This window comes from Gigantopelta aegis, chromosome 10, assembly GCF_016097555.1.
Source record: "Gigantopelta aegis isolate Gae_Host chromosome 10, Gae_host_genome, whole genome shotgun sequence".
Lineage (NCBI taxonomy): Eukaryota > Metazoa > Mollusca > Gastropoda > Neomphalida > Peltospiridae > Gigantopelta > Gigantopelta aegis.
This window is the reverse complement of record NC_054708.1, coordinates 61,025,663-61,166,262: the sequence shown is the minus strand read 5'-3', so window position 1 is coordinate 61,166,262 and position 140,600 is coordinate 61,025,663. Positions and strand designations below refer to the sequence as shown.

The 140,600-nt window shown below is 36.2% G+C and overlaps 6 protein-coding genes across 9 annotated transcripts in view; 2 read left to right on the top strand and 4 right to left on the bottom strand.

The window, feature by feature from the left end:
- Positions 1-7,270, bottom strand: part of LOC121383005 (baculoviral IAP repeat-containing protein 3-like) — a 9,320-nt gene extending 2,050 nt beyond the window's left edge. The window contains exons 1-2 of one of the 2 annotated variants that reach the window (XR_005959240.1): positions 6,193-7,270; positions 4,121-4,280 (exon numbers count right to left, since the gene is read on the bottom strand). Coding sequence is in view for 1 of the 2 variants with exons in the window: in XM_041512728.1 (XP_041368662.1) it covers positions 6,219-7,184 (966 nt within the window). In the remaining variant the exon portion in view is untranslated. Of the gene's footprint in view, positions 1-3,416; positions 4,281-6,192 lie in introns of those variants that run through there. The other variant, XM_041512728.1, reaches the window with a different exon arrangement.
- An 11,699-nt stretch (positions 7,271-18,969) lies between these two features.
- LOC121382633 (kinesin-like protein KIF11-B) lies at positions 18,970-51,109 on the bottom strand. The gene is made up of 24 exons (XM_041512162.1): positions 50,972-51,109; positions 44,968-45,195; positions 42,676-42,817; positions 41,100-41,219; positions 36,059-36,183; positions 35,177-35,267; positions 34,519-34,585; positions 33,735-33,910; positions 33,140-33,235; positions 32,120-32,208; positions 31,894-31,981; positions 30,546-30,755; positions 29,881-30,088; positions 28,333-28,505; positions 27,552-27,680; positions 25,991-26,158; positions 25,529-25,606; positions 25,088-25,149; positions 24,158-24,257; positions 23,453-23,632; positions 22,922-23,144; positions 22,280-22,446; positions 20,742-20,834; positions 18,970-20,168 (listed from the first exon to the last, which is right to left on the bottom strand). The coding sequence occupies exons 1-24, from the start codon at positions 51,031-51,033 to the stop codon at positions 20,034-20,036; spliced, it is 3,210 nt and encodes a 1,069-aa protein (XP_041368096.1). The 5' UTR covers positions 51,034-51,109; the 3' UTR covers positions 18,970-20,033.
- Positions 51,110-52,032: 923 nt separating this feature from the next.
- LOC121382634 (putative cytochrome P450 120) lies at positions 52,033-78,137 on the bottom strand. Of its 3 annotated transcripts, XM_041512163.1 has the most exons (13): positions 78,103-78,131; positions 77,647-77,733; positions 74,399-74,717; positions 72,456-72,530; positions 71,706-71,790; positions 68,154-68,189; positions 65,514-65,650; positions 63,989-64,068; positions 62,027-62,221; positions 60,691-60,801; positions 59,657-59,784; positions 56,830-56,917; positions 52,033-55,769 (listed from the first exon to the last, which is right to left on the bottom strand). In XM_041512163.1, exons 3-13 carry the CDS (start codon positions 74,586-74,588, stop codon positions 55,599-55,601), a joined length of 1,296 nt encoding a protein of 431 aa, XP_041368097.1. In that variant the 5' UTR covers positions 74,589-74,717; positions 77,647-77,733; positions 78,103-78,131; the 3' UTR covers positions 52,033-55,598. The 3 variants fall into 3 exon arrangements, with proteins under 3 accessions (XP_041368097.1, XP_041368101.1, XP_041368100.1); XM_041512167.1 differs by lacking the exon at positions 77,647-77,733 and having other exon boundaries at positions 78,103-78,137; XM_041512166.1 differs by having other exon boundaries at positions 77,647-78,128.
- A 4,335-nt stretch (positions 78,138-82,472) lies between these two features.
- LOC121384557 (uracil-DNA glycosylase-like) lies at positions 82,473-96,477 on the top strand. The gene is made up of 7 exons (XM_041515002.1): positions 82,473-82,649; positions 82,957-83,052; positions 84,583-84,637; positions 85,238-85,280; positions 85,448-85,536; positions 86,267-86,445; positions 90,418-96,477. Exons 1-7 carry the CDS (start codon positions 82,578-82,580, stop codon positions 90,565-90,567), a joined length of 684 nt encoding a protein of 227 aa, XP_041370936.1. The 5' UTR covers positions 82,473-82,577; the 3' UTR covers positions 90,568-96,477.
- An 8,674-nt stretch (positions 96,478-105,151) lies between these two features.
- On the bottom strand, positions 105,152-116,394 carry LOC121384064. The gene is made up of 7 exons (XM_041514283.1): positions 115,633-116,394; positions 114,323-114,577; positions 112,477-112,887; positions 111,323-111,692; positions 110,479-110,636; positions 108,698-108,794; positions 105,152-107,135 (listed from the first exon to the last, which is right to left on the bottom strand). The coding sequence occupies exons 1-7, from the start codon at positions 116,291-116,293 to the stop codon at positions 105,203-105,205; spliced, it is 3,885 nt and encodes a 1,294-aa protein (XP_041370217.1). The 5' UTR covers positions 116,294-116,394; the 3' UTR covers positions 105,152-105,202.
- A 3,471-nt stretch (positions 116,395-119,865) lies between these two features.
- Positions 119,866-140,600, top strand: part of LOC121383285 — a 34,038-nt gene continuing 13,303 nt past the window's right edge. Inside the window, exon 1 of the mRNA XM_041513203.1 lies at positions 119,866-120,540. Coding sequence (XP_041369137.1) covers positions 120,258-120,540 — 283 coding nt within the window. The 5' untranslated portion in view covers positions 119,866-120,257. The remainder of the gene's footprint in view (positions 120,541-140,600) is intronic.

The window sequence follows — 140,600 nt, the reverse complement described above, 5'->3', positions numbered from 1 at the left end:
GTTAATGTTCATTGTGTTCAGCGACATTACTGGGCACATTCATTTATTAATCATCGGCTATTATGTACTTCCCATAGCCAGGAAAGCATACTGAACGGTTGTTGGGCACTGAATGAAGCAGGGAGGGGGATTCAGAGATCGGGTCCACTGATGAGGTTCGATCCTATGACCAAAACACCTCAAGCGAGCGCCCTACCCCACAGAACTAGATTCCGCCCTCTTCCTGGGAAAAGGATAGGGGAGAACTACTTTAAACGTGTTTTGTTTAACGACACCACTGGAGCATTGATTTATTAATCATCGGTTATGGGATGTTAAACATTTGGTAATTCTGACTTATAGTCTTAGAAAAGAAACCCACTACATTTTTCCATTAGTAGCAAGGGTTGTTATATGCACCATCCCAGACAGGATAGCACATACCACGGCCTTTTACATACCAGTCGTGGTGCACTAACTGGATCGAGAAATAGTCCAATGGGCCACCAACGGGGATCGATCCTAGACAGACCGCGCACCAGGCGAACGCTTTACCACTGGGCTACCTTCCGCCCCAAAGAACGAAACCGGGCTGGTTGTAGGCGAGACATCAGCCAAGCGAAGCTAGAGTATCCGATTTTTATTCTTTATTTTTCTCCATTCACACTTCCCAACAAATTAACTTGGAATTGGTCTAGTAATCCTGAAGACATCACAATTTAAATGCATTGCTCACTGTAACAATGGTAATAATAAAATAAAATCAACCCCTTCTCATGTAAAAAACGGGGGGGGGGGGGTGGGGTGGGTCCAACACATTTCACCTCAAGTGCGTGTGCAGCGGTCAACCCCACCCCCCACAAAAGTAATTTTCCTTTTCAAAATATATTATAGGGGGAGTGCGACTCAACCACCCCCCTCCCCGCATCTAGAGACTTGGGGGTTTTCCTGACGGGAAACAATGCATCGTGATCCTACAAGCTGTGCAACCAGGGCCCGGTAACATAAAGCACTCGTAACATTTACGTCAGACGTACACCACAGATTATGTATGGTCTAGTCCAAGTGTTACGAGTGCTTTATGCTACCGGGCCCAGGTCACGTGGACACAGATCGGACTTAGACCTTCGTTCAAAATTGATCGTCAAATCTGCCATCCCCACCCCCCACCCACCCCTACATTAAATAGTGTCATCCTCTCTTCTTTTTGTTTTGGGGTCGACCTTCTAAAATGCTCTAAATTATATAAATTTTCCGTCCAGCTGGGTTTTTTTGCCTGTTAATATTTTATCCAGGCTTTTATTTTTTCACGAAGTGTTTTATCCAATTTGTTTATAACCCACCTTTAATGCCAGTTTTCCCTCTCTGTATCTATGTGCTTACATACACAGTGACACACGAATATAAAAGTATGTATGTATTGTATTGTATTGTATGTATTGTATGTATGTATGTATGTATTGATGTATGAATATCTATATATTGTATGTATGTCGAGGTTGACTATTACATACATAGATGTTAACGCACTGGCGCAGGGGATAATTAAATCCTTTCTGGCCTCACAAATTGTCCCATGCCGTTGCTGGGACTCGAACCTGTGGCACCGATTCACCCGCAAATTGCAAGACTAACCACGATACGCTCTGAGCTATCGAAGCTTCCATAAAAAGGAAGCTCTTTTAACTCAACCATATGCATGGGGCCTACAATCTACGCGGTCGATCCCGCTTACGTGCATGTATGTATTTATGTATTTATGTATGTATGTATGTATGTATGTATGTATGTATGTAGTACGTACGTATGTATACGTACGTACGTATGTGTAATATGTATGTATGTATGTCAATGTGTGGGTTTATAACAAATAATATAACAAACAAGTCAGGTTATCTATGCAATAGGTCAACTCAACTGCCTATAAAAGATAATACAAAAACAGCAGTAACAGTTGATATAAACCACACAATCAAACAACAAACAAATTATAATACTTTTATTTGTATTTTATTTATACACACTAGGTGGTTTAGGTGTTAGTGTTTTTAATTCACTAATTTAACCTGTTTACCCTTGGCTTGTCAAACCCCAACAATTTGGCAACAAAGACAAGAGCAAAACAAATAAATAAACAGAAATAATGAACGTATGTACACAGACTGAAAAAAAAAAAGTGACAGTTTTAAAGTTTGTTTTCATTTAACGACACCAACAGATCACACTGATAAATTAATAATCAGCTATTCAGTATTTAAAATCTGGTCATTCTAACATGTAATTTGCAGAGGAAAACCGCCTACATCTTTTAATTAGCAGCAAGGGATATTTTATATGCACGTCCGCACACACAGGGCAGCACACAACATGGCCTATGATATACCAGCCATGACAAATTATTTTGAACTATGATCCTATGTGTTACAATTACCATCCGTATGATTTTTATCAATGTAATCATGTAGTTGTCAATTGTACACCAAGGGCAATTGGCTAGATTACCTTAGTACAACATCAAACCAGTTTTAATGTTTTCTTTACTTCAAGAGACCACCCTAATTTTGCTGTCATTGTAATATGCATCTGACTAATAGAGGTTTTTTAACGACTAAATTTACATACTGAATGCAGTTTATTATTTTTAGAACATAAGTGTCTATTTAATATGTGATTATATTAAATCATCAATGAGTTTCTGGTTCTTCTGTTCTTAGTAGCCAAAACTGGATTTGTATCTCCTGAAAGCCAGTGTTATTTATAAATTAAAATGCAGATGATATAGTTAATACATCCCATTTGATACCAAAGATACCGATAGGCTGCAAAAGTCTATCCACCATGCTATTTTAAATTTCAATTTACAGAATATAAATTAAAATGCATAAGACAATGCATCCCATGTCATACCAAATAGTACTGATAGGCTGCAGCATGAAGTTTTAGATTTTAATTTACAGAAAACTGGTAATAGTGTAATATACAAATGTTTTAATTTGATGTAAATTATTGTTCAAACTAGTCGGCACTGGATGTTTTCCTCCCTGTAATTTCTACAATCCAAACCCTTCATTAATAACATACATGATCGTAAATGCCACATGTTTATCAATATTAGTCTGTATACAATGTTATCATACAAATTTTATATTAAATGGGTAAATATTAATTAACAACTCATTTTCCATATTATCTTTAAAAAAACCAACAACCCCAAAAAACCCATGCATTCACTTTGGTAGTCTTGAATTTTTATATTGATGTGGTTCATCATTTAATGTTTTGCATATACCATAGTTTGACACCCAATAGCAGATGTATTTTTCGTGCTGGGGTGTCTTAAACATTCATTCATTCATTCACTTTGGTAGATTAAGAGGCTGTGGCATGTGCTATCCTGTCTGAGGAAAATGCACATAAAAGATCCCTAATTGCTATTGGCAAAAATGTAGCAGGTTTCCTCTAAGACTAAAGTGCAAATTTGTTTTATCAAATGTTTTATATCCAATAGCCGAAGTTTAATTAATCAATGTGCTCTAATGGTGTCATCATTAAACTAAACAAATGTTAACCGATTTAACACATGAACTTCTAATTCAGTTACACATATTTATTATTGGATATACTTTTTAAAATGTCATTATTAGATTATAACAGGTAATTTAAAGAAATTGTGATTAATCAAATTTCTTCCAGTGAATGGAAAACCGAAGTAAAGGTATACATGAACACAAATTGGTTAAATTATCACAGATAATTAATCATTATCTCATAGCCATGGCTATAGATTCAATTGCACAAAAATATACTTGAACAGTAAATGACTTAATTAATCCAAAAACATTTAATGGTCTGAACTTTAAAAAAGTATATTAAAATTATTATCAATATTGGATACTAAATTTACTATCGGTGGATTATTATATATGATTATTTATTATTAATGCATAAAAACCAATGCATATAAATTTAAGTCTTTCGAAACTAAACTTATTTTCGAACATTAACCCCCCATATATTTCTTTTATAACACCAAACTGAAAACCAATTAAAAATGTTATTAACTTTTTTTTCCAAACTAGAATGCTATGCCCACAAGCAAGAACTACTCTCCATGACACTATCTCCATTATCATCATCTCACATCGCTATCTTGATCTTCATCATTTCACATCGCTATCTTGATCTTCATCATTTCACATCATCCTGCAACTTTCCATGATGACATGGGTGCACACGGGCTCGGTGCATGCACTGCTTGGCACTCGTAGGAAGTGGAGTCACACTGTATTTGAGATCAAAACCTGAAAAAGAGAAAATTTACATGTTAGAATCATTCATGAATACATAATTTAATAATTAGTAGGATTCTGGGCTTCCAGAAAATCCCAAAGCATAAGATTATAAGATGGAATCACAAAATTCTGGCACGGGGGACATAAGTAGACATTCGGGACACAAAGTTACTAGGGAGGTTTTGGGAGAATGCTCCCCCATAAAATGTTGAAAACAAGATGTCCTGAAATTCAATTTCCTGCATTCTACAAATACAATTCATCTCTGCCTTAAGATTTACTACCAATATTTTTTATTCTGAAATTGTAATAATCAGGCCTATACTGTATCATTTTACAATTTACAATATACCCCCAAATTCATTGCCTATAGATATAAGTCTGTTATTTCCTGTTCTTAAAGGGAGGGTAAACTCAAATAAGAGCCTTATGTGGTGGAAAGATGCATACCCGAACCACCAACACATACTGACACTTTAACAAATGAAAAACGCGTAGTAATTTTAGAATTAATAAAAAACCATGATTATTCCTTCTAATTGGAGGCAGCATTTTTGTGAAGTCCGGTGGTATAGCTTGGGGCGAATTGACGTTAGCTCCGCCCAACCCCTCTTAAGCACAGTGTAAACAAATGCTCTAATTTACGACAAGGCGCTTTCATCAACCTGACTTGTAAAACAACATAAATGACTGGATAGTATAATAAACTATTTAACTAAATATATTTAAATTTGCATCAATAGAACAAAATGATGGAGTTACAGTATTTTTCTCTTTAAAAAAAATCCAAAGAAAAAATGCTTATTATTAGGCCTATTGGTAGGGTACGTTCATGCAAAAAAGACCACTCACAATACCCAAGTGATAATTTTCTTTCGTTTGGGACTACGTAATTGGTCTGTTTTGTGATTTTTGATGGGAAAGTCTACTTAATCAAGGGTTTTACAGAATTACTTACAGTAATAAAGTGATAATGTCCATTACGATTTGAGGGGCGTCTGTGCGGCCAACAGACAATACCTTGTGATCTGAATAAAAGAGGTACGTCTTTTTAGTGTGTCTAGACACAGAGTCTGGGGACCGTCTAAATATACACCTGCCAATCAGGAACCATAGGTACAGGCCACGGAAAGAAAAGACCAATTAACCAAGAACACACTCCGATTATTATTTCAGTACGTGGGTTAATTTATGTACAAAACAAGTATATATTATTTTTCAATACAAAATAAGCCACTATTGTCAAAGTGTTGAATTAACTGTATTATGTTGCCGGCTTACTGGGATGGAGATTATTACAGAATATTGCGATGCATCTGCAAAAAATCAGCTATGTTTTGTTTCTTCAGTTCGAAGACTAATTCCTGACATGACACGTTAGGTATTACGGAACCACCAGCTCGCCAGAGGGCGTATTCACTGGGATGGTACAAAATGACTGTGCCTGTTATTTATAATAGCCGTCACATTTAAGCGTTTTATTAATTAACTATACGATTATACTTGTTGATATTAAACAATAATGTGCGTTATATATCGTTGAATATGCATTTCAGGCCAAATGGCTTAATTGTTCCTTCCTTTAATTTTGTTATAATCATCTGTCTGTTCAGGTTGTTTTCACCAAGAATACAGGGGCCTAATTCATTAAAATCTTGCAGGGCTTCACGCTAAAATATTTTAAAATTATATAATACAAACTAAACAAAAAATTATGTCTATATTTTACTGGTACTGAATTATAAATCACACTCCATGTAATCAAAGAAAAAAATTAAAATTAAAAAATAAAGAACGAAATAAACTGAACTGAGTAAGTTTCAAAATGTCACCTCGACTTTTACAATGTAGTAGATATATTAACTACATGCAGCCGAATTATCATTGGTTGCGAAATCTGTCACGTGACATGGTTACTCACCAAACACGTAGTCCAGCTGGAGCGTATCAACCTTCCTGATCCAACACAGCTTCAAACAGAGCCACCGCATTTGGGAATTGAGACCCTAGTTCGTTCTTTCTTTTTTCGATCGCCTTATTAATAACGTCAATTGAATAGCCCATTTCCAAAACTGCCTGAATAGTCGGGTTGTATCCATAGTTACTGCTGGAATTATCCTCCTGAGTAGCCTGGCTCACCACGCGATCGGCTGGCTGAGCATAAGTTACAGTAGTAGCGTCAGCCATATTGACAGGCATTTCGGGTTCTTTCTTGAAGGTGCCCGAGATCGATACGAAACCCTCGTCTTCTACGTCCCTCCTTATTTTTTCAACATCCAGATTTTTGGCAATTTCACAATCTGCCGACCATTCTCTGTGTACGGCAGGTGGGAAGTCGTCATCATCCCAGTCCCTCAAGGTCAGACCGCAGTGGAAGCATCTGGCGCGATCGGCCGAACCGATGTAGAAAAACCCAGACTGGGCCAAGACGCTCGGTTTCTGGGACGGCAGCTTCAACGGCCACCCAGCGAAACTTTTCAGTCTCTCTTCATAACTGGCGTATTCTTTGAACTTGGGCACTATGCTAGAGTTAGAAGAAACGGAATCGGATTTTACATAACATCCCGATTCTGTTGAACTGGTGGGAAATTTGGCCTTGATGAAACTACAGTCCGATGAATATTTTCGATGTTCCTCCAACGGGTCTTCTTCCCCGATCCAGTTATACAGCCGAACCCCGCACGAATTACACATAACCTTATCGGCCGAGCCCGTGTACACAAAACCTGCCATGGCCAACTGCAGCGCAGTTTTGTTACCTCTGTAGTTTCTAAATGTGTTCAGGCGCTTACTGAGCATATCGGCATCATAACTGCTGCTACTATTAAAATCAGTATTCAAAACAGCACTGGAACGCACATCTAACCCAACAGAATCAGTCTGAAGATTCGAGTGCTGCAAAGAAGACAACATTTTCACTCGAGCCGCGAAGTTAGGTTTGTCAAGCACAGACAAAATTGGCGTATGCGTAGTTGTTCAACTTCAAGCCTGTTGTTGATTTGAACCGAGTGATTCTATTGGCCTATTCGGGATGAATAACAAATATAGCCAACTGGAAATCCCCAGTTTAAACTATTTATAGGTATTTCTGGGTTTTCCGAAACCTTTTTTAGTCCATAGTAAATGCTTACTCGTTTGTGGGAAAATGTAGCAAATATGTTGTTGTTGGTTATTTTTTTTTTTTTTTTTTGTTTAATTTGTTTTATTTTTTTTGTCCATAATGGCTTGACGCGAAAAGAAAAGGATAACTGTTCCCTGTTTTGTTTACAAAACTGTTCTATTTTAAAACATTTTTATGTGAAAAGTATGTAAAAGCATATGACATTTTAAATTATTGTATTTGTTTATTCTACTAAGCTCTCTATTTAATTCTTTGATTAATATTTTTAAATTTTCCTTAACTCGAAAATCCATTTTGTATACATGTAATTGTAATTTAAAAAAATAATAAATACTATATACTGTACTTTAAAAAAATAAAATAATAGGCTAATATACTACTACCAAATAATACTAATAATACTAATAAAAACAAACAAACTAAAAGCTATTATACCAATGAATAGTTCGGGTGTTACCGACGGATCCAAAGGCAGGTTGCGCAGAGCAACTTAGGTGGGTCCGGGGTCGGCGGGGGCATATTGCCCCTGGAAATTTTGAAATTTAGATGACCTGAAATGCAATGTCCTGACACCCGAATAACAGAATTAGTCATTTAAAATGTGTCGACCTCTTTTTTGTTGTAATTTATAAAAAGAAAAAAAGAAAGAAAAGGGCATTGACTACAGGACAGATAGGCCTAATATATTAATTGGGGGCGAGGGGGGCTTTTCGTGAAGTATTTTGAAATTTAGATGGCCTGAAATGCAATTGACTGGCACCTGAATAACAGAATTAGTCATTTAAAACTATGAGTTTCCACTGTATTTTATTAATTTTTTTAATTATTTATATAGGCTAATGTTCATAGGTTATGGGACGGATAGGCCAATTATATTGGGGGCGAGGGGCGCTTTTCGTGAAGTATTTTGAAGTTTAGATGGCCTGAAATACAATTTCCTGGCACCTGAATAACATAATTAGTAATTTAAAACTACGAGTTCGGACTGTTTTGTCTTGTTGTAATTGATATTTAAAAAATAATGTTCATAGACTAAGGGACAGATAGGACTAATATATTTGGGTGAGGGCGCTTTTCATGAAGTATTGGAACATGATTAATTAATTAAAACCAACAACAACAAACAAACCCGCTGTGCGTGGGAAAGGGCTAAAATGTGTTGCATTTGGTGATGGTAGAATACACGGTTTAGATGAATTATGTACCAGATGATGATTCATGGAAGCGTTCACGACCTTCTATAGGTCCTCGTTAACGACACACTTAGCATGCGTTTATAAATGGTGTAGCCTAAATAACATTTAGGTTTATGAATTTTGACGTCAACCGTACAATATTGATAAATTGTATAATATGCCTATAGATGCAACGAATATGTAAAAAACCCCACCTCAGACTAATACAAAAAGTACAAAGCTATTGGATTTTGGGGGTGGGGGGCTGGGGGGGGGGGCTGGCCCCTCCAATAAAAAATGGGGGGACACTGCCCCCCCCCCCCCCCCTCCCCTTCCCCACCAGTTTTCGTCGCCAGTCTTATGTGAATAACGCCAGAGGACACTCGAGCTAGTTTCGGTTTTAAAAACCACTAAAAAGCTACACGATTGAAGAACAAATTTTAATATTTAGCTCATTGCATAGTTAAACATCAGACAATGTATCACTATCCACTAATTTAACAAGCTGAGCCTGCTTATAAGCATCCCGAAGGCACTGAAGCATTTATCAAGCTCCACTGGAGTACAGGCAGGTATGGTGTATGGATGCTGACTGGATAGCACCACCTCTTACAGACCAGAGCCGTACCCTCGGTGTGTGTGGGGGGGGGGGGGGGGGACAGTTGTTCCCCTGAGAAACTCACTTTTTTTTTTACTTTACAGGGTTTACTTTGCACAGTGTTTCATTTGTTTATAAAAAGTAGTGCGCCACCCACCCACCCACCCCGGACTTTGATCAGGGTACGGCCCTGCAGACAACTACCAGAGCTTACAGCTAAAGAAGCAAGTTGGGTTCAGGACCTCAATTCCGTGACCATTCTCAGGCTATGATATTTTGACTTCTGTGGACTGTTTATGAAAAAATTGGTCTCCATGTCCCTCACAAAAATCCCGGCATTTATCACCAGAGGGCCAAATCCAAGATTGCCGCTGGCGCCATCTTAAAAAATTTACTTTTGAACCAAAGCACCTAGAATCATATATGAAGACACAAGGATTCCGATTCTGACATCATTTGACCCAGAAATCCAAGATGGCCACCATCAGGTAGAGCGAAATAAATATTTGTAGCTCAATATGAAAAGGATGCCATATCATTTCAACCTTCCAGTTCTGGGTACTCCACACGATCAGATATCACCCCCAAAAAAGAAAGGTATCCATAAATACACGTAACACGATTTCACACTGCACTGTTAACACGAATAAACTGATAGCCAGCAATAGCCATGAGGTTAAACCAATTAAATTATAAAGTGGTACCCGCCCTAAGATGAAATGTCGCGCCTTTCCAGGAGAGTTTTATTAATTTGCCATTTTTTCTTTCTTCTTTCTTGACCTTGGGAACCCTACGTACGCTTATGACATTAACTGGTGTGGCATATAATTTCTATCGCACACACTAGGTCCTTATGCAAATATACTACGTGTTAACTTTTATATCATGCGGTTTAAGCATCAGCACTATATTTAAATACTGTACTGGTATACATGTGTAAAAATAATGCTCTCGTCATCGATTGGTGTACATTACACCTAGATAACGGTAAAGGCCAATTCATTCTTTGGTCGCCGACCTCACGCGAAACTAAAATAAATTTTAAAATATTAGGTAAGCTAAAACGCTATGAACGTAAGTGCACTAAAATTCAATATGAACTGTGTTAAAATCATACTGAATTCACCAAAGAAACCCAAAAAAAAAGATTTGATTTGAACAGAAGCAGGACTGGGCGAGTCGACTACTTATCGACAAGAGTTGGCGTATAATCTAACTTACGGTAATATAATATAAGGGTAAAAAACCCGTCCGAGTTTGTTGTCATTGTAAGACGTTTTTCACCAACAGAGCCTTTTTAATGACTAAAATTACACATTAAATACAAGTTCCCATTTAAAATACCACTGTGCATAATATCCAATGTGTTTCTGGCCATAGTAATAATAGCGGTTAGCTCAAACTGGGTTTTACCTCCCAGTAATTTTGTACGTACAAAAATATAAATAGCAGGAAGTAAAATGAAGTTTGGGTTACTACAGATCTTACGAAAACCAGGAACATATTATATACTATTATACAGAAACTGATATTCTAAAAGAGAACACGTCTTTCATATGTAATTTTAGTAGTTTAAAGGGCTTTTTTTTTAAAGTCGTAAACTGTTTTTACAGTGGCAGATAACCCAGGACACTATCTTTAACCTGTTGATATGTTGTATTTGGGGAGGTCAAGGTGGGGGTGCCACACACACCCCCCCCCCCCAAAAACAAAAACCACTTTAAAAATCACCGTAACCGTTTGTGGAGTTTTAGGTATGCGCATAATTCATCTGCACCCGCCTCCCCCCTCCAAAAAAAGAAGAGTAAAATAATAATAATAATAATAAATACAAATAAAATAAAATCCTAGCTACGGCCCTGTATACATGCCTCATTAAGTGAAGGTTGAAGTAGACTAATATTGTTCTGAAGACGAAGTCCATAAGCATAGACGTCAGTTTTTTTCTTTCTTTTTTTAAGCTAAAGTTATAGTTAATTACAGGCCCGTACGAATCGAAGGGGACGACGCCCACCACTTGAGGACGAAATTGTACGTTTTCGTCCTAATCTACATAAATAAAGATAAAAAACCCTGGCTTATGCCCTTCCAACTAGACTTACCCCTACTAACGATTGTGCCTCCCACTCAGCCATACTCCAGATATCGTTCCAACGAGCCTGAATTACTCTTTGATATATGCATGAAAACAAACCCAAACCCCAATGAATAACCCCCCCCCCAAAAAAAAAATAAAAATAAAAAAATAAATAAACCCAACCTTTATTTCATTTAACGACACAACTGGATCACATTGATTTGTTAATCACCTTGATAGCTTGATGTGCTTGCGTCGCAGGATCGAACCACCTCGGAGGATCCATTGAACTGATTGAGTTTTTTCTCATTCCAGCCAGTGCACCACAACAGGACACTGGCCGTGGTATTTGCTTTCCTGTCTGTGAGAACGAAAGTGCATATAAAAGATCCCTTGCTACATTAGGAAACATGTAGCGGGTTTCCTCTGATGACTACGTGTCAGAATTACCAAATATTTGACATCCAATAGCCGACGATTAATTAATCAATGTGCTCCAGTGATGTTACACAAACAAAAATCTTTTAAATTTGTTTTATTAATCATCGGCTATTGGATGTTAAACATTTGGTAATTTTTGACATACAAGCTTAGAGAGAAAACCTGTTACATGTTTCCATTAGTAGCAAGGCAGGCACCATCCCACAGACAGGTTTCAATTATAATTCATCTAAGCTGCAAGAAATGTACAGTAGTTATTTTAATATTAAATAAATCTTTGTTTTTAATCAAAGTTCAGGTACATGTGCAGGGGAGGTATGTGTGTGTGCGTAGACTGAGGCAAGAGGGATTTGGGTCACAAGTCTCCAGAAAATATACATGTATTTAAATAATAATAATAATCACTTGGATCAGGGTGAGGTTTGTTTGACCTCCAAACCCTTCTCTGCACCAGTGCCTGAAATTCTTTCTCCTGTTAATATCCAAAGCTGTTTACATTTAACAGAGCATCGGTCTCCACTCTTTCCGATTAACAGCAAGGGATCTTTTATATACAGCATCCCAGACTAGATAGTGCATACCATGGAATTTGTTACACCAGTTGTGGAGCACTTACTGGAATGAGACCTATATTTATGAAACAAATGTAAACATAATACAAGAAAAAGTAAGTGTCTTTTGCAGAAATAATTTTATGTATTGGGGATTTAGGCCTACATCAAAACATACTAAAGTTTAGTGTATAGGTTATATTATGTCCATAAATTATCTAGAAGATGACCATGAATTATATAGAACATTTGTTTATTAATACACAGGCAAAACTAGCGTTTCCCTGGGGGCACACACTCCTTTCTGGTGAGGTGAGTGGAAATGGACTTGTGGGTTTGAATGAAAGTCGGTTTGTTTTGTTTTACACCACTATAACATACTGATTTATTAGTCATCGGCTACTAGAGAAAACCTGCTTCATTTTGTTATTAGTAGCAAGGGTTCTTTTATATGCACTTTCCCAGAGAGGACAGCACATACCACATCCTTTGATAAACAACATTAGGATTGGATGAAATTCAAAATGGATGTAATTTCAATATGTTTCTCTCTATCTTTACTCCCACTTAACACAGAAAACAAAATATTTGTCTCAGTTTTCATCTATGTGCTCAGTTGATTATTTAGTAAAAAATTAAATTGTTGTCTGATCTTGTCAGCCATTTTTGAAATTCAAAATGGCTACCATTTTAATATATTTGTCAAATATCTCAACTCCCTATTAATGTGGAAGTACAATTATTTTGGTTTATGTACATTTCTGTAGTTCATGAACTGGTTGAATTCATTTATATAGTTATTCAATAATGGCAACCATCTTGAAATTCAAAATGGCCACCATTTTAATATATTTTTCATATATCTCAACTCCAGGTTCATGTAGAAGCACAATCTTTTTTGTCGATGTACATTTCTGTAGTCCATTAATTAAATGATTTAATTTATATAGCCATTCAATCATGTCAACTATCTTGAAAATCAAAATGGCCACCATTGTAATATATGTTTCTTAGATCTAAACTCCCGGTTAAGGTGGGCACATAATTTTGTTGTCTATGTACATTTCAGTAGTCAATGAAACTAATTGTTTAGATTCATAGTCATCCAATCATGGCAAACATCTTAAACTTTAAATGGCAGCCATATGGCAATTTAAAATGGCTATCAATTTAATCATTTGGCAAATAATTTTTCTCCCCGTCGACATACAAATGCAATTTTGTATTCCTGAGTATATAATTAAAATGTTGCAATACTAATGACATTTATGTTCCATATTTTAAACTAATGAAATGAAATCAACCTGAACACTTACTGACACCACAGTTGCATCTGACCAGTTCTACCAGGTTCTGGTGCAGCATGCACCTCCTACAGCACAGACACTAATATACCAAACCACTTGACCCTAACCAAGTCTGCATGGATCAAGGATATCTAGATGTAGCATGGAATCTTGAGCTCATATATTTGCTTGGAGATATGGTCTTTGGCCTGGCCCGATTACTTCACGAGTATGAGGAATCATGAGCATGTCTGCTTCTTCCTGTGTAACGACACCAGGTCCTGTGGTAGGATGGTATTTTAGTACATTTCAGAGAACATCTTTTATTGTGTCTATATAACTTTATCTGCCAGATGTATTATCAGATGATTCTTTGTATATCTACTTGATGTCATTGATAGGAGTAGCATCCTGAACATACAAGTTATCCCCACGACTGGGCCAATATTTTCAAAGCTAACTTAGCACTATGATATCGTAAAACTGACATAGGCTTTGACGCATGTCACCGTCACATCATGGCCTTTGATAGTTTTATGATATTGTAGCGCTAAGAGGGGATAGCTTCGAAAATCTATAGCCTAGTTAGTGGAAATATGACATGTTTCATAAATATTGCTCTGTTGTGAAGATAAATCTTCCATCTAATAGTGAATCAATGAATTTAGGAAATGCTTCTGATCACAGACAACATATCTGGCAGATATGAAAAGTAAAGTTTGTTTTATTTAACAACGCCACTAGAGCACATTGATTTTTTATCTTGTCATCGGCTATTGGACGTCAAACATATAGTCATTCTGACACTGCTTTTTAGAAAAAACCCACTGTCGCCACATAAGCTACTTTTACGACAGGCAACAAGGGATCTTTTATTTGTGCTTCTCACAGGCAGGATAGCAAAAACCATGGCCTTTGTTGAACCAGTTATGGATTACTGGTCGGTGCAAGTGGTTTACACCTACCCATTGAGCCTTGCAGAGCACTCACTCAGGGTTTGGAGTCTGTATCTGGATTAAAAATCCCATGCCTCGACTGGGATCCGAACCCAGTACCTACCAGCCTGTAGACCAATGGCCTAACCAAGATGCCACCATGGCCAGTGGCAGATATGAAGTGAATTTCTACACCAGACACAGACTGTTGGGTTCTCATCCTGGGAAGGTTACACACATGGGTCCCAATACATAATGTACTGTGTACAAACATAAATCACTAATGTATGATGAACTGGATTCAGAAAGAACATCAACATTAGAAGGCTTTCATGCAGTAACTGGATGATACACAAAAGGTCAAAATGGTGGTATTGGCAAAAAATATTATTGGATGTATTCGAGAAAAGATCCACCACTAGCCGGTTTGGAATTGGTGATGAATCAAAGAAAGAGGTCAGTAAAAATGTGAATATGTTACTGCTTGGTTCTAAGTTCAATGGTCATTTGTACAACAGATGCAACTATTCAAGAGGAAAGAAGATTAAGAAGTCATCACCAAACCATAGTGGTGAAACACTGCCACATTTCTTTGGGGCATGGAAACAGCATACCCAAAGAGCACATCTTCAAGAAAATATCAAGGAGAATAATATATATTGGAGGTGCAAGCTGCACCAGAGGCTGTGATAGAACTAATCAGGTGTAATTGTGTTGTCAGTAAATGTTCAAGTAGATGAACCTGTAACAAATACAACCTGCAATGTACAGGGCCCAATTTCACAAAACATCGTTAAGTCTTGTTTTGCACGTAAACGTAAATCTATGACTAAAACACAATTCTTATTACTACTGTAGTACAATAAATATACTAAGAAGAATGCACACTAGTATTTCACTTCTTTTTTCCCCCTTAAAATTCTCCACTTTTTCTGTAGTGATGTAATTTTCTTTGTGAAATAGATGTCAACCACTTGTAAATGTATGCCAGGTATAACTGCTTCTGACAGATGTCAATTTACGATGTTTTGTGAAATTGGCTGCAGAACTCTACAAGTGTTACTGGTGAGGACTGCTGCAATACACATGCCATTACAAAGTAGATACCCAGTTGGGGGTTACATTGGAAATAATTAGTTTGAGCCAATTTTCAGATATGCAGGATATTTGAAATTATTAAAAAGTGGTTAATTTAAACAACATTTTATTAGCCAGATACCAAATGTTGTAGCCACTTCGTATAAAAATAGCAACTGGCTAATTGTGAATTGCAGTTTACAATTGGTATGTTCCTCTATTTCATTAGTTTAAAATCTAAAACAAAAACGTCATTAGTAATGTAATATTTTAATTATTTGATATAAAATGTATGTGGGCTAGGAGAAAAATTATTTGCCAATTGATTAAATTTGTGGCCATTTTGAATTTCAAGGTGGTGTCCATTACTGGAGAATGGTTATAAAAATATCACAAATTAATTTATTGATCCTAGAAATGTACATAATTAAATATAATTGTGCTTCTACGTGAACCTGGAGTCAAGATATACCAAAAATACATGTACATTAAAATGGTGGTAATTATGAATTTCAAGATGGTTGTCATGATCGGATGACTATAAACATGTACATAGACCAAAAAATATTGTGTTTCTATGTTAACCAGGAGTTGTGATATATGAAAATATATATTAAAATTGTGCCATTTTGAATTTCAAGATGGTTGCCTAAGTCAAACAACAATTTTCTTTTTATACAAATTCATTCACTGAGCTCATAAAAGTAAAGAGATACCTAAATTGTTGTTGTGAGTTAACTGAGAGTAAAGATATATATAAAGATATTTAGACGACAGTCATTTTTAATTTCAAGATGGCAGTCATGTCCAAAGAGCTAAACAAAATATTATCAGCTAGTTCATCGACCTCAAAAAAGTAAATAGACATGAAAATTGTGTTTCTATGTTAACTGGTAGTAAAGATATATGTAAAATACCCAAAAATTATTACCATTTTAAATTTTAACATGGCTGCCATGATCAAATACTAGTAACTGAAAAAAATGCTACCAATAGATTTTTACTTCTAGTCTTAAGAATAAAAAGAAATACATTTTACTGACTTGAGCAAAAAAAAGAAGAAGCAAATTTACATAACTCATAGTACCAAGTTTCAGAACTATACTGTCAAAACTTTTGAAGAAATTTTGTTTAATTTTTAATTTAAATTGAAAACAAAATGTTATAAAAAAATTAAATATTTATTACTTTATGAAGACTAACCTTAAAAATAATAAGAAAAAGTTTCAGAAATTAACGAAACTAAAAAAAAAACCCAATGAGAAAACAATTAAAAAATTTAATGTTAAATTTCCATTAAACATTTTGAAATTCAATAACAATTCACAAATTCAAAATATCTATTTGTTTGTGAAGACTGCTCCTCAGAATCATTGTAGTTTCAGAATCAATCAAAACTCTACAAGAAGATAGATTTTGAATGTTAAATTTGTTTTAAGTGTTAAAAATTTAATAACAATTACATTTCTCACCATTAATTCACGAAGAATGCCTAAAAGAATCATAATTTCGTTCAAAGCAATTTTAGCCTACGAAATCGTAAAATTATTGTAAGCTATGATATCACTATTGCGTGTGCTGTAGCGACGTCATACCCTATGATGGTTTTACGATTTCGTAGCTTTAAAATAGCTTCGAAAATATGGGCCCTGAGGGTTAAAGAAACTGTCCCAAGTTTGCTTCCACTGTAGGATGTTTCAGACTAACACTAACAGAGCCTTTTTGATAATAAAGCCTATATCCAAAAGTGCTATCCTGTTTACCAACACCATTTACTGCCACAGGCAAAAATGTATTAGCCACCATTGTTTCTCATAAATATAAAAACAGCTGAAAACATCAAAACAAAAGCCTAAAACATAATTAATGGTTTTATTGACATCACCAAATTCATTGGCTTTCCTACTGAAAGTCGAAGAATACAAAAAGTTAATACACTATATGTTCTGTAATGAAATTATAATTATAATTTGCAACAGATATCTGGTCAAATTTATACACAAGGTTAAAAATTTGCCCAATTAGCTTGAATAAATGTTTGTTCCTAAAAGACCAACACAGATTTTTGTGTCTTACAAAGTGTATCACATAAAATGGATAATTTCTGTTTTGGATGTCAAAATCACTTTGTGTGTTCAAATTGTCTAACAGTGGTTGATATCCACGGGAATAACCTACGATGTCACACTTTTGTTATTTTGAGATAATTGAATTTTAAAGTTTACAACTCTGTAGTAATACAATTGTGAAATATTTATATTTAAGCAAGTATATTTTACCAACAATCATTATTTAATAATTAAATTTCGGTTACCTTTATTACAATGTAACATTATCCCATTGGTCCAGACGTAGCAACGGGAGTTTGTTCTTTTCTTTTTTCCCCCAGTGAACGTAAAAATTACCTTGTCAGGGAACATATTTGATGACGTCATTTTATATGGGCAAGTTGTCTTATTGAGAGTTATTGTTTATGAATAAAAAATAAATAAAAATAAAGTATGACTATTAGTGTTATTATTAGGCTGTTTGCGGATGATTTTTTTTTTTTTTTTTTCCATACCCCGATGAACATAAAAGACAATCCTAACTACATTCTATTTATTGACAAAATTTGTTATAATCTAGTGGTATAATAATTAATTTGACCGAAAGTTTATAACAATAACATATTAAAAGTTTTCCCGTGTGACCTATTTTGCCTAACATCAGTGAAATATACATAGCTAGTGTGACATTTCCTATTAAATGCATTTTAAATGTTTATACTGTGCGAATGAGCATGTTATATTACTGGAGTAGTGCCCAATTAAAAAGTGCATAAACTAAATATGGGTTACAGCAGATGCTAGACACCGATGGGAACAGGCTTTTATACAATTTAAATGAGAATTCGTCCATATTTATGTTGAGCTGTTGAAGCTGTGATGTTGAGCATGAAAATGATATTACATGCACAGCTATTGGTGATTATGTCTACAGATATATCCAATTAGCTATTGTGCAGTAAAACATTATCATTAGCACAAATGAAGCAAATGCATAGACCATAAATTATATATTGTACCTATACATCCCTATAAATAAGCAGCTGAACAACATTTATAAAATATAAAAACAATAAAATACAATGACCAGAGTACATATAACTGACATTGATTAGTATAAAAGTACACATAATAGAAAGAAAGAAAGAAATGTTTTATTTAACGACGCACTCAACACATTTTATTTACGGTTATATGGCGTCAGACATATGGTTAAGGACCACACAGATTTTGAGAGGAAACCCGCTGTCGCCACTACATGGGCTACTCTTCCGATTAGCAGCAAGGGATCTTTTATTTGCACTTCCCACAGGCAGGATAGCACAAACCATGGCCTTTGTTGAACCAGTTATGGATCACTGGTCGGTGCAAGTGGTTTACACCTACCCATTGAGCCTTGCGGAGCACTCACTCAGGGTTTGGAGTCGGTATCTGGATTAAAAATCCCATGCCTCGACTGGAATCCGAACCCAGTACCTACCAGCCTGTAGACCGATGGCCTACCACGACGCCTGTCACACACATACTAGAGGCACGAGTGAAGAGAAACACAGAGTGAACAGAAATATAGTAAGCATGTCAGTTATATACACTATCTAGTGTCCATGGATGCATTTACAAAGACGGTTGGACCCAAAGTTTTACAAGTGATACAGCCGAGGCCTAATTAATGTGGGGATGGTGTTGGAATTGTTGGAATAAACATAAATGCACTGTGAGGATGAGGTAATGCGTCTGTTTTAAGTACAGGAATACATGTTTGTGAAGATGGGTTGGGAGGAAAAGTTAAAAGGTTTGTGTAATGACATCACTAGAGCACATTGATTAATCAATCATTGGCTACTGAATGTCAAACCACTACATTTTTCTATTAGCAACAAGGGATTTGATTTATATGTACCATCCCCTAGACAGGATATCACATACCACTGCCTTTGATATACCAGTCGTGATGCATTGGGTGGAACAGGGAATAGTCCAATGGGCCAATATCAACGCTTTACCACTGGGCTAAGTCCCGACCTGAATTGAGAGTACTGGTTCGGGTACTGGTGTGATATATTTACTGTGTAGTAATGAAACTGTTCCATCAACAGACCAGTTACAATGTAGTTAATGGCCACTTAATAATAGTTATACGACACAGCTGATACCTACCTCTTAATATACCCACTAATTTATGGGAAAGTATGACTTACACCTTTAAGGGAAATCATTTACAATGAAATATTTTATTTTTGTGTGAAGAGCTAAAAACAAGTGTTTAAAAAAGATACATATAAAAATATTTACAAGTACCAAAATCTTTACCATCTAGGTTTACACATTGAGGAAAACAGATGGAGACAAACATTGTAGCCCTCTTAATGTCCCCAAGCAGAGTCCTAATAATATACATTATTTACACAGTAAATACAAATGCAATTTAATCTGGATCAAATTAGGTGCACATTTCAGGAAGCTGTGTTTTCTTCCCTCAGTGGCAAGCATGTTTTTGGGTGCTGTGCTTTGGGACCTTTAGGTTGTCGAGTCGTCACACCTTTCCTCAAGGTAGGGAGATTCCTTTTGCAGTTTTCCTTGTTGGACACCTGGAAAACACCAAAAACATTACAAATTAACAACTGAAGATAGCCTGACTATTAACCCCTCCATTGGCCTGTGGCAATTGGCAATGCCATGGAGATCGCTGCAGTTTTTTTAATTCTGTGAAGCACTTTTGTTTGCCATGGACTTATATTCAGTTGGGTTTTTTCAACGATGTTTTTTTTTGTTTTGCTGTGGACATTTTTTTAATTGCAGGAGCTGAATATAATTACAGTACTTCTGTTTGCATTTATCAATGGCCACACATAACAGTTGTTACAATCTATGTTGTGGGGTTTTTTTAACTTGAGAATTGATAAAGTGATTTCAGTTTTAATTATTTGGTTGTACCCTATTATTTGAAAAGCATTTGTGATGATGTGATTTAACACCAGGCTACAGATTTTTGAAGTTATTTTAGCACTACGATCTCATAAAACCGTTGTTAACTATGACATCACTACGATACATGCCATAGCCTACAATGGATTTATGATATTGTAGTGCTAAAATGTGGGTCCTGGACTTTCACCCCAATTGGCCTACCTAGACTAGAAAACCACCTAACATCTACTCACAGCACTTTTCTTGCTGACATTACTAGCAGTAGACACTCCAGATGTTGATGACTTTACACTTGCTGCATCACTGTTGTCCAGTTCATCATTTTCCTTAAATACAACATACAGTAGCTTTACAATTCAAATCTCTTTAATTTATTATCATTATTATTCTTTTAGTCATGATTCTTTATATACACTGTCAAAAAAGAAATGCATAGGCGAAATATTCATGGAATTATCTCTTTAATACAAAGTGGCATAATTTCGTTATTTATGATCGTATCACAGTAAAATTTGACAAGATTATGTGACAATGTTCTTGCTATGGACTGACTGCAGTGCAGGCGTTTTAGTCACCAAACAGTGTCGCATGAGGGCGCTGAAATCAGTACTGTGTGTGGCCACCAGCAGCAGCAATCACTGCACGACATCTCCTTGGCATAGACTGAATGAGTCTCTGAATCCGGGCACGTGGAATCCTAGCCCATTCTTCCTGCAGTGCATGTGACAGTTGCGGAAGCGTCTGAGGCTCTGGGTCACGCTAGCGTACACGTCTGTCCAGTTCGTCCCATAGGTGTTCAATGGGGTTGAGATCTGGAGATCTTGATGGCCATGGCAGCACATTAATGTTCTCATTCTGTAGGAAATCCATTGTTACACGTGCTGTATGAGGCTTAGCATTGTCCTCTCTGTCGATCCAAAATGGGAAGCATGTGATGGCGAAACATTTCATCCCCGTAGTGTACAGCTGTCAGGTTGCCTTGTACGAACACAAGTTCACTTCTGCTGGTGTATGAGATGGCTCCCCACATCATGACACTCCCTCCACCGAATCTCAACTTGGGCGACACAGTTGTTGGCAAAATGTTCACTGCGGCATCTGTAAACACGTTGTCATCCATCACGTCGCTGAACCGTACTCGCCGCCAGTTTCCCCAAGTTCCACCCCTATACATTCGTGCACCAGCGAACACGTAAATGTTGATGTTGACGTCACAGGACGGGGCCAACACACGGTCTACTAGCCCGTAAACCAGCATTTAAGCAAATGTACTACGGTACAATTATCAACATTTTGCTGTCAAGATCCAAATGAAGTACCCCACACTGAAACAAATGTTCTTCTAGCACTTTTTTTGTGGGGGGAGGGGGGGGGGGGGGGGGGGGGGGGAGGAGAGAGAGAGAGAGAGAGAGAGAGAGAGAGAGAGAGAGAGAGAGAGAGAGAGAGAGAGAGAGCGCGCGCGAGAGAGCGAGAGAGAGAGAGAGCTCCAAAACTAGGAACACCAACACAGTAACTTACATTAACACGGTGTCCTACAATAGTGATACTGTGATAGATTTTTGACATATGCTTATTAGCAAACACAAAGAAGCTTATTAATTAAAAGTGTAGATATTTTGTATTAAGATGGTGATTTCCCGGACATAAATAACTGTATTTCCAAGGGATCCATCCAGCAACCTCACACCACAAGAACTTTCTACACTCCTCTAGTGATGGCCAATATCATCACTTTTAATCTCGTATTGAAGACTGTTTTTCTACTGGTTACCTCTGCTGATGGTGAAAGTCTCTCAGACGGTTGTTCTGCTGATTCAGCCACGTCGCAATTCACAGCTTCCTGTTGTTCTGCTCGGAACTGTGTGAGTAACAAACTGTGTCTCCCTGTCTTGGCCAGAGTCCGGGGGTAGGAGAACTCTTTGCGCTGAGGGGTCAAACCTTCAACATTTCAAAAGATAAACAAAAACTATTATAGCAGCTGTGACTATAGGCAGTCAGGAATTACATTTAAGGGCTTGTATTACCAGTTTGTATTACAAAACACACGACAAAGTCAATCTGTATTAAAAAAACCCATAGCTTACAGTAAGTCTACTTTCAAACAAAAATGTACAATATATGCAGATTATATAAAAATAAAAAACAGAATTAACTTGAGTTCTCTTCATGTACATGATAATATGTATAATTGTTCTTGTTTTAAATAAAAACTATAATTACTTCAGTTTTAATTACCTCAAAATATTTACCCATTATTAATTACATGGATGGAAAGATGTGCATAATGTTACTGTTGGGTTACCCTGTAAATTACAAACACAAAGAAACAAATACAATCACAAAAAACAAATCCTTGCTATATGTCTCCAACATAAAAAAATAATGAGTTTTAATGACGTCAAGATAAAAATACCTGTAGGCATATCTTTCTTCATTTCCTCCGACAAAAATACACCCAGCTCATTTTTTCTGTTTTCAAGGTCTTCGGAACAATGTTTCTTGTAGGTAGACACATTTTCCGACTGGATGTCTAGTGGTTTTTGAAGAGCTTTAATGTCAGTTTGACTCTGCGTCAATCCTTCTTGGAGTCTCTCAAGAGTGACACTAGTACAGGTACGTACGGTGGAAGACAACTCCTAATGAACAAGAAAGGAAACCAAAATGAGTTTATTACCTGCAGGTAGACACTGCAACATCCAAGGGTGCTTCAGAACATTTTGTGCGATAATACTTGAAATTCTACAATTATGGGACAACTCTGTAGTAGAATTAATTATGGTTGACTAAAAAAATCCAGAGCACATAGACATAAGTTTAAAGATAAAACAGACAAGCCTGTTTTTATCTTACAGACACGCATGTAATTACGACTTGGTAAATTCATCCCACTGTTTGTATGTTTGAGAGTACTTGTATTCACTATGCTGCACAGACGGAGTTTCACCTGTGACATGGTCTGATAGGTGTTCAGAGAGTCGACATCTACTTGTTTTTGTTGTTCACATCTCTCGGTCAGGTCAGCTCTGTGAGCCTCCAGCGACACCCGCGTGCATTCCAGTGCAGATTTCGTGTTGGTCTCGAGCTGAGATAATTCAACACCCTGTTGCTCAATACTGACAGTTACCTTCCGAAACAAAAAAACAAAAATCATTTATTGAAAAGAATTTAACCCAAGTTCAGGTCCATCGAACAGAATTTTCATGTTTGGTAATATGTAATATATAGCAATTAGCAAGCCTCAATTTCTTTCAAATTTAGTCAAAATTACTTTCGATTCCCACAACTTTATAACACATGAATCTAATTTTGTGTATGGATTGTGTTTTTTTTTAACAATGTGCTAAATGATATTTAGAAATTTGATGCTAATAAATAATATAATTATTATCTTGACATTAAAAATATATTTTGCAATAGATGTTGCCTGAACACTAGATGCTTTGTATTTTTTAAGTGATGTTACAGGAATCAAATATGGTAAAACTTTGACTCTTTAATAAATATGGCATTTTTAATTGATAAAGTTAAAAAAAATGTTAGAGGTTCAATTTAATATCAAACAGGAGTGTATTGGGAATATTATTTCCATCATTAATAAAATATTGATTTTTCAGCGACCCAACACACCACCATAGTATATTGTGCTTACCTCCGTTAACTGTTCAACTGTCTTTTTAGCAACTTCACAGTTCTTGTCAGAGACTTTATTTTTGTTGTCATCAACAAGAGACAACATCACATCCACTCGACTAAACGAAAAATGTTCAAGTATCAACAGTGATGAGGTTCCATTTCTAACCTAACCTAACCTAACCTGATGTTTTAAAGATAAAAATGATTCTACCTGACCAATCCCAGATGGAAGAAAGAAAGAAAAAAATTAAGAAAAAGAATTCATCCACCATCCCATCTTTCTTTCAAAATATCTGCATTATGAACACATTTAGAGGAGCAGTGTTTAGTTATTATATTACCAATAAATATAATCAGAGTTTGTTGTTTAATAATAATAATATTATAAATCAATATACTTGAGCTGTGTTCACATATACATGGATACAGATCCGTGAAAAATGGCTGTTGTTTTATTTATTGAAATTAAATACAGTAATCAAGTCTGAACCAGTCGTTACCAATAATGACAAATATTATGGTTGTATGTATTAATTTACAGGTTACTTGCAGCAGTTGTGACCAACTAAAAGAAGGAAGGAAGGAAATATTTTATTTAACGACGCACTCAACACATTTTATTTACGGTTATATGGCGTCAGACATATGGCTAAGGACCACACAGATATTAAGAGAGGAAACCCGCTGTCGCCACTTCATGAGCTACTCCTTTTGATTAGCAGCAAGAGATCTTTTATATGCACCATCCCAGACAGGATAGTACATACCACGGCCTTTGATGTACCAGTTGTGGTGCAATGGCTGGAGTGAGAAATAGCCCAATGGGCCCACTGACGAGGATCGATCCCAAACCGACCGTGCATCAAGTGAGCGCTGTACCACTCGGTTACGTCTCATCCCCAACTAAAAGAAGAGTAGACAAGTTCCACATTTGTTGTCATTGTACCTTTGAGCATCACTGTGAAATTCAGCACCTTCAGTCCCGAGACTATCAATACTGGAACAGATCTAGTAAAACAAACGATTATTTATATAAACATAAAGTAAACATTACAATATTCAAGCAAAGATATTAAGCATTAAAATTTCACAATTATCAAGCATGTAACATCTGTTTATTCAAAATCAACATAGCTGCTTCTGAGAAATGATCTGCTATATGATCTTACAGAAATTAAAGTATATGAAAATGATGCGAGGTGTAAGTTTTCATTTTTCATATCAACACAGAACAGTAAACATGACTACTGGACAGCTGATGTGTGAAGTTTTGTGAACAATATGGTATACCATGGACAGCTGATATGTGAAGTTTTGAGAAGATTACAGTATACCACGGACAGCTGATTTGTGAAGTTGTATAAAGAGTACAGAATGCCATACAAACCTGTTGAGATGATTCAGATATCTTTGCTTTTTGGGTCGATACAAGCTTAATGAGTTCTTCGAGCTTTGTCTCAATATTCTAAAAAAAACAACCCCAAAAATATTTAGTTTAATCTGAAAAGGTTAAAAGTAACAGTCTAACTTTCACATAAAATATATGAAAAACAATATGTAGAAGGATGTGTACAATATATTTTCTGCCTTTTATTTACAAAGTATGTTCATAAAGAATCAATCAAATTTGTACAATTTGTAATGCAAGCACTAATGGAGAGTGAAAAAGTCAAATAGGAAGAGGAATAGATTATACCTCGGATGAGTGCTCTTGACATTAACCAAAATGCTACCAGCTGCTCAGCAAAATACATTTTTGTTTCTCATTACATGCCGTAAATTTGTTATCAATCTTCGATCATTTGCAACATAAACCTTTTGTGTACTGAATAGAAAACCACCTGTTTACCTGGCTAATGGCATCCTGTGTTTTCTGTGCCGTGTTGACGATTTCAGAGCAGGTGGATGTTTTGTTCTGTAGTGATGTCATGTGAGAGTCGACCATCTCTGACAAACCGGTCAGCATCTGACGCAAGTGACCAGCCTGCTGCTCTATCAGCTGGCGTTGATCTTCTTTCTAACAAACCAACAAAACAAAGACATTACAGACAAAAATAACTTCTATTCCAGTCAAACAAAGAATCACTTGACATGTATCATTCTACATACTATAGAAGTGGGCGGGTGGTAGAGCACTTGCCGAAGGTGTTTGGGTCGAAGGATCAAATCCTCTCTGTATACCTATTTTCTGATTGGGTTTTTTTCTCTGATCCAACCAATGCCCTATGACTGCTATATCACACGCTGTGGAAAATGCTTATAAAAGATACCTTGTTGCTAATGAAAAAATGTAGCAAGTTAAACAAGAGTGCTGGTACCTGATACGCCTATCAGGAGTTTGATGGAAAACCATAGATATTAATGAATATGTTATGGGTATGATTCCATTCTAATTATGTGAAATATTTGCAATGGAATGGATGAACAGTTTGTTTTGGACACACTATGAAGATACTGTATCCATAAACAGTCCTGACTTCTTCAAAGGCTAAAAAAAAGTTTCCTGTGATGTTCAGAATATAAACAAATTATTTGATTTATTTGTATCACAGTGACCTAGTAATTGTATGTGACACACCACCATCCCAAGTTGTTCGTACATGCATCGGTATGCAAGATATGATCAGGACAAGGATTTACCGTAATGTGCAGTAGACCATGAAAAGCAGGTCACAGTGACCTAGTAATAGTACACAACACACCACCATCCCAAGTTGTTCCTACATGTGAGGTTTGATGGTCCTGTATGCAAGATATGGTCCGACAAGAAAAAGTTAACAGACGTACATACGGACGGACAACGCCATACCATAATACGACCTATCAGACGGGCGTTTAAAAATGACCCAATGTTAGACATCCAATAACCAACTATTAATAAATGTGCTCTAGTGGTGTCATTAAACAAGGACTTTCATAAATAGGTGGCAGCTGGCGATTCCCCACCCCACCTTTTAAATAAAATTGTCACTGTGTATAGAATAAATGCTTCTTGACCGAATGTTGATATTTTACCATCTAATTTGCACATGCTGACAACCTTGTTTATATATGTGTTTGTAAACTTCTTTTCTTTGTTTTTTTAATATTAGCTGTTATCAATGTATAATGTTAATATTTAAGATAAACCAATGAAACTGTGTCATTCTTTGGTTTCAGTAACAACCTGATGTCACATGATATAACAATAACCAGTAATTTAATTTTCACCTTTTACTTTCATTCTTAATGATATCACTGTCAAACAAAACAAACTACTACAGTATTGCATGCCATCCACTAATAAAGTCAATGTCCAATAACCAGTCAAGAAAAAAAAGACACATTGGAAGTATTGGACAAGTGAGGTTTGTTTTTCCAAAAGCCAGTCATTAATTGAAAATACCACAATATATAAAACATAATAATACCTGCTGCTCAACATATTTATAGGCTGACTGCAGACAACTTGCAATATCTTGAAGAGAGGACTGTATCGATGTTAAGGCAGGCATAACTGTCTCCAGAGATAAACTAGAGATCCGTGCAGTCTCTTCACTCTGAAATCATAGAAACGCATTTACGTCACATTGTATTAAGTTAACTGTATTTAGATGGATTTAAGTTGTAAATATTAGAAACATTTTATGACAGTTATATATTATGAATCATTTGAGTACATCATATGCTAAGGTGTCTTTGTTTTGTTTAACGACACTACTAGAGTACATTGATTTTTTTTAATCATAAGCTATTGGATGTTAAACATTTGGTCATTTTGACAAAGTCTTAGAGAGGAAACCTGCTAAATTTGTTTCATTAGTAGCAAAGGATCTTTTGTATGTGCTATCCCAGACAGGATAACACATACTGCAGCCTTTGATATACCTATATCAGTTGTGGTGCACTGGCTGGAACTAGAAATAGCTGAATGGGTCCAACAACAGGGATTGATCCCAGATAGACTGCACATATGGCTAGCGTTTTACCACTGAGCTATGTCCCGCCCCTCATATGCTAAGGAGACGATTATTGGATGCAAATCAGAACATTCTGCCATATTAATTTGAGAATGAATGCTTAATGCCCTAGAATGGACATAATTTCTGCTATTTATGTATATGGAAGAATGAATAACAAATAACCAAAATACATGAATAAATTTAAAGGTTAAACATTTAAAAAATAAAAAAGGACTCAGACTGAACAAACCATTTTGTTATCAATTAAACTTTTGGTATTCTCAATCCAAGAAACCCTCTCTGTTTTGATCTTTTCTTGATGTCCGTCAATTGTCGAAATGTGTTTCCCAACCAACATCAATAAATTTGATGTTTGTTCATTTAAAGTGTCAACTTCAGTTGTCCTGTGCTCAAGAAAGGAACCTGAAAATAAATTATGGGAAATAACAATAATTTGATATAATCTGTTCCAAAAACAAGAGTACCGGTGAGGTACATGATACGCCTGTCAGGAGTTTGATAGAAAACCCTAGATATTAATGAATATGTTTCGGGTATGATTCAATTCTAATTATGTGCAATTTTTGCAATTGGATGGATGAAGTTTGTTTTAGACCAACTACTGATGATACTGTATTCATTGGAGAAGGTGCTGTCTGATTAATGAAGTTACTGTTTTTATTAGCAAGGAAAATTTTGTTTAGCATGCATAGGTACTCTGGTGACAAATTTATATTAGTGACCTAGTAATTTTAAATGATGACAATTGAAAACAAAAAGAATATTCTGTGGAAAATGTAACCGATAAACAGATAATTTCAAAGTTTCATTTTGTAGAGTCACACTTCAAGTTAACTACTTACATCCCTTTAAATAAAATGAATATTAGCATTAAGAAATTGTGACTGTGGAATACATCCAATCGTCTCTGGGTAAACGGAGCTAGACATTTAGTAGATTCATCTACTATGACAATGACAGTGCATGGCATGAAGTAGTAATTACATGAAAAGAGAAAACAAACTGGAGAAAGAATGAAATTAAAACTGGAAAATTAAGAATGTCAACTTACACTATTATTTCTGAAGAAGACAACATGGCAGAAGTGATTTTTAGGAAACCATAAAGCACACATCCATCAATCAGCAAAACAGATGGTAAAAAGAAAAACAATCTTTTTAAAGATTGTAAAAACTAGCAGCCTGTATTTAGTGGCCACTTTTGACTACACCCATAAGACAGGTTTCATTGTATAGGTAAAGACAATATGCACTCTTTTTCCTTAATATCCAACTACGTACAACTCTTCCCTAGGAGTTTGTTGGATATAATAGTAAACAATGAATAAAACCGGAGGGAGAGAGAGAGAGAAGAAATTCAATGAATAAAACAAAAAAACTCTACCATTATCACGTGATGCATGGCTGAAGCAATATCATGGCACAAAGAAAGGAAGGAAATGTTTTATTTAACAATGCACTAAACACATTTTTTATTTACGGTTATATGGTGTCAGACATATAGTTAAGGACCACAGATATTGACAGAGGAAACCCGCTGTCGCCACTTCATGGGCTACTCTTTTAGATTAGCAGCAAGGGATCTTTTATATGCACCATCCCACAGACAGGATAGTAGATACCACGGCCTTTGTTACACCAGTTGTGGAGCACTGGCTGGAACAAGAAACAGCCCAATGGGTCCACTGATGGGGATCGATCCTAGATCGACTGCACATCAAGCAAATGCTTTACCACTGGGCTACATCCCGCCCCGGCACAAAGTAACAAAATATTACCTAGAATGTCTAATGTGTTTGCTTTGAACAAGTTCTCCTGCTCAACGAGTGTTCCCAGCTTGTCACTCATCTCCGAGATTCTCAAGTCAAACCTCTCTTTGAAGGAAAGCTGACATTTTTCATTGTGAGTCGTCACATGGTTGATCCTGTCCAACTTGGCGTGCAGTCCCTCCACATCATTCACAGTGAACTCAACTGTGTTTAACAGCTGAAACAGATAAATATTATCATCACAACAAATATCATCTAAACAAACTTCATTAATAATGAATGACATCATTCCATTAGATTTACATAGTGTCTATAATGTCTTTAATGCTGGCAGTAATTACTGTTTATATTTGTGAAATATGTTATGCATAAGGAAGAAAGAAATTAAATATTATGACGCACAACCATTGTTGTAAAATATTAACAATCTTTCACTGCAACAATAACAAAAGAAGGAGGAACATCTGAGACCCTAACTTTTATATCTAACAACCATAAATTTGAATATTATTTAGAAATTTGTACCATCAATATAAAAGCATGTAAATGAAAAAAATAATAAAAAGAGATTTTAACACAAAAATTACTCAACTGAGAACTATATATCAATGACAATAAACAAACAGAACATAAATGCATTCGATAGACCAAGACAAAATGTGGACTCGCCGTACATGATTAGCATCTGAGAACAAGACGTCTTCAGTCTTGACATGTTCTGAGACCAGGAACTTGTGTTCATCGAGGTCCTGCTCCTTTATCTTCAGAGTGTGGCACGTGGCCAGCAGCGTTTCACTCGTTTCTTCCAAGTCATTTCTCGTCGCTGTCAGCTGTTCCGTGGTCTCCTCCAGCGCTTTGTGAGTTTCGGTAAACACTTCTGTCAGCTGAAGAAAACACAATAAGACAGATGAAAAATGCAGCCAATAAAAAAAATAATGTCGCAAAATAATTAACTTCACAATGTCTAATGTTGGATAAATAGAGGATAATAAACGAGTTACCAGTTATTATCAAATTTATGTCCTGAGTGAAATAATTTTCTGTTGTCACGAGCTTTAGCGAGTGACAAATGAAAATTATTTCACGAGGGACATAAATTTGATAATAACTGGTACCGAGTTTGTTATTCTATTTATTACCTCAGCTATTTTTTCTCTAAAAGCCATTATTTTCGACGCACATGCACGAAGGCCAACCTGTATAGGAACGATGAAAACCACTTTACGCACTGTTCTAATAATTACTATAATGTTGTAATTTAATCACGTTCATAGATAATTAAAAAAAACACAAGTTCTCTTTATTCTGCTTCCAAATCTATAATGAATTGCATTAAAATGACATTTTGTTATTAATTTAATACCAAAAACAGAGACCCGTAAAGGCAAACTCTTTAAACTACATGACGTCATTTTGTGTGTTTGTCAAATCGTGATGACGTCATATTTAGTACTGACAAAGTCATTGGTTTGTAAGCGTCAAATTGCCCAATAGTATTGTTTGTTAGACCAATGCAGAATATTTCTCACTGAGAAAATATGGGAAATATTTTCCATTATGAGTGACCGCTGGGGTAATAAACACGGTAAAGTTTAAACTAATACTGTTTTAGCTGCAAACTTTTGATAAGAACCACTTTCTTGGTCATGGTCATTGGATACTCAACTAGTCCAGACGGTAAATAAGATGCATATCTATTAATTGTATAAAATGTTAGCACATTAATTATAATACTAATTATAGCTACTTCCTTCTTCTCATGACAGTATTTAGAGACTTGAAATGTCAGCTACTGCCTAGAAATATACAGTACATGTTTGCTATACAACACAAAATACAAAAAGTTAAAGTTTGTTTTGTTTAACGACACCACTAGAATATATTGATTTCTTAATCATTGGCTCTTGGAATTTAAACATTTAAACCCTCTACATTTTTTCATTAGTAGCAAGGGATCTTTTATGGCACAAAATACAAAGTTCTAACTTGTGATCTCCACAAACAATACATTAATGAACTTACTTTTTCTTGTTCTTCTGTCATAACTTGTATTCTTTCTTCCAGATTCTGTATAATGTCTTCTTGCTGAGTTATTTTATTTTGTATGGACCTGCAATATTCCAAAATAATAATCAAAACTATGTAATAAACAAATATTGTCACATTCAACAACAACTCAAAAGAAAAAGGTAACCTCTAAGCATTCTGTTAAATTTTATAACATATTTTGTTTTCTTAATACACTTACAAATAATTTTCTTCAGCAAGAAATATTCCATTTTTCTCTCTGGCAGCTTGCAGATCTTTTCGAAGACGTTCAATTTCTTCATTGTATTCCTAGAAATAATGAATGAATGAATGTTTATCGACACCCCAGCATAAACATTCCTAGAAATAACACATTTTCTAAGTAAGTACGTTATAGTACATGCACATAAACTACATTTTAAAATACCCACATAGTTCTTATCATTAGGCACAAAACAGCTAATTTTAGCAGCTATCACTGCAACAATTTGCTGACTAGCTCAAGCCAAAAACATGGCATCTGCTGGCCAGTCATCTACTTTGCCAATGTCCACCTACTTTCCTCATAATTAGCATGTCTGCTAGTGGAATCAGTAAACAATATTTAGCTGACCCTATACACAGGGAATAACTGGTTAGTCTTAAGATATCGGCTTTATCCTGCAAAGGTTAGAATGGCAAATGCAGCGAGGCTCTGCCAAGCTGCATTTGCCATTCGACCTGAACAGAATAAAAAAGACATCTTAAGACAGTAACCAGTTATTTATTTATCCTGCAATCCTACAGGAATAGTCGGAAAATCATTATTTATTCCATTTTTGTGTACACAAATGGAGTATCGTCAACCTAGCAAGGCTTCTGTCGTACGTTATACAAGATACATGACGTCATTCTTTGTAGGATGCCAGCTACATTCTGTCACATTAAAAAAGCGTTTCTAAACTCTAATTCATAAATAAATATACAAGTTTTGTATTGTTATTGCAAAACTAAATGTTGTTTGTATTTACTGTACTAAAACAAATGATTTAATGAGTATGTTTATTGAAAATCTAGTCTGAAATACTCGTCGAGTCGGGCTTATGTCACGTGATCTATATTTTTGGTGACTGACCGAAAATATAGATTTATCTAGCAATCATATGTTGCTAATGAATACAGTGATTGCGGGATAAATTTACAAACTAGAACAAAACAGCTATAAACCTCTTTACTATAGTCTTAAATTACATATACCCACCTTGATCAGAGCTTTCTTGGTCAGTTTCTGGTTTATTTCCGGTCGGTTGGTTATATTCTTTGCTCGGTGAGCATAATCAAGTGTACTTAAAGTTTCCTGTCAAAGAAGTTCATATTACATTAAATCCAGTTCATAACGGACGACACAGCATTAAATCACCAACAATCATTTGAAAAACGTATAGTTCTAGTCCTTCACAAAATTATATATCATCCAATCTATTTATACTTAGTACCAATGATGTTAATGTCACTAAATAACCTAGAATTTCACAGAATTAAACCAGAATTCCACAGAATATATGCTAATTTCCACAGTATTGCTGATTGTCATGGTTAAATGCCACGGTTGTTTCTCATTTCAAAAGTATACTACATGAAAGCAGGGGTAACTATGTCCAGACATGTGAATGAAACATTTCTAAAAAAGCTAAAAATTATACATGTGTGCCCAAGGCACGTAACTGAGTGCAGAAGGCAAGAAAAATGAATGAAAGGAAAAAACATTTAAAAGCGGAATTCCATCAATTAATGGAAGAATCACATGCCTGTATGTTTCAGGTTATGTTAACACACAAACATGTTTGTTGACTCACCTCCAAGTTACAGGAAGCAGGGGAAATTGTCGCTATGATGCACGTCTTGGTGCGGCCTCCCAGCGAGTCTTGTAGCAGCCGTGTCAACTTGCTCTCTCGGTACGGAATGTGGGGAGCATGCTCCACTAGCGCCGTAATGACGCGGCCCAGTGTCAGCAAACTCTGGTTAATGTTCCCTGTAACAACCAGTGTATGAATCAATAAAACATTACTGTGATACTGGTACCTGAAACCCAAGATCATGATTAAACACAAAATAACTAAGTTGAATAATAAAAGCTTAATTTTTTTTTACAAAATACAAGACACAACATGACTAATACAGATATAAAATGGTCAGCATAATATACGGTACTTGCTAAATATATTTGGGACACTTCGTTCATTAGCTAAATGTGATGGCAAAATATACCCCCAGATTGGCATGCTTTAGTTATCTGCAAAATTTCATGACACAAGTGGTCTGTCTCTGGTAGCTAGAGAAACCTTTATAATAGTACTATGCAATACATTTTATTATGATTTTCTTTTCCATCTTTCTGCAGCCCATGAAATTAAAAACAGTTATCAGCAGTGCCTTTGAAAAATGCTGTTGCAAACCTGATCTGCGATGACATTTTTGTCATCATCGGGTATTTACTTTGTTATTATTTGTACTAAAATGCTGTCGCAGTATAACTGCAGTATGATCTGCTGGTTCTGTCAGCAAATATGTATTAATTTATTCATTATCCGACAATTATTACATCTTCTCTAACTTTGTATGAGCAGTTAATGTACACACCTGCTTCTCGTGCTCGCTTGTCAACTGCTCCGGATCTACCTATGTTTTCACTACCGGCCAAATCAACCTGAAGAAAAATAAACATAATAATAATAATAAGCATGTCACATACTTTTAATTTCTTCTGATCTGCAGTGTATGTAGATAAATTTAAATAAATACACAAACAGATTATAAAAGGAAAGCAGAAGTCTGTAAGTAGTAAATGCACAAACACAAATCTCTGAAAATGGACCCATTTTCATTAGTGCATTAAATTTAGAACATTATTTACATGGTCCTGATGGGTTACACAAAAACTAAATGGGTTAGCTAAATTTGTTTAGTATATAACCCATACATGGTTTACACCCATTTTCAATTCTCAACACAGATGAATGCACAGATACCAGGGATGTAATGCTCCCTGAAAAATAATAGCTTTAATGATCTTTTAAAAGCTGAAAATTCTACACCACAAACTCAAATAAAAATCATTCTTAAGCATTTTGGATCCAATCCAATCTACTCTGTATTATTTTTGGTAAAGAAAAAAGCAGCTGAGAAATACATCTTAGAGCAATTTACATTAGTGTATGAAGATCGTAACAAGTTCACTTCTCTTTAGTTTGAGACTAACACTACTTCAAAAAAAATAAAAATAATAATAATAGCTTACTAAATACAACTTTCCAGTTTTTAACAGCTCTTCACCATCAATCGTATTTTCTTTGATATGAACAGTGACAGAGAAAACAGAATGAGATCGACTGAAATTAAAAAGACAATCTAGACAGTTTAAAAGCAGAAACGACACCTTTCTCATCTAAATGCAATTACAGTGACATCCCTCTAAAACGGACACCCTAGGGACCAAGTACAATGTCTGGTTTTATGAGGTATCCTGTTTAGAGAGGTTAATTTCTGTACTGATTTTTTAAAAAGGACCATGAAAAATGTCCGGTTTTGGGGGAATTCTGTTTTACAGAGGGTCCTGTTTTGAGAGATTTCACTGTAACTTATATTAAGAATATTAAAGACATATGCACATTATAAAGCAGGGAGAATGTATTAATCATTTAAAATGTCCTGTGACTGCTAAGTATTTTGATTACACTACTGGGAATGAATGTGAACATGCAGTAACATATAAGGCAGGGGAAGGAATTGGTGAACTGTAAAAAAGGAGGAAATCTAGAGGGGTCCCGGAAATTCTTGAAATCCTAGGTTAAAATCTGTGCCATCTGACACATTTTGGAGGCAAGGACGATTAAAATGCAAAGAAACGCAATGTTCCATGAGAGGAAAACAGCTGATTTGAGGAGAATTCCCAGCCCTGATAAGGCGAAGTTGTTAACACATTTAAATGTATATGAGCTGTTTTATGATAAAATGGCTGGAGTCCCCGTGTCTAAGATTTCCTCTCTAAGACTATGTCAAAATTACTAAATGTCTCACATCCAATAACCGATGATTAATAAATCAATGTGCTTTAGTGGTGTCTTTTAACTTTTGTTAACATGTTAATTAATGCTATTTCCCATAAGGCAGAAAGATTTACCTCGAAGTTGCATTCATGAGTGTTGCTGCCGTTTGTCTCCGAGCAGAACCACGATCCAGAATCTTGTACACCTCTTCTTTACTCCTTACTACCACCTCTTCCAGTCCAGAAATAATTACAGATCCCTAATAACAACAAGCATTCTAAGAGTACTTCTAAAGCAAAACACGTCCCCTAATGGACTCATAAATTGCCGTAGGTCGGGAGCATCACTGGTAAAGCTCTTCAATGATGACAAAATGTATACACCTGGTGTACATTATCTGCCAGTAGGCCTATATATAACAGTTGCACATTTCAAACATGTCTACATACAATAAAACAACCTTTCAGTCATGTTTTAAAAAATTGCTGTAGGTGGGCCATTTCACCCATTGTAATTTCTTTTAATTGCTGTGGAAGACAAATTCTTAAGTTTCAACCCTCAATTCCCATATTTCCTAAGTTCAAGGGCCATAACATGGGTATAACACAATGAAATACAAACTCGTGATAAAGCTTTACACAAAATTTCAGCTCAATATCTTGAAGAATTTCGAGAAAAAAATTCCGGAAAACAAATTGATGTTTCTTCTAAGTTCAAGGGCCATAACTTTGTCAAAAATAGGTAAATCATCATGAAAGACAAACTTGATCTGTAACAATAATAAATCAGTACAAAAAATTTCAGTTCAATATCTCAAGGCATTGTAAAAAAAAAATATATATCCAGAAAACTATATTGTATATGTAAGATAAACAGATGGATGGACAGACAAAACCTATAGTTCCCTCCGGTTGGACTGGTAAGTGACTAATAATGACAACGATAATTGTTAGTCAATGCAGAAATAGAAAAACATTTTTTCAAATAAATATATACATATATATGCATAAACTAACATTTAAAAGGTGATATTTGCCAAATAGTTTAAAACAATGATCATCAAGGTGGAATTTCGCCGTTTGTATGTTTTTATTTTAAATCATGAACGGGAAAACATCAAAACACGAAGAAAGGAAAAAACATTTTGATAACATCAGCAATTAAAAAAAAAAAATCCAATTATGTACAATTTAGCTTAATAGAATAAATAAATAAAAATTAATATGTTATGAATTTTAACTCGCATATATACTACTCAAAAGAATTTAAGGGTCAGACGATATTTTCGACATTATTTTCTGAATGTCAATTATATTAGCTAGACCATATGTCACGCATGGTATTGTTCCATTTTGACGAAAGTGGGTCTAAGCAACCCATCAATGAATTAAAATCCACTGTCATTGACACTGTCGACTAGTTCTAATGGCGAAAACATGCTTACATTTGCACGTAAATTAGGGCGAAAGCGAAAGGTCTGCTAAGTGCCCATAACATACTTTTTCACAAAGCGCTTCATTTGCACGCTTTGCACATGTATTCCATGTTCCCAATGCTGAATTTCCGTATAATTGGAGCTTGCGTTCGTGTACGGTGCACACTCCAAATTCGACAATGGTACGACGTCAACTGACTATCGAAGATCGAGGAAGGGCTATTGCTTGGCTTCAGGATGGCAATACGCAAACAAATGTTGGTCTGAGACGGTGTCAGTCAGTGTCGTTGGCCGACTGTGGCAACGGTACCAAGCAACGAATTCTGTTCAAAATCGTGCACGTTCGGGAAGACCCCGAAGCACTACAAATAGAGAGGACCGCTACATCACCAATATGGCTCTACGTCAACGCACAACCACTGCACACCGATTACGTGACAATCTGCGGACTGCGACTGGAACTCGAGTGTCTGATCAAACAATACGCAATCGTCTGAGAGCCAATAATCTACGCTGCCGTCGCCAGGCTGTTCGACCACCACTCCTACCACATCACAGAATGGCCAGACGTCACTGGTGCACGCTTCATCTGCGGTGGCAACGTGTTCAGTGGGGTCGAGTGATGTTCACTGATGAGTCCAGGTTTAGTCTCCAGTTCAACGACGGTCGGGTTCGTGTCTACAGACGTCCTGGGGAGCGCTTCGCTGACGTTAACGTTAGACAACGTCACTGGTTCGGTGGTGGCAGCGTCATGGTGTGGGGCGGCATCTCTATCCACCACAGGACCCCCCTCTATGTGGTGGATGGCAATCTGAATGGAATCCGCTATCTGAATGAGATTATCCGGCCGTTGGTTCTCCCAGGCCTTCAGCAGATTGGCGGCGGGGCAGTTCTGCAGGATGACAATGCCAGACCCCACCGCGCCAGGGTGGTAACTGACTTTCTCAGACAACAAGGTATCGCCAGGATGGATTGACCAGCATATTCGCCTGACTTGGCCCCAATAGAGCACGCCTGGGACGAATTAGGCAGGAGAGTTCGGGATAACCATGCCCCTCCGGCCAACCTTCATGATCTGGGTCAACTTCTTATGACAGAGTGGCAGGCCATTCCCCAAGAGTTCTTCAGACGTCTGATCAACAGCATGAGGCAACGATGTGTCGAGTGTATTCGCGCCAGGGGTGGATTCACACTCTATTAAATGAATGTTCTAATGTGTAAAATCCATGTTTGACAACCTTCAACTTTGACAGCATGTCATGTGACTTTCTTGTATACAGTGATGTTTATTTGTGGTTTTTTGTAAATATGGAACAATAAAAAAAAAAATTGGTGTAGTTTACATCATCAATCTAATACACTCTGAAACTTATTTGGTTATAAATTTTTGACCCTTAAATTCTTTTGAGTAGTGTATGTATATAAAGTACAAGTGTTCAGTAATTTTAGTTCAATTTATTGTACAAAACACAAGGAGCAGGAATGACACCGTTCAGGCTTTTGACAGCTTGATCTAGCACATGTGATAACTAAGTGATTACTAACAATGTCGCTGACTGCATGACCAATCACTTGACCTCTACCGGCTCAAGTGATAACCAGTGCTTATAACAACAACAAAAAAAAGATTGAGACCATTTATAATTTTCAAGACCGTTATAATTATTAAAGACACTACATTGAATAGTCTACAATAAATCAGGGTATCCACAGAATTTTCAAATTAAAATTCCCTGTATATTCCCGGGAACTTGTGAATCGAACGAATGGCTGTCAATATCGAAAGCTTTTCATTCGGATCTCCTCAGAAGCTTAAAGATTATATGTAAAATCACATGAAGAGTTCCGGGTCTTCTGGTAACGAGATCCTAGTCTTCTGGTAACGAGACCTCGGACTAGCAAATCTTGTAGCATCTCTCTGCAGTTGTTGTTTTTAGAGTCAACAAAAATTAGGACTGATTTTAATAGATTATTAAATAAAACTGATAAAAAAAAGAAGGAAAAAAGGTCCAAAAAAAGTTTAGGGTCGGCACAAAAAATCTAGGGACGGTCGGGTAACCGAAACCAAACAACTTTTTTTTACTACACCTAATAAAGGCTTTGGATCAGAATGTATTTTACCATATAAGTGCACAACTTTCATTAAAAATATTTCTTTTTCTTCCAGCTTTTTTGTTTTAGATTTAATTATCACAAAGATAAGTCTCCACATTGAAAAAATGTGTACGGACTGCTGGGGGTGCCTAAATTATCCACTGCAATTTTATCTTTAAAGGAATTAGACAATATTTTATAAATGTTAAAAATGGTTTAAACATAAACAGGAATCCAAAAGTGTCACAACAGTTGAAAAATACCAACATCGCATAATGAGCTTAAAAAACCAAACATTTGAAACATCACTGTAGTATAGAAGTACCATCGATAAAGTGAAAGTAACTGGGCCACTGCAAAATGACAAAAGGAATCTGGAAGTGTATCTATTTTATTTCAGTACTGGGGTTGATATTTAGTCATTTTACAATATTTGTTAACTTTAGTAAGCATTAAAGAATCTGTTTTATAAAATGTTTTTTTTTTGTATTTTGTTTGAACTTTATGTTTCAGATAAATATTATGTATTTAAAATATGATTTCAACATAACTTTGAGGTAACCAATCAGGTAACCCACAGGTTATGCAAATATAATTCATGTAACTGAACAATTGGTTATCTCGGTAAAAACCACATGAATCAACTTCTGGTTACCTCAGGTTTCGAAATATTGTCCCCTGATTATGTATAGCAGAAATGTTAGAAAAGCAATTCTGAGACTACACTATGTCACTGTTAACAATACATTAGTATGGCATAACCAAATTTAATGAACCAACATTTCTGATATACATAGAATGGTCGCTTATTTCCATTTTGACGTCTTGTGTTTTGAGTGCTATATGTAGATCATATAAACAGGACATTTTCGTTGGTGGTATAATTTGATATGGTGACCAGAAGATTTCTCAATAAAAATAAATATAGTTTTTTTTAAACATGCACTAGAAATCACCAGTAGCTATCATGCAATACCTCATGAAAAAGACAATGGAATCAAAAACATCAATATCTTAGGTTTATTACATTTTTACATTACTTTGTATACATATCCATGTACTATATATAAAATATAGGACTCAACAAAATTCCCTGATATTTTTCCAGATTCCATTACACCCAAATAAAATTCACTGTATTTTCCCTGAATAAGATTTTTTTTTTTAATTCCCAGAATTTTCCCTGCAGGGAATTATTTATAACCATTTTAAAGCAGTGTTTATTTCACAAAGGCCTATTTTGTTAAACTTGACACTCGACCCGACAGGGCACCGTACACAGGTGTTGATTGCAACGACACTACCATCGAGACATGACAATGACTGTAACCAATTGCAAACTCTGGGTCCTTTGTTTAATTGGAGTGTAATACCACGATAGCTTTCTCACCAAGAATGGTGTTATTGTTAACAACTGTTTAATCTCGTGACCGACTCTGTGTCTTTGAACAAATGTTTAGCCTAGTGGAGTGTCAGTGATGTGACAAGTTGCTTTTAACAAATTACCCTGATACTAATTATAGAACTTCAAATGTCATATATTGTTTATGTTATGTACTGCATGTATATTTAATGTGAACGAAAACACACATTAAATTATTTAATTTAACAAGAAACCCTCCAGACCAAACCATACATAACTATACCTTCTTTGTATTATCTTCATATATTCTTAGTCGCAATGTGTCCTCTGTAGAACCCAGCAGGTCAAATAACTCTTCGTTATAAAGTTCTAGGAACGATACACGGACGGAAAATTCAATGTCCTGAAACATAACAATTGACCTGTTTAAAACATGTGGTAAAACATGAAATTGTGATCAAACCAATATTCTGCTTACATTCCAGAAGGACTTCACTATTATATTATGTGAGGTTGGCTCCACCGATAATACCTATGAAATCCACATTTTGACATTTATTGAAATAGTGTAACGACTAACATGTTTTCTATGAACCCCAACATTTAACAAGACTACCAGTGAGGTACATGATATACGCCCATCAGGAGTTTGATGGAAAACCATATCTATTATTAATGAATACATTACGGGTATGATTCAATTCTAATTATGTGAAATTTTTGCAATTGGATGGATGAACAGTTTGTTTTGGACCAACCACCATCCCAAGTTGTTCCTACATGTGGTTTGATGGTCCCGTATGCAAGATATGATCTGGACATGGATTTACTGTTATGTGCAGACCGTGAAAAGTAGGTCACAGTGGCCTAGTAATAGTATGCAACACACCATCATCCCAAGTTGTTCCTACATGTGAGGTTTGATGGTCCCGTATGCAAGATATGATCTGGACATGGATTTACTGTTATGTGCAGACCGTGAAAAGTAGGTCACAGTGGCCTAGTAATAGTATGCAACACACCATCATCCCAAGTTGTTCCTACATGTGGTTTGATGGTCCCGTATGCAAGATATGATCTGGACATGGATTTACTGTTATGTGCAGACCGTGAAAAGTAGGTCACAGTGGCCTAGTAATAGTATGCAACACACCATCATCCCAAGTTGTTCCTACATGTGGTTTGCTGGTCCTGTATGCAAGATATGATCTGGACATGGATTTACTGTTATGTGCAGTAGACCGTGAAAAGTAGGTCACAGTGGCCTAGTAATAGTATGCAACACACCATCATCCCAAGTTGTTCCTACATGTGGTTTGCTGGTCCTGTATGCAAGATATGATCTGGACATGGATTTACTGTTATGTGCAGTAGACCGTGAAAAGTAGGTCACAGTGGCCTAGTAATAGTATGCAACACACCATCATCCCAAGTTGTTCCTACATGTGAGGTTTGATGGTTCTGTATGCAAGATATGGTCAGGACAAGGATTTACTGTTATGTGCAGCAGACCGCGAAAAGTAAGTCACAATGATCTAGTAATAGAACGTGACACATCTCCATCCCAAGTTTTTCCTGCATGTGAGGTTTGATGGTCCTATATATATGCATTTGTATGCAAGATATGGTCCGAACAAGAAAAAGTTAACAGATGGATGAACGAACAATGCCATAACCATAATACGACAATAGATGGGCGTATAAAAATGAAATACGTGATCTAAAATATTGTACATGTTTAAAATACCACACATTTTTCTTGCTGTCTCAGGTGGGGGGAGTGTCTAAATTATATGGCAATAATTATTCGTTTCTGCTGTACAGGGATGATCATTCAAGCCTATTAACACACATCATACCTGACTCTGCAATGTTTCAAAAATGTGTTTCATGGTTCGAGGAATAATCCCGGCAAGAGGGTCATCCTCCCAGGTCAAACTTGTATCATCAGAACTTTCTCCCTCCATGGTGAATGTCTTTCCCGTACCAGTTTGTCCATAACTAAAAACATTAAAACACCCCACAAAAAACAAACATTATATTAAAGAAAACATTGAAAGTCATATTTTGAATAGCATCAAATGTTAGTAGTAAATGTAATACAGATGTCCATTTAAAATTTGAACAGCTGTACTTAATTTCTGTTCATGGCATGTCATCTTCTATTACAATATATACAGAAGTATTTCCAAAATGAAAATGTTGTTTACCGAGAAACTTGTCCTAATTTCAAAAATCAACAGTATACATGTAGGTTAAATAGATTATTGGTACACTAATACAACTAAAAACGTAGCTTAAAACAAATACAAATGTATTTAATTATTAATGAGTCATAATCATAATGGAATAGCACAAAACATTTAAGTATTATCCCAGGGTTCAAGTGTAACAAACTGAGCTAGGCGCATAGTGGAGGTAATTTTTAAACAGCAATTATGTAAGTGCAAAACTTGTAATGTCACAAGTACAAGCTGTTTTTCACATTTCTAACTGATAACCATTTTTAAGTTCTGTAACCAACTTCTGCGGTTTTGATAAAAAAAGTTTACTAATAGCTATCACTTAGTAATACTTACAGGCCAAGTATAAATAAATTCCCCTGTGCAATTGGTGAAGGAAACTGAATAAATCATAACAGAATAATACTCAAAGTTGAGATCGCACAATGTGACTAAAGCAACTTATAAATTTAGATGCCGACATAAAATTCTGGTTGCTTTTGTGATTAAATAGTCACTAATTCGAGTCTTGCTACTAGTTTTGCAATGATTCATTACTTTCTATAGCCTATTTAAGGTGCAATTTTTTTTATCAGTTAAACATAGTAGACATACACAGTGACACGAAAGTTTTTTTCACCAAAATTCAGTGAAGTAATATTTTGGACCTAATCACAGGGCCAGACCGTAAGAATTTGTTTTCCACAGCAATTTAAAAAAAAAAGTGCCATGGGTGAAACGGCCCACCGATGGCAATGTAAAACCTACCATCAGCAATTAAAAAAAGAAAAGATGATTTTTGCAGCAAATAAATAAGACTGAAAGTTTATTTTACTTTATGTAGACATATTTTAAATTAGTTCACCAAGATAAACCTCGCGTGCAAGTACAAACAGCGAGGTTTATCTTGTCTAGGCAAAGTGAAGATTGTTTCAAAGCAAGTATTTCTTGGTCTCAGTGAGCTCGAAATAGATCACAATATACGATTAGGGTGTGGAAATGTGATGGTGATCGTTATTTTGACTGTAATTTCGTTCCGAGAAAAATTCCTCGGAACCGTTGTCCAGAAGCTGCTAATGGCGGAATGCCTAGACAAGATAAACCTCGCTGTTTCTGCTTGCACGCGATGTTTATCTTGGTGAACTAATTTTAAATGTACTAATGTTGTATAATGGCATATAATGTACACCAGTATTATAAACATTTTGCCATCATTGAGGAGCTTTACCGACGGCTCTTTTTTGCCATTGGTGATGCTCCCGATCTATGGCAATTAATATCTCAATGACAGCAATTGCAGTTGGTGTCGTCATTAAGTTTGAACCCTGTAAGCAGATTTCAAAAACGAAATGACACAACAAACATCAAGACACCAACTTTTTTAATTCTAGATTAGAGGTTGTACACATCTTGATCTAAATTATTCTACTACACTCAAAAGCAAAGATCACTTTGATACTTTTTTCTTCAAAAGTTACAATCTGTAAATATGTGTGTGTGCTGTTTTCACGTCGCTCGTATAAGTATAGATTTCCGTAACCTCTTTTTCATTCATGCATTGAATTTATGGCATCATTTACATGGTCATGACGGATTACATGAAAACAAAATGGGTTACCTGAATTTATTTTTGTGTAACCCATAAATGGTTTACACAAATTTTCAATTCTCAGAGGCCTGTATCAGAAGGTTAAGTATGTCTATTCAAAACTTAAAACATTATAAAACTATGTTGTGTGCACATATTCATGGTGCATACAGTTATCAACAAAATTCCACAATTTTCAAAATCCTGACATTTTTCAGGATTTTGAAGTGAAACAAATTTACCTGACATAAACTGACAATTGATCTCTTCTTGTGTCAATATAAATGGGACATATAATTATATCAATTTTCCCCATAACATAAAATTTACAGAAAGCTTACGCAAAGATGGTACAGTTGTATCCAAGGAGGACTTCGTTAACAATTGGCGTCACCACGGTTTGATAGATGTCGATCTGGCAGGAGTTCGGTGGAAACACATGGTCGAAGGTGAAGGTTTTGGTCTGTGTGGTGACCCCAAGTCTCTCCTTGACCGACACTTCCTTCTTGTCGCCATTAGCCGAGACTACTGCACACGACCCCTGTTTCCTCTCAATGCTATTCAGAGGTCTGGAAAAAATACCATATATAGATGCATCTTAGATAAATGTTATTGAAAAAAATCACTCTCCTCAAAGTGTGGGTAAAATCGTACACCTGAATTTTTTATTGATTTTTTTTTCATACTTCTGAAAGTGTTGAGGAAAAAAATAAATGCCTAAAATAACTCGTAATTAAGCGGAAAGGTGGCGGGGTGTACAAAATGCGCTGCAGGTAGATTTATACTTCACGATTTAGTTGCAAATGCCACCATAACTTGACGTATGCGCATAAATAAACTGCTTTAGTTGCATCATGTGACCTGACCTTTTAGTACCATTAGATTAATAGTCTATTATAATGTTCAGTTACATTTATCAATTACACAGCCAAAAGCTCTTACTTGCAACATGGTTTTGTCACTCTCTCTAGTATTAAATCCACGAAAACTACTTCTAATCTTGTTTATCAAAACTGATGAAGTTTGGTTGAATACAATATGTAAAGAGGTTTACTGATTACAACATGCAGTGTACCTAGGGTAACTTTGAGACCTGGTGAGATATAAGAGGTAAAAAATGTACCATTTCTCTCATAACATTGGAATTCATGAATAAGATTACAATACTCATGGGCATTCGATAAACATATTTGTAACCTGAACTGAGATGGAAGAGAAACAATTTGATACACTCATAGTAGGAGTCATACACTGTATTCAATTTATGACCGTGATTAATTGTAAACAGCAAGTTACGCTATGATAAGTAATGGATAAATCTCATTATTTGTTCAGATACATTTCCATGTATAAGCAGTGTTCGAGATTAAAAATTTTTGGCCAGTATCCCAGTTGAATACTAACATTTCAAAATCTGGTATCCCACCTGAGAATTTAGTATCCTGGTTGGATACTGGGTTCTAGAAGTCTGGTATCCCTGGGATATCAGGATACCGTTAATCTCGAACACTGATAAGGGGCCATTCAAATATTACTCAAGGGTGTGTGGGTTTACTGAACAGCATTTCATATTACAAAAATAGATTGATCATTGTTTTTTCATAAACACTCTGTCATGGCAACAATGTTTAATGTAGGTAGTAATAACAAGATGTAAACAAGTAAACACACACAGGGCTTCTAGAATTAAAAAAAAATCCACTAGCCATGGGATCAGTTAATTTTTTATTTTTTTTACTAGCCACGATAAAAAAAATTCACTAGCCCTACTTTACTTTAAGTTAATACAATTTTACTAAATAATAGTAACTGAATGTCACCTGAAGAGGGAGATAGAGATTAAAAATATTAACATTGGGTGGTACGGTGAGAGCAGTATATTTATATTTACAAAATAGACTTAACTGCAAGTTGCAACATTTGACTCTTTTTTTTTGTTGTCACTAGCCATCGGGCATGGTAATGGTAGTTATTACTAGCCCAACATTGAATATCATTAGCCATGGGAGTGGGGCTACCATAATCTAGAAGCCCTGGTCACACAAATATTATGGTGTTATATCCAGCAAAGAACGAACTATTTAAGTATCCTCAAGTAACCGTGAACAGGCCTATTAAAGGTAGGGTCAACTCAAACAAGAGCCGTATGTGTTGGAAAGACGCATACCCGGACCACCAACACATACAGACACTTTAGCAAATGAAAAACGGGTAATTTTAGAATTAATAAAAAAACATGATTATTCCTGTTAACTGGGGGCAGCAATTTTGTTTCGTTTTTGTGACGTCCAGTGGGATAGCTTGGGGCGAACTGATGACAGCTCCTGACCATCTCCTGTATGTACAGTGTAAACAAAAGCAGTAATTTTTGACAAGACACTTCTCTTTGATCAACCTGACTTGTAAAACAGCATAAATGACGTAATAATATAATAAACTATTGAACTAAATATATTTCAAGTTGCATTAACGGAACAAAATGGGGTTATGGTATTTTTCTGTTAAATAATCCAAAGGAAAAATGTACACTATTAGGCCTATTGATATGCTACGTTGGAGAAAAAAAACGACAACCCCAGTGTTCTCGCTGGGTGAAAATTAAAGGAGGGCGGCCGTGCAGCACCACACCCTTCAAAAAAATAAATAATTAAAAATGGGGGGGGGGGGAGAGCTTGGTGGTTACCATGTTGTTGTGTGTTGATAGACTTTGTGGAAAGACATACTCCTTATTTTGATTACAAAAAGTTTATACGAAATACAAGCACTCGTCTTTTAACTGAACCGAAGATGTTATCGGTCTGATATTCACTGGCAGTTCCGGTTTTGCTGAACCGATCAAAGTTTTAATATTATTATTTTAATAAAGATTTCAAGATATACGAAAAACAAAAAAGACATTTGTGTGATCCCCTAATGTCGATTTTTTTATTTTTATTCCCATCTTCATCGAATGAATCGATCGCTGTGATAAAATATTATCGCCAACTGATAAAAAGTAGTTTCGTTTTTGTAGTGGCGATGTATATATTATTTGGCACCCAAGATGAATGATTTCCGTTGATTTTATAAGCGGTGATATCCGCCCAAAATGAAAAGTTTACAATATGTTATAAGAACAGCTGAATAAACAGAATGACAGAAATGACAGAAAGTAAAAATCGTCAGTTACAATCAATTATATCTGTAACCGAGTACAAAATATCAGACGACAGTTAGTGGAAACAAAAGATAGAGTGACTGTTCTGATCACGTGACAAATTTGGTGCCAAATAAGTGGGGTTTTCCCAGTCGGAGTTTTCATTGCTCAAATAAAATATAACTTTTATTGTTTGTATTAAACATACAAATGGATACAGGTATAGGACAAAATAGAGGCTGTTAAAAATACTATTAAATTATGTTACGGAACCATCGTAAATGTTTCGTTAGTTGCTTTTTCGTACACAACGCGGCTTGTTTCCTTTGATGCCCAGTGGGCAGACTGATCGTTGTGGGATTTTTTGTGTGTGGAAAAAAGTGTGCATTTGGAAATAGCGCAGATAGATGCTGGAAATTATAGTATGGTGCTGGAAAATAAAGAGAGGCGCAGAAAAATAAAGGAGGGCGGCAAAATGCAATAGCAGGGCGGGCCGCCCCGCTTAAATGGAGCAGCGAGAACACTGAACCCACGATACCAAAGTGATAATTTTCTTTTCTTTGGGACTACATAATTGGTCAGTTGTGGTTTTAGATGAAAAAGTCTACTTTACAGAACTATTTACAGTAATAAACCATGTCCATTTAACCATTACCATTTTAGGGGCGACAGGCAATATTCCACAATACCAGTATGTATTTTTGTGTCTAGACAGCGTCAATTAATTGGCTTGTCTGGTTACCAATCAAATACACACCTGCCAATCAGGAATCACAGGTAGAAGCAACTAACAGCATAGTCCAATTAACTAAGAAAACACTCTGTGTATCATTTCAGTATGCAGGTTACTGCACGGACAAAACATTGTTAATTATTTTGACTTGTGTAGCCACTTTGACAATGGTATTTTATTTTGTATTGAAAAATAATATATATAGTGCTGGATATACTTATTGCTGGCTTATTGGGATATGTATTATTACAGAACATTGCAATGTATGACTATTTATCATCCCGCAAAAACCAGGTAGTCTGTGTTTCTCAAGTTCTAAGGCTCATTCCTGATGTTACGCGTTAAGTATTATGTAAGCACCAGCTCGCCAGAGGGCGTACTCACCGAGATGGTACAAAATGGCTGCGCCCATTATATATAATAGCCGTCACATTTAACTGTTTTATTAATTAACTATACGATTATCCTTGTTGATATTAAGCAATAATGTGCATTATATATCATTGAATATGCATACCAGGCCAAATGCCTTAATTGTCCCTCCCTTTAATGAGAAATAGTTTCTGCACATGCACATTATAATGTACAATCAATTTGATGAGATGATGTTTTACCTTGTTCACTTTGTCAAAATCAACCAACAAATGTTAATATTAATCCCATTTTCTGTTGTGAAGAGATTAAATGCATGTTGTAGTCTCATGTTGACATTCTTCAGCTATTTCCGTAAACGGGGCTACGGTTTTTCAAGAGTGACGTGCGTCATGTGGTGTCACCAACTCTTATGAATGAATCTGTAGACGAGACTTTGACCATGACAGCGGTGTGAAAATGTTGTTTATTTAGGTTTGTTTACTATTACATGCCATTTAATATAATGCGCACAGTGCAAAATGGTGTTCGTGTATACATTTCCCTATGTATAACATAATTTTGAATGTCTAGTTTGTCTTTTCCACATTTGTGCACATTGTTTTGGGGAAGGTTTTCTTAATTCAACAAAAGTATTTGGATGTCAGGGTTCAATCTAGCCAGAGCACTCGGACTATAAAACAGCTAGATGGATATCTGGAAGGTTATATGCTCTCATTAGTCAGAGACCAAGCTATGTAATTTTCTTTCAATTCTGCTATCCGAAGCTTAGCTGAATGTGGGTGTTGCCAGGTTTCTTTCTGTAGTCACTAGTGTGTGTATTAGTGATTAATATCTGGATTTGTTTTTAATCAAGGAACTCGAAAATGATCGATGTACATGTATTTGATGTCAAACAGGATTGTTGTGGTATTAGAGTGGGAATCTTTGACTACTCTTTGGTGGGCAGCAATTGAAAGAAAATTATATAGCTTGGTCTCCGACTGTAATGAGAGCGTATAACCTTCCAAATATTTGTCTAGCTTTTTTACAGTCAAGAGTACTCGGGCTAGGTTTAATCATATGTAGAATCATTAAAAACAGATCAAATGTAAATAGACTGGTTTATAGGGTAGCCCGGTTCACGTTTTTTCACGATAAATAATATTTATTTCATTTCTTTTCATTTCGGTTACGTGTTTACTTTACGGTTTGTTCTTAAGGTCGACGACAGTCACTTTTCGGACCCATGTTTTGGCTTCGTACACAATAAGTAAAACATATCCAACAATAATATTTTTATATGATATATCTGACAAATGGTACTTTTTATTTCTTTCATGTTTTAAAACTTAAAATTAATATTTTGTCCAGAATTATGAAAAAGAAAAAAATAACGACCTGTAAACAACGTTGTCTGCTTGTTATAAAAATTTGACAGGGGTCAATGTTAGTAGACTAGTTTTTATTTTAATGTGGCAAAGCAATGTAATAATATAGCTAATTTTGAATTTGAATGACGTCATTATTCCAAAGGCGTCACTTTGCATCTCCTTATAATAATCAGAAACTGGATACATGTTTCCGTTATAACTTACATATAACATTCAGAATGTTTAAAAAATTCCAATGCAAAATTGCTATTGAAATTGTTTACAGTTTTGTTTGAACATTACTAATGAACCTGAAAGTGTTTGAAGAAAATCTTGCAATTAAAAAATTGTACCTTTTACGAAATATGGATTTCAAGTTAAATGCTATATTTATTGTGTACGAAGCCAAAATAAGGGTGCGAAAGTGACAGTGGTCGACCTAAGGATTTTAGGTCTGCGACTATTAAGTAGGCCCTAGTATTATTAATTACTCCAGCCAGTCCAGGATACATGGAGGGCGTCTCATTTTGACAAAAACAGCGTTACGTAATATTTAAACGGCCCATCACATTCCTTAATTAACTTTCAATGGATCATTGGATGAGCGCTAATCCTATTAATGACAACTCAAAATTATTTTCTTCCGCTAACCAAATTTATAAACTATTTTTACGACCGACACTGACAGTCACAATCATGATGGTATTGTGTTAAATATATTCGAGATTTATAATCGCCTTGTTGATTCTTACCGGCATCTTACAGACACTTGAATGTTTTGGTTTGGATTTTTTTGCTGCTGTTGTCCCCGCATTTTGAATAAATATTCTTGGCTTTTAGCTTGAAACTTCTATCACCGCAAAAACATTCGAAATTGCCTTCTTGTATGAAATAACCAATCAAAATGTACCTTAAATGCACCGATTTTTGTTTTGAAAGTGATCCAGTCTATTTTATCATCGGTATGTTCCGCCAATATGACGGAAATGGTCGACATGTTCCGAATGCGAGATAGCTACGTTTTGAAAACCCCTAGCCAGAGTACTCTTGCAGAGATAACTGTATAGAGAAAGCACAGAATGGCTCTGAACGATAGAATACAATGGCTACATATCTCCCTAATATATAACGGCTATTCCAGGGTTTTTATGTCAACGAGTGATGAATGAAAACCATATTTAATAATATTTTCACGAATTGCTTTACCTCAAAACCCTCCCCCTGCACACACATCTGCCGATATTTATATTTTTGCACAGCTCTTTATACTGTTAAATTGGAATTTCGATATTGATTTGGTAATCAGTTCATGTATGTATTTACTTTCCTTTGACATCCAACAGCCAATGTATTTTTCGAATTGGGGCGACATAATGATAATAAACAACCATTCATTCTTTGGTGTGTGGTTTAGAGGGGTTTCACACAGTGGCATAGCCTACGAAGGGGGGTCACGGGGGTCACGACCCCCCAATAAAAAACAACAACCCCAAAACACCTATTAAATTTTATATATATATATATAAAAATAATACACATACATACAATGTGCATTGGCGTAGGAAGCAGGGTTGGGAGGGCAGCTGCTGGTTTTTTAAAATATATTTTACATGTATTTACATGTGTGCACCCCCTCCACATTTTGGCACCTTCCTACGCCCATGGGCTCGGTTGCACACCCCCCCCCCCCCGGAAAAAACCCTGGTACGCCGCCGTATTATAATATATTATAATTTATACACTATTTCATGTGTTTGATAATTCATCACACCTACAGTAAGTTACCTCAAAAGAAAACCCCAACACAAACATGTAATATTTGTTTTCCCTTAGTTTATTACAAACAAATCTTTTTGTACTAATAAAAAAAATTAAGTGAAATAAAAATATATAAATTTTAACATTAAAAGCTGAACAAAATATATGAGAAAAAGTTCTCATATAGCAAAAGAAGAGTAATAATAAACGAGACACATAAAATGGGCTGTGCATTGTTAAATCTTCAGCTAATTAGTGAAATAACATACATTTTACAAAGGGAACATGCCAGTTTAAGAGTAACCCTGTTTTTCAGACACTATAATTGTAATCTGACCCGTAATGACATGACTGACATAAAATGGCCATGACCTTGACATGACCTAATGACATAAAATATACATGACCACAGTAGTTGGTTACAATTACATACTATGTATAGTAGAAATGAGGGACACCTATCCCCATTCACTTATAGCAGTACTCTCTTTTGCTCTTAACACTCATAAACATTGCTAAGCTGATTTAAATGGCTCATAATTCATATAAGAGCATACAAATTTAACCTTCACATTTAACTGCTTATTCATGTCACTAATCCATATACAGTTAGTAGCATATGACACATAATTCTATATAATGAAACTGTTAATAAAGTTCTTCTCTGAAAATGTTTAGAATCAGAGGATTCCTGTGGACTGTTTCCATGAGAATCCACATTCTCATGAAAAAAGCCAATTTTTTAGCCCTGCATGATACCACAGGTACTGTTGAATGTCTGCCCATGTGTGCTCCCCACACTTAACCCCCATTTCTGATTCTACAGATACCATCTAATGTCACATCTTTGCATGCTTCCCCCATTTACCCCTACCCTTAACCTACAGCTTTCAGATGGCTTATTTCTGGTACCATATACATGTATGCCCCCAACCCCGTGTAACACCTCTTTATCTCAGCTTTCATTTGCTTATTTCTGGTATCACATACATAGAGAATACTAAATGAGTTCCATATGAGACCGCTTTTATTGCAACAAGTGTGTTTTCAATGGTATAACACGAGCGAAAGCAAGTGATGTACAATTAAAAACACAAGTTGTAATATAAACGGTCTCACACAGGAACGAGTATAGTATTTTATTTATTACACCACATCAATTAACAAAAATTGCACAGAACGACTTCTAAAATAACAAGAAATGAAAATGCACTAATTAAAAACAGGGAAAATGACGTTGCTTACCAAATGACGTCAATTAGCAAAATGACATCATGTTGTGGTAACTTCATTTAGCTATTTATCAATGAAACTTTGCATTCCTATGCCACATATCTATCAATGAAGTTTACAAAAACAATATTGTAAACATATAAAAGGATAAACAAAATTATGAAAATATGTATTTTGTTAAATTATGCTACTAACATTAATTATAAGAATTGATCTAGCAAGTATTTTTCCGAAATAAAAATATGAATCGAAAGAACCATACACTTTTTGCATGAACATCTATGCAGAGTTATACTGTGTAACAGTCGATCACCTGATCAGAGGTCATGACCTCTCAAAAGGCATATTCCACAATGTGAAGAGGCAATAAATATCACCTGGGTATCTCTTCCACCAGGGTGTAATAAAGTTTAGTCTATCCAAGTTTTAGCTGTTAATTTGTTTAGTAACATATTATCCATGTGTGACCCATCCACTTACCCCACCTTTAACAAAGGTTTTAACTGCTCACTTTTGGTCCCACAGGTATTGTCCAATGTCTGACTATGCATGCCACCCCTTACCTCACCTTTATCTAACAGGTTTTAAGTAGTAATTTATGATACCACAAAACCTGTTCAGGGTTAAAACAAATGAACAAAATTAGCTAGTAAGTTAGAAATTAGTTAGCAACTACGATTTAATGTTTTAAAATTGTTGAGATCTCTGAAACTTACACAGCAAATTGAGACATGATACTGAACGAAATGTTCCCAACTGTTTATGTGTTCCCACCCCACCCTTACTCCCCCTTTAACAGCTTTTAGCTGTTCACGTGTGGTACCACAGGCATCGTCCAGTAATTGTCCATGTGTGCCCCTCTCTCTCACATAACCAACCTTTAACTAAAATGTTTTAACTACTCATTTCCGATACCACAGGTATTGTCCATATCTATCATTATGTGCCACCTTCCACTTAACTCCCCTTTAATTTACAGTTTACAACTGCTCGTTTCTGGTAACAAGTATATTGTCCATGTCTGTCCATTTCGAAATTCTAAGTGATAGGCCTGAATAACTATCAGACACACAAATAAGTTCCTTACAACAAGAATATATATACATGTATTACAGAAAACATGTTAGCCAGGAAGTGCAACTCTTGCAAAGTGAGTTTGGCTTCTGTTTTCCCTTGCATACTAATCAAAGTCTTATTAATTTTTCATATATATATCAACATTAAAACAATAATTCTGTGGAAGTCAACATCTGGCGGCTTCTTGCCTACCATAAACTCATTCGATGTCAATGTCAATTGTATTCAGAGATGTTCATCTCAATGCATGTTTAAAATAATAATAATAATAATAAAATAAATAAATAAATAAACAAATACACACACACACACACACACACACGGTCAAACCTATATATAACAGCCATCAAGGGACCTGGCAAAAGTGGTCATCATGGACAGGTGGCTGTTATATACAGGTAAAGGAAAACACATATCAAATAGTCTAGTATCAACAGTCATCACAAAATGTAAAGTAAGAGAGAAAAACATAATTTTGACTACACAAAAAGGTTATTCAAAGCATAAATTTATAAATGTCTTGTTGAAACTCACTCTATTATACACCTTTTAAAAAAAGCCATTTATCTTAGATTGCTTTTCAATGCATTTTGTTACCTATTGAATGAATGCACAACACACAAAAGGTTGCAGGTAAGACATCATTATATTTTACAAAATGGCTAGTTTGCCAATGTATAATGGGTGAACAAACATCATGGCATACTGTCAGAACTGCTTGTCTGACCAGTAGCAATCACACACCTTGGAGTACACTATCGGTCAGTGTTGATGGGTTGAATATATAACAAGTCGGTTTGCAAATTAAATGACCAACAATCAGATATAATATGCAACTTATATATAATATATGCAATATAATGGACCAATTAATGACACCAAAAAGCTATTAAAACAGGTTACTCTTGCACTGCCATACATGTTACAAAGATTTATAAATACTAACATGTTTAATGTATACTGATAATTAAATGTTTTTACAAATGTAAATGTGTTGTTATGAATATTTTGTATATTGACTTGTTTTATCACACAAATAAAAACCTTTTTGGTTCCCCCGAGCTGTCCATCAAATGTTTGGCACATAAAGTCTGCTTGGTTGTTAAAGAGACTATACTGGGTTTGTAGCCATAGTAACATGGATTCAGCCTTTATTTTTGCTTCCTAATGCCAAACAGAATTGAAAATAACTGAATCAAATGGAATCCTAAATGTATTTATCATTTATAACACTTTGTTTTATTGCAACTTTTTTCCACAGATTTTATTACCCAGATATTACATGTGATGTTATTACGTCACTGTCTATCTCTAATCTCTACAACCACAGTACAGTCCCTTTACATCATCTTCTTCTATTTTCTTCTGAAATGAACAGAACACTTCTTCTTTGGGCCTGGAAACTGGCAGCCATTTATACTCCAAATCCTGACCAGGTAGCAACTGTAAGCTGAATGTAGACAGCAATTTTGTGATGATAGTCTGAAAAGAACCAAAAAAAAAAGGAAACATTCAATAGTAATAATATCTGCATAATTGATGTTAAATTTTTTTTTGTACATATAGATCATAAGATACTGTGTATACTACAACTCATGTATTTTCAATCATCACACATCACTCTTCAGCTGATACTATAGGATTGAAAACACACTCATAGTAATTTATCCTGCAACCACTGTTTCTATTGACAGATTATGTTGACCAATTAAAGCAAAGTCATAAACGTATACTAGCAGATTATGACTTTTTACGTCACTCATAAGACATCACACGCATAGCTACATTACAAAATTGCTGATTTGATCTCTAGGCAGAGCCTCGCAGAATTTCCCATTCTTACCTTCACAGGATATCAATGGCATCATCTGGAAACTCATTTAGTAACCTATATGAACATTGCACTTCAGTTATTCACTTTGTCAATAAGCTATGTCTCACTACATAAGATGTCAAAATGACAACTTTCGTAGAACTGTGCATGAATTAAAACATCTGGCAGTAAGATATTTTATACACACCATTCTCAAGGAACACCTTGTTGATTAGTGAGAACTGCTAATCAATTTAAAATTGAACCATAATATTACAGGAACTATGCTAATAAGTGTGGGTAGTCATGACAACATAAAACTTACATCTTGGAATAGCAACATTAAATATATGACTTTTGCAATATAGGTTTGCATGAATAGGATTTAATAAAAAAAATGCCATGAGAATTGTTCAAGGATAATTTTGAATCTGCAAAACACAAAACAAATTTGAAAAATGAATGAGACAATTTTTAGGTACTGGCCATTTATAAAAAAAAATAAAAAAAAATAATTCAACAAAAATTGAGATAATTCATCATTTTCAAACTAAAATTCATTGTTGTGGACCTGTGACTGTCATTTTGGAAACAAAACATCTGATGAAGTAAACACATTGTTTTTTTGAAGACCCACTATTCTAGCATTCTGTGCCTATTCTACAAGCTCCTCACTATATGGGTCAATGATGAGATGATTGTCTAAGACTAAACCTTAGAGTCTGTTACCTTAACAATACAATCAACAAGCTTCTCTCCAACACAACACCTTGGGCCTCCTCCAAAACAAAATAGATTCCTTCTGCTGTCACAAGAGCTGCAAATTACAACAGTATCAAGTCATAACAATGTGTGAGAAAGCAAAACATTAATAATATAATCAACTCAACATCTTGCATTTAAACAATTACTGGTTCTAGCCAGTGCACCATGACTATATATATATATTCAAGGCCGTGGCATGTGTCATTCAGTCTATGAGATGGTGCATATAAAAGATCCCTTGCTACTTATGAAAAAATGTAGCAGGTTTCCTCTATAAGATTATATTACAAAATGACCAAATGTAGCCAATGAATGATAAATCAATTTGATCTTGTGGTGTTGTTAAACAAAACAAACTTTAACTTTAAACAATTACTGAAGTTAATCAGGTGTACAGTTCACACAGAAATGCATTCTTCTTTTAAAACATAAATTCCATAATTTATTAGACATTTTTTTTTTTTTTTTTTACCATACAGCTATCAGTACCTCTGAAAGGAGAGTTAACAAGCATTCAGAGCTGTAACCTCACCGTGGTGCAGGGGTGTAACATTCTCTTTGAGAACCCCTGCGCATGCTGTAACCTCACCGTGGTGCAGGGGTGTAACATTCTCTTTGAGAACCCCTGCGCGTGCTGTAACCTCACCATGGTGCAGGGGTGTAACATTCTCTTTGAGAATGGCTAATACAGCACAAATAAATTTTGAGTAAAAGTCAGTATCTATCTGTGATATCTGTGTTTTTGCACGGTTCTTACACTGTGTTTTTGTTTAAATCTTGAATTTTTATATTGATGTTGATCATCACTTTATTTGTTTGCATTACTATAGTTTGACACCCAATAGCTGATGTATTTTTTGTGCTGGGGTGTCGTTAAACATTCATTCATTCATTCATTCATTCATTCAGAGAGTACTGCTAAAGAAATACATGTCTCATACTAAATTCAAGGGCCATAACTCTGTCAAAAATGGGTAAATTGCCATGAAAGTCAAACTTGATCTGTAACAGTACATGATAAAGCTACAGTGAAACCCCTCAAAACCGGACCCTCAATAAACCGGAATTCCCTCAAAACCAGACGTTTTACACAGTCCGGTGATTTGCGTATCTTTTAACACTAAAATTTACCCCTCTAAACCGGAAACCTCTCTAAACTGCACCGGACAAAATTATCCGGTTCCTTTGTGTTCCTTTAATGCAAATTTTACCTCAGAAAACTGGACGGTCACACCAGCATCAATCATTACCGCATTACTTATACTTTGAATACCCACTCAGCCGATAACGTGATTGCATATGCAGAGCTGATTACAGGTGCACATGCTCCAGTGTCACTGTTGTGTGGTTGACAAATACCAATTAAGGGATTAATTAACAGCTTTGATGTATAAATAACTGGAGCAAACACATATACTCCCTTTATATAAAGCTCGATTGTTACAAAGTTAGATTAACTTACGAATTTGATTGAGCTCCTTTTCATAGCTTACATGTACGTCTCACGATTACCACAATGAACAGCAAAGCAACTAGGAATTTAATTAATTTTTTTCAATTGTTTCAACCCTTTTTTTTTTTCTTTTTTTTTATCTTTGCAAAGTTTATTTAACAAAATAAAGAGTAACCAAGAGTAAAATTATTTGGCTTGGTTTGGTGAAAAATTTGTTTCATTTTAGTATTTACTTTCGACGTGTCAGAACATCCAGCGAAATGCCGCCATTTTAATTATCGCTTGATGATAAATTTAAAATAATTCGAAAGTTCGAAAGTGTACCTGTTTTTTTTGGCAGTTTTATTAGTTACTAAATCAGTAGAGAACACTAACCAACAAACGGTTTACCTCAATACTGAAACCTCTGTAAACCAGATACCCCTCAAAACTGGACATTTTCCTTGGTCCCATGACTGTCCTGTTTTGAGGGGTTTCACTGTATATACAAAATTTAAGTCAATATGTCAAGGCCTTCTGAAAAAAAAGTCCGGAATGTTTTTTCTTCACATCTCCCAAGTTCAAGGGCCATAATTCCATAATTACCATAAAAGTTAAACTTGATCTGTAACAGTACATAACAAAACTATACATAAAATTGCAGGTTAATATCTCAAGGCTTTCTTAAAACAAAAAAAACATCAGGAAAACTGTGAAACCTATAGTCCCCTCTGGTTGGACCGATAGGGGACTAATAATATATCAACACATGTTGAATACAAATTCTAAATGTTGAAATGATACAAAAGTACCAAGTGTTATTTCCCACTGCAGCTGTTTGAGACATCGTACACAATCATCATACATATACATTATTAAATTCTGTTTCCTATAATTTCATTAGGATACAAAGCATAAATTAAAGAGTACTGAAGAATAAACTCACCTCCATTTCATCTTTTATATCCCTGGTAAAATTATTTCCACTTGTTACTTCCTACAGCTTATGACAAAATGAAAACTACTTCATGTGCAGGGTTAGCTCTGGCACTCGCCAAATTCGCCAATTTCAAAAACAATTAGAGAATTTTATTTTAATTTGGCAAAATAATTACATGTAATAATTAATAATTTTTTTTACAAAATAACCAAAATACCAAATAGGTTCCTGCCATTTTTAAAGTTTAATAGATAACTTGGCGAAATTTCTTCTCCTGACCCAGAGCTAGCCCTGATGTAGACCATAAACTTGATACAGAATGGAAGCTTACTAATCCCTTTGAACCCTGTGAAGCACTTTCTTCTTAACAATTCAAAGTAGATTGAAGAATGCTAACGGTGAAAGGGTTAAGCACATACCAATCTTTCCATCTGTCTGGGCAAAACTCATCAGAATTCGGGAAAACACTTTCATCACGATGGGCAGCATATGTCATGAAGACAACACCGTGACCTTTCGGGACCTTGTAACCATCTACTGTGAGATTCTGAAGAAGAAGTTTGTTTCGTTTAACGACACCACTAGAACACAGTGATCTATTAATTGGCTATTGGATGTCAAACATTTGGTAATTTTGACATATAGTCTTAGTCATTTCCATTAGTAGCAAGGGATCTTTTATGTGCTCCATCCCACAGACAGGATAGCACATACAATGGCCTTTGATATACCAGGCGTGGTGTACTGGCTGGAATTAAAAATAGCCCAATGGGCCCACTGATGGAGATCGATCCTAGACCAACAGTGCATTACCACTGGGCTATGATCAGCTATGTCATGTTCTGAAGTAAATAATGTCTGGAATGAAGTTAATGCTGGCAATAATCATAAGTCAGTAGGTTTAAAATGAAGACATACGGCATATAATGTCACTTATAAATCAATAATAATCTTCGCAGGCATGTGTGCAGGGGGTGGGAAGTTTTAGGTGTCGAATCTCCCTCTTCTCGAACAAATTATTTTTTTTAAATATATTTTCCGAAGGAGCATAATTCGACCCTTTCTCCCTTTAAACTTTGCTCATCACAGTCTAAACACCTCCCCTGCATAAAGTCCTGCAAACACGCCTGCTTGGGGACACTCTCTACTTAACATCCATATATAAAAATAGTGTTTTCAATATTCGTAAGTAACAGTATGTTTTTGATATTTTTTATATATTTTCTGGAATGAAATGTAACTTGGTTTTTAAAAATTAATTATAAATAATGTTTTTAAACATGCCTTATGAATCTATGTTCTGGGTCATGTTTTGCAAAGAACTTTCTCTTTTCTTTTTCAAAATGTTATTAATTTTCCCACTTTAAGATTAAGATTGTTGTGAACTTTTTTTTAATGCAAGCAAGTTAGTACCATACTGAAAATGTTAGTTTTAATATATTGGTAAACAAACCTTTTTGGCAACTCGTCTACCCCCAATAAAGGGAGGATACAACCTCTGCACTTCAAGATAGAGGTTATCCAAAATATCCGGCTTCAGAAGAAGTTCTGACTGTAATGAAACCTAAACAAAGGGAAGTACAATTTAAACCTCTTATAATGCATAAATAGATGTCAAGTTAATGTAGCCAGTTTTCTGCAATACTGTAGCTGTCATAAAATACAGCACGAGACTGACTTTATGACAAAATTATGAACTATAAGCTATTTAGTTTAAATCTATTGGTATTCCTAATAACAAGTAAAAAGTGTTATTCCTGCTTTTGCTTTCACGTAAGTGCCGTAAAGGAAGGAAGGAAATGTTTTATTTAACAATGCACTCAACACATTTTAATTACGGTTATATGGCGTCGGACATATGCTTAAGGACCACACAGATATAGAGAGAGGAAACCCGCTGTCACCACTTTATGGGCTACTCTTTTCGATTAGCAGCAAGGGATCTTTTATATGCACCATCCCACATACAGGATAACACATACCACGGCCTTTGATATACCAGTCGTGGTGCACTGGCTGGAGCGAGAAATAGCTACGTCCAGCCCCGCGCCCTAAAGTCGTGCAAAATACCTATGCTAAACATTTCAAACTTTATCCGAAAACAAGGACTTTATTCAAAAACAAGGATGATATTGTGATCCATAAGAGACATCATTCTTAGTCACTTTTCGTAAGCAGGGGTGGGAATTGGTGAACTGTAAAAAAGAGGAAATCTAGAGGGGTCTGGAGTGGTGAACTGTAAAAAAGAGGAAATCTAGAGGGGTCTGGGGGCAAGGACGATTAAAATGCGAGGAAACACAAGGTTCCATGAGAGGAAAACCACGGATGCGAGGAGAATTCCCACTTCTGGTGAGTCATTACACAGAATCAGATGGCGATGGTCATTCAAATTACATAACTATTCAAGGGGGGGTTATTCAATGGTATGTTTTTCTTTTTCAACAAAAAAGCAATTAAATGCAGGATTTTCAATTATTATTTTTTATATAAAATTGAAATAGCTATTATTGGAAATGTCATCTCCTGATACCTGACTACAACCTGGAAAAAAAAAAATTCTATCTAGTTTTCACACTACTTTATAATAAAATTAACATTTAAATACATTATTGGAGTAAACAAAAATTTAATACAAATGCTACTGAAACAGGTGTCCTTGCTAAGTATCAGTAAAAGTAACAAGTACTTATTAAAAAATTAATAGCACCTATTATTTCAATGGTGACACATAAAACATTTATGGACATTAAACATTTATTTACTCAGACACTAATAGATTTACCACTCACCTTGTCATCTCTGCTTATTTCAATACACAGTGATGTTAAAAGGGATGCAAGAGCCTTTGGTAAAAGGGCAGATATAAACAACAACAGATGATGGTTGATGTGGATTTCATCAAAAGACAGTGCTTGTTCCATTTTGTCCATGAAGAAGTGTTTCTTGTTTTTTCTTTTCGAAACTATTAATTCCAACAGTTTTTTCTGATAAACAAAAACAACATGTACTATGTAGAATGGTGAATACTGCTTGGGAAGATACAAATTAGGATGCTAAAACATTTGGTATACAAAGCAAATATTTAAAAATAGTTAAAATGCTCGAATTTACTTGTCCAATGCTTCAGATAGAAAGTATTATTTCTATAGAAGCAGAATGTACATTTGTTAAATATAAAAAAAATCCAACATCTAATTCCATTGCATTTTTTTTTTTTTACAGATAATTAAAACCCATAGTGTCTGGGTCTTTCTGGAACAATTATTAGAAAATTGTACAAAGAATAATCAAAAGCTAGTCACTGATTTGAACATAGTTTAGTGCTTGTGATTTATTGGGAAAAACACTTTTGGTCATTTCTGTTGTCAAATATTTAAAGGGGCTTGCATACACCTTTTTCAAAACCAAGTTCCATACTTTTTTAATACCTTTACCAAAACACATTAAACCATTTTTCACACTTACTTTGCATAGATTATGATAACCACTGTGCAAGTGTATAAAATCGGAAATGATCAGCTTCCCAATGTTAACGATTGCGTGTTAAAGGAGATCTTGCTCAGGTGATGTTACGCAAGTTACTGAGATTTGCTTGTTATCCATACTTTTTCGAAACTTGCACACAAAATTGTTTTTTTTCCATACTTTTTCAGACCTGGAAAATTAAAAATATAAATTCCATACTTTCCAAGGATATCCAGACTGAGTACGAACCCTGTAATTATACTAAACATGCATTGAACCAAGATATTTTCTTTAAACAAAACCTTATAGTATATTATGGTTTAAGCTGTTGTTCACCAAACTGCTAAAAAGCTAATTCGAAAAACATGAGTCATTGGTATATGAATAGCTATTTTCAAAAATAATTCTGTTTAGCTAAATGTTATTTGAATTTGGCTCAAAATTTTCCCATCAGATTCACCAAATTGCTATTAATTTTTGGCGTCCAGCATAAACCCTAGTATACGAATTTGGCCTTGTTTTCACAGAGCGATAACACAAATTACTCTGTATATAAAGATGAAATGGACAACAATCATGGTATTAAGATTCCTTTTTAAAAATAATTAATTCAAATGTAAGCCCATTGACTTAAATACTGGGAAATGTCCTGTTTTTGACGCCCATGGACTCGATTTCGTGTGGGCTTAAACATGAAAACTCTTGGCAGTAATTTAGCATATCACCCTGATTTGACATACTATCTTAAGGAGAAAATGTACAACATTAATTGTACTAACTCACTGGTGTAGCCAGGATTTTAGATTGGGGGGGGGGGGGGGGGCAACTCACACTATGTATGTATGTATGATTTTAGAGCATTTAATATGGTAAAAAAAAATAAGAGGTTTGATTGCGGGGGGAATGGCCCCTGTGGCCACCCTTGCTAAGCCATTGTACTAACTTAACACAAGGAAGGAAATGTTTTATTTAATGACGCACTTAACACATTTTATTTATGCTTATAAGGCATCAGACATATGGTTAAGGATCACACAGATATTGAGAGGAAACCCGCTGTCGCCACTTCATGGGCTACTCTTTTCAATTAGCAGCAAGGGATCTTTTACATGCACCATCCCACAGACAGGATGGTACATACCACAGCCTTTGTTACACCAGTTGTGGAGCACTGGCTGGAACGAGAAATAACCCAATGGGCCCACCGAAGGGGATTGATCCTAGATCGATTGCACATACCACTGAGCTATGTCCTGCCCCGTAACTTGATACAATGACAGGCTCACCTTGGCAACCAAAGCTTTACTGTATGATGTGGCGTTTTCTGTACCGGGAATTTTCAGTGATAAAGGAACAGATATAATACCTGAAATAGATATCAGTAAAAAATCACACGAGTTATCTCTTTCAAGATTAGTTAGTTATAAATCTTCACAGAGTCAAACATGCACAACATATATTTTTTACATCTATATTCTACAACATATTTTAATAATGTCAATTGCAAACACAAGCCTTAAAATAGTTTTATTAACAAAAAAAAAAAACAAAAATCCCGTTAACAGGTAACATCAACTGTCTGCATACATGTCCAAAGTTGTTATCTTCTTGCAGGCTAGCTCTGGCACTCACCAAATTCGCCAACTGCAAATGTTAACAGCAATTGGCGGATTTTATATTAATTTGGCGAAATAATTTTATGTAATAACTGACATTTAAAAAAAAAAACTATTGATTTCTGATATTTTTTAAGTTTAATAAACAATTTGGCGAAATCTTTTTCTCACTCAGAGCTAGCCCTGTTCTTGCCATTTTCAAACACGACACAGGTTATCATTTGTACCTATACTATTATACTATTATAGACACTGCATACCAATCCTTGGAGTGAGCTTTAGCAAGTTACACAGATTGATTTTTTTAAGGAAACAAGAATCAGAAAAAATATCTAAATATAAAAGGACAACTCCCAGAAATATTTTGTAGTGCAATTAGTAATGTTAGTATAATTATTATATAAAATTCACTGCATCTTATTTTTGTATCATGACATCACTTCTCTTAGCTGGTATGTATAAACTGGTCTTTGTGGCCATATTGCATGCAATGTGTTTTAACATTAACAAACCCAGGATTGCAGTCTTTTCGGCCATATTGCATGCAGGATTGAATTCCAATATTACAAAAGTCAGATCCTGATACGGTAGTACAAAGTTACTTATGATAATGTCAATAAAGAATACATCACAAAAACCCAAATGACATGCAATATTGGTACAACGATGATGTGAACAGGATTTACACATAAATCACATGCAACACAATACTGATGCCTGTGTGATGGACTATTAACAGAAAATATGCAACACACCACCAAAGGATCAATCAAGATTAATTTTGAGAGCATTTTAATTTGATGATTATTATACACCCAGTACAATGTTTAGATGTAGATTATAGATTCAGTATATTAAAGCCACTAACTCTAGTTATATGGTATTATTTTCGATTATTATACCAATTAATTGATACCTTATTTATTAGAACATGCTTCTGGTCATGCTGGTGTCTGTAGTAGTTATGTATCTAACAAAAACCATGGGCTAGGTGGCTTTAAGATATACTTAAACCAAATTAGTAGATATGGCAGACCATGGAAATAAATATTTACATATCAGTCTACTTACCAGTTAACCAAAAATACGAAATGGTGCCATCTTCCCAAGACAGTCATTCAAACATTTACATGCAGAATCTAACAATTCAACTTACGAATATAGCATCTAAAAGAAAAGTCTTATGTATTCTGACCATGCCAGTGTGTGGTTGTCAAGGAAACGATTGCATCGGTATATGAATTGGCTTCCTGCATATTTAGGCCCAAGAAGATGCTCAGACAGATTTCTGTGGCTAGCTGCTTGAATAACGTGTACACCGGAACAGGTTTGCTGTAAGTGGAACAAGAGAAAACTGTTGCCAGAAATGTATATTATATAGTAGTAGTATTACATTATTAATCAAAGGAAGGGGCACACACCAGTTGAGGTAAAAAAGGTGGAGTCATGCAGACTGTATGACTTGAAATATACACAATAATATGTGTGTTCCTCTTCAGTTTATGTTCACGACAGACACCTGTTTGTAAATACAGTGAAACCCCTCAAAACCAGACTCTCTGTAAACCAGAATTCCCTCATAGCCAGATATTTTAAATATCAGTACAAAATAGAACCTCTCTAATCAAATACCCATTAAAACTGGAGATTTTACTTGGCCCCGTGGATATCAGGTTTACAATTATACACATTGCTGCATTCAGTAGATAAAGGGCCAGCAGTAAGTCACTAACAATAGTTCAGGTCAGGTTATGTCTTGGTGTTTTTCTGTACTTCATTTGCAGTCAGGTTTTTCTTCACAATGCATGGTTTTTCATGATTTTCTCAGATGACGGAGCTTACAGCAGGGTTGTACCTTGATCAAAATCTTAGGGGTGGGATGGGGGCACTACTTTTAATAAACAAATGAAACACTATAAAAATTAAACCCTGAGATGTCTATGCTATTTTCTGGAGTAAAAAAAAAAAGGCTCTGTTACAGCAACAAATAATCCCAGAGGTCAACTGCCACTCTACCTTTAACACTGTTTATCAGGAATGTTGAACAATGTTCACATATTGAAAGCGAAAACACAACTGGACTATATCAACAACAATTGCTGACAAACTCAAGTATCAGAAACATGGTGCAAATAAACATGATCAAAATAAACATATTTTCATTGAATAGGCCCGATCTGAAGAACATCAGTTAAATAAGATGGGTTCTTAAGTGGTATACTAAGGAGGAACCATTTAATGAAATCCACTAATAGTCCAAACATCTCTTCCCTTAGTATGTACACATATACATATGTAAACAAGACATTTAGGGAAATGTGGGCTTACATGCTTCTCCTAAAAAAACATTTCATTAGTAGCAAAGGATCTTTTACATGTACCATCCCACAGACAGGATAGCACATACCATGGCCTTTGATATACTAGTTATGGTGCACTGGCTGGACAGAGAAATAGCCCAATGGGCCCACTGATGGGGATCGATCCCAAACCTGACCGTGCATCAAGCGAGCGCTTTACCACTGGGCTATATCCCGTCCCCACAACATTCAGTATTTGGCTAATAAGAGTATGTTTAAATCAGCCATTTTGCCATATTATTCAAAGAAATACTCAACTTATCTGAAAATCGTCTAAAAGAAAATGTTTCTAATGTGAGCCCTAGACGTCAAAGGTGATCTTTTTAGCACTTTGAGAACATATTTCAGTTGTGCTAAATTAGCCCTGACCTGGTGCTTGTAAAACCTTTAGAGTCTAGACTCGAGACTCTAATAGTCTGTGACACTAATGGCACGACAACGCCATACAAACTGTATGCATGTAACATCATTAGAGATGGAGTGTGGACTCTAAAAGTTTTATAAGCACAGGCCCTGTAGCAATGATATTTAGGATACAGGCTCGCATGATCCTCCTCTTGGCAATTTCTTAGCATTTCAAAAAGAAAATACTTAATGATTTACAGCCCTCGAAGGATGTCGCAAACAACTGGTCAGGTCGTTTATTGGTTATGACGTAGTGTTTTCCTGTAACCAATACTTCGTTTGCAATCACGTTTTTAGGCAATGTCTCATACTGTAACAAATAACACCCAAATGAAATAAAATATTTCTAATTACGATTCATCGCATTTTAATGGTGATGATATCTCTTAATGTCACACAGGGCTAGCTCTGCCATTCGGCAAATTCACCAATTGCTAATTTTAAAAACTGGCGAATTAAAAAATATAACTGAGTAATAACTGTTGGAAAATAGTTTTTTGGTTTTGCTTTTTTGAGATAATTTGGCTAAAGTTTCTGATCACAAAGAGCTAGCCCTGACACCATTTCAATTACAATAACATCTCACAGGATTTCATCTTGTGAGAATTAAATAGCTCTTACTAACCATCGAACTAAATAACTGAAATTTAAGAACTAAAACTTTTACTGATAATTAGTACAATCTATTCATTGCTATAATTTATTTGCCATCTTTGTCATTTAAAAAGTAATATTTTGAGATTGCTATCAAATGTTATTACTGTTACTACTAATGCTTGATTCAATAACCAATTTTTTATTTTACTTAAAATTTCGGAACTAATGTCATAACCAAATCTGTTACGACTGAGAAATACAATGTAACCTACTAATTGGTTATCCTGAATACAGTTTATTTTGAGGGCTGGTTTTAGATTATAAATGACAGTAGTTTTATTGATACATACAATTAGTAGGACAAAAACATTATTTTGTGGTCTTCAAATGGAAGGGCATGCATTAGTGCAGAGCCTCTAACCCTAGCAGGTTCATATAGGCCTAAATTAAAACAAATTTCTCCAAACAAATACCTGTGATCCAAATTCTCCATTGCATACTTCATTATGCTGAAACAAAAAAAACACTGGCATTAGAAAGAGGGCAGCATATAGAAAAATGCATAGCAGAAAACTATTTCTAATACACTGGAAATCCTGGTGTAGATTATGAAACAGGTTTGGACTATTAAATACATAGTATTATATAATCCAGGGGTTTCCCCAGGGCCGTTAGGCGTAGCGGTCCGACATGCCTTGGTCCGTATAAAGTAAGTGCTTTGACAGCGTGGAAGTGCCTTAAATCAATTGCCGCTACGCCCTGATTTGAAGTACTTTAGAAAAACAATTATCACAAGTACGAGCGTGGCAGTCGACTACCTTTTGCAAACAACTTGTGTACCAGTATACCAAAGAAAGAAAGAAATGTTTTATTTAACGACGCACTCAACACATTTTATTTACGGTTATATGGCATCAGACATATGGTTAAGGACCACACAGATTTTGAGAGGAAACCCGCTGTCGCCACTACATGGGCTACTCTTCCGATTAGCAGCAAGGGATCTTTTATTTGCGCTTCCCACAGGCAGGATAGCACAAACCATGGCCTTTGTTGAACCACAAACCATGGCCTTTGTTGAACCATTTGTGACTTACCATTTGTGACACCCAATAGCCGATATGTATTTTTGTCCTGGTTTGTCGTTAAACAAACATTCAATCAATCAATCAATCAATTGTTGAACCAGTTATGGATCACTGGTCGGTGCAAGTGGTTTACACCTACCCATTGAGCCTTGCGGAGCACTCACTCAGAGTTTGGAGTCAGTATCTGGATTAAAAATCCCATGCCTCGACTGGGATCCGAACCCAGTACCTACCAGCCTGTAGACCGATGGCCTGCCACAACGTCAGTCTACCAGTATACCAAGCACACCTAATCACTATAACAGGTAAAACACTTCCTAACTACTCAACAATGGACCAGTCGTCTGCTCACAATTGGTGTTTGGTAATTTTAGCACATCTACTGGGACCGCTAATCTGTCAGGAAGGCACTTACGCGTAACGGGATTCCCGTGCCGAGCAATCAAGCTTCAAGGCCGATCAAAGAAGATGCCCATTGACAGAATCAACTGTACTATTTAACTCAAACAATGGGTGAAGCACTTTTTAATAGTACAGTTAAGTTGGCAATTAGTCATTTCTATCCTAACACCCCCTTCACAAAACACATACTGAAAACATCCAGGGCTCGCGCTGTCAGTAATCAATTTAGCCATCGGCTAATTAAAAATTAATTTTACAAAAAAATGGCTAATAAAATTTGCACGTGGCTAAAATTTTGGCTGAGCCATTTTCTATCTTCTGATGTGAACAAACGGTTACATAATCTATTCAACACCTCAAACATAATAATACCAAATATTCAATTAGCACAATAGCGATCTCGCGACCGGTAACGAGAAACGGTGTTATCCAGAATACAGCGTATGCCTTATAATGTTTGCTAATTTTAATAATCAAGGTTATTAATTTTAACAGCATGCATTCGACATGTATGACAGCAATGTGACGGTGATTCAATGTCTGGAAGATATGTAACTTGCTATTTTAATTTTGTAAAGTCTTTGAACCAAAGTAATAAAAACAAACCTACAATGCATGTCAATTTGAATACACATGCCAGTTCAGGGCCGAAAGACATGTCGGCTATCCCAAGGGCTGAGTTCAGCCAGACCGAGCGAAAACAAAACGTTCGTTACACTGGTTTGTGCGCTTCACGTTAAACCAAATAGACACGACGGACAGCAATCAAATAGTTCGCAAACGTTAGGAAGAACGTTCGTTCGTTCGTTGGATGAACTTAGGAAAGCTCTCGGCGTAATACAGGTCATGCTTCAGTCAGCTGACACCCACATGTCAAGAGTCATCGTTGCAGACATTAAACAATACAGTTACACAAAAGTAAATCTTGATGTAAATTTGTAGAAAAGCAATAGTTGTTTGCATCAATGAATACCTAACTGCAGTTTCGGTTATTTCCTTTGTCTTAGTTAATTTTGTACCTATGGTCGTGAGCACGCATGCAGATCGCGATTGTGGGAAATGAACATGCAGTATTTATACAAATTGCAGTTACACATACACTGAATTAGTTTACAATAATATTTGTTAGGTAATGCTAGATATATATTTGTAAAACTGTGAGGTGATATTTAGCTGGATTTTAAAAAGACTGTAAAGTTTTATTTTATTAACGTTTTTTTTTTTTTTTTTTTTTTAAATAAATGACTATACTGTGAAGTCAGCATTCTTAGCTTAGGTATTTTACAAGCAGAAATCACATCAAGCATTTAACCCGACGCTGAAATCAACAGCAACAACATGGCATAAATTATGAAATTGTTGGGGGTGGGGAATTGATGGGTTATTTAAAAAAAACATGTTTTAATCCCCCCAAGAAAAAACAAAACAAAAAACAAAACAAAACAAAACAAACAAAACCCCAACAACATGATTTGATGGATTGAAGGCAAACACTTAACTGTTTTCAATCCACTACCCCACTTCTTTTGGCTTGATTTTTGTGTTATAATGATGCTAAATATGTAAGCGCCTTAAAAAAAATCCTGGGGAAAGGCCTGTAATCTACACAGTGTAATTCAAAAATCTATCTTCTAACATTTTTATTCATGAGAGTTCAAGCTGTCATTCAACAATATGTTGAAAAACAGATTTAAGTTGAATATAATCACAGAGAATGTATTTTGCAATTAATTTTAAAATTATTTAATCTGCTCCTCAAAACGAAAATGAAAACTGATTTTTAAAAAAGGTACATTTACCGGTACAATTTGTAATGTTTCATATTGTTCCATGTTCATTCAGAAAAGTTTTGAATTATACACTCAGTTCAAATTATAATATTTCATAAACAAATACTGTAACTTTCAGCAATAGAATGTAAGTTAAACATATCTTCAATAAAAACACTACTGTGTGGTTATGCTAAAATGGTACAAAATGTGCTGATGTCCTGTCTTAGTAAAACAACAAAAATGACAAGATATTAAGTGAGCTATGACACCCAACTAGTCTGTGTCTTGACCTCTGTTCTGTGATTTTGTTTTTGAAACTGGATTAGGTCCAAAATATTCCAGTGATTTTTTTACTTCTCACTAAAGCTATTAACATGGCAACTTTCAGCTACATCAAAGAAGTCATTTCACTGACTAGATAAGGGCCTGTTTGAGCTATGGATGTTCATCACTTGTAATATTTTTTCATTCATTTCAACTTATTTTTGTGCTTATATCCAATTACGGTTCAAGCGCATTGTCCTGGGCACACACCTCAGCTATCTGGGCTGTATGTTCAGGACAGTGTGTTAGTTGTTAATTGTTAGTGGTTAACTAGTGAGAGAGAAGAGGGTGTAGTGGCCCTACACCTATTGACCGAGTCGTTAAAACTCGCTCTGGGTGGGAGCCGGTACCGGGCTGCGAACCCTGTACCTTCCAGCCGTATGTCTGATGATTAACCATGACGCCACTGAGGCCGGTCACTTGTAATATCAAAGCTTACCTATGTACTGTAGTCGTGTATGAACAGAGACAATCTTCAGTAAATAATTGGCACAGACATGTTCTGAGATGGTCTGCTATTTCTCCTAACAACAACAAATTGTACATTAAATACATGTAGAACATCACAGACCCAGTCACAATTTGAAATTTCTAAGCAGTTTAAAACTGCACTCAATATTTCAAGAACATCAAAATTCAGAGATAAAAATCTTAAAATTTAACACATATAATTATTCATAATATGGTCAACCTAAAATTTCTACAACATTGTTTGCTTTAACAGCTAAATTCATCAAAATTATACCCAAATCATTAATAAAAGCTTTTAAGAATGATCTGTATATCACATAGTTATGTAACACTGCATACATTTCCCAAGTACAAGTTATTTGCTATCAGATCAATTTCAAATAGCTCATTTAAACAGAGATTCTGGTATTGGTGAATACATGTCTACAAGATTTTAATTTTACTTTTACTTCTTTAATAAATAAATAATTGAATTCTATCCTAGAAGGCCCACAGGAACACTATCTAGAGTGGAGGGCAGTGGTACAGTCTCTAGTGGGGGCACAAGCCCTTTTTTTATCTTGATATAGAACAGGGTTAAAAACAAAAAAAACTTATATTTTCATCCTCAAGTGAGGAGAACAGTTTTATTAAACTTCATTGTTTTTCAAATTACCACAATCCCAGACATGAATGTTCACTCCTGTATATACACACCATCTGACCATACCAAACTTACCATTAGCAAAAATAATGTTGTCACCATACATCTGTTCCATGTATGCTTTATAGCCTAGCTCGAGGTCGACAGTTTCTGAAAGAAGAAGAGGGGTCAGAAACAATTTTCAATATCAATGTTAAAATTAACCCTAATATGGCAGATCTATACTACGATCATCCTCATATTAAAATTGCAAGTCTCCAAATTCATTTTATGGAATGGCAGGCAATCTGCTTCTGACATTTATGACTGGAAGCAAATGCTAAAAACTGGAAGTATTTCTAAACTACTTGCACCGATATAAAACATATTCATTTTATGTAAATTTAAACTAATCCTTTTTTCCTTTTGTGTTTGTTTTGTTGTGATATCTAATTTAACATAATAACAAGATTATAAATGCTAAAGCAATACATGTCCCTACTGGGCCCATGAAAGTTATACTTGATCTGTAACAGAACATAATAAAACTATACACAAAAATTTCAATCCAATATGTTGAGGCATTTCCAAAAACAAAGTCTGGAAAACATTTACATTTTCAGATTGCTCCCTGATAATTTGAAGCCTTGATGTTGGGTAAATAAGCATGTATGAATGACATTGGGTAGAAACATTCCGAGAACTGTCCTGCATATTTATACAGAAATGTATTTGTTAAATTTTTACCCAGAATTAAATGTCTTGTCTACAATACAAAATGTTCAGTGCAATGTGATGAACATATATAGATGCAACAGTAAACCACGTTTGATTGACCTAGGACTTATAGTTTGTAAGAAACTGATCTGAACCCCACAAAACTTTTACTTTAAACTTTAACACAAAAGTTGATGCTATTGCCAATGCTGCCACCATCAGAACATTAATACATATATCTCGCTGTTTTACTTTGTAAAGGCGAAACAAAACTGTTACTGCAAATAAAGTTGTAATTGTTCGCCACGGCCAGAAATCACTTTTCATTTAATGTTTCCATTCATGAATCAGATTACATGATCTACAAAAACGTTTTGACTCATTTGTTTAAGAAACAAAGGGTTTACAACATTCATTCACCCAGGACAGATCATCCTAGCTCATTAGTCATTAATTATTCTCCAAGTCTCCCACTTGATGAATAATGCATTAAATAACCCCAAAAAATATATGTTGAATGGTCTGGGATGAAACTGAATCTTTTCACAATCAAGTTTATTTTAGAACACTTAGTCTAAATACTTTGGTAATTAATAGCATTATTTTAATTTGGGGAGTGTTTTGTTATTGTTGTGATTAAATATGTACAAAATGGCTCCTCAGCGTTTTGTTTCTTTTGGGTACCCGACCTGTGACAAAGGGTCTTAAAAAGTATCAATTTAAAGGTGGTTACTGTGAATTCTTTATAAAAAATAAAAAAGTATGACTAAAACAAGTTTCACGGTGGCTTCTAAATCTAGAATTCTGGAAAGATCCTGCCGCCTCCTACCCATTATATAGACATAAACACCCTAACTCTAACCCTACAGGTAACCCTAAATCTAACACACGTAGGGTAGGCAGGTGGGCATGGGGGCAGGCGAATATTTAGACCCTTTCATCTCTGAATTGTTGTGGCGGGATGTAGCACAGTGGTAAAGCACTCGCTCAATGTGCGGTCGGTCTGGGATCGATCCCTGTCGGTGGGCCCATTGGGCTATTTCTCGTTTCAGCCAGTGCACCACGATTGATATATCAAATGGCCTTGGTATGTACTACCCTGTCCGTAGGATAGTGCATATGAAAGATCCCTTGCTGCTAATCAAAAAGAGTAGCCCATGAAGTGGCGACAGTGGGTTTCCTCTCTCAATATCTGTGTGGTCTTTAACCATATGTCTGACACCGTATAACCATAAATAAAATGTGTTGAGTGCATCATTAAATAAAACATTTCTTTCTTTCTCTGAATTGTTGAACACTGATAAATCAGCCATCTTCCTTACCTTGTAGAATTTGAGCTACTCCTGCATTTGATCCCACAAACACTGTGGGCTTGTTGAGAAAACGTGTGGCAAATATCACAGAGTTTGTCTCTTCCTTGTATTTCTGAAAGAACTTGATGGGATCCTTGGCAAATTCAAGTGACTTGTCACCCAGCAATGGCCACCCAACTCTTCCGGGAATATCTGCCATCTAGGTTTCAATACTCAAACTCCAATTTAATAATTTAAAAAAAATTAAAAATTAAGGATCGACATGAAGAATCTTTGTCAGCTTCCCTGCATTCTGCTGATGTCATCAGTTATTCACGCAAATCTGGAACTGTAAACACAATGTCTATCTATAATTCAGTTTTACAAATCTGAACACATTAAAGTTTACATTAATTAGTTAGGCCTATCATTAGGTTGTGAATTTAGTTGTCAATGATTTATCTTCTATGAAAATAAAGTGCAAAGTGGTTTAATAATGTACATACACAAAAACATACATTAAAAACAAGTCTTTTTAAACAAGAAACTTCTAAAGGTAATTAATACATTCTGCCAAATTATCTCAAAAATGCAAAACCTATTGCTATTTTCCAACAATTGTTTTTAAAATTTGCAATTGGCAAATTTGGCGAGTGGCAGAGCTACCCCTAAAATATAATAATATTTTTGGTTCTATCAAGTTTATATCCCAATTTTCATTTGCCATCAGCTATGTTGTTAGATATAATAATAAAAAAAGAGTCTATTTTGATTCTCTTTTTTAAAAATCCATTAAAAATTGCATTAAAATACCTAGGGCTAGCTCTGGCACTCGCCAAGTTCGCCAATTGTGAATTTTAATAATACTTGGCGAATTTTATTTTAATTTGGCGAAAAAAATGTGCATAATACTTAATATTTTGTTGGAAAATAGCTATAGATTTTGCGTTTTTAAGATGATTTGGCAAAAAATTTCTGATTACCCAGAGCTGGCCCTGAATTACCATTTTGTTATAAATTTAAAAATGGAAATTTTCAAGAGATGTTATTTTGCATGTTTGCCAAATCATGATCATAATTACTATATCGACAGTCAATGGTTAGTAAGTACCAAATTGTCCACTACTCTATTCGGAGAAAAAATATGAAACAACTTTCCTGTCATGAGTGAACCCTGGAATAATAATAAGCAATTATGACACCATGATGAAAGCAATACAATGTTTTACAAGAGAACACGGTCAATATTTAGTCACTGGATTTCATAAAACATCAAATCAGTTTCATTACAGTACCGTAATTGTCAAATTATATACATCAATAATTTAATTTTAAAATAAGGTACACAAATCATATACAAGCAACCTAGTACTATGCAATCTAGTCTTTTGCAGTACCAGACTTTTTTTTTCTTCAATGTGGCAACATTTTTGCTTACTAAAATTAATTTTTTACATTCATTCAGGCAGTTTATTTTGCACATGAATTGACTGAAATATATTTGACTTGACATAACGTAAAAGCAAAATATAAGTAATATCTTTTGCATATATTAGACATGGGGCGTTGTATTTTTTTTTTTAAAGGGCCATGTTATTTCTTTAGTTCATTCAAATACACAGGTTTATTTTAATCAACTAGTTATTTCTTGGGGTGAGGGCTGGAAGGAGGGACTTAAAAAGTAATCATGTTTTGGGGTTTTTAATGTCACTTTATACAAGTTTTAAGAAGGGTGTTAAAACAAATATTTTACTGCTGATTTGACTGACAGTCGCTGTGTCGCTTGGCTATGGAAACACTGTCTGCCTTAATATTTATAGTCAGTCCCATCCTTTTACAAAAATGTTTGGTTTTTGTAAATAATTTCAGTTTGGTTTGACATAATTCTGTCCCTACCTCAAGTGACGTTTAGCTCTTCTCTTTGTTTATATGTTATAGGGGAGAGCTACAAATGACTGTGTGTAATACTCTGTCAATCGTCGACGACCAAATGGTAGCCAACTACTGTGTCTAAAATAAAAAAATATTTCCTAAATCTGATGCCACAGAGCTTTATTTTCATTATTCTCAAGTCCAGTCATGACATTAAGCTTACATGTTGTTAACCTGTACCGATGCTACACAAAGAAACCTGTGGCCTCTATGCGAAACAAACCTGCATTGTACTTTCTTGTGGTGACGTAGAGTAAAGTGTGTGCCCACGTGACAAGCTTTGCACACTTACTTGCAGGGGCCGTATCATACTCGACAATAATCAAACTACTCGATTTGAGTTTAATTAAATGAAACTATTTAATCAATGTGTATTTTGTTGTTTATTTTAGATATCATTATTTTGTGTGCTATTAAAATTTATCAATTGATTTCTGACGTAGTGTATGTGTTTTGTGTGTGCACGTTGTGTGTGTATGTTGTGTCTGTGTGTGTGTGTATGTGTTGTGTGTGTGTGTGTGTGTGTGTGTGTGTGTGTGTGTGTGTGTGTGTGTGTGTGTGTGTGTGTGTGTGTGTGTGTGTGTGTGTGTGTGTGTGTGTGTGAGCAAGAGAGAGTGTGTGTGCTTGCATGCATTTAAATGTAAAATGACTACATATGTACAAACAATTCTTATTAGCGGGCCATTTTACTACACTAGAAATTAAAAAGTTTCTTTGGTAGATATTAACATGCTTATATCCCAGTTATTATTTTATTTTCCATAACAATATATTTATCTTAACATTACTGACATTAAACATAACTTAACCCACAATTAATTTGACCATTGTTGGATGATAAATTAAGAGGCCATTTAGCATGTTAAGAGTAATCATGTTTTCAAAAGATAATTGGATATGCCAACTACATAATTATATACATTATTTAGCAATTACAAACAATAATACTTTAAATATTAAATATGGGGCCAAAATGACCTTATACCCTAAGAAGTCACTCAAGCTAGACTATAGTCTGTCCGACAGGGAACACCGTTTTTCATACTATGGAATTTACTACATGTTATTTATGTCTGAGCGGATTGATTTGTCAAATTAACACAAAAATAGTATGTTTTTGTTATTTGTCTGTGGGATGGTGCATATAAAAGATCCTTTGCTGCTAATCGAAAAGAGTAGCCCATGAAGTGGTGACAGCGGGTTTCCTTTCTCAATATCTGTGTGGTCCATAACCGTATGCCCGACGTCATATAACCGTAAATAAAATGTGTTGAGAACGCCGTTAAATAAAACATTTCCTTCCTTCCTTTAACTGTATTAATTAGCCTAGTAAAACTTGCACTCACTCGATTTCCATGTTGGACTTCAACAAACAACAAAAAACTTCGCCTTGGACCCCACCAAGAGCCTGCAGTCCCTGGAACCTGACAGCTCTGTATTTTGTAAATAATTTCAGTTTAGTTTGACATTAGCAGAAAACTAAAATTGATTTGAAAATAAAAAAAAGTACAATTCTTGTATGTAATTTAGAAAACAATCGGTTCGTAAATAAATAATTTGTAGCAAAAACAAAAGTCGTTCTCTGTGGGATGGACAATTATTCGGTGTCACAATAAGTTGAATAACTTCCCGGTTCTTTTGGAAACTTTTCGTGACAAAATTGTGTTATAAATTATAATATAAACTACAACTTTTAATGTGCACTTATCAAGAACAAAGTATTACTCTTGTTTTTACACGTAAATTTTACTTGCCACTAATGTTACAACTATATCATTTACATTTACAGTGATATTCATTACCAAAATGAAGTACCCAAGCTCGAGGCAAAATCCTCGGGGCTCTGTAAACAAAAACAACTGCATTTCCTTTCACAGTTATGTGATTCACTATTGGTTGAGAAAATACCTTTTATTTTGCAGTGGAATATGTCGATTGGTTGAAATCCACTACAAAATTGCGGGAAAATGTAACACATATGGCGGGAAATCCATGTCACAGTGCTTATTTAATATCTGCTTATGTTATTAGCGAAGTATTTTGTTAAAAGCAGTTTTAAAAAGGACATGATCGGTCAACCGAAAATATCATCTTTTTTCAATACTAACTGTTTAAAACGATCTGTTTCAGAATCAGTAGGTGATCAGGTAATGCTGTTAGATTTGTTAACACGATCAATCATTTAATTTCACTGTTTTAATTTGTCAGCAAAAACTGACAATACTGAGTATTATTATTATCATATTATGTATGACTGAAGTTGAACTGATCCATGTAAATTAAAATAATTACAGGGCTTCTAGTATTTTTACAAAATCCATTAGCCATGGGATCAGTGATTTAAAATTTTTACTAGCAACAGTTAAAAATTCACTAGCCCTACTTTACTTACAATTTTACAAATAGTAATAATCGATATGTTACCTAAAGATGGAGATGGCGATTAAAAACAGATTGGGGGTGGGGTGGGGTTGGGGGCTGGATATTCATATTTACAAAATAAACTTAAATGCAGCATTTGACAACTTTTTTTTCACTAGCCGTCCGGCATGGCAATAGTAGTCGTTTACTAGCCCAACATTGAATAACACTAGCCATGGGAGTGGGGTTACCATAATTTAGAATCCTTGATAATTAGGTGAGCGTTTGGGTGCGATTTTGTCTAGACGTTCACCTATACCAAAATAATTGTCATTTGTGTGGATCTATATTTTATTATTATATATTTTTAATTTATAAAGGCCCGTTCTCCACTAAGTGTGCACTTCAAAAATAGAAAAAAAATGAAGTTTGTAGAATGTAGATCATTGTTTATTTTGATAGATACATGGATGATGGGTAGAACTTTCCTTTGGCACTGTCACGTATAAAGAATATAGAAAGAGTTCCGTATTTTCCCCACTATTGGGGTATTGAATTAGCCATATGAACTGGCATTAAACACTACAAACGGCATAGTGCTAGGCCTGGATTTGAACTCCAGACCATCGGGACTAGCCGAGCACTGTATTCATATTTACAAAATAAACTTAAATGCAGCATTCGACAACTTTTTTTTCACAAGCCGTCCGGCATGGCAATACTGCCAATAGTAGTCATTTACTAGCCCAACATTGAATAGCACTAGCCATGGGAGTGGGGCTACCATAATTTAGAATCCTTGATAATTAGGTGAGCGTTTGGGTGCGATTTTGTCTAGACGTTCACCTACACCAAAATAATTGTCATTTGTGTGGATCTATATTTTATTATTATATATTTTTAATTTATAAAGGCCCATTCTCCACTAAGTGTGCACTTCAAAAATAGAAAAAAATGAAGTTTGTAGAATGTAGATCATTGTTTATTTTGATAGATACATGGATGATGGGTAGAACTTTCCTTTGGCACTGTCACGTATAAAGAATATAGAAAGAGTTCCGTATTTTCCCCACTATTGGGGTATTGAATTAGCCATATGAACTGGCATTAAACACTACAAACGACATAGTGCTAGGCCTGGATTTGAACTCCAGACCATCGGGACTAGCCGAGCACTGTATCCACTTGACCACACAGTGGATCAAGAAGTGAAAGTGAATTTTAATACTTATAAATCTCATACAGTGTATTTTGACAGAATGAACCGAACGTCTACAGAATAAAACGAAGATTTAGTCCCATGATGCCTCATTTTGTCTTCTGTGCTATATTTCTTCCAAAAGCACCATCAAAAGCACTCTTGTGGAGGAAATTTTACACAGAATAGTCAAAATGTCTAATTTTTCAAAGGCAAAACACAGCGATACTGGATTACGAAATATAAACATTATGTTGGTTTTATAGAACAAATTTTTTAAAAGATATTGTATATAGCTGTTGCTAACCTTAAACTAATTCCAACAAATATTTCTTTAAAATCGTTATGGGGAAAATAAAGAACTCATGCCGTCGTGGTTCACTGGTTGGAGCAGGGTGCAATACTGCTAGTAAAACACTCGCCTATGCAAGTGAAATTCTGTTATGGTGATTTAAATTTGCAAAACACTCGCCTTTTGGCAAGTAGATTTATTTTATCAGAATCAAGCTGTCAAAATAACACATTTTAGTTTACTGTATTAGTCAGACGACACATATATTGACATGCTGGAAAAATATAGGTTAGGTAGGTAGGAAAAACATTTTATTTTGGAAAATAATTTTATTTATGGATTTAAATAAAGGTGTTGACTACCGGTATCCAAAATAACCTCTGCATGTATAGAAATGCATTATGCAAACCAACAATACCATTCATCACAGTGTTTTACCTAGAAATGAAGTAAGACATGGTAAAGTGACGTTTTGGGGGCATATTTTATGTGCTGTTCTAAATATAAGGGCTTTTTTTTTTCCATTATACAATTTTCAAAAGGACAAAAAGCTTATGGCCATTTTATTTTTTATATCTATTTCATAACTTAATTGAAAAAAAGGGAAATATGTAGTACTATCCACATACAATGTAGGTGTGTTTAAAGGCTTCTTTTTACATGGGCAACTTATAAATTTATAAAAGGCAAGGCATTTTGATTTTGAGGGCAACATGGTGCTAACCTATCTGTGGGAGAGTACATACAAAAGACCCCTTGCTGTTTAATAATAGGCAGAAGGTTTACTCTCATACTAACACTTAACTTCTGTACTGGTGCAGGACATACTTGGTTGAAATTTTTTAGCGGAAACCCGCGAAGTTCCCAGTGACCACTTACAAAAAATAACGAAACGCATCGAGATCTTACTTACATATTTAATCATTTGATTTGGCAGTAAACTCCATCAGTATCGGTAAACATTTCCTCCCCTAGTTTATCAGAAGGTCACTAAATTTCGACACGGCCAGTTTGTCGCTGGAGTAAATCATTAAATATAGTTATTATTATTATTATTAATCGGAACACCTCGCTACGCTAGATGTAGAGTAAATCGGAAAAGATCGCATATATTCGTGAAAACAATTGTCCGACTCTTTGCCCGATATCTCACGAAAGTTACCAAACTTCAATTTGAAGGGAAGTAACTCCATCAATCAATTGTTAGAAGAAACATTTCGTGGCTAACGGGTTGCCAATAAAACTAAATTTGCGACAGTAAAACCACCGATAATACATCCGCAAATCAGAAAACACAGTAAGGTTATCCCCTAAATGACACCAAATTAGTGCTTGTGATAGTTTTGTAATGTTTTCGTGGAAATCGTTATTATATTAAAAAAACGTTTTTGGATATACAAAAAATGTTTTAGGGTCGGCAGGTTCAAATTAGGGTCGGTCGGGTAACCGGAAACAAACAATATTTTATGATACGCCTTAGCTTAAAAATCCTTAGATTGGGGTGGAAAGAGGGAGCAGGATGTTCATATTTACAAAATATGTAAATGCAGCATTAGACAAGGTTTTTTTCCCACTAGCCGTCGGGCTAGTTATAGTAATTATTTACTAGCCCAACACTGAATATCACTAGCCATGGGAGTGGGTCTACCATAATCTAGAAGCCTTGCTCTCTGACAGTCAGAGTATTTGGGATACTATTACGGTAAACAACATATATATATGTTATATACTGTCTTTCAGTAACATGGTTGATGTCTTTAGTATAAAACAGGCATTTGTTTTGTTGAAAGATATGCCTGATTACGACATTAATATATATACATATTTGAAACAGATCAACTTAGTTACAAGTTTAATATAAGAAATGATAGTTCTTCCACATTAGTCTGGATAGGATACAGGTGTAATAGAAAATATTACACATGTATCCTTTCTGTGTAAATCTTGTAAATGCCATATGACACCCTATTTTTTGCCTGGAAGCACGTAACAACACAGGCCTGGAAATAAATTGTTTTTAGTGATGTGCGTCAAAATTACCTATGTAGTGCTTTAGCATGGCTCAGCGACATCAAAGCCATAGTCTTTTTAATTGTCTGTGGAATGTTTTTTGCTGTGAACTAAATTCCTTTTTTCTCTCTCTCTCCTCTCCTCTCCTCTCCTCTCCTCTCCTCTCCTCTCCTCTCCTCTCCTCTCCTCTCCTCTCCTCCCCTCCCCTCGGCATCATTTTTTGCCATAGACATTTTCTTAATTGAAAGGGTTGTGCATGGTTCATACACATTTGAAATATGCTTGAATTTGAGTGATCAGTTAGTGTTTTTTGGGAAATCAAGACTGCTGCATCAGACAGTGGCTGTTTAGGTGTGAAGCAAGCCATTCCAACAGAACACAATGCCTTCAAGACGGAAAGCACACCCACACTTAGTATGCTCATTGGTGTTGGACCTACATGGATGAGAGCTTTAAAATCAGAGTTTGAAAAGCCATATTTTCTTAAGGTATGTTTTTAAAATGCAAACTTACGTCTAACAACAGTGTTCTCGCTGAGTGAAAATTAAAGGATGGCAGCCGCGTGGCACCACACCCTTCAAAAACGGGAGGGGGGGGGGGAGCTTTATAACCATATATCATTGTTGGTCGACTTTGTGGAAAGACATACTTCTTATTTTGTAAAAAAAAAATTGATACGAAATACAAGCTGACTAATCTTTTAATTGAACCAAAGATTTTGTTGGTCTGACTTTAATGGGCAGTTCCGGTTGTGTTAAATTGCACCTAACTGATTTGCTGACTACTGTTTTTCAGTTATCCAAGTTTATCCAAGATGAGCGTGCCAGGCACACTGTGTACCCTCCTCCAGCTCAAGTGTTTTCTTGGACCAAAGCTTGTGACATCCAAGATGTAGGCGGCCATTATTGATTTTCTTATGGTTTAATGTATTTACTAAACAGTAATCAGGACTACTGGAATTTTTATAAAATCCACTAGCCATGGGATCAGTGATTTTTAAATTTACTAGCCACAATTAAAAATTCACTACCCCTACTTTACTTTTAAGTTAATACAATTTTACTAAACAATAGTAATAATCAAATATGTCACCTAAAGAGGGATATAGAGCTTAAAAACACTAACGTTGGGGTGGGGGCAGGATATTCATATTTACAAAATAGACTTAACTGTAACATTTGACTATTCTGTTTCACTAACCGTCGGGCAGCAGTATCATTTATTTACTAGCCCAACACTGAATATCACTAGCCATGGGAGTGGGACTACCATAATCTAGAAGCCCTGCAGTATTTATAATCACTGGATAACTGGTCTTATCTTCCATATTGAATATGATTCTAGAAAAGAAGGAAAGAACAATAATTTTGAACAGAAGTTAATAATACTGTATCAGTAACACAGGGTAAAAAGGTGAGATTGAGGCGTTGCTATGTACTGAAGGCAACTGCATCAACTTTTGCATTAAAATTTAATGTTTGTCACAAACTGACTTAGGTCATTGAAACTTGGTTTATAGTTGCACCTGTGGGTGTTCATCACAATGCATGTGAAAGAAGAAGAAAAAAACCCAAAAGACTTAAATATTTTTAATTAACATTTTTGTATTTAGCTCAACGTTAATGTTTTGCGTTTAACTCCATTTGTCACAAACTATATGTCCTAGATCAATGAAAACTTGTATATATAGTTTTTGCTATGGATGTTCATCACAATGCATGCATGTGAAAAGAATTAAAAAAAACAAAATGGGGTTGGGGTTTTTTCAAGATTAACATAGATCTTATGGATGCAACTATCAATGACACTGCATAAGTTTGTGGTAGGCAAGACATTTAATTCCACAGAATTCTTGTTAAATGTATTTATAGTAGGCAAAATGTTTACCTATGACAATTTTAAACTCATATCTCTTGTAACAAATGTAAATACTAAAAATGACCCATTCAACCGATGGCAATAATTTTTTATCCATTAGCAAAATAACTCATCAATAAAGCTCATGGGGCAATTCATATTCAATTATGGCAGATGCTGTCGTTAAAATTAATCCCTGCAAACACATCTTAAAATTATGGCTATATAGGCTGAGTCTGACGTATGTAGAGTACAAGTGTAGACCTACTATTACCACATTCCTCTCTTCGTTTCCTAGTTATGTGGTTGGTAGAAAAATAATCATAGCCAAAGAAAATGAATGAGGTTAGACCAGGCAATACTATTGTTCTCATAAGTTAAATTTAAGACCTTATCTACATGGTTATGATAGTTTTAAACAAAAAATAACCACATGAGTTAGTTGAATTTGTTAGCACTTAATCCATAAATGGGATGTGCAATTTTTTAATTTTCCAAGGTCTGTTTCAGTGTACAAACGTTTTGTCTGATCTGTACATGATTTATCTGGATTACATTTTGCAGGTGAAAGTGGTTATTTTGGGTCAAGATCCATACCATGGGCCAAGACAAGCGCATGGTAATTACAAGTTGATTTGTGTTTACTGGAAAGTGATAATTTGTGTTTTCTTAACCTGACTACTGAAATTTTTTTAATTTTTTTTTTCAAATACGTTATGGGTGTGTCTTTTACTCACGTATTTGCACTTAATTTTTTTAATAAATACATAAAATACAATTTATATTTGAATCTGTAAGTATTATTTTCGTGGGTTTTTCAGATTATTGTAATATTTTAGATTAGTTAATGTTATTAAAATTGGGCAAAAATATGTGACCAGAAATATTTTGGAAACTAACTACGATTCATATCCCAATATTTTGTAATTTTCATTGTCAGCGGTCAAATGTATTATTAAATTAGCTGTCACAATCAACTATCGATTCCTATAAATGACTGCGATGTGATTGTATTTTATAGCATCAGATTGTTAATTAGTCACGAGCACATCGTAGAAAAATGTTGTATCCCCATCATTTAAATTCTCAGGAATCCAAATTTATTCTGCAGAAATTTAACAAAAGATGAATCTGCGTGGAATAATGTATTTTATTGTGGTTTAATATATTTTTGCATGTTTATGTATGTTTTAACCAAATGGATTATTTTTCCTTTTAGGTCTGTGCTTCAGTGTTCAGCAAGGGATTCCACCCCCTCCAAGGTAAACGAATACTTTTCTAGTAAAGTAGCACAACAAATTTGATAAAGTGAAGTTTGCATAGCATATATTTTTTATTTTCTTAAACCAGTAGTGCATTTGTAAAATAATTTGTTGTTGGTTTGTTTGGCAATAATGTTTTACGCCTTTCTGTTTTGGTTTGTTTCTAGTTTGGTGAACATGTACAAAGAGTTGGAATCTGACATCGAGGGATTCAAACATCCTGGCCATGGGATGCTGATTGGCTGGGCCAGACAAGGTGAGTTCAGGCCTCTGAGCATTGAAAGTCTGCGTGACCCATTTATCGGTTACTCAGAAATAAATCAAGGTAACCCATTTCATTTTTGTGTAACCCGTTATATCCAAGTAAATTGTGCTACAACTTTTTAGCGAACTAAAATTTGGTTTCGCAAAATTAGATTTGTGCGAACGAAATGATAGTTTTCACAATTTTCAAAGGGCTGAAGTTACAAAGATGCTGCTGATTGGCTGGACCAGACGAGTTTAGTTACAAGAACTCTACTGATTAGCTGTGCCAGACAAAATTAGTTCCAAGAATTCTACTGATTGGCTGTGCCAGACAAGTTTAGTTACAAGAACTCTGCTGATTAGCTGTGCCAGATAAAATTAAGTTCCAAGAATTCTACTGATTGGCTGTGCCAGACAAGTTTAGTTACAAGAACTCTACTGATTGGCTGTTCCAGACAAGTTTAGTTACAAGAACTCTACTGACTGGCTGTGCCAGACAAGATGAATTACAAAACCTTTACAGGCTGTTCCTAATTGAAAATTGATCGGTTAGGCTGTACTGATGTTATGATCGATTATAAAAATCCATATTTGATTGCCACAGAAGATGCTACCTGTAATTGATCCACCAGTTAACTGATAGAATTGATGTAAATGTGTTGGTCTTGGTGGGTTTTTTTTATCTATACGTAAAGAAACAAGATATTAAGTAGCTCTTCATTGCTGACTGTGTGTTTTAGGTGTGCTGCTGTTAAACGCGTGTCTCACTGTCCAAGCAGGAAATGCTAACTCCCACACAGGTAAAGGCTGGGAGACGTTTACCGATGCCGTCATCACCTGGCTCAACAAAAACCTCACTGGTGTTGTCTTCTTGTTGTGGGGAGCGTATGCACAGAAGAAAGGAGCCCGTATTGATAAGGTTATAGTTTAACATATTAATAGTTTTAAACTGAGTACATGATGTTTCCATTTTCAGAATACAAAAAAATTCCAATGCAAAATTGACTGTTTGAAGAACATCTTGTAATTAAAAACTTGTACTGTTTATGAAATATGGATTTGAACGGGCCTTGGTGGTGTAGTGGTTATGCAATCAGACTTTAGGCTGGTAGGTACTGGGATCATATCCCACCTGAGGCAATGGGGCATTTTTTTATGCCAGTACCGGCTCCAACCCAGAGTGAGTGCACCACTAGGCTCAATGGGTAGGAGTTTCATGGGTGCGATTATGGGTGTGTATGACCCCACATGCACTGCAGGTTCCGTGGACCCTGGGCTTTGATGATACCAAGATAGCTCAACTGACAGCAAGCATGGAACACAGCTCTGTCAAGTACATGTAGTCCCATACTGAAATGGAAATACTGCGGCTTCACCATTCATCTCGTCTTCATCCATGTTTGTAATGTCCAACAAACAATGTCTTTGTGTCTCGGTTAAATGTTTGTTTCATTTAAAAAAAGTTAAATTACAGTAAGATATGTCATATTTATTGTGTACGAAGCCAAAACAAGGGTTCAAAATGTAACTGTCAGATATTTTTTAACATTATTAATTAAACTCTTCCAACTCCAGAAAATTTTAAGCTTTGCTTGTAGCGCTTTATTTTTGGTTGGGGAGCCGACATATTTCCATCATAATATTTATTTTTATTGATGGGCCTGAAACATGTATTGTTTAATCATCTGCAAACATGTGAATCTGTAGCAGTGAAGGGAAGAGTACTGAGTCCTCTGGTACACCTGATTTAACATTTAAATAAAAGTAAATTTTACTAATCGGTTTTGAGCAGCAGTTTGCCAAATATAAACTAAAAATAAGTTTGCAAATATATTTCATTACTAAATTGCCAAAAAGGTAATTAAACAAATTCTGTAAATTGACTTCTTTAAAGAGCCACGACTATTTAATTTGGCTATACACCAGGTTCATACAGGTCTTGGAGAATCTGGGAAGTCATTTATTTAGAGTTTGGTTATCAGTGTTTCTGCCAGAAAGAAGTTTTTGGGTATGGCGCTATGGAATTGAATGCAACCACAGTCAACGGGGGGGGGGGGGGGGGGGGGGTTATGTGGGGGGGGGGTCTATCCAAGAAAGTAATTGGGTTAAGTTTAGGGTTAGGGTTAAGTTTAGGGTTAGGGTTAAGAAAATCATACAGTAATGATAAGAGTAATTAATTTTGTCAAAAGGTTAGCTTTAAAAAAAGATATTGGTATGGCACCATATCCGTTTTACCCTCTGGCAGAAACCCTGGTTATGGATAAAGAAGATTAATTGATAAAGCGATGCTGCCGCCGCCAAACCTACCTAACTTAAAATAACAATAGGAGATGGGCATTGCAGTTAAATTATGGAGAAGAATCTCCAAAAGATCGTGGAACGTGTTTTTGAAAAGTCATTGGAAATGGGGATATTAACAAAGTACTGTAAAATATTTTATTTTTGCATTCGAATATTAACATTAGAACCCGGACATCATTTTTTTTTTTTTAAGGGAGGGATGGGAATTTGAACAAATAAATGCTCACGAATTTACTCATTTTCATTAAATCGCAAACATTTTATCCTGCGAAAATAAAGTATTTTACAGTGTATGAACCATGTTTATGACCAAATACATCAAATTGCTTTGAATTATTGGATTCCATCTAAACGCTGTGCTGTAATATATTGTTTAATGGAACACTTATAAGAATATTCACATCAGAAAACTTAAACAAGCTTGTATTAATGGTGGGTGTTTATTTTAATTTAAAATATTATATTTACGAAATTATTGAATGATCAGTAGCCTTTTGCATTTATCATTATTACTGGTGAGCCACCCCAAGATTTTTGTTTTATCTGAGAGAGCAAATCAACGCTCACACTTTGAGGCCTGTTTTAAGACATTCAATTTATAATGTTCATGTACTAGTATTTGATTAGGAGAGAAAGACATTAAGGTTATAGAATGTGTGGAACAAATTAAGGAGAGTGATCAAGTGTTTCCCTAATTAGATTATGGGAAGCCATTTATGATATTACCATATTGATACTATATATACTACTCAAAAGAATTTAAGGGTCAAAAATGTATAACCAAATAAGTTTCAGAGTGTATTAGATTGATGATGTAAACTACACCAAAAATTTAATTTATTGTTCCATATTTACAAAAAAAACACAAATAAACGTCACTGTATACAAGAAAGTCACATGACATGCTGTCAAAGTTGAAGGTTGTCAAACATGGATTTTACACATTAGAACATTCGTTTAATAGTGTGTGAATCCACCCCTGGCGCGAATACACTCGACACATCGTTGCCTCATGCTGTTGATCAGACGTCTAAAGAACTCTTTAACTGGAGACTAAACCTGGACTCATCAGTGAACATCACTCGACCCCACTGAACATGTTGCCACCGCAGATGAAGTGTGCACCAGTGACGTCTGGCCATTCTGTACGTGGTAGGAGTGGTGGTCGAACAGCCTGGCGATGGCAGCGTAGATTATTGGCTCTCAGACGATTGCGTATGGTTTGATCAGACACTCGAGTTCCAGTCGCAGTCCGCAGATTGTCACGTAATCGGCGTGCAGTGGTTGTGCGTTGACGTAGAGGCATATTGGTGATGTAGTGCTTCGGGGTCTTCCCGAACGTGGACGATTTGGAACAGAATTCGTTGCTTGGTACCGTTGCCACAGTCGGTCAACGACACTCTGACTGACACCAAGTCTCAGAGCAACATTTCTTTGCATATTGCCATCCTGAAGCCAAGCAATAGCCCTTCCTCGATCTTCGATAGTCAGTTGACGTCGTACCATTGTCGAATTTGGAGTGTGCACCGTACACGAACGCAAGCTCCAATTATACGGAAATTGAGCATTGGGAACATGGAATACACATGCAAAGCGTGCAAATGAAGCGCTTTGTGAAAAAGCAAGTTATGGGCACTTAGCAGACCTTTCACTTTCGCCCTAATTTACATGCAAATGTAAGCATGTTTTCGCCATTAGAACTAGTCGACAGTGTCAATGACAGTGGATTTTAATTCATTTATGGGTTGTTTAGACCCACTTTCGTCAAAATGGAACAATACCATGCGTGACATTATGGTCTAGCTAATATAATTGACATTCAGAAAATAATGTCGAAAATATCGTCTGACCCTTAAATTCTTTTGAGTAGTATAAGTACATGTGTTGCGGGAAGCTAAAAAGTTCTTTCCTTGAATTAGTCTCAGGGGAGTGAAGAGGAGCAAGAGTAATTTTGAGAAGTTAGATTATTCACACTCCTGGTTGGTTTTGTTTTTTTAAAACAAACAAAAATGTGCATGCTATTAAAAGAAAACTAAAAGAATCCTTCATATGTATTCATGTGGGACAGGGCTATTCCACCTGAAGGTACATAATTTGTTGTCAGGGACACGGCTTGCCGAGTCACTGACATCATATTTTGTACCCAAGGGTGGAATAGCCCTGTCCCACATGGATACATAATGGAGGATTATTTTTGTTGCATCCAGTAGATGAAAAACAAGCATTTTGGGAAAACAATAAAATAATCATTACCATTGAAAAGATCGTACCCAGAAATTGTTTATACTAAAAGTATAAACCGAAAATGATAGTATAAGTTCATTATGACAGCAGGTTTCCTTATTTTTATGAAATATAAAAAACATTTCTTGCATTATTTTGCTGTTTACATGACGTCACTCAATGTTAATATCAACTCAAACTATAGAAGTCATGTGGTCATGCAAGACCGATTTATTCCACATGGGCTGACATCATGGAATACGCCTGTCTTGCATGGCTAGGGATGGGAAAAATAGATACCTATGACGTTTGTTTTATATTAATAACAAGCCAAGCCTAATGTTTTATGTGTTTTGCTTATTTTCAGAAAAGACATCTCATCTTGAAAAGTGTCCACCCTTCACCTCTGTCAGCTCACCGTGGGTTCCTCGGCTGCAAGCATTTCTCCCAGTGCAACAAACTCTTGAAAGAACAGCACAAGAAACCCATAGACTGGAAGAACTTGCCTACTGAATAGAATCCAAAAATAATCGCTTGTTAAAGAGGTTGTTGCTGTGTAATTGAATGTCAAATTACCCAGTTTGTTTGATGGTTTTTATTGATGTACTTGATTCTCAAAAGAAAAGAACAGTGTTAAAGAGGTCACTAGTTATGTACAGCTAAACAATATATAAAGATGGATCTTGCTCAGTCCAATTGTTGAAATAACCTAGCTTCCATCCAAAAGACGAGTATTAATCATAGGAACAAATTTAGCTTTAAATAATATCTATCGAGACACCATTTACATAAAGTATCTGGGAAGTTTGACACATCTTCAAGGTTTTATCTGCTATATTTTTAGACTGCTAATCGGCATCATTTCGCAAAGGTGATGTAGTTTTTTATTCTCAGTTTTGAAAAAAAAAATTCTCAATGCAAATAATTCCCATTTTTTATTATTATATAAAGATATATTTTGAAAAAGATACATGACACTTGACATACATGCTTTCCCTCCCCTATAACATTTCGTAATGAAACATGGATATATTAATTTGAATAAATACAAGTACACGTACAGTATTAATCTTTTAAATTCCAACTTGGCTTAATGAGATGTTTTCCCAATTTATGGTCACGTCAAGTCATATTTGAGAAATGAAATCCTGATCTTCATTACAACAGGGCTCAAAGTTAAGAATTTGTCTCCCACGGCAATTTAGTTTTTTAATAGCCATGAGTAAAATGACCCTGATTAGGGCAATCTTTTAAAAAGTAACTTTTAAAGCAAATAAATATGTCTGAAAGGTTATTTTGCCATATGTAAACATATTTCAAATTTTATACACTGGCAGATAATGTACACCAGGTGTATGTATTTTGAAATTGTTGAGGAGCTTTACATGATGTTCTTGACCTACGGCAGTTTATATCAACAACGGTAATTGCCATCGGTGCCGTCGTTAACTTCGAGCCCTGTTACAAGCTCAATTTTGTGAAAAAGAAATACGTAGGAAACAAATAAAGCATACCTTTGTTCTCCCAATATCCCATGGTAGATGAATACCTGATTGGATTGTTACCAAGTTGTGAAAAGCCTTGATGGTCTTGCTGCATCCTCAAACGAGATTTAATTAATGTTTGTTTCAGTCAGATTATATAGCATTGTATCACTCCTATTGCGATGAATGTCTCCGGAATACTACATTGTTCTTTTATCATCATTACCCCGTAATGCATTGGTACTGTTATTGTAATCTATCTATTTTTAGAATCTTATCAATAATCACATTACCATTAATTACGCATTATTACCATTACCACCATACTACTGTCATGAATTCGCAATCATATCATTTAATATTCATCATGTTAGTATGATATCACTCATTCACCATCATTCTTCTGTCATACACCATCAAATCACTTTCATATATCTTCATCATCTTGCTGTTTATCACATTAGTGACATATTCCATCATGTTGCTCATACACCATTATATCGCTGTCGTATATCTTTATCATCTTGCTGTTTATCACATCAGTGACATATTCCATCTTGTGGCTCATACACCATTATATCGCTGTCGTATTATCTTCATCATCGTGCTGTTTATCACATCAGTGACATATTCCATCATGTGGCTCATACACCATTATATCGCTGTCTTATATCTTCACAGTATTGCATTCAATCACCATCATATGAGTGTCAAAAACCATTTATCACCATTCACCATCTACTCACTGTCGTATATCTTTACAGTATCACTGTCAATCACCATTGTACCGGTGTCATGCACCATTTTATTATCCACATAGTTCAAGATATTCAAGAAAATATAACCAGTATGACCCACATGTGTCATAATGATTTCACGTGCACATCAAATGATGTCATTTTGGGAAGCGACGTCATAACTTAATGCGGCTTCTCCAGTCTTAGTTTATGTAATCTCTTACCAAAGTGATGTCATTTCAACGTCTCCTTCTAGTTACATTTGAAATGGTTTGAGATGGTCCTTGTTATTCGTAAAAAAAAATAAAAATATTACAATGTGGATAATAAAGAAATTATTACATTCGCATGTAAGACGTACTGATTTTACAAAACAAGTGTCTGGATTCATGTAATACCCTCGCTCTAGCTTTGGCAATACAAGAATCCTGACATTTGTTTCGTAAAATCAGGACAACACACAAGTTTGTGTAATAATCTCTATATATCACTCATGTCTTCATCATATCCGGATCATTCACCATCATCTTACTATCATATATCTTTTGAGTTCATCATCTTGCTATCATATTAGGGTGGGATTTAGCTCAGTCAGTTGAATGCTTGCCAGAGGTGCTTGCATCGCAGGATCAATCCACCTCGGTGGCTCCATTCAACTAACTGGGATTTTTTTGGTTCCGGCCAGTGCACCATAACTGGCCATGGTATGTGATTTCCTGTCTGTGGAAAAGTTCATTTGAAAGATCCCTTGCTGCTAATGGAAAAATGTAGCATGTTTTGTCTGATAACTGTCAGAATTACCAAATGTTTGACATCCAGTAGCCGACGATTAATTAATCAATGTGCTCTAGTTGTGTCATTAAACAAAACAAACTTGCTATCATCATATCAGTGTTGTATACGATCATATCACTCGAACATCATATCGCTGTCATATGTCTTCACATTATCACTATCACACCATTTATCAATCACATATCTTCAACATATTGCTTTCATTCAAATGACACAATTTTCATGCAAACCGTTTTGTTCACATGTCTATTACTGAACTTTAAATTCACATGAACCACCAATCAGTTACGTATTAAAAACTTTAGGATCACCAGCACTTTATGAATGTATTCCAAAAATGCATCTATTTTTTACTGGTCTAGACAAATTTTGAAATATTGTCCACTGATTCATGATATCTGTCATTCACCATGAAATCAGTCGTACACACCATCATACTGCTGTCACGTATCATTCTATTGCTATTATTCACCTTCATGCTACTGTCATACACCATCATACATCATCATCATCACTGTCTGTCACCATCACATCACTGTTATACACTATCATATTGTCTCTGTCACCATTACATCGCTGTCAGTCACCATCACATTACTGTTAGTGACTATCATAACACCTGTCTGTTACCATCACATCACTGTTAGTGACTACCATATCATCTGTCTGTTACCATCACATCACTGTCTGTCACCATCACATCATTGTCAGTCACCATCATATCACTGTCGGTCACCATCACATCGGTGTCGCTCATCATCACATCGCTGTCTGTCACCATCACATCGCTGTCTGTCACCATCACATCATTGTCGGTCACCATCACATCACTGTCAATCACCATCACATTACTGTTAATGACTCATATCACCTGTCTGTTACCATCACATCACTGTTAGTGACTACCATATCACCTGTGTTACCATCACATCACTGTCGGTCACCATCAAATCACTGTCTGTCACCATCACATCACTGTCGGTCACCATCACATTGTCACTCACAATCACATCGCTATCAGTCACCATCATATCACTGTCAGTCACCATCACATCACTTTCGCTCACCATCACATTACTGTTAGTGACTATCATATCACCTGTCTGTTACCATCACATCACTGTTAGTGACTACCATATCATCTGTCCGTTACATCACATCACTGTCAGTCACCATCATATCACTGTCGGTCACCATCACATCGGTGTCGCTCACCATCACATTGCTGTCTGTCACCATCACATCGGTGTCTGTCACATCATTGTTGGTCACCATCACATCACTGTCAATCACCATCATATCGCTGTCGCTCACCATCACATCACTGTTGGTCACCATCACATTACTGTTAGTGACTATCATATCACCTGTCTGTTACCATCACATCACTGTTAGTGACTACCATATCACCTGTGTTGCCATCACATCACTGTCGGTCACCATCACATCACTGTCGCTGTCTGTCACCATCACATTGTCGCTCACAATCACATTGCTGTCAGTCACCATCACATTACTGTTAGTGACTATCATATCACCTGTCTGTTACCATCACATCACTGTCGCTCACCATCACATCACTGTCGGTCACCATCGTATCACTGTCAGTCACCATTGCATCACTCAGTCACCATCACATCACTGTCTGTCACTCATCACATCGCTGTCGGTCACTCATCACATCGCTGTCGGTCACCCATTACATCGCTGTTAGTGACTATCATATCATTGTCAGTCACTGTCATATCATTGTCGGTCACCATCATACTACTGTCATCCATCAAATTAGTCATATTTTTATCATATTACTATCATTCATCATATCACTGATTCATTGTCATAAATAATCACATTGCTACAATTCATCTTCATATTACCATGTATCTTCATCATATTGCTGTCATATCTTCTTATGACTGCCGTACACCATTTTATCACTCATATATCATTGCTATCATTCATCATATTACTAATTCACTATCATACAATTGTTAATCACCATCATATCACTGTCGTATATCTTCATCATATTACTGTTATTAGTTATGTTGGTGTCCGTCACCATTACTATATTAGTCATTCATAATATCACTCACTGTTCATCATCACATTACTGGTATTTAGCATATTAAAGGATATAAATCACAATTACATGTGCCATTTTTTTAAATTATTTTTTTACATTTATTTATTATAAATCATATAAATAATTACAAAATTAATGATCACACATATTTTTTGCATACATAACTTGGATGGAGGTGTATAAAAATGGTAATGTGCTTGCACACCATGTGAACAGAATTGCGTTTGGTATGAGTTTCCTGCCTTATCACATTATAAGATATATGAAATAGTGAATCCACAAAATCGGGCAAGTTGACTCTGTAGCTAGATAGAAAGAGACCGTGAAATTGTTGAGACATCTGCCTAGTATATTGTTACCGAGTGTTCACCTCAAATGAATATTCCCAATTTTGTCAGTCATCCACTACAAATTCTCTTGTAAATTATAATTTTCTACAAGTAAATTAAAATAAAAAAAATTGTATATTTTTTTTTTGGGGGGGGGTGTATTTACATGACAGTATTTCACATGAACCCTCGTTCTGTCACATATCAGTTAATCAAATTTAAATTCATGTGAGCTGCCAATCAGTTACGTAGTGAACAGTTCTATTCTAAAGCAAAGATTTAAAACTTCAGGATCATCAGAATGTCATTTGGAATGCAAGTATAATTCATGTAACCAAGCAATCGGTTACCAAGGTGAAAATCTGTAACCAAACATTTTGAAATACTGTCCACTGCATTTAGTTGAGGCACCATCATGTCACTGTCATTCATTATGTCATTCGTCATATCACCATCATTCATTGTCATTCGTCATATTACTCATTCACAATCATGTCGCTGTCATTCATATCACCATCATTCATTATGTCATTCGTCATATTACTGTCATTCATCATATTACTCATGTCACTGTCATTCATCGTAATACCTCATTCATCATATCATTTGTCATATTACCGTTCATCATGTCACTTGTTCATCATATTACTGTCATTCATTATGTTCCTCATTCGATGCCATCATGTCTTTCATTGTCATATTTCTATCAATCAAGTCGTTCATCATATTACTGGTGATTCACGCATTCACCATCATTTTGCTCATTCATCATATTACCATAGTTGATCATCATATTACTGTCATTCATCATGTCAATCATTCACCATCATTGTGATTCATGTATTGTCATTTGTTCGCTCATTATCTATTATTTACCGGCCTCAGTGGCATAGTGGTTAGTGATTTTTAATCCAGATACCGACTCCAAACCCTGAGTGAGTGCTCCACACGGCTCAATGGGTAGGTGTAAACCACTTGCACCAACCAGTGATCCATAACTGGTTCAACAAAGGCCATGGTTTGTGCTATTCTGCCTGTGGGAAGCGCAAATAAAAGATCCCTTGCTGCTAATCAGAAAGAGTAGCCCATGTAGTGGCGACAGCGGGTTTCCTCTCAAAATCTGTGTGGTCCTTAACCATATGTCTGACGCCATATAACCGTAAATAAAATGTGTTGAGTGCGTCATTAAATAAAACATTTCTTTCTTTCTTTTTTTCTCTATTATATTACTGTCATATACCATCATATTACTCGTTCACTATCATATTACTGTCGTTTGTCATATCACTGTCATTTACCATCATATCACTCGTTCACTATCATATTACTGTTGTTTGCCATATCACTCATTTACCATCATATCACTCATTCACTATCATATTACTGTCATTTAACATATCACTCATTTACCATCATATCACATTCACTATCATACGGTATTACTGTTATTTGTCATATCGCTGTCATTTACTATCATATTACTGTCATTTGTTATATCACTGTCATTCACTATCATATCATTCATTCACTATCATAGGGGTGGGATTTAGCCAAGTGGTAAAGTGTTCGCTTGATGCCCATTGAGCTATTTCTCATTCCAGCCAGTGCACCACAACTGGTATATCAAAGGTTGTCGTATGTGCTATTGTGTCTGTGGGATAGTGTATAAAACATCCCTTGCTACTAATGGAAAAATGTAGCAGGTTTCAAATCTAAGACTATTATGTCAAAATCACCAAATGATTGACATCCAACAGCTGATGATTAATAAATCAATGTGCTATAGTGGTGTTAAACAAAACAAACTTTTTTCATTATCATATTACTGTCATTTATCATATTACTGTCATTTATCATATTACTGTCATTTGTCATATCACTGTCATTTATCATATTACTGTCATTTATCATATTACTGTCATTTGTCATATCACTGTCGTGGGTCATATCACTGTCATGGGTCATATCACTGTCATTTGTCATATCACTGTCATTTTTACCATCCTGTCACTGTCATTCATCATCAAATTTCTGTCTGTCATAATAATATCACTCATTCATTACCATAGTCACTCAGCATCCTTATAACATTATCAGTTACTACTGTCATACTCACTGGCAGTTAAAAAGTACTGACAACCAACTCATTTTATTGGTTGTAGCATCTGAGCCAGTTACTTTATAATGAAATGTATAGCTCAAAAATACATAGAAAAAATGTAATGAATGCCACGTCATGTATTAGCACATTAATGAACTCGAGTATTGATTTGCCATTTATGAATTCCAAATATTCATTCACCATTTATCAATTCCAAGTATTCACTGAGCATTTATCAAATCCAAGTATTCATTCACTATTTATCAATTCCAAGTATTCATTGAACATTTATCAATTCCAAGTATTCATTACCATTTATTAATTCCAAGTATTCATTCACCATTTATCAATTCCAAGTATTCATTGAGCATTTATCAATTCCAAGTATTCATAAAGCATTTATCAATTCCAAGTATTCATTCACCATTTATCAATTTCCAAGTATTCATTGAGCATTTATCAATTCCAAATATTCATTCACCATTTATCAATTCCAAGTATTCATTGAGCATTTATCAATTCCAAGTATTCATTGAGCATTTATCATTTCCAAGTATTCATTGAGCATTTATCATTTCCAAGTATTCATTAAGCATTTATCAATTCCAAGTATTCATTGAGCATTTATCATTTTCAGGTATTCATTTAGCATTTATCAATTGCAGGTATTCAATAACCATTTATCAATTCTTAGTATTCATTGAACATTTATCAATTCCAAGTACCCACACACGTGCATGTATTAATTTTTATTCTCCTGTCCATTGAGAACTTATCACATTTCATATTGGTACCTATTTGCAGGCATCAAAATAAGCAGTGTGTCTGATAACTCATGTACAACTTACCGCAAAATACAGACCTGGGTCCCATTCCATGAAGCGATCTTAGCTCAAAAATAACCTTTTGTACATAACTACCTTATGCATTTAAGATGATCTTAGTGCTAAGATCACTTCATGGAATGGGCCACTGGTATCCTATAGTTTACGGCACATTCATATTTCTTTTATTATTATTATTATAATAAAATCCTTTAATAGAAACACTGATCAATGTTATTAATTGACATCACTGTTCTCACTAAACTGATACTGTACGTGTATTTAAATAACATCCAATTGATCTATGTGTATGTGGTGTACAGTAAGTTTCTGTGGAGATAAAAGTACGTTCTCAGCTTATTTTGATGCCTCTATATGACGACGCATAAAATCAGCATATTCACTGCCACGGTTTTCCTAGATTTACCAATTTACGAAACTGTCAGGATTCATGGATTACTGTCGTTTGGGCAATACAAGAATCATGACATGCGTTTCATAAAATCAGTATGACACATAAGTATGTATAATAATCTCTACATCTTCAGCCATATATTTGCAGACCTTGAAGTTCAGATAAGTAGAGTGAAAATGTATGTTTTTCCAAGCAGTGACCAGTATATAAAATTACGTTTATGAGAGAGATAGAGACAGACAGAGGGAGGGAGAGATAGAGACAGGGGGAGGGGCCGCCACCGCGTCAATTCTAGAACTTTGGTCTGACCAGAGACAGATTTTTGGGGGGGGACCGTTTGTTTTGACCTCCCGTTCAGAGAAAGAGTGTGTGTGACCGAGTGTTATAGTGCTTGTTGACCACACTCTTTATTGTGTACCACCTTCAGCTGTGTTCATGTGGTCTTTTGTAAATGTTTGTAAATACATTTGAATATGTGAATGTGCCTCAGGCAATTGTTTTATATAGAAGTAGTAAATTTTGTTACCTTGACTGAAAATGTCACATGCTAAAAAAAAAACCACCAAAAGTGTCATGCAGATCAGAATATTTTCTAAAGTCGATGACAGGTACATGCTACACCATCGTTTGAGTTGGTATACATGTGTAGCATATCTTACCATAATTTCACTTCATGGCCATGTTTCTTAAATGCTACAGTGTTTTAAATTACACTATTTTGTACACACACAGTTAGATACATTAGTAATCATTTTTTTAAAAATGCACCCAGTTTACTATTGCAGGGAGATGCAAAGTGACATCATGTGAATACCGACATCATTCAAATTCAGAAACAGCTATATCATTACTACATTAAAGAAAAGAAAAGCCCAGTCTGATTAACTTAACCGTGTGAGACTAGTCATTAGTTCCACACTGATCAGACATTGTTTACATGTTGATAGTTTTTATTTATATTCATTGAAGATATTTGTTGTGTACTAAGCCAAAACAATGGTGTGGCAAGTGTCTGTCATCGACCTCGGTAAGGGCCATGATTCACTACATTTGTTACTGGACTTTTACTTCTTCTGTTTTCTTCTTTTTTGGATGTCCATTTCACTCTGATTGGAATTTTAAAACAGTTCAGCAAAAAAACCCAGTGGCCTATGCTTATAAAACTTAATAGTCTAGACTCAGTCTCTAATGATATCGGACATACTATTTTGCTATATATTTGATGTAGTTGGCCTATTTTCTGTAGATGCATAATTACATTGATTTGTTTTTCGATTGTAATGGACAATCTGAAATTGTTTATTTCTTGTAAATAGATTAGTTTGTCACAGACAATACTGAGTTAACAATAATGTATTATCACTATCATTTATTAGTAGCTGACCACACTCCTAATGTGTACCACTTTATGCTGTGTTCACATGGTCAAGTGTAGATGTTTGTAAATGTATGTGAATATTTCTAACTTGATTTAAAAAAAAAAAAGGCAAACTTTGTTGTTAACGTCACTGAAAAAGTTGCCTTGTGATAGGAAAAAAATTAAAGAGAAAAATGCAACTGGCATTATAAAACACAAGCAAAATGGTAAAGGATCACAAGAATCAGTGTTGTTTTGCACATTAAAAGCATTTTCTAGCAAGGGCCATCATTTACTACATTCTCTTGATTTTTACTTATCGGCTCGAAAGCCATTGATTTGATTGTTTCACACTAAAACATTTTAAAACAGTTGGGTCCAAAAAAATAAAAATAAAAATGATAACTATTTTGCTTACATTATATTTTCCCTGTAAGGTACAATTTATTAATACAGGATTTTATTACATACTTAAGCTCTGTTTCAGGAATCATTTAATTTGATTATGTAATTGGCCTATTTTCTATAAATGCATTATTACACGGATTGTTGTTTTTTTCAGATGTAATAAACATTTGAAATTATTACTTTTTCATTCTAGTAGCTAGATTAGTTTGTGTTTGGCATTACTCTGTTCACAATAGTGTATTACAGCTTTCATATATCAGTTATGTGTTGATGTTTGTTGGGGTTTTTTGTCATGCCAAACAGTTGATGTCAGTATAAATATAATATTGATTGATTGATGGTAAATTTTGACAATTATGGACATAAGGAATAAGACTTGCTATTTCATATTTCTAACATTCAGCATAACAGTATTATTGTGTATTTGTTGCACCATTTTAGATTTTTCTAAACACATAATAAAAGACAGACAAAAAAAGGTAAAATCCAGCACAATTTTCTTGTTTTGTTGTGTAGAAGGGGTAGCTAGCTATTTTGACTTGGGGGGAAACTGATTTGCAATATCTCACCTAATTGTTTTATAAATATTTTAATTAGCTTGACACACACACACACACAATTAATAATTTGTTTTACATTTTTAGAGTTGTACTTGTAGCAATACATAGTTTAGTAATTGAAATTTTTTGTTATATTTTGGCAGTCTATAATTTCAGTTTGTATAAAATCATAATTTGTTTTGAATAAATAGGTTTTTTTCCATAAGTTGGCTTGTTATTGTTTATGAATCTTTGTAATGACTATGTGTATACACACACTCTGACAGTAGTTTTAGCAGTTGACCAAGGTTGTCTACGTAGAGAATATGCTTACATAGTGGTTGAAACCAATCTGAAATTAATTTGCATTACATGTGTGTGTATGTAAATTAAGTAATAATGTCTAGGCTGGAATTGGAACCATCACAATCTTTAATTAGATGTGTATTTAACTGGAATCCATCCATGCGGAATGAAACAAACTAGTCGGTTATGTTATTGTTACCGACTAAAATAATCTACATGTATTGCAACTATTAGTGAATTATTATTCACAATACTTACTGTTAGATTGGGGATCATGCTGTTTATGGTTGGAGGGAACATGGTTTCATCTCCGTCTGTCCCCCCAGTTTTCCGCATGTTTTTTACACAATGCTTTGAAATACTGAGCTGAAACTGTATAGCTTTATTATATACTGTTACAGATCAAGTTTGACTTTAATGGAGAATTGGGGGGTGGGACATAGCCCTGTGGTAAAGTGCTTGCTTGATGCATCCTCGTCCTTTGCCCATTGGGTTATTTCTCGTTCCAGCCGGTGCACCATGAGTGGTATATCAAAGGTTGTGGTATGTGCTATCCTGTCTGAGATGGTGCATATAAAAGATCCCTAGCTACTAATGGAAAAATGTAGCCGGTTTTCTCCAAAACTATTGATCAAATAATCAAATGTTTGGCATCCAATAGTCGATTAATAAATTAGTGGGCTCTAGTGGTGTCGAACAAAACACATTTTTTTCATGGCGAATAGCCCATTTTAGCCTGTTACAGTTCTTTAGCAGTACTCTTGTTAAGCTTGTTTGATTGGCTCAAACCATTATAGTACATGACTTGTGGTAACATCACCCTAATGGCATCATGACCCTAATTTTGCAGCACATCTACTCCAGGACACATTCTACAAGTACAGCGAGACGCGGTGGGGAGGGGCAGAATCTTGTTAACTTTTAAGTTTCACCATTTGCATTTACTTTCGTTAATGTTAAATGTGCGTAGCACAAATATTGGTCATACGGTTACAATTTTGTCTGTCAAGTGTCATGCGAAATGGTGTAGTAGGTTGGAATGCTGTCAGTATACACTATAATTATTGATACGGACTCCCGACTTGTTAAATACATGTTAAGTAAACCAACAAGACACATAATGCGAGTTAACAGAGTGACAATTCATGTCAATGTGTCCGACCCCACCATATTTAGTTAAATTTCGCATATTGGGCCTTTGTTTATAGATGTACATTTATTCTAGACATTTTGGAATAACAGCTTACAGGAAGCCCCTTTCCCCTCCCCCACCCCCACCCCCCACCCCACCCCATTTATTTATTCCTCTATAAATTAAAGGCAAAAATATGGTTTGTCTCTCCCCCCCCCCCCCCCCCCCCCCCCCCCCCCAACACACACACACACACACACTCCAGATATTCCTACGACCCTGGAATATGTTAGGAATATTTTGTGATGCATTTGCAGAATTGTATTTCATTTAAGCAGGGTTATTGTTTGGTTAAAATATAGTTAAGTTTCTTTAACTGCTTTTACTTTTGAATTGTGTAATTGTGACTAATATTTGGCAGAGTATGATTTAGCTCAATATTATTATGAAGTACTTGGGTCATAGCCTTAAGATCAGACCTCATCAGTGGACCCATTGGGTTTTTTTCCCCTGTCCCAACCAGTGCTCCACGACTGGTTATTTTAAGGTTGGGAGGGTGTCCGAATTACCGAATATTTGACGACCAAACCGGACGGAGCGACAGGAGGCGATTCGCCAACCAGACTGTACAGATGCGGGAAGTGGAGCAGCCAACCAGTACACCTGTTCCCGCTCGTCGTTCGTCTGCGTCGAGACACACCCCCCCCCCACACACACACACACACATACACACACGGGGGGGACTCCGCGACGGCGATTTTGGATGTTGGCGCTGTCCCCCGGGGGACCAACCAACCAAGACGCGGCCTTCTACTTCCTCTCCGGATGACTGGAAAGTGGCAGCGGGCAAGATCAGAGGCCAGTACTTAAGTACTTGGTGGGCGACGTCACGGACCCCGACAGACTGCCAGGAGGGGTCTACGAGGAGAACTTTAAGACGTTCGCCGATGGCCACCAGGTCGCCATCCACATGGTGAAACTACGGGGAGTGGAAGCGATAGTAGTCACGTCGCGCCTGGATGATCTTTACCGATAAGGATTCCTCAGCCATGACATGGATAACTACACCATCCACAGAATCATGAAGATCATCGCCGGCGCCCAGTACCCACAGATCGTGCACTGCCTTCGCAACCACAGCTACAGGAGACTGGTGCCTCACTTTGATGAGAAGAACATCATCACCTCCCCGTAGATGTCAACCTTACCTAGGACAGGTAACCTTTTTTGGGCTTAGTTGGTCTTTAAAAAATTTTTTGGGCCGTGATTTAAAATTCTTATGTTTATTTTTTTTATATATATAAATAGTCCAACGCACTTAACTTTGGCGCCCGTTCAATTGCTCAAATCACCTTAAAACCTTTTAGGCCGAGCAGTCAAATATACTTTTGGATTTAATTTCTTAGTCCGGACATGATTGGGGTGCAGGTTATTCTCCGTAGACTTAGGCTTTTTTAGACCGTACTAAATTTTTCATTCCAAATTCCGCCCACTTCAAACTTAAACCCCCCCCCCCCCCCCCCCCACCCCCCTCCCCCTCCTGTCCCGGACTTGGTCATTGGCGAAAGTCAGAGATTAAGCCCGTGATAGGCGTGTGTGAAGCCGTCGTGGCATATATGCACGTAAATACTTTACAACAACAACCATAAGCCGACGATTGATTAATCAATGTGTTCTAGCGGTGTCGATGAACCAAACAACTAACCTATCATATTTGGTGATGATGGCAAGGTCAAAGTTTAGAATTTGGTTAAAGTTTGAATTTTTTTTTTCTGATTGCATTTATGTCTTAATTATTTCATATACGGCATTCATTTTTTAATACGATGTTCACCACAGCAATTCGTCTTTAATGGATAGCATTAATATATGACATCTAGGTGTTCATGGATTGCTTTAATACCAGAGCAAGGTAAACAGTTGTTAATAAATATAAAGAAAGTTAATTGTTAAGGCTGGTAGGTACTGGGGTTCGCAGCCCGGCACCGGCTCCCACTCAGAACGAGTTTTAACGACTCGGTGAGTAGGTGTAATACCACTACGCCCTCTTTTCTTTCACTAACAACTAACCCACTACTGGATAGACAGACCAGATAGCTGAGGTGTGTGCCCAGGACAGCGTGTTTGAACCTAAATTGGATATAAGCATGAAAATATAATTCAAATTAAATGAAAAAAAGTCTTACGCCTACGGTACACAATAGCTATAAGCAGAGCAAGAAGTTCGTGTGTAGGCGATTTTGCCGCGTTTTTTCGCCTCACATGGTCGCGAGGAAATTATCTAACGTGTATCAATTTGTATTATCTTTCTACTGCTATTACTTAGTTTTTTGTTACGTAGTGGCGGCCATATTGTACCTTAAATATTGCCACTCCACGTGGGATATTTTTGCGCACCCTCTGAAAATTTGCTTCTTACACCCCGAAGAACCATTAAAATCGTCTGAAGAAGCCTGTACTCACTTTGCACTCTATGTGAGGATTTTCCCATACTAATAATACTCCCCGTCAAACAGAACGACTGTGATCCACGACAAAGTATCCATTCAGTTCGGTACTTTGAGGGGAAAAAAGAAAAGAAGAACCCATCACAGTGAAAAGGATATAATGATTATAAGGATATAAAAAGCTATAATATTTTATTTGTCTTTCGGTTGCTTTATCAGTGCGATATCGGAAAATATGCAAGGCAAGGAGCTCTCAGTTTGAGGCGTGTTAAGCATTTTTTCGGAGTTACTGTCCTGCGTTGTCTCCATGTCATCATTCTCTAGAAGACGCTTCAAGAAATGCATCGAATAGTTTCTAACAACCTGCGCCTTGCTTCGTTTTAGTAACTTCCGTGGAAAAACGTGTCTTTCTTCAGAGCACTCGCGTGGGAAATGCTTTCCTCCATCCACCTGTCCAGCCGTTGTCGAGTCCGCACCACCGTGGGTACCACTGACACCGGCAGCTGTCTCGGTCGACTGTTTTTCGCCCTCTTTTAGTTCTGGTGACCGAGCGCCATCATCTCCGTGTTCCGTGGCTGCACTGTCGTTATCATCAGAAGTCGCCTCGTTGCTGCCGTCGTGTTTGCCGATCCAGTGGAAGTCCAGATCCATCGCCTTGACTTTAGGTTTTATAGACGGAAAGAGCCTGTCGCGAATCTGCTTCATTGTACGTGGCAGGCCCAGCTGCAGAGCCAGAGAACCTTCACAGAGGTAAGGGCTGGCTCGTCTTTGACAGCTACCGTTGCCCGGAGAACAAAAAGGTTCCCGATGACACTTTCTTGTCTGTAGACTATTATCGCCCGTAGTCTTTGCTGGGACGTTAGCAGCTTGCAGATGACCGCCGAATACCCGTAACGGACCCAGAATGGGTTTTTCGTGCTTTGAGTTCCTCTGTTTAGAATGTTCCGGCTTTTCATTTGTCTCACCAATAATACATGAAGCAGACGCTGAAGTGTTCTTTTTTAGATGCCGAGGTCTGGAATCTGGCGCAGTAAGCGTCCATTTTGATGGCGTCGTTGGTGTTTCAATTCTGATCGGGTCCAACGTGTCCTCTTTTCGTTCAGCGCTGCTTGTTGATGTCCGATAATGAGGCTGGTCGCCAGCCGAACAATTGAAGTTTACGCCTTCGTCTATACCGGCTATTGGCCGAATCGAAGAAAAAAGGTCAACACTGCAGTGAGACTTTGGTGACTCGAATGACATCGGAACTGCACAATGCTGAGGACTTGTGGTTGATGTCAATGCCATGGTTGCTAGACTTGCACAGACTGGTCTCAACTGGTTATAACTAGCTTTTTCTTCATCTCCATTAAAGGTGTTCCTTGCTGAACTAAGACTAGTAGGCCTAGCATCTCTTACATTTATCGCTTCGCACGAACTATTAACACTTTCTGTTTGCATACCGTCATTTCCCTTATCGTAAACTGCTGACAAGTCGATATCGTTGGACGGCTCCACCGCCCATGCGTGGGTCTTCTCGAGCCGCCAATTATCTTCGTGTTTTCGGGCATCCATGCGAGCTTTCCTCTGTAGGCGGTAAATCAAATGGTTGCGCAACCTGGGCGACAATGTTCCCGTGTTGGTAAAGTGACTGTGGCCTGGGGTATGGAAACCTATCGTTCCCTTATTGGTAGACGCTTTGTCTGGACAATCACAACGATGACACTGGGGAAAGGCAGCTGGTGATTGGGGAAAGGTAGCTGGCGACTGGGTTAAGGCAGCTGGTGACTGGAGAAAGGCAGCTGGTGACTGGGGACAGGCAGCTGGTGACTGCGGACAGACAGCTAGTAACGGGGGACATTCACTTGGTCGGCTGGTGCACCAGGCAGTTTCCTCGTTGAAAGAAACGGCTTCCTGTGAGTGTCTGGGCGTCTGGTCGACGGCCTCCAAACAAGGGAACGTGTGCACTCGGGGCAAGTTGTTTTTCAGACGTGCCAGCGTGTTGCTCGTAGACACGAATGGGAGATCAGTCTGGCTGGCACTTCCCTCGGGAACACAGACGTCTTCGCACGACGGTCGCCGGAACACCCCGAGCGGGTCTCCGTACGTCTTGTCGGATTTCGAGACATCAAGATAGGATGTCCATCTGGAAAAAAAAAGAAAAAAGAAATGTACAGGCGTCGAAAAGAATATGGTTTTGAATGGTTATTTTGATTTTCATTCTGCCTGCTGGAAGGTTCTCAGATATGTAGGTCACAATCATCACAATGATAATCATTGTCAGACTTCCTGGGAAAATTTTGGTCCACTTAGAGAATCGTATATGTTTTGTTACGAACTATATTTTTATTTTCAATGCTGGGATTTCCTTGTATACTTCTACACGACGGATTATTATAAATATTACAAGACAGATTATTACAGGCTAGAGTCTGCAACATTGGAAATAAATAACTCGTGGCTAATTCAACAATTACCTTATTGTGAAATAAAGTATCTCTGGCATTCTTTACGAATTTTTTTTTTTTATTTAACGACGCACAACATATTTTTATTTATAGTTAAATAGGTATATGACGTCGGACATAATATTGTTAAGGACTACACATGGTCTAGCTACTCCTTTCGATTAGCAGCAAGGGGTATTTTATATGCAGCAATCACAGACATTATAATATATAGACCACATCCTTTGTTACATCAGTTGCGAAGCACTGTCTGGAACGACAAATGACCAAATGGGTCTACCGACTACCGATGGGGATCAATCCTTGATCAATCGCGCACCAGGCAAGCGCTTTACAGCAGGGATATATCCTTTTGCCAGGTATAGATGTACAGACAAACGTAATTTTATGAAGGGATTTCACATCTTCAAAATGTTAGTTTGTACTACATTAAATTGGTATCGCTGTGAACTACATTCGAACTGGTAATAAAGTTCTCATGTCTGAATGTGTATATACGAATCTAGTTACTGGTATTTTCTACGCATGCTTGTTTCTAATTATATCACACTTGAATATTAATATTAAATGGCAATACTTTGAAGAAATGCTACCGGCCTCGGCTTGCAGTGTGGTTAAGCCATCGGACTACAGACTGGTAGGTACACGGTTCGCAGCCGGGTACCGGCTCCAACCCAGAGCGAGTTCTTAAGGGCTCAGTGGGTAGGTGTAAGGCCACTGTACCCTCTTCTCTCTCACTAACCACTGACAATTAACAACTAACCCACTGTCCTGGACAGACAGCCCAGATAGCTGAGGTATGTGCCCAGGACAGCGTGCTTGAACCATAATTGGATATAAGCACGAACATAAGTTGAAATGAAATGAATGAATGAAGGAAGGAAATATTTTATTTAATAATGCACGTAACACATTTTATTTACGGTTATATGGCGTCAAACATGGATAAAGACCACACAGATATTGAGAGAGGAAACCCGCTGTCGCCACTTCATGGGCTACTCTTTTCGATTAGCAGCAAGGGATCTTTTATATGCACCATCCCACAGACAGGGTAGTACATACCACGGACTTTTGATATACCAGTCGTGGTGCACTGGCTGGAACGAAAAATAGCCCAATGGGCCCACCGACGGGGATCGATCCCAAACCGACCGCGCATCAAGCGAGCGCTGTACCACTGGGCTACATCCCGCCCAGAAATGAATGAAGAAATGCTAAAACGCGCAATGATACAAACCCTTTCACGTCGAGAAACAAATTGCTCGCTACTTCTTCCGGGTAAGATAGGTCGGTGTCCGAGAGTTGAGAGCCTTTTCGAATTTGTTCTCGTAAATCTACACACAAAATAATTAAACTAATTTAATTAATTCAGTTGAAATATATATACAGCTTATGTTTTGTAAAAACAGTCTAATTGCAACAAGCTATATAATTTGAAAGATTTACTAACAAAAAAAACAACCCCAACCAAATAATGAAAACAGAATAAAAAAACATCACTACCTCCATCTAACCCTATGATTATTGCTTGATGTTTTATTCGAGTATGTTTGTTTGTTTTGTTTAACGAAACCACTAGAGCACATCGATTTATTAATCATCGGCTACTGGATGTGAAACATTTGGTAATTTTAACATATAGTCTTAGAAAGGAAACCAGCTATATTTTCCATTAGTAGCAACGAATCTTTTATATGCACCATCCCATAGACAGGATAGCACATACCACGACCTTTGATATACCAGTCGTGGTGCACTGGCTGGAGCAAGAAATAGCCCAATGGGTCCATGAACAAGGCTACGTCCTGCTCCCTCTCCAAATATGTTTCTATAGTTAGTCGCTTTTTAGAGTGTAGACTTTCGCACTTGAGATAAAACAACATCGGTTTGTTTATCAACAGATTAGCATTTGCAGATTGCGTCACAGGCGCGTGTGCTGGAACTTTAGTGGGGTGGGGTGGGGGTTCTAGACTATGACAAAGTTTATTATAGGGGGTCAAGTCATGCTTCCCTGAAAAATACGTTGAGAAAAAATAAAAGAGTGGTAAAGCTATTTTTCTAGCTGAATTTATCAAAAATCTGATATCATATAGATTTTTCAAAGCGTTTAATAAAGTTCTATAACATACATGTACCAATAATAATAATGTAATATCTTAATACACGGGGAAGGGCGGGACGTAGCCCAGTGGTAAAGCGCTAGATCGATGCGCGGTCGGTTTAGGATCGATCGCCGTCGGTGGGCCCATTTGGGTTATTTCTCATTCCAGCCAGTACACCACGACTGGTATATCAAAGACCGTGTTATGTGCTATCCTGTCTGAGGGATGGTGCATATAATAGATCCCTTTCTGCATTAGAAAAATATAGCGGGTTTCCTCTAATGACTATACGAGTCAGAATTACCAAATGTTTGACATCCAATAGCCGTTAAACAAAACACATTTTTAATACACTGGCTTATTCATTCCACATAATCACACACGTATTTGTAGAATTTAAATGAAAACGATAAGCGCTGCTATTTCCAAAATACGGGGTGTATCAACGTTTGAACATAATTAGCACAAGCTGAATTATTGGAAACTGATCCGTATTCCACCAATAAAGTTATGTGTATATTATTGGTGGAATATTATGTCATCATGTCATTCATGGGTCAATTTTATTATTTTCTAAAATGGGGAGAGGGCTCAAATTTGATATTTTATGGACCGTCTTTTTACATGAATTTCTAGCTGCACTGGTGGCTTTTATATAGTAATATGAATCGCGTTTCTATTGCTTAATTCAAACCGTTGACTGGCCATTGACCATTGGTGTATGCAAATGTTATATGTGTGTTAACAAAATAATGTGTTATCAAAATAACGAATGATGTTCTCACCAACGGGTGTGTAAGAAAGTTTGTTAATAAACAAACCGATGTTCGTTTCGTCTTGCGAAAGGCCACACTCAAAAGCCATCCGTTAATAATACCCCAAACGTTTACGCGTTCTAACAAAATACGTTAATGACCTTTGAAGAGAATATCGTCACTGGGCACGTCATGAGGAGACAGGTTTCGTGACGGCCAATCTGCTGCCGGTTTACAAACATCCGTTAAAACGTCATCATCGTCGTCTGACAAACCTGGCCTCATTGGTGAAGTAGGACTGACGTGCTCTTTCTCTAACCTTCACAAAGGGCAAAATGTACAGTTAAAGTCGTACTATAACAAAAGGTATACATACAACAGAAAGTGGCAGTGGCAATGCTTTTATAATATAGTACAACAATAACTATAGCCCGAGTACTCAGCCTTTCGAGAGCTAGACGGACATTTGGACCAACAGTCCCAATTTCCTTTCTAGCTCTCGAAAGGCAAAGTACTCTGGCTACAATAAATCTGACACTGACACTCATCAAATATAATTGCCATGTAATAAACGCTGTTCCTCGGAATAAACTGATCTCAGTAACATTTATCCTCCTATTCACTGGCATAGCCAGAGAGAGCACCATGCCCCCCCCCCCCCCCACCCTGCTCCCGCCATCACAGCATCTTTTTTGTTATTTTTTCAAACCTTCATAATTTCAATCTGTAAATACTCTATTGTTTAAAATGTTTGTATTAGTCTGAATAATATTCTGTGACTTAAAAATAACAACCCGGCTTTTATTTATAAACTGATTGTGATAATTTTTGACGTTCATGCAAGTATGAAGGTCAAACCTGCCTTATACGTTGTAAGGGTCCCAGTAAGGATATCAGAAACATTACAAAAACTATATACCTCACAACAGAGAATGCGTTTAAATCCTAGTCTAGACTAAACGTTTTATAAACAGATGCTCGTGGTCTACTATACTATAGGCCTACCTATCAGAACTGCTGTCCGGCTCAGTCTGGTTGCTTCCAGTTGGTTCCGGTCTGCAGGCACACATCGAGCCATCTGATTGCGCGCCATTGTTTCTTACGTCATTTATGGAAAACGGAATGGCGGCATCATTTTTCAAAGTCATAACAGATTTCTTTCTCACGGCCATTCCTTTGACCTTGGTCATGGGTGGAGCAGACTTGACACGGAGATGCGACATTCGCTTCTTTCGTTCAGTGATCGTCTGTTTCTGACTGCTGCTCAACTTGCGTTCTTTCCTCGTGCAGAAAGGCTCCTCTAAAGAGATTGGTTTCTTCGTCTTCTTCTTACTGACGATTATTTCACCGGTAGTGTCATCTGGAGTACTTCTTTCTGAAAGAGATAATCGAAATGGTTACACGAGTACGGTAATTTTAATGGGATACAAGACTAGTACTTCCACAGTTAATGTAAACTTGTTGACTGTATCAATGTGTTGCAGGAATAACCTATTGTGAATCGGCATCGGTGATGTAGTGGTTACGTCATCGGACATAAGGCTGGTAGGTACTGTGTTTGTCTCCCGGTACCGGCTGCCATCCAGAGCGAGTTTAACGACCCAATGGGTAAATGTAAGGTCACTACACCGACGTCTCTCTAACCACTACCCACTGACAACTAACCTTCTGTCCTGGACAGACAGTCCAGATAGAGCTCTGAGGTGTGTGTGCCCAGGACAGCGTGCTTGAACCGTAATTGGGTATAAGCACGAAAATAACTACAAATGAATGAATGCTCTGTTCAAGATTAATATGTACCTTCTCATACCACCTTTTACAATTGCCTGTCTCCCCGAAACACTATTCATAGACAGTGTGAGTGCACTCCCTGCCCCTCTACATAATCCTAGCTATGCCAATGCATCTGGCCTCTGCAGGTCATGAACACGTATATCAAAGGCTGTTATACGTGCTGTCTTGCCTGTAGGAATTTGTATAAAGTAGTATCCCATGCTAATAATGAAACAAATGTAGCGGGTTTCCTCTGAAAACAATGTGTAAGATGTCAGAATTGCCAAATCTTTGACATCCAATAGCCAACGATTAATTAATTTATTAATGTGCTCTAGATAATGGAGTCATTAGACAAAACAGACTTCAACTTTGGCTCATATTACCTTTTATGGAAATCGTGTCAGACCTGCAGTTTGTGCATGTGACCTTCCCGTGGGAGCACGCAGATGACGCAACTGGAGCCGCTGGTTCGAAGCGGACAGACTTGTACGCAGTGGTCACGTGTCGCACCAGCCCTCTGTGAGTGGCGCTTAAACCCCTCTGCGCACAATCTGCCGCTGACCCCACGACCCTGGGTATGCCAAGCTTCGGGTATCCGTAAACCGGTTCAGACGTGGAACTGTTGCTGTTGGTCGTGTTGGACGTCCCCTCCATGCTGCTGCTGTTGGCGGCCGCTGAAGCTATTCTGGCTAGCGTGGCTGCCGATGACCCACCCCCGTATCTCTCCCAGAGCAGCCTGTGCGTAGCGATTTCATCCTGGCGCTTCTTTGACGGATTGGGCCGAAACGTCCAACCTAAATATATACCAGTATACAAGAATAGTATTAATCAAATCATTTTTGATGACCTTCACTGTCAGACTGGTATATCAAAGATCGTGATATGTACTATTATGTCTGTGACAAGCGTTCGAAATAGGGGGAGGGGCGGGAGGGGGGGGGGGGGGATGGTGATGGGGCAATTGGAGAAAATCCTCAAATTCAGGCAAAAATGATAGAGATATTGGGGCAAAATGAGCTGGCCTGAAACCTTAGGTCAATACCTTTTTCTCTTACCATGGTTGGTAACGGGCACGCTCCATAATAGTTTCCAGTCATCGTTTATAACATCAACCAGTGGTCAACGACTGGCATATCAAAGGCCGTGATGTGTTTAAAGACCAGTTGCAACTAATGAAATGAGTACCCTATCAATGCAGATGTCAGCGGGTTTCATTTCTCTCCTTTTTTTCTATACCAGGTCCTTGGCATTCATTTCTGGTATGGGCGACCCAATTATATGAATGTAACCCCAAGGCAAAGAAAAGGTTATTTGCAACGTCACGTTTCTCTAATTTAATACGCTTCACCTATGGTTCAATTTTGGTAATATAGGTAAACATTAAGTCAGTGTTTCCACTGCACAGCCATCAAGCTCTTGGCTCACACTGAGTGTAATATCGAGGTAAGTTTTCTAATTGTTTTCAACTCTGAATCTTTTTAATGGCTGGCTTTTATATTTGGCATGATGGTTTGTTGGGCGGGTCTTAAATGAAATGTCATTTAGAACATAGGTGCAAGGCCTGGTATCTTGGATTACATTTGTTCGTGTTTATCTAATATATTGGATAATGAATGAAAACAATATTTAAGTACCTAGAATACTAAGCCATACTATTGAAATGCTGGGATTGGGGCTTTTATATATTCATTCCCCTTTCAATTTGGGATACGGGAGGTATGTTAAATCTTAAAGAGCTGGGGGGGGGGGGTGTAGGGGCGGATTCACCAAGTATTGGATGGAGACTAAGGAGTGCTAAGAGAACATGAACCAACTCGTGAAAAGAGCAACTCAACGGAAATTACGAAAGGAAAAGAAAAGAAAAATGAAGCACTTGAATATATTTAGTGAGGGGCGTGTCCCTGAACCAATCCGCCTCTGGAGTGCACTGCCTTCTACGCCTAAAGCTGGCAGCACACTGCCTTTGCGGGCTACGGTTTTTGACCGGCGTTTTATTCGCCGGCGTCATTTACAAACGACGCCGGCAAATATCAAATTATTTTGATTTCTGTGGTTATTGCTGCGCCAAGGACCACCGGCATGAAATCACTGCGACATGACTACGGCGTTATTCGCACACCAAGGCTTGCGGCTCTGCGATTCATGGCGCCGATCAAAAACCGCAGCCCGCAAGGACAGTGTGCGGCCAGCTTAAGGTAAAACTAAGAGCCCTGCGGCGGATCGAGTAACCTGGGAACTCTGTCTTGTGCCTGGTCTTGATGAGCTCGGCCTCCTCGTAGAACGGCTCCTTCTCGTTCTGGGTGAGGCTGTTCCACACGGTGCCCAGCCGCACGCTGATCTCAGCGTTCGTCGCCTCGGGTTTCTCCAGCGCCAGCTTGCGCCGGTACGTCCGCGCCCACACCATGAACGCGTTCATCGGACGCTTGATCTTGCCGTTCTTGTTGATGTAGCTGGCACCGGGCGTCCGGTAAACTTGAATGGTTCCTGGATACAAGACGAATGAATATTCAGAATGTCAAAATAGTTAAAATAAATCTAAAGTATATAAACTATTCCAACAAGTTTCCCTAATATAATAGGTATTCTGAATATGAAATGCTAATTAATCCTGTATGGAATAATCTGAAGGACAAAATAGTTTCCATTTGATAAAGTACTCACTTGATGCGCGGTCGCCCTGGGACCGATCCCCGTCGGTGGGCTCAGTGATCTATTTCTAGTTCCAGCCAGTGCATATCAAAATTCGTGGTATGTGTTATCCTGTCTGTGGGATGGTGCATATAAAACATCCCTTGCCAACAATTGAAAAATGTAGCGGGTTTCTTCTTTATTACCAAATGTTTGACATCCAATAGCCAATAACTGATAAATCAATGGGCTCTAGTGGTGTTGTAAAATAAAACAAACTTTCAGTCACAATGATGGTGATGATACTATGTTTCGCAAAAGGTGAACTCACCGATGACATTCACCTGTAGTTGTCAAGTCCGTTATTTTCACCAAAATTATCAAACTAAGCAATTGTAGTAAGATAATTAATGGGAAGGAACATGGCCATATGCATCTCACTGTCATCTCTCTCAGCAACTACTGACTGAGGTGTGTCCATGATATAATGCTTAAGACATAATTGAATATTACTGTTTGAAGTACCCCTTCCAAACAAATAAACAACATGTGAACGCAGATGCTCAATCGAGATTGCACAGTGAACCATAGAAGTAACAAGACGAAAACTTAAGACGTAGAGACGAGAAGACTGGTGGGTATTATTATTAGGTATTAGTATTACTTGGATAACACAACAATAGTAGGCCTACTTATGATCCAAATTATATCAATACCATACCTCATTTCATTATTGGGGAAGCACCACCTCCCCAAAAGTTAGATATTAAATAGTACTTAACATCTAAATTATATATCACTACATACCTCATTTCATTATTGGAGAAGTACTTGAAGTACCCCTTCCCAGAAATAAACCTGAAATGAAATGAAAATTAAGATCAGAATATGATTTCCGTATTGTCTGTTACCTGGGACAACATTTGGCGCTCTTTTGTGTATGATTCCACTAAGTTGACCATCGCGTATTGGATTGTCTCCAACGCTGCCCACGGATGCCACGGATTCTTTCTCCGCTGTTGTTGTTGACATCAAGGAAGTTGCCCTCTGTGGCTCTGAAGCTGTGAGCGAAGAACGTGGATGTTGTATGTCCAGCTGTCTGAGATTCGCAGGACTCAGATAGAGAATCTGCGGAACTGTCTGTGTTGTACTGGGAACTGATTTGGTATCCTGAGAACAGGATACAGCCGACACAATCTGCGGATTTCCAGGAGTGAAATACACATATCTGAGCGAGATTTGGTTCGTCTGATTTGTTTCGTCGTTGGGAATAGCCGATTCTGGTTTTGGCGGTATTACACTAACCGGTACAGGTTTGTTGTCCATCTGTTTTATTACTCTAGCCAATTCCATAGATGCCTTAGCTGTTTCTTCTTCGTGGTTTTCGGTACCACGCGTCCTGTCCATAATATTACAATTTTTAACACCTAATTGAGCATGATCATCTTTGTCTTTGGGAACCACATTATGTTTGCTGGGTTGTGGGTTATCACCGATTCCAACAGTAACACTAGGGATAACGAAAACTGGCAGCGATTCCCTGTTCGCGTTGTCCATGCTAGGTAGTAACATTTCCCTCCATGATTTTCTTCATTTTGAAGAATTTGAGACCTATTTTCTTCATTTTCTCAAACATTATCCCCCACAGCCGTTAATTAATTCAGGTCACGTTAACGGACGTGGACGCTATGACGTCAGCACGGTCCGCTGCATATATCGTTGCTGTAACGAACTAAGAGGTCTAAATACGCTAAGTGATTAATGAATACGCGATGTATGTTTCAATGTCATTCATAGGATCAGGAATTGAAAAGAAAGAAAGAAAGAAATGTTTTATTTAACGACACACTCAACACATTTTAACTATGATTAATAATAACAGAGTTATATGGCGTCGGACACATGGTTAAGGACCACAGAGATAAAGTAATGACAGCCGCTGCAGCCACTCAATGGGCTACTTAGCAAGGGATCTTTCATATGTTTCAGGCATAATATATACCACGGCCTTTGTTACGCCAGGTATGGAACACTAGTTGGAACGAGAAATAGCCCAAATGAGTCAACGACGGGGATCAATGCCAGACCGACTGCGCATCAGGCGAACGTTTCACCACTGGGCTACGTCCAGTTTAATATGAAGCGTTAGGCGGCCATTGTTTTTGAATGGTATATAAGCATAGTATATTTTAACAAATTGCGATTTCTATCATTGTGATATTATTTTGTTTGCTCATCTATTAATAGACCACAATACGTGGCAAAATTAATTTATACTGTTGTATTTCCAAATAAACTGATTTGCTTTGATTTGAGTGAGTTGTTACCTAACGTTTGCGGAGACGGGGGGTGAGGGCGCATAAGCGAACGAGACAGAGGGTTGCACCTGCCCCCCCCCCCCACCCCCCACCCCCGTGCTGGAGAGACTTTTTAACGATTGTAATTACATATCAAATATATTTTTCTGCATACAATATTAGTGGCTGTGTATTAAACGTGTTTCTGATCGTTCTAATATTTGTACTAGGTTAAATTTTATTTTATTGCCTAAAATATAATTTGTTCGTACGTACGACATTATTTGAAGACAAAATCTAGTTTAGGCTTCTTACGACCAGAAACACATTGAATATACAGACACTGATATTCTAAACAAAAAAATATATTTAATTTGTAAGTTTAATCGTAGACATATTTTATTAGTCAGAAACATCTTACAATGCAGTAAACTCAGGAACGTTCCTTTAAATTCGGGTAAAAATTATACATATATACGGGCAAAATAGATCTTTCTAACATTATTTTCATCATTAGTTATAATCCATGTAAAAATGCGCAGTGACTCGTTTGCAACCCTATTTTTTCAGATTCGGGCATTTTCGTTTAATTCGGGCAAAAGCTAGCCTGACCCAAAGCATTCTCAAAGGGCTGCTGTTAATTTCCCTGGATAATTTCTTACTGGCTAGGTTTTTAACAAACAAAATTGAAAGGAAATTTGTAGCAGACGTCATCACACTTGACAAAAATCAAGAAAGACTGAAGTGGCATGTCTCGGGAAGACAACATATTGTGGTACAGTTTCGCATACAATGTATACAATATTTGCTGAATCCAGTATTGTATTCATTGCTTGAGAGGAGGCGGGATCTAGTTCAGTCAGAATAGTAATCGTCTGATGTTCTTTAGTTGTAGGATCAAACCACCTCGGTGGACCTATTTGCTGCTAATGGAAAAATATAACAGGTTTCCACTTCGACTACATTTCAAAATTATCAAGTCTTTGACACCCAATTGCCAAAGATTTATAAATCAATTGCTCCAGTGGTGTCACTAAACAAAACAAATATGAACTTTTCGTTGCTTGAAAAATACCGGCAAGGTTTGGAGCATGTTTGGAGATTAGTCAGAATATCTGCAAAACATTGTGGGTTTTTAAAAAAAAGATATATTCCCATTTATGTATTCCCTGTAAGAGATATTTCTATTTTAGATATTCCACCCAAGAAGGGTTCACCCTTAAACAGTTTCCCATTAACTCGTCTTGTTCTTGTTAAAATATTGACTTTCAACCATTTCATTATTCGTTAAAAAGAACCGATTTGATGCATTTTAAATTTTAAATAGTATAATGAAACCAGGGAACATTTTGTTTTAAGAATTTTGATTAGCGACGGTGATCATTTGAAAGTCGAGTAGCAACTACTATCTATTAAAATTTCAGAAATGTAAAGTATCTCTGAAATTTCCTGGATTAGAAAACGTTATTTTAAAGTAAACAAAAGGAGTTTGGGATTGCTTTGAATGTCTTTTTTCAGTGGTTTTGTTGACATTTTTGGACAGTGTCACGTGTGTTACAGCTTGTCACGTGTGTTACCGCTTGTCATGTGTGGTACCGCTTGTCACGTGTGTCACCAACTTGGACTTGGATTCTAGGGAGACTATGAATAATTATCCTTTATTTTAGGCTAGTACAGGTAGACCGTATTTCCAGGGGCGTAGGCTGGGGGGTCCCCCCCCCCCCCCCCCCACATACACACACACACACTGAAGCAAATGGTCCGCTTTCAGAACTAAAACATACAGGTTTATACATATGGAGTTTCTGGTGGTGCAAAAACAATAGAAAAAGGGTCCACTTGGTTCATATTCGACCCCCCCCCCCCAGGTCCAGAACATGCTACGCCCCTGATTTCCATCTATGAACACATTTTGACATTAACTTGTTATCTGTGCACACTTCATAGAGTTTTTGAATGAAATCCATGACATATCAAAACTTTGTCCGATTCCAACCCACGTGTGTTACCAGGGCCGTAGCTAGCAGGGGGAGGGGGGGGAAGCGGGCAGTTGCCACCCCCACCCCCGAAAAAAATCCGGAAAGAATTATAGAAACTTAAAGAAAATTCTCTTCTTAACTGTTTAAGGAGTTTTAGACTATTAACTACTCAGTTGCCCCCCCCCCCCCCCTCCCCGAAACAAAAAAATCCTAGCTACGGCCCTGGTTACCGATAATAAATAATGCAATGTTTTAAAACTGAATATTTCTAAATCAAATTTATTAAGGCCTGGATTTTTAATCTTTGTTTTTGGATTTTCACACTATAAATATAAATATAGGCCTAATACTTAAATGTTGATCGTTAACCTTTTTACAAAATATTTAGTTTTCTCATTATTTATTATATATATATATATATATCAAACATAATTATTTGTTTTTCTAGTTTGAGTCCAACTCCAAATGTTTTCTAATTTAAGTCTATGAATGTCAAAAATAAACTATGCAAATGAAGGATTTATGACAGAATCACGATAATGGAAAAACAAAAGTAGTCTACATTTTAAATTTACTAAGGACTCGATGTTATTGATCATGGTTCCAGTACAGATTAGTTCATCGAATTCTAGCCACAAAGATTCCTATTTACAAACATAGGCATACGGGCTCCCATTTTTGTAGGGGATGGTGTGTGTTTCGGGGGGGGGGGGGGGGGGGGGGGGGGGCGACAGGTTGGTTTTTGCCAGAATTAAACGCAAATGCTACATAGGTTGCAAAGGAATCAATACGCATTTTACCATGGACTGCAACTAATTTTGTTGATAGAATGGAAATACATGGTAAAAATTTAGGCCTCAGGTTAGCATATTTTACCCGAATATCGCTATCATGTCTAGCTTTTGTAACTCGGAACCAGAGACATTGCAACATTTATTTGTTTTAATGTAATAATTATGGCATACAAATTATTGAAAGAAATTAAACTTGAATTCTGCAGCATTATCAATGCAGTATCCAATGCCCGTGGGTTTAACAACAATCAACACACAATGGAATAAAAGCTAAAAATCCGACGTCATCAATAATTGTCTCACGTGCATTACTGTTTTGACGTCACGTAACGACAAAGGACTGTCAGGCGCCATTGTTTTAGATTTTCATAAATCTGTTAAAGTTTTTCTCTCATTCGTTTAACTCCCTCTGGTACTGTTTTTGCACCAACTCAATGGATGTAGTTCATTCTACATAACTGGAACGATGAAGAAGCGGCGTCCTCTTGAAAAATCGACAGTCACTAAGCGAACCTCCGAGTTTAAAAGTGATAGGACTGAATATAGACATCAAGATCATCATGAGAACGTCGACTCTCGTGTTCCGTCTGTTAAAGAGACTTGTGGCCTTAAAAATAAATCCTGTATAAATCAAACAAATGTCGATCAGTCGAAAAAGGATAGCAAGGATTCAGACAAACTGAAATATATGAGTATTTTGCAAATGGTGCGAAATAAGACCAAACATCGGATACCAAGTAAAGTTAAAGGTAGGCCTATTATGTCGACAGAAATGTTTTAACATTTTATTTGGTATCATAAGATTCAGTATGTTGTTATATACGTAATTTGCTTTAGATAGAAATGCGACTTCCTTTGATAACTTAAGTATAAACCTTTTTAGCCCCCTATTTTTAATGAGTTTTTAAATTTAATAAAACAAATGATTAATTTTATTTTTACATACAAATTAAACAGAACTATGTTCATTATTTTAATAGTTAATTAGTATTAAAATATAATGGTAGAATTTTGAGAATATTCCAATTTATTTCCAATTTACAACAAACACTACATTTATATAGTCCGTCATGCAATCATCTTACAAAAAAGAAAGAAAATTTTCAGTTTGGTTTGACGTAAGAAGAAAAGTAAAAGTGTTTTGGAAAAAAAAAAAAAAAAAAAAAACAACCTAATTATTGTGTGCAATTTAGAAAAACATTCGTCTCAGAGATAAATAGCTTATAGTAAATTCCATAGTATTAAAAAAGGGCATTCCCTGTGAGAACTGCGAGAAGAACTAGGCCTATAAAATAATTTAAATAAATTAAAAGGAAGAAACCTCCAGGTTTATTTATATCCTAAACGTTCTTGTTCATAAACTAGATATCTACCGCCATCACTATTTTAACATGTTTACTATAGGCTGTACAAACCGACAATGTTTTTAAATAGAAGGAGTAAAAAAATAAATGAAACTAAATTTTAAAAACCCCACATACACACACACACACACACACACACACACACACACACACACACACACACACACACACATCCCCAACTCCTCATTCAAACTACACAACTTTCAATCTTCACTGGCTTCAGCACATTAATTCTTTACGGATTTGCAGACGGCTACCGGTACCCAGAGTAACGTCAGCACACAACAAGTCTATAACGTCACAGATGTCTTTTTAATAGAAGGGCATGACGTCATACTAAAACAAGCCCATCAATCTACTTAGCATGTATTCGAAACTGCATTCGCGAACAGATGAGAATATGAGAACTGGTATGTGGTTCAATATGTGGCCACTATTCTACTGCTCTAAACAACATTGTTAACAACTACGATAAATTATACTCCTACCTTTAATTACCGATAAATGTCCCCCCCCCCCCCCCCCCACACACACACACATTTTGTCCAGACAGAAATCGTGAAATCCCATGACAATGACACACATTCCACATACTAGGTGATAAACATGCCACCTATCTCGACTTTGCTAAAATTTCCTAGCACAAAAACGCATGCAGATTTTCGCCGTCATCTTCCATTTTACTTTTTTTTTTATCTTTTTTTTATATGGAATACTCTTCCAAGAGGGGTGGAAGCCTTCGAAGTACGTGACGTCATCACGAGTGCTTTCACACCACAACGCATGTTGTGACGTTCATAGATTACGTCACATCATTTCACCCCTCTTGGAGAGTATTCCATAAAAAGGCAAAAAGGCAGCCGGCACAACATGGTTTTTTGCATTTTGCGATCTCAGTGAAGTCGATATAGGTGACATGGTTATCATCTAATATGTGGAATTTGTGTCAGTATAATGGGTGGGGTTTTTTTTTTTACCAAGATTTCTGTTTCTACAAAATGTGGGGGAAATCTAATTGTAATTAAAGGTAGGAGAATAATTTATCGTAGTTGTTAACAATGTGGTTTGGACTTTTTAACAGATTCGGCATAAGATAAAAAGATAAAAAGATAAAAACTTTATTGCATATAAACATTCCACATACGGAACTGGATGCAAAACATATGCATAAACAAGAAACAAACAAAATGACTAAATAAGGACTAATTATGGGCAATACATGTATAATCGTGAACAAATTTGCATACCGCACCAGCACAGGCTGGATTTTGGTTTTGCATAATATATATAAATTTTTCTTGCATACTCATACTTTTAAATAGGTAATTATCGAAAGTTAGATATGCATATAATTTGACACGTTGACTATTATATTTCTTACATATTATGATATGATGGTATTCATCTTCAATTACATTGCAGTGGTCACATAAACGTTCTTCCACTGGAGTGAAGGGTTTTGTATGGCGCCCAGTCTTTATTTTTAATTTGTGGTCACTGAGACGTAATTTAGTAAAAGCTTTACGGTGTTCTGGATGTATACAGTGTAATAAATATGGCTCTAGTTGAATATTGTGTTTATATAATTTGTACGTTCGCATCTTATTACTGGATCCATCTCTTTTGGCTGGAGCTATAAGGTTTTCTTTTAAAATATTGTGATACTTAGTTTTAATTATATTTATAAGATGAATGGGATAATTGACAGTGCTTAGTTTTTGATTCAACTCACCAATGTAATAATATAATTTGTGAAGCCAACCAATATTTTTCTTTTCAAGGCTTGTGCATTCAGAGAAAGCATGTTGTAAAACAATGTTGTCCGTAGTTTGCATATGGGAGTGAAAATGTAACATTCTTTTTACCACAGACAACAGGAGTGGGTACAAACCTAGCTCAGCTCTAGAGGCCCAATTATGGGTACGACTATTAACCTGTAGTGTTGATTTACAGAATGTTAAAAGCACTCTCTCTGGTAGAAAAGTTTCCAAATATTTTAATGATATGAACTGGGCACCCCAAACCTCACTGGCATATAAAAGGACAGGCTCAACAAGAGAATTAAATAACTGGCATGAAATATCTACTGGTAGGTTAACATTTGAGAATTCTTTCTGCATCTTGTAAAAACAACCTAGTCCTTTGCTCCAAAGTGATCGGGAACATTCTTTAAAATTTCCATTTTGAGTAAAGTCAACCCCTAAATATGTATACTTTGTTACAACTGGGACTTTATTGCCTGAGACTTGCCAAGTAAGCTTATTTGTTGTACTTTGGCCACCAAAAATAACAGTTTTTGTTTTATTTAAATTAATAGTAAGATTGTTGTCATTACAATATATATCTAGTTGATCAAGGAGCTGTTGCAGACCATGTGGGGTTTCTGATAAAAGTAGAAGATCATCTGCAAAAAATAGATGGGTTAAGCGTATTGTGTCTAGTGATACTTTATCTCCAATTTTACATAAATATTCTTGGAAGTCATTAATAAACATAGTAAATAGTGTTGGAGATAAAATACAGCCCTGGCGAACACCAATGTTTGATTGGAATGGTTGTGATATGCCTTTATCAGTCTGAACACTATTTGTAACATTAACATATAAAGATTCGATTATGTTTAAAACATTACCTGTAACCCCCATAAGAGCAATTTTATTAAATAATTTGCTTCTATCCACATAATCGAATGCTCGTTTGAGATCTACAAAGCATGCATAGACCTTTTTCTTTTTACATTTATATTTATCAATCAGGGTTTTTAGTGTAAATATGTGATCTGTTCTAAATCCTTGCCTGAACCCAGCTTAACAGATATCAATTTGGTTGGTTTGTTGTAGATAGTCTACAATTCGTTTATCTATTATTTTGCAAAACAATTTACCAATACAACTACTTAGAGCGATTCCACGATAGTTACTTGGGTCTGTTTTGTCCATTTTTTTGTGCAAAGGGACAATTATTGAATGGGCCCACTGTGGAGGAAAATAGCCTATTGACAATATATCATTGGAAAAGTTTGACAACATGATCTAGTATTAATGGAAAGAGACATTTGATAAGCTCATTACTGACATTGTCTACACCCTGTGCCTTTTTCAGCTTAATATCTTCAATACATGCTATAATTTCCAGTGCTGATATTGGTGAATTAATCACTTGGTTATCCTGCAGATTAGTATAATCAACCTCATTAGAAGAACAGTTAACTGTTGGATCTTGGTAGATCTTTTCAAAGTGGTCTACTAATTCATGAGGATCAGGGAACACTTCGTTTTTTTTTTTATCCTTGATACTGTTAATTGTATGCCATAAAGCTTTTGTGTCATTCTTAGGTATACTTCTAAGTTTTAAAACAAGATCACTTTTATGAGACCTTTTTTTTATGACCGGTTAATCTCTTATATTTCTTTTGGGACAGAAATGCATTTTGCTTTGTTTCTTGTGTGTTATTAGCATTAGATGTCTTGAAATTAGATTCCATAGTCAATTTGGCATTTTTGCATTCTATGTCAAACCAAAGATTTTTCCTCAGAGATCTATTTAGATTCTGATTTTTGGTAGCATATATATTTATGGCATTTACTATAGATTCAAACAAGTTGACATAGCAGCTTGCGTCTACACCCGACGTTGGTGGCGGTGTCAAAATGAACCTATTGAGTGCCTCTTTGTTTTCATCTGACGTTACTGCTGAGTATACACGTGGCATGCTATTATTATTGTGCCATTTTCTTTGTTTACGTTTCGTGAATTTATGGCTGAATTTTTTGGGATTTTCCTGTGACTTTTTGTTTCTAACTGATATATTAATTTTTAGGGAGAGCTGACAGTGATCTGATGTCCATGAAAGTGGTTTAATATTAAAATATTTCACATGGCTGTAGAGTTCTTCAGATGTAAGAACATAATCTACAACACTCTGACCATTGTACGTGTGGCATGTAAACTGTCCCAAGTGATCTCCAACTGTTCTACCATTTAAAATAATTAATTTTGATGCAATTGTTAGTGATATGAGGGATTGTTTAAATTTGTTCGTTATATTATCTCGGTTATTTCTTTTTGTCTCTATGGTAGTAAAAATATCTGACGGTACATATATGTTTTCAAGAAAATTAACTCCATCACTATTCACACACCCACACTCGGTAGCAGTTCTAGCGTTAAAGTCCCCGCCAATTATTATCGATCCATGCTGCGAATATTTTAAAACTTCATTACTTATGACATTAAAAGATCTGTTGTTAAATTTTTCCAATATGATGAATTTTCAGGTGGTACATAAGTAGTGCAGACAAATATATCTTTGTCAACCGATAAAAACGTTTTACTAATTCTAATCCATAATGTAAATTCACTACATGCTACCACAGAACCACATACCAGTTGTTTTGCTATGTTATTTATTTCACGAGTTTATAGTGCGCAAGAATATTATGCCACGAAATTGTTACAATTATTCTAAATTTAAAATATTGGATTAGAGTATTTATAAATACTCGGACATTAAACGATTTTAACACTCATAGAAGTAAAGATGCTGTGTATTTGATGTGTCAATGATTTTCTTTATTTATTGAAATTTGCTAACATACACCAACTTTAGTCCGTGCTTTAGGCCACCCGCTATGACGTAAGTTGCAGGGCCCATATTTTCGAAGCTGCGCTAAAGTAAAATATCACAAACACCATCGTAAGCTATGGCGTCACTATAGCATGTGTTGTAGTGACGTCATAGCCTACGGTGGTTTTACGATTTCGTAGCACTACGGTAGCTTCGAAAATCTTTAGCCAGGCATGGAAATTGTGTTATAATGAAGTCATAGCTTACGATGGTTTTACGATTTCGTAGTGCTAAGATAGATTCGAAAATCCGTAGCCAGGCCTTGCCTGCTATTTCCAAGTTGTAAACTCGTGAAGACTTGCTTACGTGCTTACGCTTCTTAATACAGGTGTTCGCAGCAGACTTTTTCTTGGTCTATGTAACAGTATTTTAATATGCAAATGTTTTACAAAATGGCTGACCAAAACAACAAAAATGTTTGACGTTTTATTCTCAACTAGTCCTCTGACAATAGGTCTATAAATAAAGTCTTGAAATGATCAGTATCTTTCAAACACAAACATAAATTTTAATGCACAAAACAAAACAAATTTAATTCATAGCTTGCTTCCATTAAAGGGACACACCCTAGTTACGGCTATTTGTTAACCATTACGGCGTTGTTTTTCGCTATTAAACCCCTTTTTTCACAAATAAAATTGCACTTTACTTACATTTTATTATTTAGAATACACATTTCCATTCACCTGAAGTGCTTTTTGGTAATCCTGATGTTTGTAAAACCACGAAATGCATTTTTTGCATTTTTTCAAAAGACGTGCTGTCGAGAAAAAACCGTTAAGCAAGCGAGGTCCAATCTATTTTTAAAGGGAATCTTCCTGTGTAAACGTCACAGATGTTGGTATACCACGTGACCGTTATAATTTTGGTTCGGTTTGTTTTCTCGTGCACGGTTCGCGCAATCAACATCCGATTTGTTGTTGTTCATTTGTGAGATTTTTCTTCACAGTTCGTGAACATTTTCAGTAACAATAAAGTTCAGACAAGTAAGTGTCTCAATACAAAACGTTACAAACCCTTAAAACCAATAATTTTGCTAAGTCTTACGATATCTGGAGAGGGGATACAACCAGGACAGAACAGTTGGAACATGTCCAGGAGAGGTGAAAAGAACGCACCCCAAGTCTGTGCGCACTCTGTGAAATTTGTCGTGACGTAGGCATTGTTGTGCTTCGAGCGACATCTACCGGTGACATCAGAATACTAACTTTCAAAATTATTTCAAGCAATTGGGACATGGGGATTCCCATGGTATTTATCGATATAAAACCTGCTTTTTCACTCCATTTGATAAAAACGTGATCTAAGTGTGTTACAGCTTTGTAGATTAACCAAATTATAATTTATTTTCGCTGGATGGAACGAGGGTGTGCGGCTTTAAACGTTATTTTTTCATTAAATGGTAACAAAACAGTGAAAGAAATACTTCAGCCTGAGCCTATATTTTCGAAGCAATCTTAGCCTAAGAAATCGTAAAACCATCGTAAACTATGACGTCACTATGGCGTGAGCTGTAGTGACGTCACAACCTACGATGGTTTTACGATTTTGTAGCCCTAAGATGGTTTCGAAAATAGGGGCCCCGATATAATGAAACTTTTTTTCTTTTTTTCTTTTTGAATTATTATTATTATTTTATTTCAATGATGATAATATTTATACACATACTAGTCTAGGGAGTTATGTTAATTTTTTGAAGGTTGCATTTTTTTTTTGCTCAAGTTAATAAAATTTTGGTCATATGTTCTCATGACCTACTTGAACTAGAAATCCATTGGTAGCATTTTTTTCTGACCACTATCATGTCAGCCATCTTGAAATTTAAAATGGCCGTCATTTTCATATAGTTTCTTTATATATCTCCACTCCTATTTAACATAGAAACATATTTTTGGGGTCTATTTTAACGTATTATGTTAGTGAATTAAAAATAATATTTTTTATTTTTCATCTCACATGGCAACCATCTTGAAATTCAAAATGGACGTCATTCCATTACTTTTGTTTTCTCTATCTTTACTCCCATTAAACACAGAAAAATAATTTTGGTGTCAGTTTACATCTATGAGCTCAGATAATTATTTTGTAAAAAGGAAAATTGTTGTCTGATCTTGGCAGCCATCTTGAAATTCAAAATGGCTACCACTTTAATAATTTTTTTTGAAGTATCTCAACTCCCGGTTAATGTGGAAGCATAATTTTTTGTCCATGTATATTCCTGTATTCCATGCATTGGATGGATTTCATTTATATAGTCATTGAATCATGAAAAAAATCTTGAAATTCAATATAGCCGCCATTTTAATACATTTGTCTTATATATCAACTCATATTTAATGGAGAAGCACAGTTTTGTTGTCTAGATGTATATTTCAGGTGGTCAATGAATCTAATTCTTTAGATTTATAGTCATCCAATTATTGCAAACATCTTAAACTTCAAAATGGCAGCCATATGGAAATTCAAAATGGCCACCAGTGTAATCATTTGGCAAATACTTTTTCTTCTAGTCTACATAAAAATGCAACTTTTGTATTCCTTAGTACATTTTTAGGTCAAATAATTATAATATTGCAATACTAATGACAAACTAATGAAATAAAGGAATATACCAACTGTAAATTGTAATTCATAATGCCATAATCTACTTCATCTGTAATAGTATGCATATTGCCGCAGTCCTCATCAGTTTCACACTTGCAACGCTCTGTACACTGAAGGTTGTGTCGCTTACACTAAATTACAGTACATCTATCTGAACACTTATTGACACCACAGTTGCATCTAATCAGTTCTACCAAAGCTTCTGGTGCAGCTTGCACTTCCAACAGCAATATACCAACCCCCTTGATCCAACCAAGTTTGCACTGATCAAGAATGTCCAGCTGTAGCATGGCATCTTGAGCTCAGAAATGTGCTTGGAGATGTGCTCTTTGGGTATGCTGTTTTCATACCCCAGAGGTAGGTGGCAGTGTTTCCACACTGGTTTGGTGATGCTTTCTTGAACGTCTTTCATCTTAGAGTAGCTGCATCAGTTGTAGAAATGACTCTTGTGCTTGGTTCCATGCAGTAAAATCTTCACATTTTTTCACTGACCTCTTTGTATGGATCATCACCGATTCCAACCTGACTTTGGTGCTACTTATATGTGGAGCTTTTGTGAATACACTGAATTCTCTTTATTGATGTCCACCATTACCAATTGTCCTGTTGTGTCATATTCAGTTACAGCATGAGCATCTGATAATCCAAGTCTATCTCTGGATACAGTTCAGTCAATCTAATTAAAATTAGCTCCACTATTACATGTGGATCTAACAGAAGCCTGCTGGAGCTCATGTCCACTAATCAAAACCTTACTTGCAGAATCATGCCAGTGATTTGAAAATAATTTGAAAATATTCCGAATTATTCTGAGGGTATACGATATGTTTCATGTGAATTACGAATGCCTTATTTAGACCAGTAGAACTAATTTTAATCAGATTGCTAACAACACTGCGTAGTCTCCAATGTCCAGGTAACATTTCGTCTGTAAATAATAATTTAAATATTGACCAATCACACTTCGCCTTTTATAACGTTATTTGGGAGCATACAAATTCTAAAAATATCGGGCGAGTCTATTTTAGTGGCTGCAGTACAGCGAACCATACCAATACGTACGGGATGGGTTATCGGTCTTCAATTTTACATTAAAAATTATTTATTTATTTATAAAAAGCCCCCCACCTAAATCAGTCTTCAGTTTTACATTAAAAATTATTTATTTTATAAAATAAAACATGTTTTAAGGCATTCGTAATTCACACGAAACATGTCGTATACCCTCAGGATAATTCGGAATGTTTTCAAATTATTTTTAAATCACTGTCATGATTCTGCAAGTAAGGTTTTGATTGGTGGACATGAGCTACAACCGGCTGCTGTTAGATCCACATGTAATAGTGGAGCTAATTTTAATTAGATTGCAGTTCAGTATACAATATTTGCAGGTTGATCTGCTTGTGATTTACATATAATTATTTGTGTAACCTAATGGTGATAAAAACCCAAGAGTCTGTGTCTTTGATGTAGAAATCCACCTCACTGCCTGGCCCGATTACTTCACGAGTATGAGAAATCATGATCATGTCTGCTTCTTCTTGTGTAATGACACTTGTGGTAGGATTGTATTTTAGTACATATCATTTATGTTGATGTTTTTGTGACTGTAACTTGCGTTTTACATCGGTAAATAACTTTATATGCCAGATGTATTATCAGATGATCATTTGTATATCTAATTGATGTCACTGACAGTAGTAGGCTTTCGCATGTCATTGTCACATTATGGCCTGCAATAGTTTTCGATATCGTAGGGCTCAGATATCTTCGAAAATCTGTAGCCTGGTTAGTTGAAATATCTGACGTCATCTTTCATAAATATTATTGTGTTAAAAATAAATTTTACACCCATGTAACCATCTAATAGTGAATCAAAGCATGCAGGAAATGCTTCTGTTCACTGACAACATATATGGCAGATTAGAAGTGAATTGCACCAGACACACTTAGTTCTTATCCTGAGAAGACCACACACACTGATCTTAATAATTATCGGTTGCAACCAGATCAACATGCAACTAATTGATGATGAACTGGGTTCAGAAAGAAAATCAACATTACCAGGGTTGCATTACAAACTGGATGTGACACAACAGGACAAATTGATGGTATATGCAAACAAATGTTATTGAATGTATTCGGAAAAGCTCCACTGGCTATATCTGAAGCTCTTAGCCAGCTTGGAATTACTGATGAATCATACAAAGAGGTCAGTACTCCATGGTACTAAGCTCAAGGGTCATTTGTACAATTGATGCAGCTATTCTGAGACGATAAAAGTTCAAGACACCATCACCAAACCAAAGTGGAAACACTGCCAAATATCTAATAACAGCATACCCAAAGAGCATATCTCCAAGGAAATATCCCAGCTCAGGATTCCATGCTACATCCAGAGATCTAGACCCATGGTTGGATCAGGAGGAGGATATATTTGTAAATGTGGTTGAAGTTGCAATCTGCACCAGAGGTTATGATAGAACTTATCAGATGCAAATGTGGTATCAGTAAGTGTTCAGGTAGATGAACCTGTAAGGAATACAACTTGCAATGTACAGAACTCTACAAGTGGTGATGGTTACTGCAATACACATGTCATTACAGACGAAGTAGATGCCTAATCAGGGGTCACATTGGAAAATAATTAATTTTAGTAAATTTTCAGATACATGTATGTAGGATATTTCTTTGGAATTTATTAAAAAGATGCTATTTTAACAACTTTCTATTAGCCAGATACTAAATGGGCGAGTCCTGCTAATGTGTCATTGTGAATTACAGTTTACAATTGGTCTGTTCCTCTATTTCATTAGTTTAAAATCTAGAACATGAAAGTCATTAGTAATGCAATATTTTAATTATTTCGCATAAAATGTATGTGGACTAGGAGGAAAAGTATTTGCCAAATAATAAAATTGGTGGACATTTTTAAATCTCCATATGGCTGCCATTTTGAATTTTAACGTGGTTCCATGACTGGAGGATGGTTATAAAAATGGCACCCTTTAATTCATTGATCCTAAAAATGTACAGACAAAAATAATTGTGCTTCTGCCTTAACCGGAAGTTACGATATTTGAAAAATACATTAAAATGGTGGCCATTTTGAATTTCAAGATGGCTGCCATGATTGGATGACTATAAAAATGTCATCAATAACTTCATGGCTACATAAATGTACATATAGACAAAAAATATTGTGTTTCTATGTTAACCGAGAGTTGATATATATGGAAAAATATATTAAAATGGTGGCCATTTTGAATTTCAAGATGGATGCTTAGGTCAGACAACAATTTTAGTTTTCACAACTTCATTCACCGAGCTCATAAATGTAAACAGATACCTAAATTGTTGTTGTGGGTCAACTGTGAGCAAATATATATATAAGAATATTTAATTGGTGGCCATTTTGAATTTCAAGATGGCTGTCATGCCCAAATGACTAAATAAAATGTTATCAGTGAGTTCATTGACCTAAAAAATATATATAGACACAAGATTTCTGCTTCTCTGTTAATTGGGAGTCGAGATATATGTAATATATCCCAAAATTATGGCCATTTTGAATTTCAAGATGGCCGCCATGATCAAATGACTGAAAAAAAATGCTACCAATGAATTTCTAATTCTGGATAGTCTTAAGAATAAAAAGAAATACATTTTACTGACTTGAGCAAAAAAAAATGCAAATTTACATAACTGCCTAGACTATACATACATACATACATACATACATACATAATGGGTCATTATCAGATAAAGTCCCATATTGATGTAGCCTTTAGAAGCTAATTTTTACAATAATACTCACAAGATTCTCATCACTGGCGTAGGAAGCGGGGGGGGGGGGGGGGGGGGAGCAAGAAGGGCATGTGCACGGTTAGTGTAAAAGATTTCGATGACACCGCAATTGAAAATGAAGACATTGACATGATATACATTCTTTTCTCTAATGAACCCATTCCAAGAGGAGTTACTTGTGATGTATTGTGGCCCAGGGCCCGTGCTTATAAAAGTTAAAGTCTAGACTTTAATAAAGTCCAGACTTTAAGGTAAAAGTCTAGACTTTAAGGTTTATAAGCACGGGGCCAGGTTTGACATAGCAAAACTTACAAACGACCAGCGTCTGGATAAGTTTAGATTTTTGAAAGAAGACCTATATCGACTGTACAGTCTCCTTAAAATACCAGAAAAGTTCGTAATTGAGAAAAATGGGTCTGTCAGCAGTGTCTGATTCTGCATCGATTTGCCTATCCAAACCAGCTTTTGGACATTGACGAATTGTTTGGGCGACCTCGATCAACGCTTTCACTAATTATTAACCAGACATTGGACTTCATCCACAGCACCCATCGACATCGACTTTTGTCATTGAATAACCCTTGGTTAGCACCAGCACAACTCCAGATATACGCAGATGCTATCCATAACAAAGCTCCCTTGCAAAGCTGCTTTCGCTTTGTAGATGGGACAGTCCGTCCTATATGCAGACCTACTCGCCATCAGAGAGTATGTTACAACGGGCATAAACGGATCCATGCACCGAAATTTCAATCAGCGGTCATACCGTGTAGTTTGATAGCACATCTTAATGGTCCTGTAGAAGGTCTCTTTATAGTCCTGTAGAAGGTCGAATACACGACTGCGCCCTTCTTCGTATGAGTGGACTTGTGGAACAATTTGAGGCATGGAATGTAACTGATAGGAATGATCTTTCTTTTGCTCTCTATGGCGATCCAGCATATCCGCTCAGACCGTACCTCATAAATCCATACAGAGGGGCAAATCTATCTGCAGAACAAGAATAATGAATTTAATTCCAGAATGTCTTCAGTGCGAGAATGCGTGGAGTGGCAATTCGGAAAGATGTTGAACATATTTGCATTTTCAGTCCTCCTTTCCCCAGTAGCGAAGTACTACTTAGTTGGAAACTTAACAACTGCCATACATGTATGTATCTATGGAAATCAAACCAGCATATTTTTTAAAAACTAAACCCTCCCTCTTTGGAGACCTACCTGGGTTAACTAAATTATGTGAAGCAAGACCTGGGGAAAAGCATGTAATGCTTCTAAATAAATGCATTATACTGGACTCCTTTATTGAAAAACAACTTGGCTTCATTTCAAAGTGAGAACTGGCAATAACTAAGGAAGATGACATTGTGATAAACTCCCAATAGTAATTTTATTAAGGGATTCGTGATTTTTTAATTATTTTTTTAAATAGGACATTTGATTTACTAGTATTTAAATATCAAATCAAACTTCGGAAATCGCTATATATGATTTCATAGTGAAATGTCATAATAGTGTTAAACTGAAGTTCCCTTTTCTTGAATTAAAAAAAGAAACAAAAACTTTTTCTTTTCAATGACAGCAAACATAAGCCGCATCATTTCTCTGCCGTTCTCCATTTTGAGTTCTCGTTCCTTTTTTTTCTACATCAAATTTCTGCTTGCAGATATTTCACGTAAGCGTCGGGAACCGGCCTCGGTGGCGTCGTGGCAGGCCATCGGTCTACAGGCTGGTAGGTACTGGGTTCGGATCCCAGTCGAGGCATGGGATTTTTAATCCAGATACCGACTCCAAACCCTGAGTGAGTGCTCCGCAAGGCTCAATGGGTAGGTGTAAACCACTTGCACTGACCAGTGATCCATAACTGGTTCAACAAAGGCCATGGTTTGTGCTATCCTGCCTGTGGGAAGCGCAAATAAAAGATCCCTTGCTGCTAATCGGAAGAGTAGCCCATGTAGTGGCGACAGCGGGTTTCCTCTCAAAATCTGTGTGGTCCTTAACCATATGTCTGACGCCATATAACCGTAAATAAAATGTGTTGAGTGCGTCGTTAAATAAAACATTTCTTTCTTTCTTTCTTTTTTTTGTAAGCGTCGGAACTGTTTGATCTTCTTGTTTTAGGCTTGTTCACGTCATCTGAAAAGAAAATTAATATTGGTTACATATTATGAAGTGATGTCCATGCACTTTCTAGATAAATTACTTTGGATGTTTTACACGCACACACGCCATATGTACATGTTCTAAACTGGACATGTGTGTATGTGTGTGTGTGTGTGTGTGCAGGCGCGGATTTAGTGGGGGGCCCAAGGGGCCGCCCCCCCCCCCCCCCCCCCCTATTTTTGGGGTCAAGTTATTAATTTATTTACTCAGATGCGAGGAAATCGCGTTTCAGGCCACTTAAATTTCTAAATTTCGCGGGGGAGCATGCCCTCGGCCCCCCCCCCTATTTAAAAATCCTGGATCCGCGCCTGGTGTGTGTGTGCACGCGCGCGCACGCACGCGTGTCGGTGAATAACTAGCACCTTCAAGTTCATTACTAATGGGAATATTCTTTGGCACTAAGGTTGCCATAGCTGCATTCCGAATATCCTTTCCTTGTTTTTCTAATTTCGTTCTGTTTTTCATTTCCCTCGGACACTTTCTCTTCATCTTCATTGGCAAGGTCTGTTAGTAGCTGCATTCCCTCGTCATATTCTTCGTCTGTGCCTGAACTGAAATAACATATTTATGAAGTAATGAAGCAAAGATGTGAATACATTTAAGGAGTCATTTACCATCAAACTTTTCACGCGTTTTTCTTTTACAAATCTATACTTCCACAAGCACAGTTGATATAAATGTTCTTCAAAATGTGTCTATCATTATACAGATACTTACGCTCTCAGAGGCCATTTCGTTTCTTCAGTGAGCTTCTTGTAAAGATTTAAGACGATCTTCGCACGAGCGTAATGTGACAAATCGTGGTCGCATACTTTTTAATAGACTCCATCCTGAAAGTTAAAGAAATATTACATATACACTATATAGGATTAGCTATGATTATATTTATTTATTTTAATTATTTTTAGTTATTGTTACTGTTTTTCTTTAGCGTTTAGTAATACCTTGTATCTAAAATATGATAGCCAAGCAAAATCTATAGCGACCCCCCTCCCCCCCCCCCCACACACACACGCATTAAACAATACAGGGGCATAGGCTGGGAGGGTTTGGCTGAAATCCCCCCCCCTCCCCCTGAAGCAAATGGTCCGCTTGACACAATTGAACCCCCCCCCACACACACACACCATATATATATGTATATATATATATATATATATATATATATATATATATATATATATATATATATATATATATATATATATATACAGTCAAACTTCGATAACTCGATCTTATAGGGGACGAGGAAATAGTTCGAGTTTCAGGGAGTTCGAGTTTTCGAAATTAATATATAAGAGTTATATAAGATTGTAAGAAGCGTGCGCTTCGCTAGCTACCTCTGAACTCTGAAAACTATGCATCTCCAGTTGAAAGGCGAATTAATATATCAGTCACCTCACCCCACGCCACCCTATCTCATCCCATTCCACCCCACCCCAGCTGTTGGCATCGTCGATACATGTGGTACATCCATTTTGTGTATATTGTAAAAGTAAGTAAATAAAACAAAAAAATAACCCAGATGAATTTGAAATATATGCTTGGGCATATAGGCTACATGTATTTATTGACAGAACCCCCCCCCCCCCCCCCCCCATAAAAAAGAAGGCATTTACATACATACATATATACATAACAGAAAGTAACGTTGACATATGTTACAGATGTCAAAACATGACGGAACGTAACATCTATTTTCTTTCTCCAATCTGGCCACCCACCCCCATTTGTGGGCTTACGCAAGATTGCTTGGATCACAAGAAAGCAGAACTTTTTAAAACCGATCTGGCAAACCCCACGTTATGGGGTCCTTCCCCAGATTGCTCGATCTGTGAAGTATCAATTTTTAACATAACTAATAACTGGTAATTGATAAACTTTAACTGGTATATAAATAGAAAAGCTAAAGTCTGACACGATTCACGCCTTTGAGAGCAAAAACAAACAGCACTAACAATTATTACAAACGCTCTTTGAAGTTAACCAGACTGTAGCGAGACTCCACCACGGACGAACCGACTACCAAACACAGGATCATTTCGTTCCGCTTAGTCGGCGATCTATTATTCTGTAATTATTACCTTAATCCTCGAGAGCCAAGACCACCCGAGACAGGAGCGCTTTGCTTGATTGACATGATTGGCAATACATTCGTCTTTAAAATACTATCGACAACGACAGTTTGATCAATCCACACGCTTCGAGTTTTAGAGGTAATTCTCTATTAAATCGTTATAATGGGACCTAAGAATTAGGTTGAGAGATCGAGTTTATCGAGTTTTCGAAGGTCGTTAGTACTAGGATGTATAGCAACTTGGCCGGGACCGTCGCTTCAGATCGAGAGATCGAAGTTTTTGAGAGATCGAAGGTGGAGTGATCGAAGTTTGTATGTATGTGTATGTGTATGTGTATATGTGTGTGTATGTATCTATCTGTCTATCTGTCTGTCTATCTATCTATCTATCTATCTATCTATCTATCTATCTATCTATCTATCTATCTATCTATCTATCTATATATATATATAAGGGTCCGCTCGGTTCATATTCGACCCCCAGCCCCAGTTCCAGATCACGCTACGCTCCTGTTACAATGATTGTATTTACAAAATACATATTTTGTTTGTTCACTAGGCCTTTAATTGTACAGAAGGGTATTTTAAAGTGCTGAATGATATTTATGGAAATGAAAACACACACACACACACACACACAAAATGCCCCCCCCCCCCCCCACACACACACACATAACACAGGAAAGAGGAATGGGGAATGGAAATTTTCAAGCATGCTAACAAAAAACAAAATAAAACTAAATTAAGTTATAAATAACTAAATAAATACATAAATAATTAAATAAATAAACAAATATTTTATTTCTAAAGTAACAAGAACAGCTCCTTCACACCATCAAGATGACACGAGTACGCGTTTAGTGTTCCAAGCTGAACGGCAAATTTGGCTATCAAAACAATCAAACATATATTAAATATTCACACCAAGAGAATAAACAGATTTTAAATTAACAAGTTTCGTGATCTGAGGTTTTCGAAATATTAAATACTTAACATAATTATGCTTTTTCTTTTTTCCTTTTTTTTTTTAGGAAATGTCAATCCGTTTTTTACTTATCGTCAACGTCCCTAATTGCGTTATGCTTGAAATTCCGTTCAGTTTGTTTTCTCATGAATGGTTCACGCAATTAACATCCGATTTGTTGTCGTCTGTTAGTCGTTCATTTGTGAGGTTTTTCTTCACAGTTCAGGAACATTTTCATTGCTAATAAAGTTCAGACAAGTAAGTATCTAAATACAAAACTTTTCAAACCCATAAAATCATTAATTTTACTAAGTTGTTTTTGTTTATTCCTTAAAATTACCGATATCGGGTCCACATGACTCGTAGAGATGAGTTAACATTCGGTGCGTGTCACATGACCTCACAATGTCAGATCAATGAGGCCAAATCATTTAATCTTTATGATTTTTAAGTCCACTGTTCGAATTTGTTTTCAATTATTATATTCGATCTGCAAAATGTATGCTACATTTTTGTGCCTCTACTGTAGTGAATAGTATTCATAATCCATTCATAACAATTATAAATAATTTTGAGTGTATAAATTGTGTTAATTAAGAATCAATTCATTAATTTTTTTTATATTTTACAAACTATTCACTGGTATGAACGTAATGCCTATCAGTATTGACATCAAGTTTTAGCGATGTGTTGGTAAAACGCTTGACAAACTGAATATTTCCTTTTTAAAAAAAATAATTTTTAAATTAAATTAAACAACGTGTTCGTCAACTGTGGATATTTAAGAAACATATATTTTCCATGTAGTGGCCTTAAAAATGGAAAATGACGAACCGCACATACACGGTACGATACTTTTTGCAAATGCATGCGCCTGAACGCAGTTAGAAATGTTGCACTCTTTCCTGTTTACTGGAGGGTGCTTCACTTTTGTTTACTAAGAATGGATTTGTTTTACGTCCACATTGTTGATTTTTCACGTTAAATGATTGCAATATATTTTGTGTCACATATCGTAGCTGAAAAATGTAAATAGTATTTCCGTAAATATCGTATTCATGTTTTTGTCGTTAGGAGAACGCCAATCTAATTAAAATTAGCTTCATTGATTAATTACTATTACATGTGGATCTAACAGCAGCCCGTTGGAGCTCATGTCCAGTTGACCTTACTTGCAAAATCATGCCAGTGATTTTAAAAGAATTTGAAAACATTCGGGATTATGCCGAGGGTATACGAAATGATTCGGGTGAATTACGAAATATGCCGGAAACTAATTTCAATATAAAATTTGTTTCAAGACGAAAAAACACAAACCGTGATGGTATAGCCATAAAATCTGTTTATACTAGTATACAATCCAGAATTTATTACTGCACTTTCTCCCTGTTTATATAATGTTGAAATAGACAAACAAGTTCGCCTATTGCATAAATAGTCCCGCCCGATATTTTTAGAATTTGTATGCTCCCGAACAACGCTATAAACGGCGAAGTGTAATTGGTCGATATTTGAATTGTTATTTATAGATGAAATGTCACCTGGACATGGGAGTCCACGCAATGCAGGGTAGACCCAGTAGAGCTAATTTTAATCAGATTGGGCGAACGCAGTCTGGAACGTCGATGGTATGTGTAGCAAGCTCGATATCCGTGAAAATGACACGTGTACAGCTAACGTTTCAAAGGAAAACTTCACAAAAGCGCAATTTTTTTTACTCCTGTTCGTAGTCATACTAACCGTGTGCGATCGAAACCTCTCAAATATCTTGATCGGCTGTTGTTTTCCTTACTGTTTGTTTGTTTTTGCATATGTGTGTGGGTTTTGGTGGGATTTTTGGGGTTTTTTTTGTTTGTTTTGTTGTTCCTTTATTTATTTATTCATTTATTTATTTATTTATTTTTGTTAACGAAGATTGCTTTCGTCAACATATACCTAATGTATGCTTGTGTAAATTACAGTGCGGCAAAAGGCATTTTTGATGTTGCAATCTCTCATTACAAAACTGCAGCCGCCACTGGAATTATTGAGATAAATGTATTCTGTGCTAGATTGTTGTGTAACACTTAATGCAATAAACTATATATATAATAGAATAGTTGTCATTCAGGACTTAAATCCATCAAATGAAGATTTTTTTTCGTTGACAAAAAAAGAAAAGAAAAGGCATTTCATATTGTTTCTGTAAGCCTCATACCCAAATACAATTTATCGAAAAAATATCGGGCACTCTAGGAAACACCAATGTTCATTTTTTGTTTTTAATTAATTTATTATTATTATTTTTTTTTTTTTGGTCTTTGATTAGCACATTTAAAACATAGACGTGTACCATACGTGTGTCCTGCCATTACATCGTTTGTGTTCAGGTTACCGATATCAAGTATAGACAACCAGTGTCTCAACGGATTGTGCTTCAGTGACTATGACAGTTTCCAGCGTTTAAATTCATGGTTTTCAAATTAATTTCCCTTTGAGGGCCAATAAAATCTATGGTAATGTTAGTCAGCAGGCTACTGACACACGGCACCATATACAGAGTACGTTCGCAAAACTGCATAACTTAAATTAGCATACACCCTCAAGCTTCCTACTGTACCAAAATCTTTGATCTTGTGTAATATCCCCTCCATACTCGCCCAACTCCTCTCGTGGAATATTAATTGGAAGATTTGTTTTTCTGCTTGTCGCACTGACATTGTTTAACCATAATGGCCAAGCAACGTCATATTCACATACTTTTTAAATAAAGGAAATGCTGAACTCTCGGAATAAAATAGTTAACATCTTGACAAACAGAAAGCAAATACTCAAATTTGACTGTTTAGTTTCTTTGAGTTCTAAGTTTTGATGTTTTTAAAGCACTTAGATCAACTTTCTTGTGACAAGCAAAATATGCTTATGCATTCGAGATAAAGATAAAGTGAGGCGGGGGAATACAGCAATTTTACAAAGGTACACAGACTTAAAATGTATGAAATTCGTTATAATCGAATTATTATTATTTTTTTTTTTTTTTTTTTTTTTGGGGGGGGGGGGGGGGTTACACCTAGGATCCACACATACTCTGCTATAGCATTTTCCATTTACTGTATAAACATGTGTACTATTGAATTATATTTGTGTAATTTTATTGCCAGTGATAGAAATAAGCAACATTTTTCACTAGAGCACCGGGTAATATTCTGTTCGTGTTGGATGTGGGGG

What these genes read in the sequence shown, in the direction of transcription:
- LOC121384557 (XM_041515002.1), top strand. Translation starts at nt 82,578, where the DNA reads ATGCTCATTGGTGTTGGACCTACATGGATGAGAGCTTTAAAATCAGAG. An exon ending in AAAAGCCATATTTTCTTAAG is followed by an intron (nt 82,650 to 82,956) that starts GTATGTTTTTAA and finishes ACTGTTTTTCAG; the next exon opens with TTATCCAAGTTTATCCAAGA. An exon ending in GATTGGCTGGGCCAGACAAG is followed by an intron (nt 85,537 to 86,266) that starts GTGAGTTCAGGC and finishes TGTGTGTTTTAG; the next exon opens with GTGTGCTGCTGTTAAACGCG.
- LOC121382633 (XM_041512162.1), bottom strand. Translation starts at nt 51,033, where the DNA reads ATGCGGGGACAACAGCAGCAAAAAAATCCAAACCAAAACATTCAAGTG. An exon ending in TGACAGAAGAACAAGAAAAA is followed by an intron (nt 30,756 to 31,893) that starts GTAAGTTCATTA and finishes TGTTTTCTTCAG; the next exon opens with CTGACAGAAGTGTTTACCGA. An exon ending in CCTATCAGACCATGTCACAG is followed by an intron (nt 23,145 to 23,452) that starts GTGAAACTCCGT and finishes CTTGTTCATTAG; the next exon opens with GAGTTGTCTTCCACCGTACG.
- LOC121384064 (XM_041514283.1), bottom strand. Translation starts at nt 116,293, where the DNA reads ATGTTACTACCTAGCATGGACAACGCGAACAGGGAATCGCTGCCAGTT. An exon ending in TGACGATATTCTCTTCAAAG is followed by an intron (nt 108,795 to 110,478) that starts GTCATTAACGTA and finishes TTTTGTGTGTAG; the next exon opens with ATTTACGAGAACAAATTCGA. An exon ending in TTGTTTCTCGACGTGAAAGG is followed by an intron (nt 107,136 to 108,697) that starts GTTTGTATCATT and finishes TTTTTTTTCCAG; the next exon opens with ATGGACATCCTATCTTGATG.
- LOC121382634 (XM_041512167.1), bottom strand. Translation starts at nt 74,588, where the DNA reads ATGGCAGATATTCCCGGAAGAGTTGGGTGGCCATTGCTGGGTGACAAG. An exon ending in AGTAGCTCAAATTCTACAAG is followed by an intron (nt 72,531 to 74,398) that starts GTAAGGAAGATG and finishes TTCTTCTTTCAG; the next exon opens with AAACTGTCGACCTCGAGCTA. An exon ending in TACACGACTACAGTACATAG is followed by an intron (nt 68,190 to 71,705) that starts GTAAGCTTTGAT and finishes TTTTTGTTTCAG; the next exon opens with CATAATGAAGTATGCAATGG.